The sequence below is a fragment of the Rhinolophus hipposideros genome (genome assembly GCF_964194185.1).
Source record: "Rhinolophus hipposideros genome assembly, chromosome: 5".
NCBI classification, from domain to species: Eukaryota; Metazoa; Chordata; class Mammalia; order Chiroptera; family Rhinolophidae; genus Rhinolophus; species Rhinolophus hipposideros.
Genome location: NC_138051.1, coordinates 30,262,492 through 30,377,521, shown reverse-complemented (window position 1 = coordinate 30,377,521; position 115,030 = coordinate 30,262,492). Strand labels below are relative to the sequence as shown.

The 115,030-nt window shown below is 45.3% G+C and overlaps 7 protein-coding genes and 1 pseudogene across 32 annotated transcripts; 5 read left to right on the top strand and 3 right to left on the bottom strand.

The window, feature by feature from the left end:
• Window positions 1-3,038: 3,038 nt before the first annotated feature.
• TPPP2 (tubulin polymerization promoting protein family member 2) lies at window positions 3,039-4,620 on the top strand (the record flags this gene model as incomplete). The annotated part of the gene is made up of 3 exons (XM_081048393.1): window positions 3,039-3,250; window positions 3,493-3,646; window positions 4,435-4,620. Exons 1-3 carry the CDS (start codon window positions 3,078-3,080, stop codon window positions 4,618-4,620), a joined length of 513 nt encoding a protein of 170 aa, XP_080904519.1. The 5' UTR covers window positions 3,039-3,077.
• A 1,933-nt stretch (window positions 4,621-6,553) lies between these two features.
• RNASE13 (ribonuclease A family member 13 (inactive)) lies at window positions 6,554-7,015 on the bottom strand (the record flags this gene model as incomplete). The annotated part of the gene is made up of 1 exon (XM_081048320.1): window positions 6,554-7,015. One exon carries the CDS (start codon window positions 7,013-7,015, stop codon window positions 6,554-6,556), a length of 462 nt encoding a protein of 153 aa, XP_080904446.1.
• A 7,952-nt stretch (window positions 7,016-14,967) lies between these two features.
• LOC308497956 (ribonuclease 7-like) lies at window positions 14,968-16,062 on the top strand (the record flags this gene model as incomplete). The annotated part of the gene is made up of 2 exons (XM_081049021.1): window positions 14,968-15,046; window positions 15,553-16,062. The coding sequence occupies exon 2, from the start codon at window positions 15,592-15,594 to the stop codon at window positions 16,060-16,062; it is 471 nt and encodes a 156-aa protein (XP_080905147.1). The 5' UTR covers window positions 14,968-15,046; window positions 15,553-15,591.
• A 19,242-nt stretch (window positions 16,063-35,304) lies between these two features.
• ARHGEF40 (Rho guanine nucleotide exchange factor 40) lies at window positions 35,305-54,867 on the top strand. Of its 22 annotated transcripts, none has more exons than XM_081048368.1 (24): window positions 35,305-35,545; window positions 37,983-38,180; window positions 38,797-40,027; window positions 40,178-40,345; window positions 40,476-40,596; window positions 41,195-41,291; window positions 41,394-41,474; window positions 41,606-41,722; window positions 43,018-43,113; window positions 43,192-43,307; window positions 43,678-43,804; window positions 45,473-45,595; window positions 45,698-45,841; window positions 46,337-46,947; window positions 47,077-47,311; window positions 47,675-47,761; window positions 48,340-48,555; window positions 49,009-49,179; window positions 49,983-50,160; window positions 50,882-50,986; window positions 51,216-51,359; window positions 51,577-51,814; window positions 52,392-52,453; window positions 52,589-53,123. In XM_081048368.1, the coding sequence occupies exons 1-23, from the start codon at window positions 35,468-35,470 to the stop codon at window positions 52,423-52,425; spliced, it is 4,716 nt and encodes a 1,571-aa protein (XP_080904494.1). In that variant the 5' UTR covers window positions 35,305-35,467; the 3' UTR covers window positions 52,426-52,453; window positions 52,589-53,123. The 22 variants fall into 22 exon arrangements, 19 of the variants coding, with proteins under 19 accessions (XP_080904494.1, XP_080904486.1, XP_080904489.1 ...); XM_081048360.1 differs by lacking the exon at window positions 51,577-51,814 and adding an exon at window positions 51,865-51,995 and having other exon boundaries at window positions 35,335-35,470; XM_081048363.1 differs by lacking the exon at window positions 51,577-51,814 and adding an exon at window positions 51,865-51,995 and having other exon boundaries at window positions 35,339-35,470; window positions 52,407-52,453; window positions 52,589-53,134.
• Window positions 53,639-67,719, bottom strand: ZNF219 (zinc finger protein 219). 4 transcript variants are annotated; one of them, XM_081048390.1, is made up of 5 exons: window positions 67,613-67,719; window positions 57,121-57,207; window positions 55,423-56,845; window positions 54,978-55,109; window positions 53,639-54,715 (listed from the first exon to the last, which is right to left on the bottom strand). In XM_081048390.1, exons 2-5 carry the CDS (start codon window positions 57,124-57,126, stop codon window positions 54,114-54,116), a joined length of 2,163 nt encoding a protein of 720 aa, XP_080904516.1. In that variant the 5' UTR covers window positions 57,127-57,207; window positions 67,613-67,719; the 3' UTR covers window positions 53,639-54,113. The 4 variants fall into 4 exon arrangements, with proteins under 4 accessions (XP_080904516.1, XP_080904517.1, XP_080904515.1 ...); XM_081048391.1 differs by lacking the exon at window positions 67,613-67,719 and adding an exon at window positions 62,218-62,288; XM_081048389.1 differs by lacking the exon at window positions 67,613-67,719 and adding an exon at window positions 61,713-61,750.
• TMEM253 (transmembrane protein 253) lies at window positions 64,445-66,292 on the top strand (the record flags this gene model as incomplete). The annotated part of the gene is made up of 6 exons (XM_081048942.1): window positions 64,445-64,552; window positions 64,933-65,043; window positions 65,133-65,189; window positions 65,513-65,623; window positions 65,744-65,890; window positions 66,212-66,292. The coding sequence occupies 6 exons, from the start codon at window positions 64,445-64,447 to the stop codon at window positions 66,290-66,292; spliced, it is 615 nt and encodes a 204-aa protein (XP_080905068.1).
• A 2,408-nt stretch (window positions 67,720-70,127) lies between the features above and the next one.
• Window positions 70,128-84,386, top strand: LOC308497847 (mitotic spindle assembly checkpoint protein MAD2A-like; annotated as a pseudogene). The gene is made up of 2 exons: window positions 70,128-70,322; window positions 83,732-84,386. The product of its transcript is annotated as a mitotic spindle assembly checkpoint protein MAD2A-like (transcript).
• A 3,563-nt stretch (window positions 84,387-87,949) lies between these two features.
• OR5AU1 (olfactory receptor family 5 subfamily AU member 1) lies at window positions 87,950-100,116 on the bottom strand (the record flags this gene model as incomplete). The annotated part of the gene is made up of 5 exons (XM_081050252.1): window positions 99,938-100,116; window positions 93,959-94,085; window positions 90,752-90,870; window positions 89,235-89,379; window positions 87,950-88,899 (listed from the first exon to the last, which is right to left on the bottom strand). Exon 5 carries the CDS (start codon window positions 88,883-88,885, stop codon window positions 87,950-87,952), a length of 936 nt encoding a protein of 311 aa, XP_080906378.1. The 5' UTR covers window positions 88,886-88,899; window positions 89,235-89,379; window positions 90,752-90,870; window positions 93,959-94,085; window positions 99,938-100,116.
• Window positions 100,117-115,030: the final 14,914 nt, after the last annotated feature.

The window sequence follows — 115,030 nt, the reverse complement described above, 5'->3', positions numbered from 1 at the left end:
AGTGAGAACTTTTGTTTGCTGCTTTCTCTGATGTGTCTAAAGTAGTCTTACTTGGAGTGGGGGAGGGAAGGACCTGGAGGTTCCAGCATCTAAATTCGTCTCTAGGTCAGGATGACTCAGGGGGAACCTGATAAGGGGCCTACGCAGCGGCAGGCCAGAGGGGGTAAATTTCCACTGGGATCTGTTTGCTTCCTAGTCCTAGGGGTCTCAGCCTGCTACAGGCAGAAATGAGGCTGCTTCTGCCCTAAGATAAGGTTACTTTCTGTCAGGGCAGGTCCCAGCGCAGCCCTGGTGTAAGTGGCCCAACAAGGATAACCTCTCTAACTTTCTTTTCTTAATCCAGAGGCAGCTTCAAACTATACCTTCAACTAAGCGACAGTTTTAAGTTTCTGCTGTGTAGGCATACCACTGTACAGATGGAATTCAAAGAAATGTGAAGGCTAATCATACTCTCTCTAGAAGCTTATGTTCGAATAGTTCAGAGAAGGTGTAAAGAGAGAACAAGTCAAAAAAATTTATCTTGGGCCGGCCTGGCAGCTCAGACGGTTGGAGCCCTGTGCTCCTAAAGCCGAAAGCTGCCGGTTCTATTCCCACATGGGCCAGTGGGCTCTCAATCACAAGGTTGTCAGTTCAATTCCTGGAGTCCTGCAAGGGATGGTGGGCTCCGCCCCCTGCAACTAAGACTGAACATGGCACCTTGAGCTGAGCTGCCGCTGAGCTCCCGGATAGCTGTTGGTTGCAATGCGGGCTCTCAACCACAAGGTTGCCGGTTCTACTTCTAGCAAGGGATGGTGGGCTGCGCCCCCTGCAACTAACAATGGCAACTGGAACTGGAGCTGAGCTGCACCCTCCATAACTACAATTGAAACAACAACTTGACTTGGAAAAAATCCTGGAAGTACACAGTGTTCCCCAATAAAATCCTGTTCCCCTTCCCCAAGAAAATCTTTAAAAAAAAAAAAAAAGATCTTTATATAAGATGAATTATTTAGACAATAAATCCTAAGGCAATAGTTCCCCACCCTTATCGAGTGGGAGATCAGATTTCCATTCCCACATCATGGTTTTAGTATCCCCTGATAGTGACAAACCATAAATTCAGCAATACTTTCAAGTAAGTTTGTACAGTATTCTGATAATCACAACATGTATGTATATAGTGATATACCTGCATGTGCAAAGCAAATTCTTTGTTCATTGACAGTCAGTCTTCTATGTACATATAGATTCCAGGAGCCCTTGCAGTAATTCAGAAATCCTCACCCAGGTAGGCTGTAGCCCAAACAGGCTAGGAACCATTGTCTTAGTATAATTCAGAGGAGGAAAAGGCTTTTGTTCCTAGGATGAACCATTCTATGAGGAGTGCAACCATGGAGTATTTGAGTAGGAGAGAGGGGCATTCTATCCAGGAAGAGCATACAGGAAAGTTTGGGGGCAGAAATGCACAAGTTATTTTGAAGAGTAGTAGCTACTTTATACAAGGTACTTCCTGTGTAGTATCCCCCAATACTATAGGGTAAATATTGTCCTCACTGTACATGTGAGGAAACTGAAGCTCAGAGATATTTAGTGACTTACCCAAGGACAACCAGCTAGTAAACAACTTACCTAGGACTCAAATCCTGACTCAGAATCATTCCACTCCAAGGCTTTGCTCTTTCCTCTATGAGGTAGCCTCTCAAGCACATAGTGATTAGGCCATTATGGCCCCAGATGAAGAATAATGTTGATGAGAGGTGGCTTATGTTTGGTAAGGTAGATTGGGGTCAAATGTGAAGGTCCTTAAACGATAAGCAAAAAGGTTTGGAATCAACATAGAGCAGAAGTTCTTGAGCAGCAATAATGGATAAAAAATAGTTTTCTGAAAATCAATCTGATGTGGGGTAATAGAGATGGATTATGGGGTGGATGGGGGTGATACATTCAACTTAGGAAACAGATCATTTCGAAGCTACGGTATTCAACTAGATATAAGATGACAAGGATTTCATGTATGGGAATAATAGGAATGGAAAGAAAGAAATAGATTTGTAAAACAAGGAAGAAATATTTATGGGCACTAGTGTTTCATCAGACAGAAAGGAGAGGGAAGCCGCCAACCTAGTTGCTCTATTTTAGGATCCCTGAAGTTCATCCATCTATATGGCTTCTGGCTAGAGAAAAAGCTAGCCAGAGGAACTCCTGAGGAACATCCTTGATCTGCACAGAAACTTATCTGGAAGAATTGCAGAGTCTGAGACTCACCCTCACTCTGACTTATTTCACCGACCCACCCAGATCTGTTACACTCCAAGGCCAGTGTTAGGCCCAACAGTGGACACCATTTAAAGTTCCTACTGAGGTTGGTCTGCCAAAGCCAGTGGGATTCTCCATGCTGGCCTGGGCCTGGAGAGTAGAAAGGAGAGCGATGTTGGACTGATGCCAACCTATTTTTATTAACCCCTTCCTCCGGCACTCAGCTTTTGTTGAGAGGTAGAGCATAAGGCAATTTGACCAGGACCCAGAGGACTTGGTCAAGCTGGGCTGGAATGATGAGGAAGTTTGATCATCTGAAGAGATCAAAAGGTTGGCAACTTGCTCAATGCAACATGCAAGGTAGGGAAACCAAAAGACTTCTCCCTTAAAACAAGGGCGTAACTGAGGTGATGTCACATAAACACTACTGAGGTCATAGAAACTTCCCTTTCCTCCCCTTTCTGTCTCCCCATTGCCACATAGTCTCCCCAGCTGGCTGGCTCCCACCTATCTGCATACACTTATATACAAAGGCTGGGAAGGGTCAGACTCCGTCGGGCACTCTTAGGTACCAAAAGTAGTGGGGACGTGGGTGGTGGTGATGATTACTCAGAATGTCGGATCCACACTAGTAGCCCTAGAGCTGAGAGCCGTAGGTGGGATGAATGGGATTGAGAGGGAAGGGGGGAGAGAGGAACAGGAAGGAGGGGTTTATTCCTGCTGCTGATTTAGATTTCATCTTAACCCCCCCCCCCATGCTTCTAACTCCTTAATTCCCCCTTCCCTTCCTCCCTCACCCGTGAGTCCCCACCCCTACTGTCCTCCGCCCCCTCCAGTTGACCATGGCATCAGAAGCAGAAAAAACATTCCAGCGGTTTGCTGTCTTCGGAGAGTCATCAGCCAGTGGCACTGAAATGAACAACAAGAACTTCTCCAAGCTGTGCAAAGATTGTGGTATCATGGATGGCAAGACAGTCACCTCCACTGATGTAGACATCGTGTTCAGCAAAGTCAAGTGAGAGACCAAAGATGGGCGTGGGGGTGGTGAGTAGAACAAACAAGCTAGTGGGACATGGCATCAGAAGTTCATGTGATGGAACATTTGTAATGGGTCTCCTGAGCATCAGCTGGGGACATGGCACTGTCTATTCCCTGTCCTCAAGACACTAGGTGGCCAAGTCTGAGTAAGGGGAGGATTGGACCTTAGAAAGTGATGAGTTCATGTTCCAGAGTTCCTGGATTTGTCTCACTGACTAGGGCCAAGAATGCCCGAACCATCACATTTCAACAGTTCCAAGAGGCCATGAAGGAACTGGGCCAGAAGCGGTTCAAGGGGAAGAACCCAGATGAGGCCCTGGAGGACGTTTATAAATACATGGAGGGCAAGGATCCAGCTACCACGGGTGTTACTGTGAGCGACATTCTTCTTCCCTAATGCTTGACCCTACTTCCCTAAATACCTTATGCTGGTCTCCTCTCCCACCTTCTGATGACCCTGACGCCCGCCAACAGTGGTACGTCAGGAGACAGGGCAGAAAGCCTCTGTGGCACTGTTGGTACTGGAATAGACTTTAGAGATCATCTAGCCATTTCAGAGGTGAGGAAACTGTGGCCCAGATAGGGGAAGTGACTTGCCCAAGGTCCACAGCTATTTTAATAGTAAAATGTAGACTCATTCCCAAGAGCCCAGCATCTGAGCCGGGCAACTAAGGCCTGATGGACACTGAGTGCAGAGGACTTCGTACCTGATCCCCACCTCTCTTCCTGCTCTTATGTAAGGTCTAATCTCTGACTTCTTGCCTCTCACCCACCCTCTGTTCCCTGTTCGTCCCCTCTCTACTAAAAGCTCTTTCTACTCTAGGTTTCAAATAGGACCTACCCAGTAGGAGGGACCTTGCATATTGGGCCAGGGGTTGAAGTTTTCTGGCTGCAGCCTGGTCAAAATAACTCCTCTGGAAGCAGAAAAATCCACACATAGCCCACTCACTCCTATACACCAGGCTCTTCCTCCCTCATGAGTGGATGGCTCTTGTCACAGTTCCTGCCCATAGCCACATGTGGGCCCTGAGAAAGCAGCACCACACCATAGCTAGAACAAGAGCTCTGAGCACCAGCAGAATCAAAGGCCATCTTTAGAGAAGGGGTGTGATTATGGATGGGAAAGGAGAGGGATCAGGCCCATCATCCTCTGGCTTGCAGAAAGCAACGACCGTGGGCGGGGTGAGCCGGCTGACAGACACCAGCAAGTACACTGGCTCCCACAAGGAGCGCTTTGACGAAAGTGGCAAGGGCAAAGGCATCACAGGACGGGAAGAGATGACCGACAACGCAGGCTATGTGAGTGGCTACAAGGGTGCTGGCACCTATGATAAAAAGGACAAGTAGGCAGTAGCCTTATCTTAGCCTGCCAGCCTTTGACCCTGCATCTTTAACATCCAGGAGCTTGGGGAACAATAAACATCTGTGTGTGCAACAGCTAATGAGCTCTGTCTTCCACCAGAGTGAGGGATGGATGGGCCTGTTGGTGTATGGAGAGAGAGAGGAGAGGAGAGAAAGCCCAAGGGTCAGGGTTTCCAGCTCTCCATCTTTTGCCCTACTTAGCCTGATGCCTCCAAACCATAAGTTAGCATTCCCCTCAACAACTGCTTCCAAGATCAGAGCTGAGGAATATATTTGTAGGTAAGAGAAAAATCAGATGTGGAGGCAAAAGTATTTGATACTTGCATTCACATATTACTGGTATGCACCCCCTTCTGCCTGCCAAAGGGGAGTAACAATTCCTGATCTGACGAAGGATGACCCAGATACCACTAACCAGTCCCCTGTCCCTCCACCTTCCTCATCTGTTGAAATGCAGGTTTTGTTGGGGGAGAAATAGAAGCCAGCTAAGGTGGGCCAAGGATCTCCTTAGCCTGACTCCTATTACAAGTTTGTCCTAGAGCTGGGGGAAGGGAGAATCTTTTCAACACCCAGCCTGAAGTGAGTTTTACCCCCACTGCACCTCCATCATAGTTTACATGGGCCAGCAGATCCCACTGATAGCTGCAGGTAGACCAAGAAGATGGCCAGAGGTGGGTAACCTCCAGGACTCCAAGAGTCCTGGTGCACTGAGGAAAAAGGAATGAAATCAGAACTGAGTCAGATGTGTCTTTTATCTTTTTATTTTTAAATGATTATAGATTCACAGGAAGACGCAAAAATAGTACAGAAAGGTTCCATGTACCCTTTACCCAGTTTCATCCAATGGTGATATCTTACATAACTCGGATGTGTGTTTTGTTTTTTTTAAAACTTTATTTATTTAAGTGTGTTTTTCCAGGACCATCAGCTCCAAGTCACATAGTTGTTTCAATCTAGTTTTGGAGGGCGCAGGTCACAGTGGCCCATGTGGGGATCGAACCGGCAACCTTGTTGTTAAGAGCACTGCGCTCCAATCAATTGAGCTAACCGGCTGCCCCACAGATGTGTTTTTAAAACCTTCCGTGACTACAGCTAGGCCCACCTCATCCATCTTGTCAGCAGCAGATCCTAGAGTTCGAGAGACATCAGGAGGAGCTTTGGAAAGGAACAGGATATAGGAATCTTCGGGGGTAAAAGAAGGTAACTTGAAACTCTAGTGAGCCATTGAGAATGGTGGAAGGAAAAGAGGTTGGAGAAGACAGGGCCACTAAAGGAGGCTGGGAGTGTGGGGTAGAGGCTGCACTGGGCTCCATGGTAGAAGGAGGGAGGAAAGGACAGGTTATGTGAAGAAAAGATCGATGATTTCATAGAGAGGAGCAGACTGGGAACTGAGGGGTCTGGCTAAAATGAACCTAAGAGTCTTAGGAAGGTGTTCCTATAGCTAGAGATACCCATCACGTGGGTGAGTGAGTGGAAGGAGTCATAAAGGAAATGAGGAAGACTGAGAAGAAAAGGGTGGTGGGGATGGGGAGTTGAGATGTGGAGCTGGGTGCCTGTTGCCATGATGTGAGCTGAGGCTCTGGGCCTCCATCCAGAATTCAGGATCTGGCCCAGTGGATGGACAGTCACTGCCAACTGGACACTGTCAGCTTCTTGGGTGGGTACAACTGTCTGTGGGAGAGGGGGGATAATGAGAGGGGGGAGGTAAACAAGTTGGAAAGAGCCAAGGAGACAGTATGACTGCATGGTGACCAAAGCTCTGGACATTTTTCCTACTTCCCTGGTCCCTTGGAAGAGGACCCTGCCTGCCTTTGAAGTCAGGGAGGAAGCCTTATACCAGAGATCAGACTTTTGGCAATGGGGACAGGCTGGTCTGTGTTGGCAGTAGGGAGTGGTTTGGAATGAAAGCCTCCCTTGCCTAGTAGAAGCCAATGATACCTATCGGTTCAGCATCATACTTTCGGGAACAGAGCAGATAGAGCCTTTGGTTCGTTAGGGTGCCATTGTAGTGGCAGCTGGTGGGTGCCTGTTTGGCTACCAGAGAGCAGATTGTGAGGGGAAAGGTTTCCTGGGTGATTGTACAATATTCATTGTAATTATCACAGAAGGTCTCAGAGTATTTGCAGTGCTTCTGGATGGCTGTCCAGGGGGCATGTATCACGTAATGGGTGTTTGGGCAATACAGTCTTTGTTCTTTGCCCCGCACATAGGCCATCAGACCATTACAGTAGCCCTGGAAACCCACCGGATAGTTAACCCTGGGATAGTCAACGTGTAAGTCGCGGAAGTTCTTGATGACAATCTGCAGCCTCATGTGCACAACCAGAGTTGGTCCTAGAACAAGCTGAAGGAGCAGGAACCGGGCCACAGCTAGTGCCATTCTTCCTGCTGGTAGAGTTGAGGTGGTGGAGGCAAAAGTGGGCATACAGTGGCTGTCTGCCTCTTCCCGGAGCCTCCAGCATACCCCAGCCTTCACTGTGTGCCTTCTCTTACACCCTAAGAGTTGGACTGTACCTAAGAGATCATCCAGCCCTAGACCTCATGCCCAGAGAGAGGAGATACTTGCCAAGGTCACCCAGCTGGTCAGCCACCTTCAGCCATTCCCCCTCTCCCTTGGTCTACCTGCAGTCTCCGCCTCACTCAGTCCATGAGCTGTAACACTTACAGAATAAAAGATCCAGCTGGTTCTTGGGTGAGCAACTCTTCTCGATTGTCGCTGACCCCAGTCAGACCTTCTGGTAAAAAATGCAGAGGCAATAGAAGGAATAGAGCTGCAGTTCTCTGATTTCTCTGGAGGAAGGACAGGAGCTAGAAGATGAGCAGAGTAGCGAGGCAGGGATTCTTCTTGCCTGAGGCCAAGGACAGCTCAAAGGTGGGTAGAGGCTGGAAAGGTTTCTGGATAAAGGCCAGTCTGAGAGGAGGGCATGTCCCCTGAGTTTGAGAAGCCCCTGTGCTGAGGGACTTGGATGGGTGAGAGGAAAGAGACATTACTCTGTTGTTTCCTCTTTTCTGGTGTCATAAGAACACTTAGTTCCAGCCTTCTTGCCAGAACTCCCTAAGTTCTTGGGCTTTCTTTGATGTTTTCCTTTGGTCCATAGGCCCTGCTCCTGCGGAAAGCTGAGAAGAAAAGCACTATAATGTTTCTGAGGAACAAAGTGCTGCTTATTCCTGACCCTTAGAGAACAGAGCGTCTGCCACTCTTTCATCCCACTCACAGGAGCCCAGGAGGCCACACACATGCACATGCATAAGCAACGGCCATCCACCCAAGTACTGCTGTGCTGAAAATCCAACATGTCCTGTGGACCCCTCACTGTCCCCATCATCTACTTCACAACAATCACAATGACAGGATCACAGTGACTCCCTCGCCTATAACCTCAGGCCCTTTTGGAGTCAGAGCACACCTGGAAATTTGGTATGCTGACCCTGAAGCCTCAAACTTGTCTGGTCAGATTAAACAGCATAGCTTGGACTTTGGGGGGGGGGTGGGGGTGGACCACCTAAACCCAGCGGGTCAGATTCTCGCTGTTGTCTATCATGTTAGGAAAGGGCCGGGCTCCTAATTCTCTTTTTCGTCAACACCTGCCCCTTCATCAGAAGCAAAAAGCCAGCTCCCCAGAGCCTGCCAGCCACAGTCCTTGACTTCCACGGGCCTTTCAGCCTGGTCTCCTGCAGGGTATGGGCTTCCTCCCAGGAGAGCCTACGCAGGAGAGTCTCCCTGGAGCGGGAGCAGGCAGTCAGACTGCAGAACGCGGAGTGCTCCGAGGCCAATATATAGTTCAGGGGTGGGTGCAGAGAGGTGTACTGGTATTCCTCCTTCTTAGCTCCCCACTCCCCAACTTGCTCTTTCTTACGGCACAAACTATAGGCCAAAACTGAACCCATCCTTCCCACAACTTTCTTCTCCTCTGTTGTCTATCTCACCTTCCTCAGTTACCTCTACAAGAAATCTGAGAAAGATCCTAGACCCCTTTTTCTTCCTAATTCCACCCGTGGGAAAGCAGTGTCTACATGGTAAAGAAGAGCAAGCTTGAGTAAAACAGACCAGAAATTGAATCCACGCTCTGCTCTTTACAGGCTGTGCACGGTCAATCGAAGTTTACTGAAACACTATAAACGTCGATTTCTTCATCTGTTAATGAGGATAATATGTTATACCTCGTGGCGGTATTAGGACTCATTAAGATGTATGTCATGAGCTTTTTGCCCGGTGCCGTGCCTTGCACATGGTGAGACTCAGTATGAACATGAGTCCATCAGTCATGCAGCCCAGCAATCTTATGTAAACTTTTCCTAAACCCGCTCCTTCCATTCCTATTTCTTCTCCTGCTTGGGCTCTCCCTGCCCCTGGATACCACACGTATTCCAACTCTAGTAAGGCTCTGCCCCTCAGGGGATGTAAGACCTCCCGTGGTCTAGGCCTGGTCTCGTCTCCAACTGCAGCTCCTGCGCCTGCCTGCTTCCCCCGTGGTGTCCCCACCCCACCCCCATGTCCTTGCTCAGGTCGTCTCCTCTTCCCAGAATGCTGCTCTTCTCCTCCTCCCATTCTCGCCCCCATCAATTCCACTGAACCAGTTCATGCAAAGACTCAGCCCAGAGGTCCTATATAAGAAGCCTGTGCTTAGAGACCTCCCCGCGGAAGTGTGCACAGCCAAGCAAGTGAGGGTAAAGCCCACACGGGCAGGTGGCTATCTGTGTCCTTCAGGCTGGTCTACAAGCCAACACAAAGTGGGAGCCCACGCAGGATGGTGCCTGAGCCTGGCTGCCTCAAGTCTTTGAGAAAGCCTACTACTGTGCGGTCTCCACTTCAAAGCATGTCACCTCTTCCCTATTTGCTCAAGGCTGCAGCTTCCCTAAGAAGAGGAAGGCTTCTTTCATGCCTCTTGGTCTTCCTCTTATTTCTTTTACTGCTCACCCACCACCACGCAACTCGGCACACACAATTACAGAAATGGAATAGCACATTGTAGAGGAAAGAGTTCAGGACTTGATATCAGATAACTTACTGAATTTCTGTTTCCTCTTCTATAAAATAGGACTAATACCTTCCTTACCTCATGAGGCTATAAGAATAAAATGAGATGGTCAGCATGAAAATGCCTTTTAACCATTAGACAATATATAAATGGATAACTGGGGATGATCTCCTAGGTTCTACATCAACTCACTTTTTCCCCCAATTAACATCGGCAAAGCTTCTTTCATTCCCCAAATGAACCAAGTGGCTTTTCCGATCCCCACTCGGCCCCCAATATAGAGCCCCCTCTAACACCTGACTTAAAATTCATCTTCACAAAGCTTTCTATTATTAGCCATGTACTATGTTGATTACTGCAAAATATTTTTTTTAATAATTATTAAATACCATTGGAAAGCACTGTGACAAATTTGGGGGGAAATATAAAGGTAAATAAGAGAGTTCCAGTCCAGATTAAACTTACAATTCAGTAAGAAAGGCACACATATGTTACAAAGGCATAAGCACAGGGCCAGGAAAAGTGCTGATGTGCTATGGGCCTTCGGTTTTCAAACTGCCATTCTAGCGGTCTGGTATTTAAAGTCCTATCCTAGAGGTGTTGAACCATAGGATTGCTTCTTCCATTCAGACATCCTTGTCATGGTTTCATCTGCTCCCTAAGCCTGAGATTTGTAGAATTGTTACCCCATTACACGAGAATTATCCTAGAGATGAAGAAACTAAGTTTCAGAGGACAGCAGCTTGCTAACGGTCGTAAGTCGTATTCGGTGGCGCTCCATGGGGGGACAATTTTGTCATGTCTGGAGACACTTTTAGTTGTCACAACTAGGAGGTGTTTCTGGCATCTAGTGGGTAGAGACCAGGGATACCGCTAAACACCCATCAATGCACAAGATGGCTCCCAACAAAGAATCATCCAGACTAAAATGTAAATAGTGCTGAAATTGAGAAACCCTCGTCCAAGGAATCAGATTTCCTAACAAGTACTGACTAACTTATACCTTATATGTTAAAAAGGGGTGGTAAACATCCAGGATTTAGAAACATGTTTGTTAGATTTTGCTTGTAATGGTACTCATTTTTCTATCAGCAAAAGGAGTCCTGATAGTTCACCACTGAAACAATTTTGAGTTATTTTTCCTGTAAAAGTGACCCTCTACATGTAGTCATCTGTACATTCTCTCTCTCCTCCCCATCCCCAAGAGTAAGCATTTCTAGAACAACTGGCTAGAGTGGCAGGTGCAGGGGTGATTTTGTATGATTTAGGGGAACCCCAAGTCGTTTCCCAAAGTGAGCTCACCTCAGTCCCAGTGGCACCACTTTTTGCCCTGTCCAACTCAAATTACTCAATAGCATACTGTGTCATAGGCAGTTCCTGCGTTGTCCTTGAACCCAAAGATTGCTTTAGACATCTCAACTTCTTGTCATAACTTCACTTCAACCCCAGGGTTGCTGCCTAGGAGCTGCATTGTCAGTTCCTCAATGTGCTAACCAACATTATGGGTTGGTCGTGATCCCACCTGGGCCTGGGATCATTCAGGGGCACAGTGAACGCCTTCTAACCCAGAAGCTGAATCAGTTAAGGTAATTTCTCTGCAAGGCAGTATACTGTATCCTGAGGGAGGTACAAAAGAAGTGTAACAGATGGTCCTTGTCTTCTGGGAATTGGTCTAAATTAGAGGGAAATGATAAATACATATGAAGAAATAAGCAATGCTTCCAGGCAGGAATGTTCATGTCTTGAAGACAGCAAATGTAGGAATTTAGAAGTGAGAAAGATCCCTCTGAATTGGGAGAATCAAAGCACGTTTTGGGGTGTAGTGTTCATCCTGGGACCTTCGAATGCGTTTGAAGGAACAGGTAAGAGTTAAGTGAAGATATAGAGAATTATGAAAGTTATGTTTGAGGAAAGAGAGAAAACCAGCCTAGCTAGGGTTGAGGTACTCAGTGGGAGAAAAGTCAGAGATAAAAAAGTTGGAAAGGCAGGTTTGTCAAATTGTGGCAAACCTTCAACGTCAGGCTAAAGAATTTATATTTTATTCTGTTGATAAAAGAGGATCTGACAATGGCTTATTAGACCTCTCATAAAGGACGTCTCCAGGCCAGACCAGGTTCCCCTCTCCTACATCTTGAATTGTCTAAAGACATTGGTCTGGGAGCCAAGGATTCCAACCCACAGCTGTTCCAGGAAAGGTCATGCGAATTCAAAGACCCAAAGCAAGTTCCACATTGGACCCCAACTTGCTGTTTCACTTTCCCTGTCTACAAAAATGAGCCCATTCCTTTTACTTATCCTAGGTGCAACAAAATTAGGATAACAGAACTGAGATCTGCTCCTGCTTGGAGGGAAACTCTTCATGGGCTTTCCTTTGGTATCCAGAGGCTGTGTGGAACTCCGGAAGAGAGACAGGCTGGGCCCTGAAGGGTAGGCACCACTCCAGGCCCTGCCCTCCTCTGTCCCAGCCCCCTTCACCCCCTCTCAGCAGGCTAGAGGAAGCAACAGCTGTTGTCCTGTGGGGAAGACAGGCAAAGGTCCACCTGGCGCTGCTGGGATTTTCACAATACCCGCCCTAATGACTTTTAACACACACACACACACACACACACACACTCACACACACACACATACACACACACAAACCCCAGTAGCCTGGAGAGACGTTGGGCCAAGAACAGTGACTGTGGCAATCTAATAAGAAGAAAGCTGGGGTATCTGCCTCATATCCCTGGATAGAAACTGCGCGTGTGAGGGGCTTTTTTCCCTCCTATCTTCTCTCCCACTATTTTGTCTTCTGTTTTCCTTTCTCTAATTATTGTCTTCTCCCTTCTGCCAGACTCCCCAACCAGTCTTTGGCCCGATGCCTAACTCCTTTTGTTCTCCCTGACCTTGTCTCCCCATTCTCTTATCCTTTCTTTCCCTTGCCCCATGCATATAGTAAAGAAAAAAAATGGCAAAATTACCTTACCAAGTGCAAAGTGACACAGATCTTGGAAGCTGGATAGTTTAGGCAAATAAATAAAATCACCTGTCTTATCCAAATAATTGAGGCAGAGTAAGGGTTTTTTGCTTGAATTGTGCAGAGGATAAATTTCAACTCCTCAAATTTCGTATGCAAACCTAAACCTTTACTGTCTCTTCCTTTTGACCTGAGACAGTGGGGCTGTGTTTATTTTACTTTCACATAGCACTAAGGCAGCCTTTTGGAGAACCCAGCATAATGGAGTTGAAGAGCAAACTAGGATAATTATAATGACAGGAAAACACAAGAACAGAGGGCAGTGCAAGTCGTGGTTTGGAAACATCTCACTCTAGAATAATGAGCAGTGAGAGGGAGTCTTGGCTAGGAATTCAAATGAGCTCTTGGCCTTCCACCCCCTCCTCTAACCCCAGCCTCCAGTCAAGGGCTGGACTGGCCTGTGCTGATCTGCATTCTATCCACAGCTTGCTTTAAACCATGGATTTTATCACCACACATTTGCATTTCTACAGCAGCAGCCGCATAATTCTCTATCCAGAAGTTCAAACTGCAGAGATTTAGGCACCTTAACAAAGCAGTGAATGCTGTTCCCGCAGCCAAGGCCTCACTGAGCTTGAACCAGAGGAGACCGTGGTCTGTGTAAACTTGCTCCTGATTCTCTGTTGCCATCTAGTGGTGCTCCCCATCTCCAGCATGGTGTTTTCTTCCGAAGAGCCTTCATCCTGACTAACAGTTGTGCTCTCCATCTACTAAAGGGATATCCCCTGGTCTAAAAACAGACACCCAAATCTTCCTGATTTGAAAACTTAACTTCTGGACTGGAACACAAACATTATGATCAGGATGGTTTACGTGGCCTGTCTACGGTTACAATCCACACAACAGCCAGGGGATCTTCAAACAGACAGGCCTTTCATTCCTCTGCTTAGCAGAACCCTCCCAGGGCTCCCCAGTGTGCACAGAGCAGAAGTCTCGGTCCTAATGGTCTCTAAGGCTTGCCAAGATCTGGACTCTGGTCCCTCTCTGACCCCATCATTCACCTGCTCCAGTCACACTGGACCCCTGGCTGTTCCTCTAGCACCCCAGGAATATCTGTCTGCTTTCAGGCCTTTGCAGTACTGTTTTCTCTACTTGGAGCATTCTTCCCCAGACAAGTGCGAGTTCACTCTCTCACCTTCAAGTCTTTGTCCCAGAGTCACCTACTTCAATGACCCCATTTAAAAATCACTGCTTACCAACTTCCATGCTGTTCTACTTTTTTTCTTAGCAATTATAACTGTGAGCCAAGTATATATATATATTTTTTTCCCTGTCTTTCCCACAAAGGTAGGGAATTTTTCTCTCTCGTTCACTGATATATCCCAAGTTCCTTGGCACATAGTTGGCGCTTAATAAAAATTTGTTGACTACATGAATGAACCCGAACCCAATATTCTGAGATCACCTGCTACTTACAGGTGGATCCTGAAAACAAAACCTCTGTTCTTCTCAGTTTTCCAGGCCTTCCTACCCACTTGTAGCGACGCTTCTCTGCCTCAGTGTCTCAGTTCTTCTGAGTGCCACACGCCAAGCTCACTGGAGCCCCCAGAACAGCACTGACCCAGCTATTCCACACAGCTGTCACTCCCACAGGGAATGGGCATAAAAGGGCAAAGAAGGCCTAAGGCACCACCAGCAATAGCATTTTCAAATTTGGACGATGTTTAAGTTTTACAAGTTTCAATAAAGTAGGAAGAGGAAGAGTAAAGTGTGAGAAGTATTGGGTGCCTTCTTCAGGTAAAGCCAGGTGGCTTTGCTCAGCACCTGGAACAGGAGGCGCCCAGAGGAATGAGTCATTGTAGAATGACTGCGCTGGGATGGTGCCGGGCATCTCACTGTGACGATTCATCCACTTCCTGTCTTCTCTATCTCCTCCGGAAGATAAGCAGTAAATCCTGATGACAAGAAACCATACAAAGCAACTTTCTAGACTGGTCTATCTGTATCTCAGGTCAGAGAAAAAGCAATCCTTATCAGCACAGTGATTGGCCCTTCCCAGAATCGTGAACCAGAGGTGTGTATAGGAGGACATAAGTGACAACTCTCCCTGAAATTCATGTGGGGTTGACACCTGGGACAGCTGCTTTATTAGTCATTAAAATCATGTGGCCAGGGGCCAAATCTTGTCCATGAGTGTGAGGATTCAAGCTTCCCCATTGCCAAACATGTTTGGGCAGGTACACTAGCTCCATAGGTATCGGCGTATTTGGGTCATGTAAAGGAACATGAACCTGATTCATTTCCTGCCCTAGGACTGCACCCGAACCTACCCCCAAACGGAAGCAACATAGCCCAAGCCAGCTCTTAAGGAGTCAGGCAGTGAAAAGAGGCCCTCAGAGAGCTGAGGCCCAGTAGTGGGAGGTACTACTTCAATCCACTGAACAGGAGCCCCAGCCAAGGACTCAGTGAGGAGGTGAGGCCGGTGGTGGGACATGGGTGAGGACAGAGAAGGGATGGGTTCGGACCAGATAAGAGTACACTCAGGTGAGCCATAAAATGGACAAAGGAGGGACTCAATGTGGAGGGGATGAGGACAAACACAGGAGAGATAGAGAGGAGTGATTCTGAGGGCTGGGGTGGTGATACAAAATGGGGATATGGAGGAGATGGGATCATGGAGGGAATGAGACACAGAGCAAGGGATAGGGACGCAGGGACACAACAGGATGGGACTTGATGGAGAGGAGATAGAGCAAAGAGTGGGAGGCAAGTGGGACAGAATAAAAGAAGACAGGGATACAAGGTGAGGGGGATGGGGGCACAGGGTTAGAGGCTGGGGTCATAGTGGGTGTGGCACAAGAGAGGGGGGAAGGGATGAGACCCAGGGTAACGGAGGGGAGGGAGATAGTGTCTAGCTAGAAGGAACAGGGATAGGAAGGCTCAGTGTTCAACTAAATACCACCTGTTCTTTGTCCCCAGCGACCCCAGCCCTCCATTCTGACTGACCCCCTAGGAGAGATGGCACCAACCAAAGCAGGACTCTGCCCTCTGCTGCTGCTCCTGTTGCTGGGCCTGTGGGTGGCCAAGGTCCCAGTCAGTGCCAAGCCCAAACACATGACCTCAGCTCAGTGGTTTGAAACTCAGCATGTGCAACCCAACCCCGAGGGATGCAAAAAGGCGATGGGCAACATTAACAAGCACACAAAACACTGCAAAGGCCTCAACACTTTCCTGCATGAATCCTTCTCCAGTGTGGCTGCCACCTGTTACCTCCCCACCATAACCTGCAGGAACAGCCATGAAAACTGCCACCAGAGCAAAGGGACTGTGTCCCTGACCATGTGTGAGCTCACCTCAGGGAAGTACCCAGACTGCAGGTACAAAGAGAAGAAACTGAGCGCTTCTTACATCGTGGTCTGTGACCCACCCCAGAAAGGGGACTCTGGAAAATTCCACCTGGTTCCTGTGCACTTGGACAAAGTCCTTTAGGTTTCCAGTCTTTCTCACTCTTGGGCTGAGCTTTAATTTCCTCTCTTGGCTTCTGCACTACTCCTTCTATGCCCAAAAGGTTCTCTTCCTTTCATTTCTTGGGGCCCTTCCTAGCTCAGGTTTTTCTGACAGGCTGAGGGAGAGCTGAGGTCAATACCTCAGTGGGCTAAAATCCAGATGAGATGGGCTTTCATCTCTTTGTTGCTGTTTCCCAGAAACTTATCCCCAGGAGAGGGGCTGAGCAAGCTCCGGGGTAGGGGGATTCCCTAGTTTGTGCCTTGTACAGCTTTCCCCTGCCCCATCTTATTATGGCAGCATCACAAGAGAAGGAAATAGATGTAAGAGGGTTATATGGTGTTTATGGACAGAGCTTTTCCTGTTCCTAAACTAGAAATCTTCCCCAGCTCTGACGTGATAGTGAGGTGGCCTCTGTGCAGAGAGGCAGCGGAAGGAAAGAAGACAAAGTATTACCACTTCATATTTACATAGCATTTCATGGTGTAGGCACGTGAGTCCCTTGTGAGATAGACTTGATGACTTCTGTAGGGATGAGGAAATTGAGATTTCAGAAAACTTAATTAATTCAAGAGCTTGTGAAATCGGTTGTAGAAGCACCTGGACTTGAATCTAAGTCTCCTCACTCTACATACAGTGCACTATCTACTTTACCATTGGGCAAAAAAGGAGGGAACTTTGCAGGGACAGGAGAACTAGGTAAGAGTTCACCCATGAAGAAATGTACCCTGAGAGCGCTGAAGAGCCAGTTGCCCTGTGTTGACTGAAATAAAGGTCATTACCTCTCTAGCCAAGGGACTGTTTGCAAGGTGTTTCAAGGATCTTAATTCATTGTCTCTCTCTCTCTCTCTCTCTCTCTCTCTCTGCCTCTCTAACTGCCCTCCCCTTCTCCAGCCCACTGCTTTTCTGACCTGTGGGTGGCCCTGGCTCTGGTTAGATCCCCTTGGCCTGAAGGCAGAGGGTAAGAGGAGTGTCCCAGCTTCATCCTTTTGCTCCAGGTCACATTTCCCTTGACCTCAAGAGACTTCCGTGGCCCAGAGCCTGCTTGTCACAAACAGGCTGGTGGGAGCTGCCAGAGCTTCCTTCCTCCTGATAATCATCTCTCCTGCCTCGGTGCTTCCCTGGCTCTCCACTCTGGCAGTCTTCCCAGGCCATTGGGGTTGAGATGTGGAAATGCCACTTCCCTACCCCCTTGGGCTGCAGATACCATTTCCCCCTCCCTAGGGAACAGAGCTGGAGAAACTATGGTTTTCTGTTGCCTCGGTCCTGACAGCCCCTTCCTCATTGCCTGCAGCTCTGCCTATCACCAGTCCCATCTCTCTTCTTTTATCTCCATCCCAGAAAAACTACACTACACCCCACCCCATCCTGCCTGCCCTCCTTCAGCACCCAGCTAAGTTGTTAGACCTTCCCTTCCCAGCTGGGGAGTCCACTCTCTACATATTGCTTCTAACAATTCCAGTGCTCCTTTATTTCTTATGAGAGTCAGAAGAAGCTTTGGAGCCAGGTAGAAGGGTGCAAATCTTGACTTGACCTCAAGCCAACTACCAAATCTCTCTGCGGCTGTGTTTCCATATAGCAAAATGGGAGTAACACCACCTACTGGACAGGATTGTGGGGAGATTTAGAAATGGCATTTATGAAGCCTTAGTCAGCCCCAGGCACTGGTAGGCATGCAATCATGATAACTAGTAATACGTAGCAGTGGTAGCAGTAATAGAAATATCCCTGTCCAGTCATATCCTCTTTTGGCAAACACTCAGACCAAGACTAATACCCCATTCAATTCTCCTTAAGGGCTTCCTTCTACTGGCAGAATCCTATTAGGTGAGCTGGGTGGTTTGAGACAATGAGGAGAGAAGAGAGGTAAGGGATGATCAAAAGAAAAGGAGAACAGAACTTTGAACAATTCAAGCACAGTGTGGGGCCAATAAGTTGATAAGTCTTAAAAGTAGAGATGGGGCCGGCCCGGTGGCTCAGGCGGTTAGAGCTCCATGCTCCTAACTCTCGCGAAGGCTGCCGGTTCGATTCCCACATGGGTCAGTGGGCTCTCAACCACAAGGTTGCCAGGTCAATTCCTCGACTCCCACAAGGGATGGTGGGCTGTGTTCCCTGCAACTAGCAATGGCAACTGGACCTGGAGCTGAGCTGTGCCCTCCACAACTAAGACTGAAAGGACAACTTGAAGCTGAATGGCACCCTCCACAACCAAGATTGAAAGGACAACAACTTGACTTGGAAAGAAGTACACACTGTTCCCCAATAAAGTCCTGTTCCCTTTCCCCAATAAAATCTATAAAAAAAAAAGAAGTATAGATGTACAAAATACATCACAGAGGCTTGAAAGAAGAGTTATATAAAATATACATGGTGGGCAAATGGCTGAGTGTAAAATCTATATGTCCTGTGATCATTATACTATAACTTTACCGTTCTAAATAGGTTTTCAGCTGAGGTATAAGATACTTGGGCATAGCTGATTTTTCTCTTAACTGTATTCTTTTTTCACAACTCTTGGTATATTCTTTATTGATGCTTTTCCTTATGGATATTATGGTTTTGAAGACATCCTCCTCACAAAATTTTGAAGTGGCTAAAATTATGACTTTAATGCATTCTCTTAAAATGAGAATTTCCAAATAATGATTTTTTTCTTGAAAGACTCCTGATCTAAATAGCATTAAGTAACTGAAAATTAAACATAATTCAAAAGTACTCTGTGGTGACAAGTAAAAATCACCTTGAGGAGTACTAACTTGAAAGGGGTAAGAGGTAAACTGGACATGTTTTTTCTTGGTCCAGATATGTCTACTTTGTGAAAACTCATTGAGCTGTACACTCAAGATTTGTGTACTCACTGTATGTAAATTATATCTCAATTTAAAAATCCTCCTGAAAAGTATAGTTCTTAAGGATTATTTTATTTAACATGATAAATGCTAACATACCAATCAATTCTACAAAGATTATGATATAATTAAACCATAGGTAGAATTATGATATAATCTAATTTTATTGTTCTGCCTTATACTATTTGTTAAATTAAATAGTACTTGTACTATTTATTGAACTGCTGTAAATACTTTATGGCTCAAAAAGCATATAAAATTATTCCTAAAAAAGCTAATACACTTCCTAAAGCTAATACGCTTCCTCCTATTATTTATATTAACTGTCAACTAATTTTCCTATTTTTTAACTATGTGAAAATTCTTAATAATTGTTTTGTGTATAGTATAAGCTTTCATAGCCATTAATTATTGTAGCATTTCCCTTAAAATAATAAACATATATTTATACTTCCACTGACTGATAGAATTTCAACATTTAAAAAAGTTCATAAGGAAAATTCTACTCCAAGTTTCATCTAGAATGCTCACCACTATTTGAAAGTAATCATTCAGATATTAATAATAAATCGAAATGAACTGCTTTGTTCTCATTACCAATGCTTTAACTGGTTCAGTTTGACGGTTACCCATTCCTTCACATGATCTTGATCACAGCCAACTTCCAGGACTCCAGGAATAATGTTAACATAAGTATTTGTCTATTTAGTCTTCCAAAGGTCAAAGCTGAGGTCCAAAATGAATAACAAGTTTGGGCCAAATATCAAGGCTGGCTGAACTTGATGCATTCCTACTTAAAAGCTGGAAAATAGGAAAATGAGACTTATTAGTTATGAGACATTTCTGTTGCTGGGGGTGGGAGCTTGGAGAGGGGAGGAGGGTGTCTAGGGAAGTATTGCCCAGCCTTGTGTAGACGGCTTTAAAGAGAATTGTTTCAACCTGGACCTAAGGAGCAGAAATGGAATCCAGTAAAGAAATTAATCTAAGAACTGGGGCGAGAGTTAGTTAGCCCTCCTAGGACTAACACTGAGGTAGATTAGACAGGAGACTTTTCTACTTGATGCTTATTCCCCAAAGTCTGCACATGCTGAAGTAAATGACCCATAGATACTATAAAGTGGGCCAACTGAGTCACTGTGAAGAGAAGGGTCCTGATCTCAAGGTCATAATGTCAGAAGAGGAAATGTCCTTGAGATCAGAACGTTTCTCTTCTCATTGATTCAGTTGGCCCTCTTCATATGTCTATGGCTCTTGGGGATAACTATGGCAGCAGAAAACATACCAGTAGCAGCAACATTCAGGAAGCCTTCTCTTTGAGAGAGCCTTGGCCCATTTCATCACATTTCTCCTATGCTCCTGTACAATTGGGCCTCCAAAAGGGCTTCAAAGTCTTCATATACCCACTCTTTTAAAGTCCTTTTCCTACTCCCATCCCACCACAGAGAGGTAGAAAAGAGCGGTTACAGCTCTTACCAGGATGTTTCCCTGTGCAGGACTCCAAAGCCAGTAAACTTGGGAGCATCCATGAAGCCACAGGGCCATGAGAAAGCATTGCTACTGAGGCCTCGTAGGAAGTCCACAGTTCATAATAGCGGAGGTAAGGAAAGATGTCTACCCATAGTGGAAATGCACACTATGCTGGAAAGACCTCTTGACTTAGGGAGATGGGAATTTCCTCATCTATACAAAGATAACCTACTTCATGGGAATAATATGTGGGTTGAATGTGATGATACATATAAAGCACTTAGTACAGAAGCTGGCATGTAGGAAAAGTTTGAGAGGTGTTATCATTTATATTTATTACAGTAGTGTCAAATGTTGAGTGGCCAAACCTGTGATGAATGGAGCAGGCCTGACTTCGTGACAGAAGAACAAAGGACTTAAAGGAGACCAAACTCCTCCTCAGCCTCCCCTTGCCAAAAAATGTTCCTAGCCAAGAGTAGATAAAGCAAGGCTCAAGGGCAGACAAAAAAAAACAAACAGCAACAACAACAAAAAACAAAGAAAAAAACACACATTTAAAATTATTTTTAAGTGACATTTATTTGAGTTTTTCAATATTCTCCATAGATTTTTTTTATATAAAAATAATGCTTTATTTCCTCTCCTCCAAAAATAGTTTTTGTAAAATTGGGAAAGAAGACCTTTATCTTGTGGCTTGTGTACTATCGGCACACATCTGCGTTCAGCCTTGGGCAGGAGCTCGCTGGCCTTGATGAAGTTTTCCTTAACTTTCTCCCTGTGGGCCTGTGTCTCTGACCAGTATTTCTCTTCAATAGTTGGGTGAGGAAGATAAGATAATCATGGGGCCAGGACAATAGGAAGGTCCTTCACCAGAGAGAGAGAGAGAAAGAGAGAGAGAGAGAGAGAGAGAGAGAGAGAACATAGAGTACTTGAAAAGTGACTGGAACATAGAAACCTAGTAAATGTTAGGTATGATTGTTTTTATCATGTTTGTCACTGTCATTACTGGGACGTCCGAATGTTGCACACAGGCTTGTAGTGAGTTAAAGGCCACAAAACCACGTGAGAGGAGCCACATGCCTCACATCTGGTTGGGGTGAAGACCACATCCTCTCTTTGAGGACAGACCCTACAGTCAGGAACAAGGGGACAGTCTGCGCACTAAGGCAAGATCACAGTGAGACTGGGCTCCCTGAGAAGGCCCCAAAGAGCTCTACAGTAAAGAAAAATGGACTTGGGAATAGAGTGAGGCTTCCCAGAAGGAGTGTGGCAACTGGATTTCATGTGACAGAGCTCTGAGGCTCAGAGTTCAGAAACCAGGATCCAAGGTATCTCATAACCATGGGCCTTCGGAGCCCATGGGCCTTCTTGGAAGAGAATCCCTCTTGGAGTGATTGCCTGTGAAAGCTTCTGACGAGGTTCCTGCTTCTGTCTGAGACCAACCCAGCTCCCCTGCCCTGCTTGCTGACTCATTGCCAAGCCCCCGGGAGCCCAGCAAACAGACCAAGGAGTACATTCAAAGAAGCTGGGCCAAGGTAGCCCTGTTGTTCTCCATAGCTCCTCTGAAGTAGGCTGCTCTGCAGTCTTATCCTTCTTTTTTCCCTCTGGGTTTTGCCAGCCTAAGCTTGCCTCTAACCCACTTTCTAGACTTTCATTTTGTTTGCACCGTTCTCTTCTTTTCCCTCTTCTCTCTAGCAGGGATGGGATATTGCTATATATGTGTATACTCACAAAGTAACCGGGGAGCTAAATATTCACAATTTCAGTCTCCTTTGTGAATTAGCATTGCAATAATGTTTCAATGAGCTAGTCAGATGCCCCGGATGTCAGGATAATCCATTGTTAGGAGTAAATGCTCCTTCCAGTCACCTGTCTTGGCCCCAGGTGGTCCACCAGGGAGGTGTAAGCTGTTTGGCAGAAAATTGGCTAAAAATCTTCCATGCTGTGCCTAGAGAAATAGAGTACCATCTACAGCCACTTGCCTCCTGAAGCCAATGTTATACCTTCACTCAGCTTGTCTGGGTGAATTTTACTTCAAGGCTTCTACATCCCAGCTTGAGTCAGGCTTAGCGCCTCTGGAAAGCAGCACTGACAACAGTTCTCACCCCCTGTCATAAGTACCTTGTCAGAGCAGCATAGCTCTCGCTCATCAGTCACAGCTGAATCTGTGACACAACCTCATACACGACCTCGATGAGCAGATCCACCATTGCCCTCTACCTGTCGTGGACAATCTCATACAGGATCCAAGCCAAGGATCAGAAAATGTACACCTCATTTTGCCCTTAGCCACACCTCGTCATTTGTAGTGGCCCTGTCCTCTTCTGCATCAGTCACACTCCTCTAGAACCCCCTTCTTCCTGAAGAGTCTGCCTTTCACAATCAGGGAGTTGTTTGCAGGGTGAAGCCTGACAACCATACTGGGGCAGCACTTGCACTTCAAAGACTACCTCATGGTGCTGCTGGACCTCAGGCCAGCAACCCAGATGGACTTTTGTGACACCCTCAGCCACCCCTCCTGAAAAAAGTTGGTCTTCGGTTAGCTCAGTTGGTTAGAGTGTGGTGCTGATAACCCCAAGGTTGCCAGTTCAATCCCCACATGGGCCACTCTGAGCTGCGCCCTCCTTAAAAAAATTAAAAACTAATTAATTAATTAAAAAGTTGATCTTTAGGAGATCATTACTTATTCTCTGCTGTCCCTCTTCAGAGCTACCTTTGGGTGTTTTCTTGTAGGACCTCTCCTTACATTCTAGTCTGGCTACTACCATTTTGATGTTTCTTCTTGTTTCATAGATTGTTAGAACCAGGGTACATTTTAGAAATTATTACACTGAAACTCTTTGTGTTACAAATGATGAGGAAACTGAGAGAACCAGGCTGGTGACTCAGTTCAACAGTCACTGAGCATCCCTGTGAGCTATCAGTGTGCCGGGCACTATGGAGACAGAAAAGCATGAAAGGAGCAGACTTCTGACCCGTGAGTTTACCATCTAGTTGGGAAGACTGGATACACATTTAAGCGTTAGATAACAAAACAAAAAAAAAGGTGCTACATAATTAAGTACCCAAATGAGTGGCACCAGGAGCTGATGCCTACGAAGGTTATGTTCCGGAGGGATTAGTCTGAGGTCAAGTTGTACAGGAAGGCTCACGCCTGTGATCATAATCAAGGTGATTGATGATAAAGCTACGCTCTGAAGGACCAATAATATTTAAGGGAGGGCTCTCTGGGAAGAGAAAGAAAAAAGAAACAAAAGTAAAGTGCAAGGAAGTAAAACATGTCCAGGAGACAAAAGGAAGATCAGTCTATTAGAATAGAATTTGGTCACAAGGTGACTCTCAGCCCATAAGGTAACTGTTGATAAACAGGAAAGCAGTGTGGCAGGGAGGGACAACACAACTTTGGAGCCAGACCAACCTCATTTTCAATCTTGGCCCTGCCATTTTCTAAATCTGTGACCTTAAGCTCTCCAAGTCTGTCTCCTTTTCTGTAAAATGGGGATAATAACATGGAACACATAATATTGCTTTGTATATAAAATTGTACATAAAGCACAACGCCTTGGCACACAGTAAGCACTTTTTTAAGTGATAGTGATAAATGGTGGTTAGTACTGTTCCTTTCCTCCTGTTGCTGCTGTAGAGCCCTGTGCTGACCTGACCTTTACATAGTGTGGGGTGTATCATCCTGGCTGCCTTTAGTGAAATTGTAAATATTACTCTCACATCTAGGGCCAGTCATATTTAATACCAAAGTACCCTACTAGGCACTTTGACATTTCATCACACCACATTGAATAGATAAAATATATACTCCTCACTCAATATCACTCTTACACAAATGTATCTGAAATGATTTTAATAAGTTTTATGTCTGAAATTATTTGACTACAAGGAATTTGTGATTGGCACTGTTCCTTCTGCAATCATAGTACTCAGGAATCCCTATAAAATGAGAAAATCTAACCCAAGATTGTTTTCCAATGCGATCAACTTCTTACACGTGCCGAATTTCAAAATAAATGAAATCAGCTTTATGTTACTGTGGTAACATGTAAGTAAATATTTTTAATTTGATTTTGCAGTTGACTTTTCCTGTATTGGTGCCAATATATTTTTTTCTCAGTCTCAAATATTGCAGGCCCTTGGAAAACTCCTGTAGGCATTGAGCCTCTAGTGTTTAATGGATAAAACAGCCCTGAGACTGCGGCAGTTGGGAAGACTTGTGATGGCTGATTAGGATCAAATACACAATCAAAGGAACCCCTTCCCAGGCTTCCTTGAGTGGGTTGGGCCAGATGTAGGATCAGCACCTACTTGAGGGAAAGCGTTTTTGCAACTTATTTGGATTCAGAGTTTGCAAAGTCTGTGGTCAGTCATCTTGGTTGGCATGAAATGTTTCTGCCAGCCCTTGGCTCCTGCTGCCATCCTCACCCTCTCACTCCAAAGCCAGGAGCTTTGGGTCTGCAACTGTTAATGAATAACCACTTGGTAATCCTTCCATCCCAATGGGAGAGGCTCAGCTGAGGGCCGGCGAGAGAGAAATGACTTCCTGGATATACATATATAATTTGCTCCCTGGGGCCCAAGTCAACTGCTTGCTGGAGAATATTCCTCTGGGTTCAAGAATCAATGTTTTGTTAGCTTTGTGGGGGGAGGCATGAAGCGATCCCTACTGCGGTAAGTGTGAGCTCTGCTGGTAACCCAGGCTCCACCTTGGAGGCAGAGGAACAAACATCTTAGAAGATTCCCATCTAGCAATGTAGATCCCAGGAGCCTAAGTGATTTTTTCCAGGGGCATTTAATCTCAAATGCAGTGAAGTCACACAAATCAATCCCAGAGGGAGAAATGCTGGGTGGGGTCCAACACATGGACACAGAATCCAGAGGCTGTAGCCAGAGCAAGTTCCCCAACTTAAATCATTTGCTTCCTCCCTTGACAATTGTCACAATATCCACTTACTGCCAGTAATATATAATTTGCTCAATATGTATATACTCATTTGGTTCAAATAAAACTTTGAAAATGAAATTGTGTAATACCATATTTCAAAGGATATGAGTGTCACTTAATTAATAGAAGTAAAAATAAATATATTGAATGTCATCCACTGTTTGAAAATTCTATCCAAAGACTGTTTTCAGCTAATGACTCAGCCTGAGGTCTGTTGTCTCTATTGAAAAGTGGGGAGAAACAAAGAATTTACCTTCCTGTTCTAATAGGAGACTTTCTCCTAAATGTTATCAGAAGGATTAGAAGAAAATGATTGAAAGCAATGTTTGTGCACCACCTAAACCACAGAGACACTCTCACGACGTCCTACCTCTATGGAAAACACTTTCTGCTTTACTTTTCAGCTTGGCACTAGACCAAAGGGATAAACTGAAAGTCAGGGAACTCCTTCAAATACATGTTGATGGAAGGAGAACTGACTCTGGGTGGTGAACACACAATGTGATGTATAGATGATGTATTATAGAATTGTGCACTTGAAACCTATGTAACTTTACTAACTATTGTCTCCCCAATAAATTTTAATTAAAAAAGAAAATAAAAGAAGTAAGAAAGTCAGGGAGCTTCTGACTCCAGCTCTGCCACTCATTTGGTGGCCTTGGGAAGGACAGTTGCTCTTTCAGGACCTCCAGCTCCTTCACCTGTAAAATAAAGAGGTGACTGGGTTGCTCTCTAAGGACTCTTCCAGCTCTGACCCTCTACCATTCCAAGACTTTCTCCAACAGGGTAAAACATCAGCCGTTGAAAGAACACAGCTCACCACGTGGCTTTGCTGGCTGGAACAGTGATTCCCTTACTGGGAGTGACTATTTACCAGTGACAAACTAGGCCACAGAATAGACAGGAATTAGCCTGACTCCATAACCTTAATATTGGTTCTTTCAGGAACACCTGAGTTAGCCTGGGAGAGTAAGGTCGTGGTCTATTTTTCTTTCAAGATTAGTTTCCTTTTGTGGTCTGACTTTTCAGAGTTTCAAGCAAGAAACGTGGGCGTGTGGAAAGAATGGAGCTTTGGAAGCAGAGAGGCATTGATTAAAATCTGTATTTGACATTCTCTGGCTCTGTAATGATGGGCAATTTCCTTAACTCTTCTGAGGCTTAGTTTGCTCATATATAATAAAAAGTAATCATACCTCATAAAACTCTTTTGAGGGATACACAATATAAGTATTTAATGGGGACATAAAAAGGCATATGATCTGCTGGGACTGAACAATAAAATGCCAGTGGTGTCCTTAAATATTCGAGGCTGCAAAAGCCCTGCAATGATTGACTTAGGGTATGAAATTCTTCGAAGTGCTAGCAGAGGTTCCCTCATGGGTACCTACTCACCCACCTACCTCTTCCTCTCTGGCATTGTCCCCCCTAGGAAAGATGGTACAAACCAGAACAGGATTCTGCCCTCTGCTGCTGTTCCCACTGCTGGGCCTGTGGGTGGCCGAGGTCCCAGTCAGTGCCAAGCCCAAACACATGACCTCAGTTCAGTGATTTGAAACTCAGAACATGCAGCCCAGCCCCCAGGGAGGCAAAACAGCAATGGGCAATGTCAACAAGTAAACAAAAACTGCAAAGGCCTCAATACCTTCTTGCATAAATCCTTTTCCAGTAGGGTTGCCACTTGCCAGACCCCCACCATAGCCTGCAGGAGCAGTCATGTAAACTGCCACCAGAGCCAGAAGCCTGTGTCCCTGACCACGTATGAGCTCATCTGGGGGAGGTACCAAGACTGCACATAGAAAGAAGCACCTGGACTCATTCTTCATCCTGGCCCACGACACGCCACAACGGAAGGATGACGTGAGGTACCTGCTGGTTCCTGTACCCTTGGATAATGTCTAAGGCCAGGTGTTCCCCTCACCCCAGGCTCTGCAGACTCCTGACCATGCTGCTGCTGCATTTCCACCTTCGGAGTTCTTTACTAATCCTTACCCTCTTTGCAAATACCACTTCTCACCCACACACCCAACTTCACATACTCCTAATTCCAGAGAGGTTTTATGGCATGAAATGATGAGGAAAGAGGGTGGTTCTCTTTAGCCCTTCACTGCTGCATGCATTGCTTTCTGGGTGCGTGATACCACTTGACCCTTTAGGTACTAAGGATCTCAGCAAGGAAGGGTCCAGGTTTTGTGGGGCCTATGGCACATATAATTTTGGAGGTGGTCTTAAAGAAAAAAAATATAACATTACAAATGGAAAACCAAGGCCAGGGCCTTAGAAAAGCTGTAGTTACACAATTTAGAGGGACCCCAGGCAGGGGAGATGATCTGAAGAGGGAGGGTGGGAGAATCTGCGCTGGCTTCCCTATGTCGGGCAAAGGGATGTGTCTGATTTTGCTTCAATAAAAAGACTCTGTTCTTCCTGATTGAGTATGTGTTACTGACTGGAAGAAGTATGGAGGTTTGGAAACCCCTTCTTATCTCTGTGAGGCATCAGCTTCACCTGCCTGGCAGACAGGAGGGAGGCCAGCACCCTGAGCAGACTTGGGCTTGGAAGAACAGCCTGGACTCTGCCATCCTCCTGCTTGAGAACTGCCTGGTGGTTCCATCTCACATGAAGGGAATGGAGAAGAGAAAGATCAGGCTGAACCCCCCGATGCCATTCAGATCTGAGGCCTGAACCCCTTGTTTGTGCTCAAGACCTGACCTCATGCCTCACTGGTGTGACCAAGAACAGGAACCTCAGACTTCTCAAATGAATTGCTCTCCCTAGGGAATTTCACAATCAGATAGAACCTTCCAATAATCTTGATATGGTCCTAAGCAGTACCTCTCTAACTAACCGTGGTGAAGGAGCAGTCTCATATGCAATCTGCCACAGACAAATAATTTCATAAAATACAATAAAATGAATTACTAGAAAAATGAAATAGAACATACAGATATAGAAAACACAAGGCCAAATTTTGTCTTATTAGATTCAGTTAACGTAAAACCACTATATCAAATTGTCATAAAATTTTCTCAATGCTTCCTGTCAATTTCTATACCTATCTTGATAGATACAGAGAAAAACGTACACATATTATACACATACACGAACATAAATACCAACATAAAACATACACACCCATACACATATACATACACAGAAACACACACACGCTCACTCAACTGTAAGGCAGCCCCTATCCTTCCCTCTACCAACTCTGCCTCCTCCACACACCTCCCTTCCCATATTTAGAAAGAGCTTTTCCTACAAAGACTAGGGCTTACAATAAGGAAAAGATGACTGTTGAAATGTGATGTGACAGAAAAAGCAGAGAAACCAAAAATTCTGACTCCCAACCCCCTTCCCTGCTTTCTAGAAAAAGAAATGGCAGAGCTCCCAGCGACCTACCACACCTACACATTTTACCCCAAATATAGCATCCAGGCGGCAGCCATACCACACTCTGCCCACCACTATCATCACTATCTTGCCTACTATCTGTGCTTCTGACCAAGGAACACAGACTGGAAGTGAATGAAAAACAACATTCTTCTACCTCTCTGGCTTCACCCCAGTATCGTGGGCAGGCTCCACTTCCTCTGTCTGCACGTTAAATGATGGTGTTTCTCGGGGTCCTATTCTTGGGTCCTATTCTTAACTCACACCACACTCTCTTAACCTGGTACACTTTCATGGCTTCAACCGCCACTTACCTGCTCCCAAAAGCATATCTCTAGCCCCAATGTCCCAACATACTCTTACTAGCCCCCTCAGTGTCTTGCAGGCGTCTTAACAAAAACACTCAGATTTGCCCTGCTTCCAAATGTGCCTCTGTTTCTGCAGTCTCTCAATCTTGATTAGTGAAAACATCATACCCAGTCATTCAAGGTCCTAATCTAAAGCGACGCCTATGTCAACTCATTCTTTTTTGTTTGTTTGCTTCTCCAGTAATTCCCCATCTATCCCAGGTACTGCTTTAAGAGTACAAAAGTTCTTGGGTTTTCTTTTTTCCACATATCACTGGGTTCCTAACATATCCCCAACACACTTTGTGGCTTTGGAAGGGACTGTGATTTGGAGCTAGCCAAACACACTTAAGGTGTTGCAATCAAAGATTTACTATCTAGCTTCCAAGGCAGGAAAAAATATTGCCTTTGAAACATATCAAACAATAACAGAAGAGTGTAATGAATCAAATGGATTCTCTAACATTTTTCTCCCACCTCCCCCTGGGTTTCATTCATCCAAATCCAAAGCCCGTTCTGTTACATGTTAATCTTCCTGTTACATATCTCTGGAGTAACATGAGGTCTGTGACCACAGTTAGGCAACACCAGGAGAAATTCAGCCATTCGATATCTGTTAAGAGTTGTGGTCCCAGACACCGGAAAGAGTGTAGAAAGAACTCAGAATAGAATGAATCCCTAAATAGATTAATTACATCCAAACAAGTGGTATAGCAACCTGGGTAGGAGTTTTTGACTTCCGAGTGTAGGTTGAAGAATTAGACGAAGTGTAACTTGAATATAGGGGTCTTGACTGGGAAACTGGCTTGTTCGGAGAGTAATGACACAGCATGTATAAAATAGGGTTCAGTGGGGCAGCTGTGGGCTTGAGAAGAGCTGCCTGAAAGCCTTGAGACAAATCTCTGCTGGTTATGTTCTCTGGATCACTGATGACCTGTTTCCAAAGAAGTCACTTGGGAAGGGGTTCCTCAGCCATTTAAGATGACATAATTATTTCCTAGTGGGTAAGTTTGTTTTTGTTTAAATATCCAAAAAAAATTAAATTAAGTATAGAATTACTTAAGAGAGAATCAAACACATAGCATCAATATGTTTTTATTAAGAAATTTGTGCCTATCTGGTATATTAGGCATTTTCAGTATTCAGGAGAATTTAGCCTGTTACAATAACAAATTGGCCTTGCAATTCTAGTTTATAATGTATAATTGGTTTAGATGTGTGATTTAGAATTGAATTTTTCCTTTAAAAATAGTTTTGGAACATTAAAAAAAAATAAGACTTAAACCACCATATTTATAAATTGTTAGACTTACAAGGGTTTTTAGGTATTTAGGAATGTCTTGTTGGTTAGCTTAGATGACCAAATTACTTCATAAGGGCATGGAATATGTTAAATTTATAAAATATAGTTTAAATTTGTTTAAATGAGTCTTATTAACTACATTTATAAATGGTACAAAATAGTCATCAAATACAACCCTTTAAAGAGATTATTAAAATGTATGTGTTTGTAAGTTAAATATAAAAGCTTAAAGAAGAACTGGGTTTCTGATATGCATCTTTAATACATAAATTTTAAAAAGCCAAAGTGGCCCTCTGAATATTCTTTTCTGGGCACAAAAGGGACATTTTAAAAACTCCAATAGACACTGCAAGACCAGTCCATTTTCTGGGTTGTTTTTATCTACATAATGCACAGTTAGCTTTAGCCATTTTATTTCCTGGTGTTCCCATGTGTGTTGCTTCTGTTGAGCTCTTAGGAGAGAGGGTGGCCAGTGATGATGCACTAGCCCAGACTCAAAGCATATAGCTAGCTGTGGTGGCACCGGCATTAAGCCTGGAGCTGTCTCTCTCCTCAGCGCCTCCTTCCTCTGCCCTGGACTGCATCCAGGGGGTCATTCCACTGACTTGAACAGGGTCTCCCATTGCATTCTGGAGGAACTGAGAAAGGCAACAGGACTTCCTTGAGGAAAGGGGTGACAGACGACTTCCACAAAAAATACTCCAGAAAAACTAAAACTAAAACTGTGGTTGAGTCTCCATCCTCAATAGGGGTTTTTCCTCCCTGGCCAAACTTGGAGTTTTGAGACTACATTTTACCAAGTAAGGTGACTTTTAAAAAAGAAAACAAAAAAAGCACAACAGATTGTTGAGCAACTGGTTCCTTCTATAAATCAGGCTGTGTGTCTGAAAGAAGTGTGTGTGTGTGTGTGTGTGTAAACACACGTAGGTTCATGGTGGGGAGGTAAATTTATGTTAGTGGAATTAGGAGAGCTACCGTGTTTGTCCGAAAATAAGACCAGATCTTATATTAATTTTTGCTCCAAAAGACGCATTAGGGCTTATTTTCAGGGGATGTTATCCTGAAAAACCATGCTAGGGCTTATTTTCCTGTTAGGTTTTATTTTCAGGGAAACATGGTACATTCCACCAATTATACATTCTTTGGGTACCAAAACTCCTCATTTGTTGTACAAATATATGTTGGCAGAAATAAAAAACAAGATAATGTAACAATTACTTGGAATCAATCACTTAGGTACTGGGTTTGGCTTGGGGGCATTTGAAAGCATGGTACAGTATACTGAAAGTTTTGTAACAAAAGGTCCCAAGAATAGGTGGAATATGGACAGAGACCTGGATGTGAGAGCAAGGAGCCCAGGAAAAAGGATGTCAAGAAACCGGAGATAGATTTGTACCGACCTGCTTAGCAGTTCTGAAGATTGGTAGTTTAGGGGTAGGGGTAGAGGTATCCTAAATAGTGTCTAGGTAAAAAATGGCTTTTGGGGGCCGGCCCGGTGGCTAAGGCGGTTGGAGCTCCGTGCTCCTAACTCCGTAGGCTGCCGGTTGGATTCCCACATGGGCCAGTACTCGGCTCTCTGTCATAAGGTTGCTGGTTCAACTCCTTGAGTCTCGCAAGGGATTGTGGGTTCTGCCCCCTGCAACTAAGATTGAACGCAGCACCTTGAGCTGAGCTGCCTTCCGGATGGCTCGGTTGGTTGGAGCGAGGCTCTCAACCACATGGTTGCCAGTTCGAGTCCCACAAGAGATGGTGGGCTGCACCCCCTGCAACTAGCAATGGCAACTGGACCTGGAGCTGAGCTGCACCCTCCACAACTAAGACTGAAAGTTCAACAACTTGAAGCTGAACGGCACCCTCCACAATTAAGATTGAAAGGACAACAACTTGACTTGGAAAAAAAGTCCTGGAAGTACACACTGTTCCCCAATACAGTCCTGTTCCCCTTCCCCAATAAAATCTTTTTAAAAAATGGCTTTTATTCTCCGATCCACAGGTACACATATCTATCACTTTTAGAAACTCTTTCAGGACTGGCTACTACAAAAATAAAGTTAACACTCTTTAATGTGATAGCTAGGTGGTGTTCCAACTGCTTCTTTTATGGACTTGGACAGCTAAATGAGGCCCTGTAACTTAGTGGTTGAGAGTAAAGGCTCTGAAGTCAGATTGCTTGGATTCATACACTAACATACACTAACACATACCTGCCTTCTCCACCTACTGCAAGTTAGTAGCTTACAGTGTTATTAAACTTCAATAAGCCAGAATTTCGTCTGTAAAATGGGAGTTTGATAAGCCCCAGAGAATCTGAAATTGATGAAATATGGTGAGAACTGTTTGTGAATGCAGGAGAGGCTTCTAAGCCTGGTCTATTCCCTGCCTCTAATTCCTCCATTATAATCTTTCCCCTTCAACATCTGCCAAAAACATACACTAACACATACTCTATTGTACACACAAACACGTACTGCTCTCTCTCTCTTGCTCTCTCTCTTAGGTAAGAGCTCACATTCTTGGAGAAAGTGGTATTTAACCACTATAAGCACAGTATATGTCACCTTACTTAATAAACCTTTTTAATTTACACAAATTAAAACAACTCCTGGAAAGGAGTAACTGGATCCCAGACCCTACATCTAAACTCTCTCACACTACAAGTTCAAACACTTTCAATGGCTCTCCTTTTTCCATGTAAAACAATCATCCACTCTTTTTCCAGAAGTTCATGGACTCCCACAGCCATCTTAATTTATATTACACTTTCTAATTGTGGGAACCTTAAACTCTACCAACTGTTTCCCAATTTGCTTGAGTATGAGGAATGTAAGGGAAGGTTCATTCTCCCTCAACACTGGGAACGGGTGAACTGGATTTGAAACAAGTGAATAAGGTTCATAATACAGTTGACTCTTGAGCAACACCGGTTTGAACTGCCCATGTCCACTTATACTCGGGATTTTTTCAATAAATACCTGTACTGTTTTCCATCCCCAGTTGGGAGTCTGCAGATGTGGAGGGCTGACTGTATGCATTGTTCGGCCATTTTATATAGGGGGCTTGAGCATCCATGGATTTTGATATTGGTGGGGCTTCCTGGAACCAATTCCCACGCCCCACAGATACGGACAGACAACTTAAGTTTTGGGGGAGTCAAAAGTTATATATGGATTTTCGATTGTGCCAGCAGCGTTGGGCCCTTTGTTGTTCAAGGGTCAACTCTATATCCTCTAAGGAAGTTTCCTAAATCCTGACCTCTGTAGCCGGCTACTGGGCAGCATTTACAGAGTGGACACCAGGGGGTAGCAAAATCTCACTCTCCCAGTTCCAGGGGCACTAATCCTAAGGAAGCTGGAGAGTCTCCCGTGACTCAGGGCTCCATAACCCATTGATAGAAAAGAGCTCGAGCTCCCTGCCTCTAGCTCTGCTGGGAAAATGGTCACTAGGGTTTGTTTGCCGCCCTAGATTATTCTTTTGATGCTAAAGAGCAGAGGGATCTTGCCTCCGTAAAACATTTTCTTTCACCTCTTTTCCAGCCCCAGCGGAGTGGAGAAAAGGTGGAGTTAGCGTTTTGAGGAGGTGAGAGAAGAGCCCACCATCTACACTACGCCTTACTCCCTCGCTGTTCCAACGACTGCCTTCTAGTCTCACAGGAGCTGCATCCAAACGTCACCCCTCAGCCGCAAAGACACTTACCTTCACCGCCCTCTCTGGGGACTATCTGGCTTACTGACCTCCTCTCAAATGCCCACCCTTTGGAAGCACTACCTACCCCACCACACCCCGACCCTGCACCCACCCCCGCCTGCCCACGCTGGGCTTCACGGTGCCCCTCTGAGAAGGAACAAGGCATTTCCCTGCTAATGTCTAAGCCTCCCCCAGCCCTGGGGATGGGGACGACGGGGCTCGCCGGGTCTTCATTTACAATCCAGAAGTGCGGGAGGGTGGGAAGTTAGAACTTTCTTAACTAGCCTACCCCCTCCCCTTTGTCTAGTGTGTCAGTTGGCCATCCCCACCGCCATGAGCCCTAGTAGCTCTGGGAGACTATCAGTACTCCACAAGGAGGAAGGGTCGGGCAGCCAGTGTCAAATCATGGAGTCTGACTGGGTTTCTGGAGAGATGTGGGATGCGGAGGGGATAGGACAGCGACCAAGGAACTCAGAAAATGTTCGCGGCAGTGCACACCCCAACAGGAGGATCCCGATCCAGGAACCCTGCCCCCCTTCAGCCACAATGCCCACCCCAAGGCTTCAAAGCTCCCTAATCCTCCCCCACGCCCCCGCCCTCCCCAGGCCGCACAGAGGAGCCCATTGTCAGAGCCCGAATGCTAGAGGCCGAATGCTAGAGGCCAGAGGAGAACGGAGAGGAAAGAAGAGGACCAGCAAGCCCCTGGAGGGTGGGAGGAATCCCCGATTGCCCTGCCCTCCGCTCCACCCGAGGCGGGCAGGGACCTGGGGCGGGGGAGGGGTCTCTTCTGAGCCCCAGGTTCTGCCTAAATCTGGCAACCGAAGGGAGAAGAGGTTCCCAGCCGAGTTAGAGACCCGAGGCTTCCGGGCGCCAAACGACTCCAGTCCTAGGCTGGGGAGCCCAGGGAATTCACTGACGCCCCAGCCTCTGGAGTGTCTCTTTCGAGGACTAAACAGTCCCCGCAGGGAGCGAAGCGGTGGCGGGAAAAGAAGGGCATCCACTGCGGGGCGGGCCTCCGAGGGTCAGGGTCTCAGCTACCCATTCGAGGGCGCGTTGGGGGAGGAAGAGGATTGCTGGAGAGCTGGGCAGATCGGCTGAGGGCGTCGGGGGAGCGGCGGAGAGGCTTCGCGCGGGAGAGGGAGTCCCGGCAGGGGGAGTCCCGGCAGGGGGTCCAGCGCCGAGGCGGAGGCGGGCACTGAAGGGCGGGGTGGGGAGGGGCGGCCGTCTCGGCCCTCCCTGGCGGGGCCCCGCGGCCTGGGAGCCCAAGCGGGCCGAGCCGCTGCCGCGGCCGGAGCTGTCCCCTAGCCAGACTCGGCGAGACGCGAGCGGCGGGAGGGAGGCGGCGGCGCACCCGGCCCCGCCCGCCCGAGCGTCGGACGCGACCCCGCGCGGAGCCATGGTGAGTCCCGCGTCGCAACCCCGGTGTCCTCTCCGCCTTCGCGCAGCCCGCTTTGGGCCGCAAGTCCTCAGCTTGGTGCGTCCCGCTCCTGCTTTCGACTGTTGGGAGCTCCTGGGACTCTCCTCCTTCCCATCCCCCCTTTCTTTTCTTTGATCTGTCTGCCCCACTGTCTGGCTCTGTCCCGCAGGGTATTGCCCTTACCCTTTCTTTCTTCTTCCTCTTCTCCGCCCCTTCCCCCATCCTCCGTTTGGTCTCTCCCCTAATCCATACACCTCCCTTCGCCCTCCTCTGTCCTGACCTGTGCCTTCCTTTGCAGGATCTTCCCTCCCCCTCCCGGTCCCAGCTCCTTACCCGAGGGAGACCCCTGCGGGTTGGGTGTTGCAGCAGCCTTGGATCTGGCCTCGGGTCATGAGAATTGACCTGCCTGGAACCACCATTTTCCATCCCAGTCCCCAGCCCGGTGAGCCGGACCCACCCATCCGGCCCTGGGGGACCAGCCACAGCTGGGGCTGGGATGGGGCCAGGGACATGGCCAAAGAGGGAAATTCCCGCGGAGAAGAGAAGCTGCCTCGGGATAGTAGACAGACTGGGGAGGGGGCCCCACAATGCCAGGGGGCGTGACGCTGCCAGAGCAAACAAGAGATGGGGGTCGGTGGGGGAGAGAGGGAATGCCCCGGAGCTCACGCCGCAGAGAACAGAAGCCGTCTCAGAATATTCCCGCTGCAGAGAAGCCCTGGCGGGTGCACCCTCCAGGGGATAGGGGACCCTGGCTGCCGCAACTCAGGGGACAGGGAGCAGGAGGACATATACTGCGAACTTTCACTCCAGATGTACTCTCTGAAGAATCACTGCAGGCATAGGCACTGCCAGGGAGAGCCCGCTGCGGGGGGTGGGGTGGGGAGGACACCGCCTAGGGGGCGCTCACTGCAGAGAGTGGAGGAGAGGGAGAGGCCCTGCCTGGGGGCGCTCCCCGCGGGGAGTGGAGGAGGGGTAGGAGTAGTACCAGGGCTGCTCCTCCACAGAAGGAAGGGCACCCCCTGGCAGGGAGGTTGGAGCAAGAAGAAAGAGGAACTGGGCCAGGGAGAGCTGACTCAGTCTCTCTGGTCTCCTCTTTGGTCCCGGCCGGCTGGAGGCCCGGGCTCTGTGCTCCTGCCCGCCGCCTCCCACCCCAGACCCCTCCTCCCCTCCTACTGCTGTCGTTTCCTGTGGCTGAGACTCTCGCTCAGCCATGAGCTCACCGCCCCTAATGGGTTGCAGCTGCCTCGCTGCTCCAGCTCTAGCTCCCCCCTCTTGGACTCGGAGCGGACTGCCCACTCTGCCTACCCCCGCCTATCTCCACCCTACCCCCACCCACGCTCACTGCTCTGGCCGGGTCTCGGGAACACAGGGGGGTCTGTCTGCTCGCCCACACACCTTGGGGCTGGGTCTTTGTGTGGCGCACTGAATGTCCCTCTTTGGAGTGGCTACCCTAGCTTCTCAGGGTCGGAACTGGCAGGCAACTCTGGCTGAAGGGACTCAAAGTAAAATGGTATGCAGTTTTGTCTTCAGGGAAAAGGCCGGGCTGGGTAGGGGGTAGGTAAAGAACTAGAAAAAGATCTGCAGGGAGCATCCCCTTGCCCATTTACAGCAAAGAAATCTGATAAAAGGAACTTAAAGACATCTTGAAAGAGAAGTAAGTTTACAAAGGAATAGCCTGAGGGGTGGTTGTTTAGCGTGTGGTATGGAGAAAGATAACCCATTGATTCACTTAGAGAGGCTAGTCTGGAAGAAGCAGGGCTGAGTCTTTTTGAAACTATAGCTCCAGGTGGAGGTTAGCAGAGAAGTCCTCCCGGAATCAAAAGATTTCAGCTCCAGTACAAACCATCAAGGCCTGCTCTTCCCTTCCCCACAAGTTTCTTTTGTGACTTTTTCCTCTTTCAACTGTCCCCACCCAGTTCTTTGTAACCCAATCCTACATGCTCTGGGAGTGGGTGATTGCTTCACAGCCACTCTGGGAGAGTGGAAAGGGGTGCTAGAAAGACTCGAGACAAACAGCCCTCCACTTGACCATCTCTAGCACGTGATTGTTCACGGGTGGTGTCACAGCCACTTAAGATGGGGGTCTCCGGATGGCAGGCCCTGTGAGGAGGGCCTTGCAGGATGTCTGTGTAAAAGCCCCCCACCCTCCAGAGCTCTTAGCCTTCAGTAAGTCACTTGATGGCCCAGGAACCTGTCACTTCTCTCCTGGGGAGGGCCTATGCAATTGCCCTGATTCACAAGAATCAGGGACAGCCCTGATCAGAGACATTCACAGCAAATTCTCTGGATCTCCAAAGCCAAGGTCTCAGAGCTCTTGCACAGAGTGCACTGCGAGGCCTGTGGATTCTGACTGGCCCAGCCCCCTCCCATCCTGGGGTTATTCAGCCACCCTTTCCTGAGTGCCCTCTCTGCACACACTGTGCACACAGTGGGTCCCAAGGAGCCATGCTTGGGTGATCTCTACAGATCTGCAGCCTGGTCTTATCTCTCCCAGGAGCCCGAGCCAGTGGAGGACTGTGTGCAAAGCACACTTGCTGCCCTGTACCCACCCTTCGAGGCGACAGCACCCACACTGTTGGGCCAGGTGTTCCAGGTGGTGGAGAGGACTTACCGGGAGGATGCGCTGAGGTATACTCTGGACTTCCTGGTGCCCGCCAAGCACCTGCTAGCCAAGGTCCAGCAGGAAGCCTGTGTGAGTGTCTGTGCGTCCCGGTTCTAGCTCCCCTGAGATTCTCTGCCTCACTCCAGAGGCTAGTGAGACCGACTAATTTACCCCCTCCGAGAGACGCCACCTCCCCATACTGATTCCCTCCCAGAGGCACTGTCCCTCAGATACTAGCACACACGCAGAAACTCATCTCCACCAAATATTGACCCCCTAAGAAACATCAACTCCCAAAGACTCTGACCCTTCAGACCTAATTCTAGACATATTTTTCCTCATGTCTATTTCTCAAGATACTAACTCCTCCAGATGTTGCTCAACAGAGATCCTTTACTTCTACAGATATAAAGACCTCCAAAGAGTTTTGACTCCTCCAAGACAATGGCATCCGCTGACCATGTCTTTGTAATGACTCAGTTCTTATCCTCCTCCACATGGAACTAGCTTCCTACCACCAGAAAACAGACCTCCCAAGCCCTTCCTCTGTCACATAAGCACCCCAAGATATCCCCTCCGGCTCCCCTGGAGTTATAACCCACCAGGCATAAGGCCACTCCTGCCTATGATGGTCCCATTTTAACTGACCCCTCCTGTAGGTTTCATTAACAGAGGCCTGAGCACAGCCTCCCATTTCTCTCCCCAGGCCCAGTACAGCGGTTTCCTCTTCTTCCACGAGGGCTGGCCCCTCTGCTTACATGAGCAGGTGGTGGTGCAGCTAGCAGCCTTGCCCTGGCAGCTGCTGCGCCCAGGGGACTTCTACCTGCAAGTGGTGCCCTCAGCAGCCCAAGCACCCCGCCTGGTACTTAAGTGCCTGGCCCCAGGGGGTGGGCGTGTACAGGAGCTGCCTGTGCCCAGTGAGGCCTGTGTCTACCTGTTCACACCTGAGTGGCTACAAGGTATCAATAAGGACCGGCCTACAGGTCGCCTCAGTAACTGCCTACTCTCCGCGCCCTCTGGGATTCAGCGGCTGCCCTGGGCTGAACTCATCTGCCCCCGATTTGTGCACAAAGAAGGCCTCATGGTAGGACATCGGACAAGCACGCTGCCCCCAGAACTTCCCTCCGGACCCCCAGGGCTCCCCAGCCCTCCACTCCCTGAGGAGGCCTTGGGCACCAGGAGTCCTGGCGATGGGCACAATGCCCCTGCTGAAGGACCTGAAGGCGAGTATGTGGAGCTATTGGAGGTGACACTGCCTGTCAGGGGGAGCCCCGTGGATGCTGAGAGCTCCTCGGGCCTCTCCAGGACCCGGACGGTACCCACCCGCAAGGGTGCTGGAGGGAAGGGCCGGCACCGGAGACACCGAGCGTGGCTGCACCAGAAGGGTCTAGGGCCTCGGGACCAGGATGGCTCACGTCCACCCGGTGAGGGGAGCAGCAGTGGAGCCTCCCCTGGGTCTCCCCCAGGAGCTGAGGCCCTCCCAGAGCCAGCAGATCTCCCAGCGGAGGTTCTGGGGGAAGCCTCTGAATCTTGCCCCCTGAGGACAGGGGAGGTTGTGGGAGGAGCAGGCCAGGGGGCCGAAGGACCTCCTGGCACTCCTCGGAGAACAGGCAAAGGAAACAGGAGAAAGAAGCGAGCTGCAGGCAAAGGGGCTCTTAGCCGAGGAGGGGACAGTGTCCCGCTGAGCCCTGGAGACAAGGAAGAGACCAGCCAACAGGGAGTCCTCATCAGTCTGCCCTCACCAAATGAGCGCAAGCTTCCAGGAAGCAACCTGGTTAAGGAAGAACATGAAGGGTCGGGGAAGCCAGAATCTGAGCCAAAAGAGGAAGTCAAACAAGCAGATGAAGAAGAGTCTCGGCCCCCAGAAGCCTGTGACCCTACAGAAGAGAAGGCCAGAGAGAGCGAGCAGGAGGGGCCAAGACTGGTGTGCATGGCAGGTGAGATGACACAGACCAGTGGGGCAAGGGTCTGCATAGGTTACGCCTCAGGAAGGGAGCTGGAGGACGAGCAGAGATGAGGCTGGGAGCAGAACAGCCATACCCGGCGTCACTTCAGGCCCTTAGCTCTCTCTACCTGTATCTGTGCAGGATCCACAGATCCCGAAGGACTCCTCTCTGATCCCCCAACACCACCCTTGGAGACTGTGCAGGAAGTGAGAATGGACAGCATCTCAGAAGAGGCCCCTCCTGTCTCCATCTCTGATGACCCTGACATAGCTTGGGACTTGATGGCATCTGGATTCCTCATCCTGACTGGTCAGTGGGCATCAGTGATTGAAGGGAAAGGGGTTAAAGAAAGAAGCAGTTGGGGTGGGCTGCAGAGGGCGGCAGAGTGGCTGTGATGTCCTGCCCCAGCCAGGACAGCGTTGCCACTTTGTGTCCTCAGGAGGGGTGGACCAGAGCGGGCGAGCTCTGCTGACCATTACACCACCGTGCTCTCCTGAGGAGCCCTCACCCTCCCGAGACATGCTGAGCTCTGCTCTTCATTACCTCCACTCACTGCTCAGGTAACCGAGGCCCAGCACTCGCACCCAGACCACCAACCTCCTGGGTCATGAGGACTTTGACCCTCTCTCTTTTCAGGACACTGACCTCCTGACATCTAGGACACCTACTTCTTCAACACTCAGATTTTCAAGTCATTGACTTCTGACTTGCCTGACCCCTAATCTCCAGGATATCTACACTGATCCTCAAAAATCAACACTGCCGACTTTCAGTATCCTGAGACACTAACTAGATTATCAGGATATTGATTCACTCATTCAGCAACTATTGAGCACCAAGAACCTGTTAGAGACCATGTTACATGCTGGTGTTGAATTTATACTTTCCAGAGCACAGGATTCCTAATGTTCTAGACCCTGGTCCTATGCCCCATAGACATGAGTATAGAGTCCTGATTGCTATGTCATTGGCTCTGGGACACACCTCCCAGGTTCTGGCCCTTTGACCATTGCCTCCCAAATGTACCAGGAACTAACTTCTCCCGAGAACTAGTAACACTAAAGCCAGACCCTGTGCCACTGTTTCTGAACACACACACACACACACACACACACACACATTCACACACTGCCTCCCTGGCTCTTCCTGCCCCCACAGGCCTGACCTACAGATATTGGGGCTGTCTGTCCTGCTAGACCTTCGCAAGGCACCTCCCCTGCCTCCAGCTCTCATTCCTGTCCTGAGTCAACTTCAGGTAATCAACCCCTTGAAACAGGTACTTCTCATCCTAGCTCTTCCCTAGAGGCCATCCCAGGCCACCCAGTTGCCCACAGTTTAGGGTTCTGCCCTCCTACAGGATTCGGGAGACCCTCCCCTTGTTCAGCGGCTGCTGCTTCTCAGTCATGATGACCCTCCCACTGAGCTCCATGGATTTCAGGTTTGAGCCCTCACTCCCACTTTGTCCCCCTCAGTAGTGGAGAGGGGAAAAGAAGCTGGCTGGAGCCCCAGGGTGGTCCCTAAACCCCTGGGTGCCCAGGCGAGAAAGCCACAGCCTTCATATGACTTCAGGGTGCTGAGCTGCTGTCAGAGAATGATCTGAAAAGAGTGGCCAAGCCGGAGGATCTGCAGTGGGACTTGGGAGGTCACAGGGAGCCCTCTCCCAGCCACTGGGTCAACACACACCAGGTAAGCTTCACCTCCCCCATCCTGGACACTGACAGCCAGCACTTACGCACCTGAGGACATTCTAAGGGAGAAGGCAGATCTGTGACTTGACCAAGGGGTTGGGTAAAACTGGTTTCCCATCCATTCAACTCAACAAATATTTATGGCTCACAAACCATGAGAAAAATTTGTGTACATACTACGCATGGGTTACTGAAGAGATGGGAGGAATATGTTAAATAAATTTTTAATATGACATTAAGCTGCATATGATTTTTGGTGGGAGATAAGTCAGAAACAACTAGAGAAAAGTACAAAATAGTGTCACTACGATCCTGGAAAGAGCTGAGAGTTTGGAAGACTGGTTCTGGTTCCATGTGACCTTGGATAAGTTACTGTACCTCAGTTCTGGAGATGGGGCCCTTCTGTACCTGCTCACTGCACCAACATCCTGGCCTGAGGCTCCTCACCTGCAACGTGTAGCAGTTAGGATAAAATCTCCGATTCTATGAATTTAAGTACTGTGAGTATTCACAAAGAGGTGTAAACATGATCTGAGCCAAGTATTAAAGGGGGTCTGTAACATGGTCATTAAGCTGTGTCGTGGGACATGGATCTGAATAGTGCAGACAGGAAAGGAGACTCATGTTTACTAAGCTGTACAATGCCAGGCCCATGCTAGGGGTTATGTAGCAGCGTCTCTTTAAACCTCACAAGATCCTGTGCGTCTTATTTTTATTTTATTTTATTTTTATCGGGGAATATTGGGGAACAGTGTGTTTCTCCAGGGCCCATCAGCTGCAAGTCATTGGTCTTTCAATCTAGTTGTGGAGGGCGCAGCTCAGCTCCAAGTCCAGTCGACATTGTCAATCTTTAGTTGCAGGGGGCGCAGCCCACCATCCCATGCAGGAATTGAACTGGCAACCTTATCGTTGAGAGCTCGCGCTCTAACCAACTGAGCCACCCGGTCGCCCCTCCGGCAGCTCATTGTCTTCAGTCTAGTTGTGGAGGGCGCAGCTCACTGGCCTGTGTGGGAATCGAACCAGCAACCCTGTTGTTAAGAATTTGGCTCTAACCAACTGAGCCATCTGGCTGCCTGATCCTGTGTGTCTTATCCTGACTTTACAGTTGAGGAAACTGAGGCTCAAGGACATTTCTGGACCTACCCAAGGTCATCCAATTAGTAAGCAACAGCATCAGGAATTGAACCCAACATTGCCTCTATTAAAGTCTCTGGCCCCCCACTTCTACCCTAGGGCTTAGGCTCCTTATCCTAAACTCTATCCCTGGTCTTCATTCCTGTGTGCATGTTTCAGGAGGTGGCAAGGCTCTGCCACCTGTGCCAAGGTGTGCTGGGCTCTGTACGGCAAGCCATTGCGGAGCTGGAGGGGGCAGCAGAACCGGAAGGAGAGGTATGAAATGAAATGGGATGAAGGCATGGGGTGTGGACTCTGGTGGGACTCCAACTGTTAACTGCTGCCTGCTCCCAGGAGGCGGTAGGAATGCCTGAGCCCCTACAGAAGGTGCTGGCAGATCCCCGGCTGACAGAGCTGCAGAGGGACGGGGGAGCCATCCTGATGAGGCTGCGTTCCACGCACAGCAGCAAGTACGAGGGCTGAGTATGGTGGGCAGGGGCAGGTGGACGTGGCAGGTGGAGACACATCGAGGGCTGCCAATAAAGCTTAACTGCCAGCTCATTCTTACTGAGCATGTATCTGGACAAGATATCATGCTTTTCCACTTAATATCTCATAACCCTCGAAAGGTCCCTACGTGCTAGTTACAATTACAAATGGGGATTTGGGGGGTCAGGAATGTTAAATGTCTTGGTCAAGGTTAGTCAGTACATGGAAGAGTCAGGATGCAAATCCAGGGCCATGCTCTGACTCACGAGGCTGGGCTCCTGTTGGCATGCAAGGGTCGAAGAGGGGGTGCTTGACAGCGCAATGGTTCATTCTTCCCCTCTTTTTCCCCAGGCTTGAGGGCCCAGGCCCAGCTACACTGTATCAGGAAGTGGATGAAGCCATTCACCAGCTCGTGCGCCTCTCCAACCTGCACGTGCAACAGCAGGAGCAGCGGCAACGCCTGTGCCGTCTCCAGCAGGTGAGCCAGGACCCCCAGCCCCCTCTTACTCGGCAACCCCTTTTCCACTGATACTTCTAGTTGATGGTATTCTCCTAACCTGGCTTGGTTGACTGGCTTTCCCTCTCTCCTCACCTCCGCTGGAGGTTGGTCCTGGTCAGTGTGAGATTCGACAAGAGGCAGATAGCATCTCAGGACCCACAAAGAAGAGAAGCCAGATCCTCCCCTCCCCACTGTTTGTTTGATCAAGGATCCTTAGAGATTGTCAGAGATGCTCTGGTATCCCAGGGGATTCTGGGAAGAGCTGATTGACTCTGAAGTGCCTACCTCCTTAGCTTAAAAATAATAAACGTCTATTGATACCGGCCTTTTCACTACACTGCCACCCATACTCCCTCAATTCCTTCTGCAATGTCATCCCCCAAACCTGAGGCTGGACCCTACCTCTCTCTGCCTTGGAAGGAGAGGGCAATGAAATGAAAGCCCCAAATGCCTTGGAACCAAGGCCTCTGTGGGGAGATTCAGGGATAAGGCTGGCTTCTCTGAACCTTGATTCTTCTCTTCTGAGGTTAAGACTCCCACAGGGATTTGCTCTCCACCCTACCATGTGGGGTAGAGGGGGCTTTGAAGTCTGATTGTTTCTCCTTAGCCCCAACATAGTGAGTGAACACCTCACCGACCTGCATGTGGGTATCAGGGAAGGGTCATCTCAGGACTAATGTCAATAGGCAGGGTGGGGGTGGTGGTGGCAGAACTCTCTGTTTTCTGGGATTTCTTCATATTGGCTTCCTCCATGCCAGTATCCAAGGGGTTGTAGCTCCTACTGTTTGTTGGCTTGCCTGATTATTAGCTGTTTCCCCCGACTGTTTAAAAACCGTTAGCACATAGGATTTGGAGTCTGAAGTGCTCAGTTTGAGTTCTAGTTTTGCTAGGAGTGAGATGTTGGACAAGTCTTGAAGCGTGTCTGAGTTTCCAAGTCCTCATCTGTAGAATTGGGAGAATAACACTTACAGGGGTGTTAGGATGACCAAATGAATTCAAGAAAGGACTATAGAAGTGTTCCTTGTTGGCCCTGGTTATTAGGAACATTCTGCCTTCTCATCCTCAGGCTGTCTCACCCAGCTTCCAGCCTTTGTTCAGAGTTAAAAGTTACCATCCCTTTTTGGTCAATTATCCCAGAACCAACATGAGTCCCTAGAGCCCATAATAGGCAACTAGAGCTATACACACACACGTGCGCAAACACACACACCTCTTGCGCCATCTCTCCAAGCCTGGTCCCTTGGTCCCCCGCGCACCCATCACTGGGTTTGGTCATGTGAAATTTCTCCTGGCCCTCTTTTGGATCCTCATCCCCTCATCCTGCCTTAGGCTCACACCAGTTTTATCTATTTCACCTCCAGCAGAGAGCCCTGGAACCCTAACACACCTGTCTCTGTGTTTCCTGCCAGCCCAACTTCCCCTTCAACTGGTGCTTTGCAAAGATCTCTTACTCACTTTCTTACTTGGCCTTGTGGAAACTACCACCATTCACTGTTATTCCCACTTTACAGCTGAGATGAAACTGTCTGCCCAGGGTTCTGCAGATTGGGGTGGTGTGGTGGAAGCTGGAGCTCAGCTTTCCTTTTCCTTCCTCTGCACTACCTCATCCTCCCACACAGCCCTGCTCTCTCACTCCATCTGTCCTAGGTGCTGCAGTGGCTTTCAGGCCCAGGGGAGGAGCAGCTGGTGAGTTTTGCTGCGCCCGGGGACTCCCTGTCTGCCCTGCAGGAGACCGAGCTCCGATTCCGGGCTTTTAGTGCTGAGGTTCAGGTGAGAAGGGGGAGAAGGGCGGGTGAGAAGAGACACAGAGGGAGGGAGGGGGAGACGAAGAGGGGCTGAGGACCAGGTCTGAGCATAGCCTCCCTTCTCTAGGAGCGCCTGAGTCAGGCGCGGGAGGCCCTGGACCTGGAGGAGGACAGTGCCTCCCAGAAGGTTCTGGATGTCTTTGAACAGCGGCTGGAGCAGGTGGAGAGTGGCCTCCACCGGGCCCTGCGGCTACAGCGCTTCTTCCAGCAGGTGTGTGCAGCCCTTTCTTCTATGCCCATCATTGTCCTCTTCTGCCTGAAGAGGCTGATCAGGCAGTTGTTAAAAGCAGGGACTCAGGAGGCCATCTCTTTGGCTTTATTGTTTCTGCCGCCTACTTGATGAATAATCTGGGACAACATACCAAACCTGAATGTGCCTTCATAGGCACCTACCTCGCAGGGCTGCTGTGAGGGTTCTATAAGCAATATATAAAAACCACTGAATGCAGAGCCTGCCACTCAGAAATTCTATATAAGTAATGGCTATTCTTTCATCTAGGCTGCTGTCTCCATACCAGCTCAGAGTGGCACGGTCAGGCAGTGATGCTGGAATAGTGAGGGGAGGCGTTCAGAGAAGACTGGGAAGGTGATAGGCATTGAGAAGCCATCGGCAAAAGAGGACAGGAGCTGTCACTGGGCAATGTGTGGGAGCCGCACTGGACCTCACTCCTTCCTCTCCCCATTCCCAACCCCTTTGGCCTTGTAGGCACATGAATGGGTGGATGAAGGTTCTGCCAGACTGGCAGGAGCAGGGCCAGGTCGGGAGGCAGTGCTGGCAGCCCTGGCCTTGCGGCGGGCTCCAGAGCCCAGCGCTGGCACCTTCCAGGAGATGCGGGCCCTGGCCCTGGACCTGGGCAGCCCAGCAGCCCTGCGAGAATGGGGCCGCTGCCGGGCCCGCTGCCAAGAGCTGGAGAGGAGGATTCAGCAACAGCTGGGAGAGGAGGCCAGTCCGCGGGGCCACCGGCGACGACGGGCAGACAGTGCCAGCAGTGGAGGGGCCCAGCGGGGCCCTCATAGCCCTTCCCCCAGCCTCAGCTCCCTGTTGCTCCCCAGCAGCCCTGGGCCATGGGCAGCCCCATCCCACTGCTCCCTGGCCCCCTGTGGGGAGGACTATGAGGAGGAGGGCCCTGAACTGGCTCCAGAAGCAGAGGGCAGGCCACCTAGGACCGTGCTGATCCGAGGCCTGGAGGTCACCAGTACCGAGGTGGTAGACAGGACTTGCTCACCTCGGGAACACGTACTGTTGGGCCGGGCCGGGGGTCCAGACGGGCCTTGGGGAGTAGGCACCCCCCGGATGGAGCGCAAGAGAAGCATCAGGTGAGAGCCCAGCCTAACTGGTGACCAAGAGGCAGGCCCAACTGCCCAGCAGGAAAAGCATATGATATTGTTGGGGGTAGTGGCTCCCTCTCATGCCCCAGCCTCCTCTGCTATTGCTTGTACTTACAGTGCCCAGCAGCGTCTGGTGTCTGAACTGATTGCCTGTGAGCAGGAGTATGTGGCCACTTTGAGTGAGCCAGTGCCACCCCCTGGGTCTGAGCTGACCCCTGAACTGCGGGGCACCTGGGCCACCGCCCTAAGTGTCCGGGAGAGGCTTCGAAGCTTCCATCGGACACACTTTCTGCGGGAGCTTCAAGGTTGCACCACCCACCCCCTGCGCATTGGGGCCTGCTTCCTTCGCCATGTGAGTGAGCCTCTAAAACTTATTCCAGGTCTTCCCCCTTCGAATGTTTCAGCCCCACCTATTTGGTCCTCCTTCTCAGTATCTCAGTCCCCCCACCCCCACCCCCACCCCACCCAAATGTATGGCCTAAGATTCTGGGGCCTAGTGCTATTCCCTGGGCTCCTCTGGACCTACTCGGTCTCTGTGTCCCTGTCTCAAGGGCTGCCTGGCCTTGACTGTCTCCACCCGAGCCAGGAGCTGTCATTTCCTAGGCAGACTGAGTGCCCCCTGGTGGCCTGCCTCTCCTTTGGGCTGCAGTGAGAATGTAAAGGAGCCAAGGGAAGGGCTTGTCTGCAGGGATGGCATTTTTCTCTTCTGGCACAGGGGGACCAGTTCAGCCTTTACGCCCAGTACGTGAAGCACCGACACAAACTGGAGAATGGCCTGGCTGCACTCGGCCCCCTGACCAAGGTAACCCTTTCTCCAACCTTCATAAGAAGGGGAGGAGCCAGGAAGATGTAAAACCCACCCAACCTCAAAATCTCACAGGGATAGGAGGGGTGATGGGGAACTTTTCTGGATGTGCCCAGGAATGTCATCTACCAGTAACCTCCCAGAATTGCTGAGGGTGGGACAGGCACTGGACTGGGAGGCAGGTGAGACTGGGTTCTTATCCAGACCACCTGAGGGACTAGGCAAGACTCTTGGTTCCTCTGCGCCCAATTCTATATTGGTAAATGGGGGCTATATTTACTATATCTAATTCACAGAGTGCTCTGAGGATCAAAAGACCTCACAACAAAAGATGTGAACTTTTCAAAAGTTAAAAGCCAGAGAATATAAGGAATTTTTTGTATTCCTTCTTTATTCCCCATCAAGATATAGAGGATGACTGAATCTCCTGCAGCCCCCCCCCCATCTGCTTTCTTTCTTGGGGAAGGTTTTCTTTGCCTCATCTACCCCCAAAAGCCTGGAGTACCACTCACCCTCCCCACAGACCTCAGCTCCATCCCCTCCCCTCATCCCTGTCTGTCTCCTCCCCATTCTAGAGCTCCGCAGAGGGTGGCCCTCACCTGCCCAGGGCCCTGCAGCAGCCCCTGGAGCAGCTGGCTCGGTATGGGCGGCTCCTGGAGGAGCTCTTAAGGGAAGCTGGGCCTGAACTGAGTTCTGAGCGCCAGGCCCTTGGGGCTGCCATGCAGCTGCTCCGGGAACAAGAGACCCGTGGCAGAGATCTGTTGGCCGTGGAGGCAGTGCGTGGCTGCGAGGTGAGGCCAAAGCTCCAGTCACTACAGCTCAAATTACCTAGTCTTGTGGCCTCAGAAGCAGAGTGGGCTGGTGACGAGAGAACTAGACTCATGGTCAGAGGGCTCCAGGCTGTAATTTCTAACCAGCTGGATGGCCATAGTGAAGACACTGAACTTCAGTGGGCCTCAGTTTACTCATCTATAAATAAAGAAGCTATGTCCTGCCCATCATCCCATGATTCTACATCTGCCTGTGCTTTCCTATTCCATCTTGAGAGACAGGCTGTGCTGCTAGGCCAGGTATGCTGTGCAGGGTGACCAGTTGGTGGATTCTAGGCCAAGGGCTTCCCTGATTTCCTGATTCTGCCTTTAGAATGAGTCATTAGGCCCTTGCCCTATAAATTCCATTTTTACTCCCCATAAAATATACACAAAGGGCTCCAGGGCCAATGACTTTTTTTTCCCTTTCTCCAGACAGATCTGAAGGAACAGGGACAGCTTCTGCACCGGGACCCCTTCACCGTCATCTGTGGCAGAAAGAAGTGCCTTCGCCATGTCTTCCTCTTTGAGCATCTCCTCCTGTTCAGCAAACTCAAGGGCTCTGAGGGGGGGTCAGAGACTTTTGTTTACAAGCAGGCCTTTAAGGTACAACACCTGCAGGAAGGAGGGGTAGTGGGAAACAGGACAGGAAATCATGCTCTTCTTGAGAACTCAAGATGTTCTGAAAATTCAACCCCAACCCATGTTCAGAATCTGCATAATTTACAACAGGCTTTCGCCTATAACCAACCATCAGTTAGGATGTTGGGGTGATAGAAGTCCCTGTCATAGGTCTATTCCTTGAAGTTTTCCTTATCATTCATGCAGGAGATTCATGAGGTATTCCAAGCCAGAAGGGAGCACGACCCTTCCCACTAAGAACACATGCCTTTTGAGTCATGGGTGGTCCCTGGGGGATAAGGTAAAAGGACACTGTATATATAACTCGATGCAACTGAATAAGCCAAGAGGAAGGCTCTGCTTTAGGGAAACAGCCCTGATATCCAGACAAACATCAGTAGCGACCTATGGTCCTAGATTGAGCTATGTGGCATGATTCTAAGGGTTTCTTAGACTTCGTCCCCCTACACTAGTTCTAGATCTTCAAGGGGTATTACAATATAGAGAAAAAAGCCTAGTTTTAGAATAGCAGACATGGGTTTGAACTTTCCTTCTCTAATAAGCTATGATAAGCCCTTGGGCAAGTTGCTTCATGTCTCTGGGCATTCCCCTTCTGTAAATTATGGTTGCTATGGAGACTAATGTAGAGCACTTGGCCCATGGTAGGTGTTGAGCAAACATTTACTGAACATCTAACCGACGCTAGGCTAAGTGTAATGCTTTTCCATGTGGTACCATCTAGCCAGGACTCACCCCATCCTCACACACTCTTCCCTGCTCTTTCTCAGACTGCTGACATGGGGTTAACAGAAAACATCGGGGACAGCGGGCTCTGCTTTGAGCTGTGGTTTCGGCGGCGCCGTGCACGGGAGGCATACACTCTACAGGCAGCCTCACCAGAGACCAAACTCAAGTGGACAAGTTCTATCGCCCAGCTGTTGTGGAGACAGGCAGCCCACAACAAGGGTACAAGGCAGAACCAGGGGTGGGGTCAAGGTTATGGCAGGAGGTTAGCTGGAGAGTGTGGAGACCACTTGGGAAAACGGTGTAGGATGGAGAAAGAGGAATAACTTATGAGAAGATTCAAGATATGATTTGAGAGAGATTGCTGAGATAGAAATTAGTCTAAGCTTTACCGAAAGGAAAGCGAAATCTATTTCAGGGAAGCAAGAGCATGTGGCTGGACAGGAGACTGAGAAAGTGCTCGCTGGACCTGGGTTCCAGAACTTACTTGCTGTGTGACCTGGACTAATTGTGTTTTGCCAGTTTTGTTTTGAATTCTCTGAACCTCATTCCACTCACTTGAAAAAATAGAAAGTAATATCTACATTTTAGTGTGATAGGGAGAATAAGGTGATATATATGGAAACATTTGATAAATTGTAAAGGTATGTAAATCTAAGTTTTGCTCTTCATACCCAAGATAAAGGGAAGAACATGAGTATTAGAAGGTGGGCAGCTGGAATGGTAAATGGGCAGTATGCAACAACATACAGAAGAGACAGATGTCTGAGGAGGAAGTCGAGGACCACCATCCGTCCATGTCATGACAGTCAACAGGAAGAGTAACAAGATACCAGAGGAATGAGAGTTGGGAAGGAGCAAAAGGAAGAGTGGACCAAGACCATGCTAGGACTAGAGCAGAGAATGGGCAAAGGAGATTGGTAACAGGGTCTCTGTTCCCTAGAGCTCCGAGTGCAGCAGATGGTCTCCATGGGCATCGGGAATAAACCCTTTCTGGACATCAAAGCCCTTGGAGAACGGACGCTGAGTGCCCTGCTCACTGGAAGAGGTGAGGTCCACAGTGCTGGGGGGTTGCCCCCAGAAGTCAAGACCTTGACATGAGGGCACAGTGGGGAGGTGTGGTAGAAAGTGAGGAAGGGTAATGAGTGGATATGTCTTACCAGAAATTGTGGGACCGACTGGGAGCCCCTCTATGAAACTGAGGGTCTTTTCAGGGAGCCAGGAGGGCTTTCCCACACCAGCACCCCACCCCTCCCCCACCCACCCCCTCTCTGCAGCCGCCCGAACACGGGCCTCCGTGGCCGTGTCATCCTTTGAGCATGCCGGCCCCTCCCTTCCCGGCCTCTCACCGGGAGCCTGCTCCCTGCCTGCCCGCGTCGAGGAGGAGGCCTGGGATCTGGACGTCAAGCAAATTTCCCTGGGTGAGGCACCTCTCAAAGGGTGGCTCCCAGCGGCTGGGTCATTATGTCATGTTCAGGATGCTTGCTGCTGAGCAATTCCTTTATCTAGCCAAGTAGCCCAGTTGCCATGACAACTATGTACAGCTTCCCAATTGCTAAAAGAGCCTTCCATCTGGTTGCTAGGGTAATGCTTACAGCAGCCTGTTGCTAAGCACTTCCTCTGTACTTCTCTCTCTAGCTCTCCTTGGGTTTCTATGGAAACTGCCTCAGCTTCCTGTTGTACCCTCCTGGTTCACAACGGCAATCCTTATAGTTTCCTGTCGCTTCTTCCCTGGTTGCTCTAATGATGCTGCTGACATTTCCTGCCTCTTGGTAGGGGGGTTCTCTTGCAAGTGGATTGCTATGGTGACTCACAGCTTCCTGTTGCTATGGAGCTTTTTCTTCCCTGATGGATTGGAGCAGCTTGGTTGCTTAAGGTAATCTTCAGGGGTTCTATACCTTGCTCTCACCCTAGCTTCCCCTCCAGCCCCAGAAACACTTGACTCTTCTGGAGATGTGTCCCCAGGACCAAGAAACAGCCCCAGCCTGCAACCCCCCCATCCTGGGAGCAGCACTCCCATTCTGGCCAGTGGAGGGATCTTAGGGCTATCCCGGCAGGTAAGTCCCTTCAGTAGGGTTTGGTGTGGGTGACCTCTTCAGCCACTTTCTGGGTGGGCTCTTCTGATCTTTCAATCCATGGGAGGGCAAGAGGAAACTGAGCCTGTGCTCCTAGCAAGGCTCCAAGTTGGATATATTGTCCAGTCTGCCTTTCTCCTCTCACCAAGGCCTGGCTGAGGCATTAGGTCAGAAGTGAAAAGGAATCCTTAATAAGGAAGCATAGTGCAGGAGTGGATGGAAAGGGGAAAATACCAACAGCCTGGTTTGTACTTGGACTAAATCAGCAAATTCACAAACTGAGAAGGAAAGAGGTGAATTGACAGGCTTTGGGGGAGAGAAAGGGAGAGAGAGAGATGGAAGGAAGAGGTCATTTCTTATCCTTTTAATTCACTGCAGTTTCTCTCCCCTAAGAGTCATGCTCGAGCCTTGAGTGACCCCACCACACCTCTGTGACCTGGGTGAGTCAGTACCTCCTTTTTACCACTTCCAACACTCCTTCCCTCTTGCATGTACGATCCTTCCTCCCCCCAGCTGCTTGGGAGTCAGCCTCTTCCCTCTCCCAACCCATCTCCCTCTTCTTTCCTGACTTCTAGAGAAAATCCAGAACTTGGCTACAGCCCCTCCTCTCAGCACATTTTGGGCTGGGATGGCAGTGGGACATAGTGAAGGCCTGGAAGAACATTGACTTCCTCCCCTCTGCTTCCTGGACAGAGGTCAAAGGACCAGCGTGTTCCCCTGCTAACGCTATCTCTATAGCTCTCCCCAGCTGGGCACCTTCCTTCAGGAACCAGAGTGGCCATACTTGCTTGCTTTCATACCCTGGAGGCTGGGAAATTACTCCTGGTCCAGTCCTTCCCCATCTTGGGCCACTGCATAACTCCCAGGGCACCACCCCCATATCAGGCCTCCCCAGAGAGCTGGTGTTTCCCCCTTCTTCCCACCCTGACTCTCCCTGAGAAGACTCATCTCTCCCAGCTCAACCATTATTCCTGGTGACTCCATTCTGAGGTGTCATGGGAAATGGAACTATGCAAACCATTATATGAGGGTGTGGCGGGAAACTGCAAACTTTCTATATGTAATTACTGTTATTATAATACTATTGTTATATTAAACGTATTTACTCACACTTTGTGTCCAAAGAACTAGAGCAGTCCTCCAGGCTGAGGTGACATTACTAACACTAACTTGAGCACTTCCCCTCAACCATTAACTAGAACACAGAAAATACAACCAAGGCTACAAGATACCCTGTACCCCTTCCTGGCCCAAAGCTGGGTGTGGGCCAGGCCTGGGAGAATGTGCCTCCTCCACAGTGGCTCCCAGAGACTCAATGCACCCTTTAAAGCTCCTTTTCTCACAATGCACCCATTTCTTGAGACTAAGCTAGTCACAGTCAAGCTAGGATTCAGCACAGTTCAGCAGATTTCAAAAAGAGGTCCTCAGATCACAGTGCATGAGAAACCCCTAGGCAATTTGCTAAATGCTAATTCCTGGGCCCCACCCCACAGCAACTGAAGCCAAACCCTGGGGGTAAAATCCAAGATTCTGCTTTTTTAAAATCATGCTCTTTGGGTGATAACAAGTGCCTGAAGAGGTGCCTCTTTCCTGAACAGAATGGCCCCAAAAGGAGGACAGGACATAGGCAGACAGACACAGTGTCCTGTGCCTCAAGACACCTGTTTATTAGGGACACAACTCTGCGACAGGGATGACAGGAATCGTACCAAAAATAGCAACGTCTACAGGGCCCCCCGAAGGGGCTTAGAAGGGTACAGTGCCCCCCACCCCCACCCATTGTACAAAAATAAACTCTCACGCCTATGGACCAGCAAGGACTGGCAGAGCAACTCCTCAACAGGGGCACAATCCTCTCTGCCAGCCCTGGGACCCCGTTCTTTGATCCTCACCCCTGCCACTTCTAAGGCACTGTGACTCCCCTGGGTGGGTACCGCCTGCCCACCCTCCTAGGCCCTCCACACCCTTCACCTCTGGTCCACCTGGGGCTGGGATATGGGTCCCACGATGCCCCCTGCTGGCTGCTCTACCCAACTACCTCTAGTGCTCCCCGCTCCCGCGGGGTAAGCTCACTAAGCTAACTGCCCCTAAGAGGGCTCCCTACCGTTCTTGACCCCCCAGCCCCACCTCTCCGGATCTCGACAGCCCGGGGACCTCCTCCCCTTCCTGCGGAGGACTGGGAGGGGTCTCTCCTGATGGTGCTCGGATATAGGGTGGGGAAGTGTCAGCCTGGGGCGGACGGCGGCCCCGAGCCCGACGGCTGTGGTGCACTTGCAGGTGCAAGGCCATGAGCTCCGGGGCTCCAGTGGCGAAGGGGCAGAAGAGGCAACGGTGGAGGGCACCCCCTGGCCCGGCCTCGCCTCCCGGCCCTGCCCGCAGGGACAGGTCCAGGGGTTCGGCCTCACCACCTCGCCCGTTGCGCAGGGTCCTCCCGGGGCTAGCGGGCTTTCGACGGGACCCCTGTGCAGCGGCGCTAGAAGACCGAGGGCTTGCGGTGCCCTCCACCCAAGTCGCAGACTGCGAGGCCGCCTTGGCTCCGGATGTCTGGGCTGAGCCCCGCTGGGAAGGGGGCGGCGGCTCCGGGGGTGGCCCGGGGCCAGCCCCACTCCTCTGCTCCCGGTGGTGGCGCTGCAGGTGGTACTTCAGCGAGCCAGATTGGGTGCCTGCGTAGTCGCAGTGTGGACACTTGTAGGGGCGCTCGCCTAGGGAGAGGGGAATGCTATAGGTTCAGAGTCTTGATCACTGCCCACCCCACCTGCACTTTCGCTCATCGTACAGACCTCTGGCCCAGGAAAAAACATTGCTTCTATTCCCACCCACCCCCCCACCCCGATTTAATAAATAACGGTTTCCCAACACCCTCATCTGGCCAGTCTGAAGGCTGCCTGCCGTCACCTCCAACAGCCCTCTCACCTGTCTTCCTGCTTTCTAGTGCCCTCTCCAACCAGGGGGCTGCCCCCTCACCTGTGTGTACTCGCAAGTGTACTTTGAGGTGATGCGCTGAGCGGAAAGATTTTCCGCAGAAGGGACAATCCTTGCCGGTGGCCCCTCGTCCCCCTTCAGGCCGGGTCCCTCCAACTAACAGCCCATTCTCTTCTGTAATATACAAGTTAAGGGGAAGTCAAAGGGGCCCTTTGCCCTAACCCCATCAGAACCACGCACCCCACACGCACCCCATTGGGTTGCTTCCCCTTCGGGCCCAGGAGGAAACACCGTGCTTGGGGGAATGAGGAGTTAAATTTGCTGTGAGTTGAGCTGATGCCCTCAGAAGGTGGTAAAGCCTCCAGAGGGGGGAAAATGGTGAGAAGTAAAACAGGTCCTTTTTAAAGAAGGGTACAGGAGGAGAGGAGTGGCATCAGAATGGGCCCAGGATTTGGAAAACCTAGGAGACAGGAGGCCCCTTACGTACCCTGTGTGGCTGAGGGCCTTGCCTGGGCCCCCGCAGCAGGTGCAGAGTGCCCCGGCCCCTCCCCTGGGCGCGGGTGCAGTGAAGCCAGAGGGCCTAGTGCCCTGTTCCGAGCCCAGGTCTCCTCCTCCGCCTCTACCACCTCCTCTTCCTCATCAGGCTCCTCAGGACGGTGCCGCCGAGCCCGGGCTGGGAGAGCAGACGGCAGGGGGCGGAAGCCTCCGAAGCTGCGGCCAGCCCCAGGCTCTGCACCCTCACCATTGGGCCGGGCTTCGCCAGCTCGCAGGCTCAAGTAGCCCAGCAGGCTCGCAGGCTCACGGCGTTCAGCCGGGGTGGGCGCTGGGGCCAAGAGCAGCGCGGGGCCCAGTGGCTCGTAGGCCAGCAGGCCCAGGTCAGGCGGCTGGGGGGCCCGGGCAGGGCCGGAACCCGGCCCCGGCGCACGCAGTGGGCCCAGCTTGCTGGCGTGCACTTTCATGTGGTTCTTAAGGAACCAGGGCTCCTTGAAGCAGCGGCCACACACGGGACACGCATGATCGAAGGAGGCCTTGTGCTTACGCATGTGGCCCTTTAGAAACCAGGACTGCGTAAAGCTCTGGCCACACACTTGACAACGGAACTCTGGAGGCGCAGGGGGCTCCTCCGGAGCGGCAGGAGCAGGGGCAGGGGTTGCCTCACGTTCGGGCTCCGGCTCAGGCTCCGGCGGCTCGGGAACTGATCTGGGTTCTGGCTGAGGTGGAGGCTGAGGCGGAGGTTGGGGCGCAGCCGAAGTGGCCGCCAGGGGGCGCTCAGAAGCTCCGTGGGCTGTGAGACTGTGGTGCAGTAGCTCCTCCTCCTGGCTGGAGCCGAAACTGCATAGGCCGCACTTCCAGGGCCTGTGCAGGATGTGCAGGTGGCGTTCGCGCTCTGCCGCAGTGCGAAACTTGCCTTTGCAGAAGGGGCAACGGAAGGAGGACGACGACGGAGCTTGGGGCCGTGTCAGGCCCTCAGTGGCAGCGGCGGCCTGCATGCCCCCTGAGCTTCGGGCTCTCCCCAAACGGGCCTCACGCAGTAGCGCACGCTCCTCCAACTCCAGCAACAGGCGCGCAGCGGGGCTGCGCGGGCGCTCAGGCTGATGCGTGCGCAGGTGCGAGCGCAATAGGGCCCGCTGCGCTGCACGGTGGCCACAGTGCGGGCACTGGAAGGCCTGGGCGCCTGGGTGTGCCCGCAGGTGCAAAGCCAGGATGGAGTTGAAACGGAAGCGCTTCCCACATACAGGACAGGGAAAGCGCCTTTCTCCAGTGCGACTCTCAGACCAGCCCACCGCTCCCATTCCTGGAGACCCGGTGCTCACTCCTGGCCCGTTGGAGTAGCGCTGCAGATCCAGTTCGCCGTCGAAGGCCGGCGGTGAGGGCGCTAAGTGGCCGCCCGGGGCGCGGGGACGTGAGCCCTGTGGGGGGAAAATGATGTATACAGAACAAAGGATGGAGACAGGAGAGCTGTGGGGTAAGCAAAGGCATAGAGGGCCAGAAGAACCCGAGGGAGGGTGGATGGGAACCAGGTACACCAGGTGAGAGCACCTGAGGAAACTGGGAGATGAATGGGAATTGAGCTGTTGGGGCCACATAGATAACTTCTAATAATGGCAGGTCAGAAAGAGAGAGAGAGGCAGGGGAGGGAGTATAGTTGTAGGCACTTGCAGGTTCAGGACAGAGTGTCACTCACCTCCATGGACTCCCTTCACATTCTTTGGTTCTGGGGAGTGCAGAGAAGGAGGAAAAGCTGCTTGTGAAGGCAACAGGTGCTGAAGAGCTAAAGCAAGAGAGACAGATTTGGAGGACAGGATGAGTCCTGATTTTCAGCAGTGAAATCACCTCAACCCCACAATCTTAGCACCCTGTATTCCGGAAACCGATCTATCCCTTCTCCCTCCTTGCATCCTGAGACAGGAGGGGGCTGCTGTCTTCAAAACTTGTACTCCTTGATTTGACAAACCCACAAGGCTCCCTGATATCACAGACTTCTTCCCCCAAATACGTTTTAAATGCCTGGTCCAGAACAACTACCACCACCACCACCACCCCTGGTGGTTGGGGAGACTATCACAGTGTAGCCCTCTCGTTTAGTTTGGGCTGTGCAGCTTGATGACCAAATGGGGTGGGCTTGCCATGCTCCCCAGTTGCTCTCAGACACCTAACTGAACAGCCAGCCAAACATCCTTCCGGGCTCCACAGTCCTTCCTTCTGCCCTTACCCTGTCTTTCTGTCTTTCCCCCTCATCCTCCCTCCCTCCACTTGGATTCCTGATCCATTCATTTCCATTCATTACAGAGACTCATTCATGCATGGGAGAGAAACACCTCCCAGCAGCAGAGAGTCTGGAGACAGACAGAGGGGGAGGGGCACGAAGGGGGAGAGAGCCAGAGGGAGAGGGAATGAAGAGAGTTGGGGGAGGAGTGGAAGTTAAGGGGTGCTGCTGGCCTGGGGAAAGGGTTAAAAACTGCAAATACCGGATAGGATTCATCCCTGTGTTTCAAACCTCGAAGCCTGCAGTTTGATGGGGCATCTCAGCCCCTTTGTCCAGGGCTGTTCCGAAGCAGGCTTTCCTCCTCTCTGCAGGGGAGAGGCTCCCTCACACAAGAGGAGGATTACACTGGCTCTGAGCTCAAGAGCCTGGAGTGAGGGACGAGGGGCGGGGCTGGGCCATCTGCACAGATAGGGGCTCAGCACATGCTCTGAGCAGGAAAGGGTTAAAATTCTCCAGGCTAAAATTCCCTGGGCCTGGGATGTGCAGAGCTCCAGTTCTGAGGAAGGAGAAGAGCACTGAGAGGAAGAGGATGGGGGGGCGGGGGTGTCTCCTGATTCTAAGCTGCAGAGGTTAGCATTAGGACTTAGAAGCAATCCCAGAATTAAGATTCATGGAAACAGGCCTAGGAGGATGACCAGAACTCGATCAGTGTACCTTCCTGCTTACATATAGAATTTTATCTGGTCAAGGCTAGACGACCATGGGCCTAACCTAGTTTTTTGCCTGAGACAGAAATATTTGATATATAAAGAACTTCCTTACAATAGGTATTGTGCAACTGAAATGGGTTACTGAGAAAGAAAAGGACTCAGGCATTACTTTGCTTAAGGATCTTTAATGGGAGAGAACTGGGACAGGAGTCAGCCCTGTTTATCGGCAAAGAGAAGAGGCTCTGGAGGTCTCAGACTTCTTTAATTTTTGATATTTAGTGGATGTGATAACACTTCATGAATGTGCAGGTACTTGTTACATGTGGAATCTGGGTTATGGGAATTTTATTAACAGGAGGTTAATTAACAAAGTGTCCTTGTCCGAGGGTCACTAAACAACCTCTATCATCACTTTTAGTATTTGTATTTCTGTAGCACCAAATTAGGGCATCCAGCCTTATTTTCTGGATTCTTCAAATAAATCCCTTTTCTAGGACCAAGAGCCTAGCCAGGCTCACTAAGTAGTATCAGGAACGGTGAATTAGACTGGTACAAGGCTATTGTGGGCCCAGTCTATTAATAGCCCTGCAACCTTCAGTAAATCACTTAACCTCCCAGTTTACTCATCTGTAAAATAAGGGGGTTGGACTAATTTATATAGATGGTCTCTTCCAACTTGAAAGTTTTGTAGTTTTGAGTCATAGGACTCTTCTGGACCCCAGAGAGAAGTTAAAACAAATGGTCATCCCTTCAGTACCATGGAGAGTGCAGTGGGCTACCAGAGGAGCCACTGTGGCCACCTCAGTACCATAGATAGAGCTATGAAGTGCTAGAGGGGCCACATTTGCCATTTTAGCACCACAGTTAAGGCACTGAGAAAAGCCAGAGGGTTTTTAAAAATTCCTATCTGGGAGCCATAGTGGGGGAAAAAAAGACAGTGGTACCAGAGGGATTACTTTTGCCTTTGGATGACACTGAAAATAGATAGATGTAACAGAAAATAGATGTAACTAGAAGAATTTTAATTAGCTATAAGGCGTATCCTGACAGTTACAGTTTGTACATCCTGGAATGAGTGACTGAGGCATCGTATTTGGGTCCATCACATTCTGTTGCTCTCCTGGGGATTCCCAGAACATCCTGGTGTACAGCCAATCTGGTATATTCAGAGGAAGCAGATGGTGGGGGGAGGTGGGGGAAGGCTGGGAATACTGCATGGTCATAGCTGACTAACCTATGGGCACATACTCTGATTCTGAGAAGATTCTAGGGCCCCTGAAACTGCCTGTAGGATAGCAAGCAAAATACCTCATGGGAAGTTGACCTTGTATCCGAGGCAAGAAGCATAGGAATAGGGCAAAGCTTCCTTCCCCAAAACAAAACAAAAAATCCTGCTTTGCACATAGCAGTTTCTAGGATGGTAATAGTGATATACAAGATCCAAATTGATGATATATTCCTGAGCTGGGAAAGTTTCCCCAGAGGGTGGCCTCAAATTAATAAAACCCAGTGAGAGACCCTCCTAGTCTCAGTCAAGGTCTTCTGAATCTCCTCTACACCAAACCAGGTCCCAGGCTCCTGATCCGAAGAGTTTTTCTCAATAGAAGAAAGCAATGACAAGGCCCAAGATTCTATGAACTGGCTTGGAACCCAGGTCATGCATGTATTGCCAGTGGGCAATAATCAAGTTTTCTACAGTCAGGACTTAAATACCATCCATAAGACTTGGTCAGACAGCAGCACTGACCTACTTCCCACCCCCACTGGGAATCAGGGGTTATCTTGCCCTTATTTTGGTTCTATAGGGATGCAAGGCCAGGAATAGGGATCAGAAATCTTCAGGCCAGTTACTTTTATGTGCTAGGAGAGCTGGTCGGGAAGGGGGTGTGGCTGGAGGAGCATGAAGATGGTCCCTCAAGCCTTGTGGTCAAATGTTTTTCGGGTCAAACTGTAAGGGGCAAGCGTTCAGGACTTCTGTGGTGTGGTTGTGACTAGGCCTCTGTCACTGGTCATTTCTAATACTTGATGTTTTTCTCTGTTAAGAACCCTACACCTCCCAAGTCCTCTAACAATTATGATTAACACTGCACTAGATGGAGTTAAAAGGAAAGGGAGCTTCTTACGTGGTGTAGAATCAAGACCACCTTTATCACACAGACATGCTGGTAGTTCACTTTCATGATCTCCTTTCCATGGCCCTCTGAACCTCACTGCTCAGGGAGCTCCTCCAAACTGACCCCGACCACAGCTTGCCCACCTTTTACATTGAGTTCTTAGTAAAGCCTCCTTCCCTCCACCCTGACCATCCTGAGCTGGGGGCATGGAATCTCAGTCATGGACTGCAAATATACAGCAGGAGGCAAGAGGAAGGTGCGTACACCTGCTCACATACTGCCACCCCACTATTGTGGAATCTTATTCCAGAGGCATGTCCCAACTTGACCCCTCTTCTGAAAGTTCTAGAAGACCTGGATTTGAGGAAAGGGGCATGTAGCCAGCCATAAGTCCCCTTAACTAGAGCTGACCCTAGAAAGGTCAGCATCTTAGCGCCTATATGGGCCTCAGTCCTGGGATTAGGGGGTGGGGAGTGGGCAAGAGAGCCTCTGGGAAAATCCACCTCCCAGAAGTAGGTTGGCAAGTAGAGCAGGAACTGTGATCCTGCACCAGAGGTTCACCCAGCAGCACCCCAGACCCCTCCCGGGGAATATAAACCAGAAGGATGATGGGGGGCAGGGTTGGTTGATTGGAAGGCCAGGGCTCAGCTACCCAGGCCGGGAGAACAAAAGCTGAGTTGCAGCCGCCTCCGCTGCTGCTGCTGCCGCCGGCCGAGCTCTTTGTGACACTTTGTTTGGGACGCAGAGAGGGAAGCACCCCCCCATCCTCTCCCCTCCCCCACTTCTGCTCCCAGAGTTTGGGTCCCTTCCCCCTCCTTCATCAGCCCTACCTGGGCCGGGGGGCGCTCATCCACTCTGGCTCCCGGCTCGGCCGACCCGCACCCCCAGGCCCCTCGCGCCCTGCCTTCGGGCCCCTACAAAGACGCCCGTCCCCTTCCCCCCCCCCTGCGCTGGCCTTTCCCCTTTGGTGTCCGCTTTCCCGGTTCCCCCACCTGGCCCCCCCCCCTCCCTCGAGGCCCCCCTAGCTCTCCAGGCTTCCGAGGCCGCCGCCCCCACCCCGCCCCCCCAGGAGCTCTGGGCGAAGTTTGCTTGGGGCCGAGCCGGCGCCCCTCCCCCGCCCCCGCCCCCTGCACCTGCTCCGAGCCCGGCGCGCGGAGCGGGCCCCCCCTCCGGGAGGGGGGAGGGGGCCGGGGGCGGGGGCCGGGTGGCGGAGGGGGGGCCGGGAGTGGGGGGAGCGGCTACTCACGAGCCCCGGGCGGGCGGCGGCGGAGCGGGCGGCGGCGGCGGCGGCGGCGGCGGCGGCGGGCGGCGGGCCGGCGGCGCGGGCGTCAGCGTTACGTGGGGCCGGGGGAGATGCGCCGGGCCCCGGCCCCCCCGCCCCCGGCCCGGCCCCCGCCCCCTCCCCGGTCCCCCGCCCCCGGCCCTGGCCCGCATTGTGTGCGGCGGGAGGCGGCCCGGCCATTAGCATGCGGGGGGCGGCGCGGCGGTGCTGGGAGCCGCGCGGGAGCGGGAGCTCGGCTCTGGCTCCGGGGACAGGGAGCTGGGGACCCCGGGAGCCGCGAGAGGCGGCCGCCAGGGGCGGGGTGCGGGTAGTTTGGAGACTGGGGGCGCTGTCGGAGGGAGGGAGGGAGAAGGGGGGTGGGGCGCACAGACGATTCCTACAGGGGACTGGAAGAGATTTTGAAAGGTCATCTCGTCCTTCCCCCAGCCTCCAAGCAGCGCTGCCCCTCCCACCCTAAACCCGGACATACCAGGGAAGGAGTTGGCTCTGCCGCTCTTTCTGCCCCAACATGCACAGACTCGGGAAGTTCTTACTGGGGTTTTATCTCAAAGCCTCTCCCTTACAATTTCTGTCTCTCTTTTTGGGGAGGAGGAGGGGCGATTATAGAGATAGTTAATGTCTGCCGTATAAGAAACATTATTAAAGTTACTCTTCAGTCCTTTCTGTTCTTGATAAACAATCCCTACTCCTTCCTCTCGAATTTTATTTTCCATTCCTTAAGTCACTTTAATGGCTCTTCAATACAACAAATATTTACTGAGTACTTACTAAGGACCAGGCACTATGCTCAGCGCTGTGGGGGATGAACAGATGAGGGGGATGTACTGCCTTCCCTTGAGGAGATTGTAATCTAGACAGGGGTTACAAATTTGTAAGTGCTATACTCAGATTTAATCAATATTTACTCAATGCCTGTTCGCATATTTAATAGTATATAATCCTTACAGTGACACTCTGAGATATAATAAGTCTGCATTTACACGTAAGGAAAATGAAGCTAAAGAGTGTCTTTTACTGGCTTGCCAGCTCAGGGATCCTCAGTGCAAGCCAACATCTTACATCGTCAGGCCATCACCACTAAATAAAATTAATGCACATGGGGATAGAAGAGGGACTAGATGCACGACAGTTCAGATCCCTTTCATGTGATTCCCACTCCCCAGTAAAGAAGAGTGGACACAATACTCCAATGAGTGTTGACCCAGCACTGAGCAGAGCGGAAGTGGGTTTCAAAAAAGGCCACTTGCCTATTAGGACTGTGCCTCCTGGTACTAACTCCCAGGGGTCTCCTGGCTCAGTCTTCTTCCTGTCATCAATAATAATAATGATAATAACCATTAATATTTGTTAAACACTATGTGCCAGGTGCTGGGCTGAGCTGTTTCATATACAGTTTTTCTCTTAATACTCAAGGCAACCCTTTGGTATTAGTAGCTTCCCTTTACAGGTAAGGGAATCCAGAGATTAAGCAACTTACACAAGGTTACCCAGGTAGATCTGGGATTTGAACATAGAAGTCTGGTTGCCTCCAGACCTCAGGCTCTACACCAAGAAGGGCCTTTCCTATTTTTGATGCTAGAGTATATATTTGGGCCCAGCTGGTTCTGCTTCTTACTGTAGAAATAAATATCCCCAGCTTAGCTTCTGAATAAGCCCCTTAGTGTATGGGCATCAGGCACGACAGTATGACTTTATCAGCACCACTAATGGTTACTAAGAACTCAACCATGAGTCAACAACCTTTCACAGTCATATTATTAACCCCCGTTTGATCACTCAATTTGAATAAACTAAGGTTCAAACAGGTAGAATAATGTATCCAAGGTCACACAGCTAGGAAAAGTGGCAAAGCTGAGATTTTAGTCCAGGTTGGCCTGGTTATAAAGCAACTTGTATCTATCAAAAATGTTGTTGCAATAGCATCCTTTCCAAGAATGATCATTTGGGGACTATCTCCTATACATGCCTAGGTGCAAGTTATCACCGAGTCAAAAACAATCCCCACTATAAATAGGGTGCCCCATCCACTTAGTCAGTGTCTCATCCAAAGTAAATCATCCTTCAAGAAAGGGTGGAGAGAGGAGAAACCATTCAGCAAGTGAGAGAGGAAGCCAGGAGAATTGAACCTTGCCTGGTCTTGGGACAAAGCTGCAAGTGGTAATGACAGGGTACCAGTCCAGACAGTAATATGGGATTGCCCTAGGGAACAGCAAGTAATTAGAAGAGGAAGCCAAAAAAAGGAGAAATATTAGATGGAAATGGGGGGAAATTGGGGCCTAGGGTGGTAGTGTCCATGGCTGAGTGATCAGAAGAGGAACCCAGGATGGACAGAGATAGGGGCAACAGGAAACAGGAACAGAGCGAGGCAGGGCTGGGTGTCTTATGGAGTGAACTGGTGTCTACCCTTGGCCACTCCCCGGATCTTTAGTCCCTCATAGGGACCTTTGCCCCACCACACCCCAGCCCTGACAGCTTGTCTGCTCTGTGCTACCAGGACCTCCAGGCCCAGCTGGGTCCCATAACTTTGGAGTAGCTGCTTCAGACAAGGTAGGTGAGAGGCTCTGAGACTCAGTTCCCTGGATATTGAAATAGGGCAGAGGGGCAGCTGAAAGAGATGTTTTTGCATGTCCTGTCTTTTGATAGGTGCTATAATGTATTTTCCAGGAAAGCACTAAGCTTTAGTGGTCAAGGGAGCCATGGAGGACAGAGCTGGTCAGCGAGAGCAGGAGAGACCCAGCCTTCGTCTGGAAAAGCTACAGCACTGGGCAAGGCACAGACAGAGTGGCCACCTCTTGGTGCTGGCGGTGAGGCCAGACGCCCCACCCCAAGCTTCAGCATGTCCACTTGTACCCCAGTTCAGTTTCATCTGTGTTTTGTGAGCATCTATCATGTACTTGAAAGTGCTAGGCTCTGAGTGGGTGGAGCAAGCATAGGATAAACAAGGCAAGACCCTTAATCTCTAAGTAGCTTCCATCATGTGGGGAAAACACATAGGTAAGTAACTAGACTATGACATGAGGCAGAAGAAATTAAATGATAGCCCCTTCCTTTACTGCCCTTGGTTGACTACTTCCCACCACCATGTATTCCTGCCAATTGCTGATCTCTGCAAGAAGCAGGGGTTTGGAGGCGGGTAGGGAATCCCTGACAGTTTCCCTTCAACCATCCTGCCCCTGGCCTCCAGGTGAGCCAGCTATGGCTGGCAGTGGCTCTGGTGCCTTTTGCTGTCTCAGTTGCCTGCCTGAACTCTGACTGTCACATGGCCACAGCACTACCGCTTGGACCTGGAGCATTGGTAAGATCCACCACAACAGAGGGTAGAAGGTTCTAGAGGCTCTTCATTAATGAGGCCAGAGTTCAACGCTTGCCTTTCTCACCATTCAGGGTCTCTTCTCTGGGATTGTTACCCTTGAGCTGCGCAGAGCACCCCGCCTCTGGAAGGTGAAAGAGGAAGAGAATGAAATACTATTCTCTCCCCCCCCCAACACACACACACACACACACACACACACACACACACACACACACACACCCCTCTCAGCCCAGGAAGTGGCTCTCTAAGTGTTGACTGATCCTGTCAGCTGTCTGCCCCTGACTGGCCTAAAAGACTGAGGAGGGAAAGCAAAAGAGTTAAAGGGACGATTGCCCTCTTGGGAGGTGGAGGAATAAAAGCTGAGGGGTTTTTTTTTCGGCTAGGTGCAGGTGGGGCTTGGGGTTGCAATGAATCCCCTAGGCTGGGTAGTGCTGAGCTGGCTCACTGGCAGGTACGGGCCATGATGATATTCAACACATTCAATCTGATCTTTGGCTTCGTCGTGGTGGTGGTCGAGGTGATGAAGACAGTCTTGGGGCCTGTCCCAACTGCCCCCTCCCAGGTATGGGCAAATAAAGGAGAAGGTGGGAGGATAAGGAGGCAAGAGGAGATGGAGAGGGAAAAGGGCAGAAGAAACAGGTGCTGGGTTCCCTGCAGCACCCACAGCCCTGTCTACCTGCAGTTGGACAGGTTGTTGGTGCTAGAGATCAGCACTGAAGCCTTCACCCTAGGGGGAGTGTTGCTCTCAGCATACTCCCTGTTCCTGCTGAGCCAGAGGAAGCCAGGATGCTGTAGGAGCCAGAGTCTGCACTACCAGGAGCTGCAGGAGGTATTGAAGGCAAAGATGGAAGTTATGGAGCAGATAGCAGCTCATTTGAGGCAGGGAGGCAAGGAAGGGATCCTAGACTGAAAATGATTGGTTTTCTGGCTTTGGACAATTATCCCTTAGTAGTGGGTAAGAGGGAATTGGGTAACTAAAGAGTTGGGGCTAGAAATGTGGGAGAACATTAGGAAGCTGCGTAAGTATTGGAAGGGCTACGAGACCACGAGAAAAAAATGAGACAGGAGGAGGAGGAAGTTGCTTCTGTCTGGGATCCCACCTTTCTCCCCCCTACAGTTTACTCCCTTCACACCTCTGTCTGGTTTTCAGGGTCTCTCTGAGTTGGAGGAAGTTCCTGATTTGGAGAATCGTTCCACAATGGCTAGCACAGCAAACGGAACGAATGTGTGAACTGGCAAGGGAAGCAGGCAGGTGCTGCCCTCCTGCCCTGTGGTAGCGTTCTCCAGACCCTCCTGCACCCCACCCCACCAAAGTCAGAAGCTAGATGGAGTCCCTTGAGATCAACATGAAGTCTGGTGGAATGCCTTCAGTTTTCACTCAAACTAGGCCCCTTTCTCTTCTAAGGGAAGCTATACCTAGATCAGCGTCTTCCCTCACCTCACTGCCCTGAAAAGCTGCCCGCCGGCAGGGCATCCTTAAACCAACTTTCATCTATACCCACTTCCTCCCTTCCATCTTTATCCTCCTTCCCCACGGCCTCCCCATACAGCTTAACATCTGCCTCATGTCACTACTTCTCTTCTTTTCACCTCTCACAATCCCACCCACTCCGAACCAGGGTTCCCCTGCCCTCTCTCTGAAATCAATTATTGGTGCTTTAGTTCCCTTCCCTCGGATCTGTTTCCTTTCTAGTTTAGCGGAGACTACAAATCCCAGGATGCCTCGCTACCCCGTGGCCTGCTGGGAAATAAAGAGCCTTTTCTCCGCGGTGGGGGCGCTGTGCATCTGCTGAGTGACGCGAGGTGCTGGAAGTCCGGGCCTAGCTGAGTTTCCTCGGACGCGACCACTGGCCCCACGTTTAGGGAGGAGCCGGGCGGGTTATTCTGCGCGGGGGGCGCCGCCACCCCAACCTCAGCAACTGAGAGCAGACTGTGGCGCCACACTCCTCCCTCTGCCAGCTTCGGAGACAGGCAGGGGCTGGGAGCTGACCCTGGGCAGAGCCGGGATTCCCCAGATACTGTCGCCGCGCCCCCTCTTACAGTGCCCAGGTCCAAAGTCCTGAGACTTGGAGCGCGCGCGAGAAAGGGGTTGGAGATGATGAGTCAGAATCCCCGGGCTCTTCTCGTCCCCCTCCCCCGGAGCCTGGGCGTCTGAGGAGGACCTGCTCTCTGGGCAGATGGGTGGACGGGGCAGGAAGAGGGAGGGACGCGGCGACCCAACCTAAGACTTTCCCGCCTCTTGAGAGCACGCGGGTGTAACAAGCCCGCGTTGCCGCCACCCTTCTTTCCAAAACGGTAGCAGGACTGCGCAGGCTCAGCCTGTCGGCAGCCCCGCCGACCTTTGATCCCGGCTGCGATCCCGTGGCTGAAGCTCTGGTTACTCACAACCCCCACCGTTTGTGACCTTTGCTAGTGTGCAAAGATGACAAGCTCAGGTGGACTTGAGAAAAGCCCAGGAAAACTGGGAGGCCCAATAGTACTAAGCCGGACAATCTACCAGACGCCAGAGAAACTAGAAATTGACCAGAGCTGGAGTACTAAAAGAACTCACCCCAAATTCACATAGAGCCCAGGATGGTTGTGCGCCTCACACTCATTTTTGTTCCCACTTGAGAAGGCTTCTTTCCCTTAGAGAATGCTGCTTCTCCTGGCTTAGCCAAGCCCAGACACCAGTGAGGAAAGAGCGCAGCCTGGCTGCCTTGCCCTAGCATTGCAGCGGTGCCAGCGGCAACTCCTTTCTGTTTGTGACACCTTGGGAGTGGTAATAGTCGCCCTATGACAAGGTTGTGTGAGTACTAGTGGGTGGGGACAATTCTGGGATTAGGCTCTGGAATGGAGAAAACAAGATATGGGGCCTCCCCCTTCTCCCAATCTAACTGTTGGAATAATGGAGAGCTCATGTGTGAAGTGCTCAGAAAATAATTTCCATGTCAGAGGTGGTGGTAGATGAGGAAACGGGGGCTAAAAAGTCAACAATTCACTCTCTCTGTCTTCCAGATAGGAGCAACAGTTTTTAGTGATATGATCAGAAGTCTAGGAATTGCATTCTAGTTCTTGGAGTAGTTCAATGACCATGCACATAAACCTGTATCAGTCAGGTTAGGCTAGGTTATGCTGTGGTCACAATGCCAAAATCTCAATGGTTTAAACCCGCAAAGGTTTATCTCACAGTAATCTGGCAGGGGGGCTCTGCTCATTATAAGCTATTCAGGTACCCAAGCATATGGAGCTCCACCATTTTTAGATCCTACCACATGACCATGAAGCTTAGAGTCACCCCTCTCCCTAAAAAAGCATGAAGTATTGTTCATGGGCTCTTAAAAGATTCTGCCTTAAAGGAACACATATCACTTCCCCTCAGACTTCATTAGCCAAAACAAGTCATATAGCCACACCCAACTTCAAGACAGAAGGGCAGTCTTTTCATATGCCTGGAAGGCTAAGGGAAGCAGACTCATTAAAAGAATAAGAGGTAATCATTTGCAGTTCTTGGAGAAGTTCAATGACCATGCTCATAAACCTGTATCAGTCAGGTTTATCACCTTATCAGTCCTACTGCTAAGCAAGAACAGCTTAGCAGTTGGAACTCATCTGTTCTAGCAATTATGCCTGTATCTACTTTGGTTTTGTTCCATGAACCACTAAATGAAATTCTTAATAGAAACTTTCCCCCCCAAACTATAATAGAATCGAGAGTCAGGAAACCTAGATTCTGGTTTTGTTGTGTAAGTTTGGGCAAGTCAAACCTCTCTGAACTACATTTTGCTTACATGTAGATACCTAGTAATCATAGTATTTATCCTATCTTATTGGAGTATGAAGGCTAAAATAAAATCATACATGGAAAAATAAAACCATGAAGCACTTCAGAGGCTGAAAATAAATTGCCTTTGGGATGAGGAGTAGTGTAAAATGAGTGAAGCGGATAGGGTGTGTGGTAATAGGAAGTGGTGGGAACTGTGGCAAACTAGAGAGCACACATTCTATTTAAATACTTTACCCCTTGCCCCTCAACTCCATCCAGTTATTGCCGTGTGGAACTGTGGGACTGGTATTGTCATAGTTCCAATTTTCCTATACAAGTGAGAAATTCTGACTTTTAAATGTGAAATCTGATTTTAAAATGTCACTAAGTAATTTTTTAAAAATTGAGGACCAGATTCAGCCTATTGGCCTTCAGGTATAGCCCCTCTGTTATACAAACATGGTAGGAATGCAGGTTTTAGATGTGCAATATCAGTTTTCGTAGGCCTTCTGATATTCGTAGGCGTCTTCTGAAATTCAAATCTTGTAGAGGTTTAGCATTACGTTTTTAATTTTTTTTTTATTCAGAACCCTCTATGGCGTTGATTATTAAGGAGGGGAATTTTGCCACCCGGACGTTATTTGGCAACGTCTGGAGACATTTTTGGTAGTAATGACTGGGGGAGGGGCAGATATGTAATGAAAAGAGCATTAGATGAGAAGTCAGAAGATCGGAGATTAATCCCAGTGCTACTAACGCCCCTTTCCTGTGCATTAGCCTCTGCCAGCTGCAAGTGAAGACTGAGGCTTGTCCTGTGATCCTCATTATTCCCCCCTCCACGCTGCCTAATGCTAGAGTCCCTTGTTGCAATGTTTTGCTACAGTGCTTCTCAGCAACCAGTGTATCTACCTCTTTGTCAGTTTAGCAGCTTCTGTGGATGTCACTCACATTTTATTTATATTGCTGCCCATTGGGACTTCACAGAAAGAAGTGACTGTGACCAGGTTTCTGCTGACGTCAGTTTTTAAAGGCCTTGACCCCCAATGCTTTAAGCATTGGAGAAATATCTGATTCACATGTGGCTTTGTATGCGGCCGAATTCTCCGGTGGTTGGGAAATTCCCCGTATTGAATTTTACCCTCATTTCTTTGAAATTCTGGCCTTGACTTCATGATTATAGATAACTGATGATATTTCCCAAGTAAAATATCTGCTTTTGCAGATGGTTCAGGTCTTGTGCCCCGGGCTGTGTCCTCTGCTGCCATCTCGTGGCTTCTCGGCTGCCTGGGTCAAGGTCTCACAAAGAGTCTTCCGCAAGGTAATGGCGTGTGGCAGTGGCTTAGTTGGAGAAAGACTCTCTGCACGCCGCGAGGCGCTCCCCAAATCCCTCCCCTGCAATGAGGCCACCAGGGCAGCAGCACACGTGGCCCGAGCGGAATCTGTACATCGCGAGCAGGCGCGAGGCGCAGGGCCCTTCCGGGTCATCCTCACCCCCTTGGGCCTCTGTGCCTGTTACGTAATCTTGGACACGAGCCACCGAAATCAGTAAACTCATCTACCCAGGAGTAATCAGAGCTGACCTCACCTGCTTGGCCTGCTGAATGCTCCTTGGCCTCTCACCACTCACTACCTGGGGTTGGGATGTTCTTAATCTCAGTGAGAAGAGATTACCCCGTTGCGTTTCTGGATTGCGTTTTCTTGTCTAAACTCATTTTGTATTGTTCCGCGTCCACGCCCTTCATTTTGGCTTGCCTTGCTGATGCTGCCTCAAGCTTGGTATTTGATTGATGGTTTGAACAGAACAGTGGCGGTGTGGTCACCGTGAGACAATGTTTCCTAAAAATATGACAGTCTGTGCACTGAAGTTATCAGGGGTCCCTCTCCAGGGTACAGGGAATCTGGGAGACTGCCCAGAGCTGGGCTACTGATGACTGAGCAGTGACTGAGCACAGGAGAGAAGCAGGAAAACATTTTCACTGGGCGCTAATTTTATTTATTCTTTCATTATCACAATGTGTTAACTGTCAAATATATGGTGATGGAAGGAGAACTGCCTCTGGGTGGTGAACACACAATGTGATATAGAGATGATGTATTACAGAATTGTGCACTTGAAACCTATGTAATTTTACTAACCATTGTCACCCTAATAAATGCTAATTTCAAAAAAATGTGTTAACTTTCCAATTGATAAAGTAAGGTTGTAGAACTGTCTGTCCCTCCTGTTAGTCCCTCCTATACACTTTCCATTTGTTGTGTTGTGTTTTTTTGTTTGTTTTTTTTTTATGGAGAGCCCTGACTCCACCATTACCCCTAACTCAGGAAGAGGAGGAAGGAGAAAAAAGACGAGGAAGAGAAGAGGAGAGACAGGAGGAGTGGAAATGCTGCCTTTGGTGTTTTAATCTGCTTTTCCCTGTATAAAACGTCAGGGGGAAGGGCCTCGTTGCATAATTTCCTAGATCCTCAGGTCAGAGATAACCTGCTACTAAGCTGATGTGAGTTGCTTCTTGTCAAAATTCAGATGTCATTTACTTAATGGGAGTTGTCTTCTGTTTCTTTTGTTTTTCGTCTTTGTCTACATTTTTTTCTGCCTTATTTATATTTTATGGTTCATGTTATTCTGGATGCTACTTATCATCTGAATCTTTGGTTTATTTTTCTCATTAGAAACTTTTCCTATGTTCTGTCCAGAGTTATGAGTTGTCTTTGTTGACTCATGTCTATTTGACCTTGCCTTTGTAAAGCTTTCTTGTTTAAAATGTTTTCCCCAAGTCCCAGATCCCAAGATGTAATAATTTGTTTTGCTTCTTTATAATTATGTGTTCCCTTTATGTGTAAAGAAAATACTATGTACTCATTCTTATGCTTTAGGTAAAGCAAGAGGACTCAAAGTCATGGCACAGAAGAAACAGGACTCCTGTCTTTATAAATCTCAAAAATAATTATGAAGAGAAATTGTTCTTTGTGAACCTAATAAGTGAAGCTGGGTTACTTGTTTTAGAAAGGCTGATTTTAGAACAAAAAGAGAAGAAACTGAACACCTTTCAAAGATGAACTACTTTGAAGTTGAACTCTGAACCTCTGGATATGTTAGACATGTTTCTTGCAACATGCTTATCCTACACTGATAGGTTGTTGAAGCAAGTATTCAAATACCAACTGAATAGTTGGAATAGATGACCTTTAATTTCTGTTCCTCTAGTCCCTAGAACAGAATTTATCCACTATGGCACTCCTGACATTTGGGCCAGATAATCCTTTGTCCCATGTATTGTAGAATGTTTAGCAGCATCCCTGGCTTGACCCACTAGATACCAGCGACACAACCTCACCCCATTTGTGACAACCAAAAATCTGCAGACATTGCCAAATGTCCCCTGTGAAGCTAGATAGCCCCCTCCTTGAAAACCAATGCCTTCAAGAGATATGATAAGAGGGCCTGCCCGGTTGCTCAGGCGGTTAGAGCTCCATGATCCTAATTCCGAAGGCTGCCGGTTCGATTCCCACATGGGCCAGTGGGCTCTCAACCACAAGGCTGCCAGTTCAATTCCTCAAAAGTTCCTCAAGGGATGGTGGGCTCTGCCCCCTGCAACTAAAATTGAACCTGGCACCTTGAGCTGAGCTGCTGCTGAGCTCCCAGTTGGCTCAGTTGGTTGGAGCACATCCTCTCAACCACAAGGTTGCTGGTTCGACTCCCGCAAGGGATGGTGGGCTGTGCCCCCTGCAACTAACAACAGCAACTGGACCTGGAGCTGAGCTGTGCCCTCCACAACTAAGACTGAAAGGACAACAACTTGAAGCTGAACGGCACCCTCCACAACTAAGATTGAAAGGACAACAACTTGACTTGGGGAAAAAAAGGCCTGGAAGTACACACTGTTCCCCAATAAAGTCCTGTTCCCCTACTCCCCAAAAAAAGAAAAGAAAAGAAAAAAGAGTCCTAAATAGTTTCTATGCCTCCAGGCTTGTCCTCCTTGGTTACATTTTCCACATTCTTCAATAAATGTGACCACGAGCTTCCCTGTTTACCAGCACTTCAGTTGTCCCCATCACCTATAAGATCAAGTCTAAGCTTTTGAAAATGGTGTACTGACCCCTGTAATCTGGCCCCTGTCTGCCTTTCCAGTGTCTTGTTCCATATCTCCTCCCTTGTACTTCATTCTTAGTGACAGCAATCTGAGGAAAGTGGCTTTGGCATGCAGCCTTACATTTTTAAAAAAATATTCATTAATATGTATGATAAACACTCCACTCCATTTTTGAGCTTCAGCCTCTCCCTTTCCCTCTCTCTTTTTTTTTGCTTTTTCATTAACGCAAGGATGATGGCAATCATAACACTGACTCACTGATGGGCTGGACGGGGGTCAGGGCTGTTTGTTGTGCACAATAGTGAGAAGTGAAAACAATTAAAATACTAGTGGGAAATCAAAGTCTTATCATGTCAAAATATCTTAATTTGGCACGTATATTTCTTACTTCTGTGCCTAATTCAAGCTGTGGTATCTAGTGCTAGCCCCATCCCAGCCTTTTGTATTGCTACTATCTGCTACTGATCCTTTCAGACTCAGCTCAGTACGCACCTACTTTGGGAAACTTTCCTGAGGTCTTCCTCCTCTCCTCTCCCATAACAGGAGGAAGAAAATCAATCGTTATCACTGCAGACAGTTAGCACTGTCATGGGTATGCAAAACAAACCTTCCTAAAATGATTCTTATCTTTCATCAACTTCCCCCATATATTTACTTTCCCACAATTTACCGCCCCTAGAAGCTCCAAGACTCTTTTCTTCTATCTTGTCACTTCTTCACAATTTCTCACCCTTTATTAAAATGGTACATAATCCCCCGTGTCTAATCACTTCCTTGGGTCTTCATTTCATGAAGGCCCTCTGATCACATAAAAATTAAAATGATAACATAAAATAAAGTTTGTATGGCTTTTCTCCTGTTAATTTGGCTTGTGTCAATGTGCAAACTCTAGCTACTAAACCTAAGAGGATAGAGAAAAATTGTTTTCCTCTCCTACAACTAAAATTATCGTTTCTGTGTCCAGCTTTGAAGTAAGAACTGTATTTTATACATCTTTATAACCCCAGAAGCTGGCCAAGTGAATGGCATATAGGAGACATTCAGTAAATGTTTACTGAACGAATGAAGAGTCAGAAGAAACCTTAGAAGGCATTCTACTCAACATAGAAATGCCTGTGCAACATTCTAATACTCAATGTCTGCTAAAACATTAAAAATATGGTGCCACTGGAGAAAATCATCCAAACATGGCAGCTGATGCCACAACAAATTCATGAGCTCAAAGTGCAATTAGACCCCAAAGGCTATACTGTAATACTACCATTGGTAGCTCTCAATTTCCACAGCTACTTCCAGTTTTTTACCTTGTTCTCCATAGTTATTTCAAAGTGAATCTGGAAGAATAAACGTAGGATAACAAAAAAGGAAGGAAGGGCCTCTAACAAGAAGAAGACAAATAAGCTGAGACTTAGTCTATCAGCTATTGATATTATAAAAATAAAAAATTAAAACAGTGTTGTATTGGCACCAGAATAGACAGATAGATGAATGAAACAGAATAGAGAGTCAAAAAAAAGAGCTCAAGTATATACAAAAATTTAATATATTTTAATGGCTCTATTTCTTATTAGTCAATTAACTGTAAACTGATTTTTTTCTTTTCAAAAATTTTATTTTTTATTACAATTCACATATAATATTATATTAGTTTCAGGTATACAACATAGTGCTTAGACATTTATATAACTTACAAAGTGATCACCTCAATAAGTCTAGTACCCATCTGACACCATACATAGTTATTACAATATTACTGACTATAGTCCCTATGCTTTACTTTACATCCCCATGACTATTATTAAAACTGCCAATTTATACTTCCTAATCCCTTCACCATTTTCACCCATCCCCCCAACATCACTCCCACCTGGCAACCATCAATTAGTTCTCTGCATCTATGAACTTGTTTCTGTTTTGTTTATTTTGTTTTTTTTAAATTCCACATATAAGTGAAATCATATGGTATTTGTCTTTCTCTGTCTGACTTATTTCACTTAGGATAATATCCTCTAGGCCCATTTATGTAGTCACAAATGGCAAGATTTCATTCTTTTTTATGGATGAGCAATATTCCATTGTATATATATTGATTTTTTTCAATAAATGATATTAGAACAACTGCATAACTATTTGCAAATAAATTAAGTTACACTTCTAACATACACCAAACACCAAAATAAATTCTAGATAATTAAAGATTAAATGGAAAAAATCAAAACCATAAAATTATGAGAAGAAATATAGGTAAATATTTATATAATCTGGGGCAGATGAGAAATTTCTAAGTATAACACTACTGGCAAAAACTAACAAGAAAAAAATTGATTTCACATTAAAAATATTAAACTTTCTATCCAAAAAAAAATTATAATAATAAAAAGTAAAGTTCAGGGGAGGCCAGTTAGCTCAGTTGATTACGCATTGTGCTAATAATACCAAGGTTTCCAGTTCGATCCCTGCATGGGCCACTGTGAGCTGCACACTCCTTAAAAAAAAAAAAAAAAGTAAAATTCAAAAGAAAAGTTAAAATAGAATGATAGAGAGCAACTAGTATTAATATTGAAAAGAACAGAAAAATTGATAAAGACAAAACAAATAATTTACCAAAAAGAAATAAATTTAAATGACCAATGAATCTATGAAAGATGATTCATATTTATAATAGTTAAATAAATGCAATTCAAAACAGTAAGATGTCATTTTGTGCCAATGATACTAACATTTTTAATGCATAAAATTAAAATTATTGATGAGTATGCAAAGAAACAGTCACTTTCTTATACCTCAGATAGGACTGTAAATTGGTACAACTACAATAGAAAGCAATTTAACATTTGTACCCATAGCTTAAGAATTGCCCATCCTTGGCCCAGCAATTCTGCTTCTAGGAATTTTTCTCAAGAATATTCTTGGATATGTGTAAAGAGTTACTTATTAAAATGTTTATTATAGCATTAATTTTTTTAAAAGTTTAAAAGTGCAAACAGTCTAAATAACAGTAAGGTAATTGATTTTAAGTATTATAAACCTAGAGAATGAAATATTATACTACATTACACTCACATAAAAATGATAAAGAGTAAAAGATGTCCATGGTATATTTCTAAGCAAAAAAACCCAGTGCATTAAATTAAAAAATGGGCAAAACACTTGAATAGACATTTCTCCAAAGAAGATTTACAAATGACTAATAAGAACAAGAAAGTGATGCTGAGGGGCAGCCAGCTGGTTCACTTGGTTAGAGCGCAGTGCTCATAACACCAAGGTCGCCAGTTCAAGTCCCATATGGGCCAGTGAGCTGCGCCCTCCACAACTAGATGGAAAACAATGACTGGGCTTGGAGCTGAGCTGCTCCTTCCACAACTAGATTGAAAACAACAACTTGACTAGGAGCTAATGGGTCCTAGTCACACTGTTCGCCAATATTCCCCAATAAAAAAGAAAAAAGAAAGAAAGTGACGTTGAGCATCATTAGCCATTAGGGAAATGCAATTCAAAACCACAATGAGGTACCACTTTACCACTTCACACCTACTAGCTATAAAAACAATAACAACAAACAGAAAAGAGCAAGTGTTTGCAAGGATGTGGAGAAATTGGAACTCTCATGTATTGCTGGAAGGAATGTAAAATGCTGCGATGGAAAACAGCTTGGAAATTCCTCACTACGGAAATTAAACACAGAATTACCATATGACCCAGAAATTCCACACAAGTATACCAAACAGGTGTTCAAACAAAAAAATTGCACATGAATATTCATAGCAGCACTATTCATGGTTGCCAAAAGGTAGAAACAATTCAAATGTCCATAACTGATGGATGAATAAACAAAATGTGACATATATCACTATGATGGAATATTTCTTATTCCACCATGCTACAACATGGATAAACCCAGAAAATATGGTGCTAAGTGAAAAGAAGCCAGACAGAAAGGGCCACATTGTATGATTCCATTTATCTAAAATATTCAAACTAGGCAAATCCATAGCAAGAGAAACTATATTAGTGGTTGCCAGGGACTGGGGTAAAGACAGAATGGAGAGTGACTGCTTAATGGCTATGGAGTTTCCTTCTGCAATGCTGAAAATGTTCTAGAACTAGATAGTGGTGATGGTTACACAACATTGTGAATGTACTAGTACCACTGAAACATACACTTTCAATTAGTTAAAATGGTGAATTATCTGTTATGGGAATTTTACCATAATTTTTTTAAAACATATGTTTGTTTTTACTTATGGGCTATTTTGGCTGAGTATCTTTTTTGTTTTTTTAAGATTTTTATTGGGGAAGGGGAACAAGACTTTATTGGGGAACAGTGTGTGCTTCCAGGACTTTTTTTTTTCCAAGTCAAGTTGTTGTCCTTTCAGTCTTAGTTGTGGAGGACGCAGCTCAGCTCCAGGTCCAGTTGGCGTTGCTAGTTGCAGGGGGTGCAGCCCACCATCCCTTGCGGGACTTGAGGAATTGAACCGGCAGCCTTGTGGTTGAGAGCCCACTGGCCCATGTGGGAATAGAACCAGCAGCCTTCAGAGTTAGGAGCATGGAACTCTAACCGCGTGAGCCACCGGGCCAGCCCCTACCATAATTTTTAAAACCACATTACAAAACAGTAGGTGTGGTTGGTTTTGTTTTTCTAGAAGTATATGCATAGAAAAAAGTGTAGAAGGATAAATATCAAATTACTCTGGTTGTCATTTAGGACTAATGTTCTAATTATTCGACAATAATCCTGGATTACTTGAGTCCTTTATAAAACAGGCTATAGAGTAATATTTAATGAGTGAGAATAATATTTAAAGGAGTGTTCATCATATGTTCATATACGAGGTCCAGCAATTAAGTTCGTGAACTCACCCTAGAAAAAGTGCTACATACCTCATTGATGAATATCATGATGGTCACCTTCAAAGTACTCCCCTTGGGAAGCTATGCACTGACACCAGCACCTAGTCCACCCTTCAAAGCAATTTTGGAGCTCTTTTTCTGGACTGGCCATTAGAGCTGTAGTCGTATTACCCTTGATGTCCTGAATCTCATCAAAATATCTTCCTTTCAATATTTCCTTGTCTTCAAGTCATTGGGGGCTAGAAAGAAGTCATTGGGAGCCAGATCAGGTGAGTAAGGAGGGTGTTGCAATGCAGTTATTTGTTTACTGGCTAAAAACTCCCTCACAGGCAGTGCCGTGTGGGCTGGTGCATTGTTGTGATGTAAGAGCCATGAATTGTTGGTGAAAAATTCAGGTTGTCCAACTTTTCACACAGCTTTTTCAGTACTTCCAAATAGTAAACTTGGTTAACTGTCCAGTTGATACAAATTAATAATGAATAATCCCTCTGATATCAAAAAAAAGTCAGCAAGGGGCCAGCCCAGTGGCTCAGGCGGTTGGAGCTCCGTGCTCCTAACTCCAAAGGCTGCCAGTTCGATTCCCACATGGGCCAGTGGGCTCTCAACCACAAGGTTGCCGGTTCAACTCCTTGAGTCCCGCAAGGGATGGTAGGCTCCATCTCCTGCAACTAAGATTGAACACGGCACCTTGAGCTGAGCTGCCTCCTGGATGGCTCAGTTGGAAAAATACACCTGTTGCAAAGAGAAAAAAAAATCTATTGGCGCTATATATGCCAACAGATTAATGGTTATTTCAATAGGGTGATTATAGGTGAATTTTATTTACTTTTCAAAAAATATCTTTTCAAAATTCTTCCAGTGACTCTATATTACCTTTGTAATCTGGGTTTTAAATATTTTTTAAAGATTTTCCTTATATCGAGCCAAAACCTCTTCTTATTTTTGGCTCAGCTGTGCCAAAAATAAGGTTTGGACAATATTGTCCAAACCTGTGACCTCTGACTACAGCTGGCCACTGCGTTACGGGATAAATGAACTGCAGATGTAGTTTGTGTTCATAAAAAGAGACCTGACTGACAGACATATGATACATAGTTATAAGGGAAATACAAATCAAAACCACAATGAGATACCACCTCACACCTGTTAGAATGGCTATTAATCAATAAGACAAAAATAAGTATTGGAAAAGATGTGGTGAAAAGGGAATCCTTGTACACTGCTGGTGGGAATGTAAATTGGTGCAACCACTATAGAAAACAGTATGGAGAGTCCTCAAAAAATTAAGAATATTAGCTACCATATGATCCAGCAATTTCTCTTCTGGATATTTACCCCAAAATTATGAAAACACTTATTCATAAAGATATATTTACTCTTATGTTCACTGCAGCATTATTCACAATAGGTAAGACATGGGAACAACCTAGGTGTCTTTCAACAGATGATTGGATAAAGAAAATGTGGTATGTACATACAGTGGAATACTACTCAGCCATAAAAAAGATGAAATACTACCATTTTCTACAACATGGATGGATCTTCAGAGCATTATGCTAAGTGAAATAAGTCAGACAGAAAAGGACAAGAACCACATGATTTCATTCCTACGTGGGATATATGAGGTATGACAATCAAGTTGGTGAACTCACCCTAGAAAAAGTGCTACACACCTCATTGCTGAATATCACAATGGTCACCTTCAAAGTACTCCCCGTGGGAAGCTATGCACCGATGCCAGTGCCTTGTCCACCCTTCAAAGCAATTTTGGAGCTCTTCTTCTGGTATGGCCATCAGAGCTGTCATTGTATTACACTTGATGTCTTGAATTTCATCAAAATGTTTTCTTTTCAATATTCCTTTATTTTGGGGTAAAGAAAGAAGTCATTGGGAGCCAGATCTGGGATGGTGTTCTAATGCAGTTATTTGTTTACTGGCTAAAAACTTCCTTACAGACAGTGCCGTGTGAGCTGGTGCATTGTCGTGAGGTAAGAGCCATGAATTGTTGGTGAAAAGTTCAGGTCGTTTTCATCTAACTTTTTCATGCAGCTTTTTCAGCACTTCCAAATAGTAAACTTGGTTGATTGTCCATTTTGTACAAATACATAATGAATAATCCCTGTGATATCAAAAAAGGTTAGCAATAGAATTTTGACTCTTGATTTAGATTGACAGAACTTTTTTGGTCGTGGATAATCGGCTGACTTCCACTGTGCACTTTGACACTTTGTTTCAGGGTCATATTGGTACACCCATGTTTCATCACCGGTGATAACATGGCCCAAAACATAACCTTGTCTCTCCAACAGGTCTTGGCAAACTTCGACTCTCCTTTGCTTTTGCTCATCAGTGAGCTCCTTTGGGACCATTTTTGCACACACCTTTCTCATGCCAAGATTTTCAGTTAAGATTTTCTAACAGTTTCTCTACCGATGTTTACTTGGTCTTCTATACTTGTCAAGTCAGCCGACAATTTTGACGCACATTTTGACAAATTTTTGCAATGTTTTTGTCAGTTCTGTTCATTACTGGTCACCCTGACTTCTCTTCATCAGTGATGAGTTCTCTCCCCTCAGAAAAACGTTCAATCCATTTGTACACTGCGTTTTCTTCATGGCATGCTCCCTATAAACTTGGGCTAACATGTCCCTGATTTCACTCCCACTCTTGCCAAGTTTAACAAGAAATTTAATATATGTTCATTGCTCTAATTCAAGCTCAGACATTCTCATGAAGGCACACAAAAACACGCAACTACAATAATGAATGACACTCAGCAAGACACTGCCACACGTTGACATGAACACAGCTGTGAGACACTGATATATCAAGGTTATGAAACCTTACCGAGCTATTTGTACAGTGCTGCCAATACAAGCGCACAGTCGCAAGTTCACAAACTTAATTGTCAGACAAAAAGCAACACACAAAACCCAAATTCATAGATACAGACAACAGAATGGTTACTGGAGGGGAAGAGGGGGAAGAGGAGGATGAAGAGGGTAAAGGGGATAAAATATATGGTGACAGAAAGAGACTAGACTTCTAATGGCGAGCACATAATGGAGTATACGCATACAGATGTCATATTATAAAATTGTACACCTGAAATTTATGTAATGCTATTAACCAAGGTTACCCCAGTAAATTTTATTAAAAAGGGGGGTCTGAGAAAATAGAAGTTATGAGCAAGCATGTAGCATTTATAATAATAATAATAATAGCTTCATTTCTAATAATAATATTTACATGTACCTTACATTTATGTGTCATGCTTACAGTGTGCTTGATACAGTCTTAAGCACTTAAAGTGTTTTAACTCATTGAATATTCACAACACCCCTAAGAAGCAGGTACTATTATCCTTGTTCTACAGATAAGGAAAATGAAGCACAGGAAGGTTAAGTAATGGCGAACATTAAAGTCACACAATAGTAAGTGAAAGAGCTGATTCGTATCCAGAAGCCCTAACTCTAGAGTTTATGTACTTAACCACTATGTCACAACACCTCTATGGCCAAAACAGCCCCTCCAGCAGTGGTCACAAAGGGTAGTCCTTTCAGAAGTTCAGGAGGTCAAAACTATTTTCATAATAATACTAAGATTCTTCCCCCTTCTTTCATTCTCATTCTCTTATGAGTGTAGAAAGGAGTTTTCCAGAGGCTGCAGGAAGTATGATGACATTATCACTTTAAGGGCTAATAGAAAATGTGTTTGTATAGCCTTGCATTTTCTAAAACAAGCTCTTTGGGGTCCTGAAACCAAAAAGTTTGAGTAATATTGCCCTAAGGTAAAGGGGACATGATTTCTGAAGGAATAATTAAGACTGATTGCCAGAATTCATTCATTCATTCATTCATTCATTCATTCATTCATTCATTCATCCAATAATTATTGAGCATTACATTCCAGGATTTCCAGGTGTGAGGCCCATAGTGATGGACAAGAGTGGCATGGTCCTTTGATTCTTTGAGTTTAGTGCAATGTTCCCAAAATATTAGTGTGCATGGGAGTCTCCTGGTAAACTAATTAAAAGTGCAAATTTTGGGGCTCCACTCTGAGAGATGCAGAATCATTTTTTATGGGATGGAACTCAGGAATTTTCTTTTGCTTTTTTTTTAAAAAAAGCTGTTAAGTTGATTCTGAAGGAAAGATCCAGTAACCATACATTGAAAAACACTGGTCTAGTGGTTGTTTAGCCTGAAGAGAAAACTTGGGGAAATGAAAAAGATCACCATATATAAAGACATGTGTGACTCCAGAGAACAGAACAGATACCAGGTCAGAGCTAACCTGGGGGCAGGTTTCCATCTAATATGAGGTAGAAATGGTCATTCGGGTGAGACAGAGAGTTCCTAATCAACTATAAGTTTTGAGTCTGGTAGAGAGCCATAGACAGTCGTTAGGATTCTCACATTAGGTATGACAGTTTTCTATATGGCCTCTAAGCATGGGGAATTTTACAAGAATCAAAAAGGAGGGTTGATGAAAGTCATAAGTAATTTAGTGCATATTTTAAGCTCTTATTTTCTTCAACAAACTATATCAACTCAGATGATAACACAAATTTCAAAGTGACCACTTAGGCTAGGATAAACAACAAGGGCTGGCCAAAGTTCAAGGACTTTGAGGATGAGAGAAGGAGAACTTTGAGAATGAGAAAAAAATGGAAGCAGCTTCCCAGACATATCATAAATATAAGAATTCTCCCAAACTGATCTATACATTCAGTACAATTCCAATCAAACTTCCAACAAGCTTTTCTTCTTGGAACTTATCAGCCTACTAATTTTTTTTTTTGAGAGCAAAAGGCCTGTAATTGCCAAAATACACCTAAAAAGAAAGATCTAAGCTAGAGGCCAGGTAATGGTGGTGGTGATGGTAGTGGTGGTGGTGGTGGTGGTGGTGGTGGTGATATATATGCCCACAAGATACAGATTTATTGTAAAGACATAATTAAGACAGTGTGGTATGGGGCAGTAAGATAGCTCAGTTGGTTAGAGTGCAAGCTCTCAATAATAAGGTTGAGGATTCAATTCCTGCATGGGATGGTGGGCTGCGTCCCCTGCAACTAAAGATTGAAATGGCAACTGGACTTGGAGCTGAGCTGCGCCCTCCACAACTAGATTGAAGGACAACAACTTGGAGCTGATGGGCCCTGGAGAAACACACTGTTCTCCAATAGTCCCCCCGCCAAAAAAAAAGACAGTGTGGTATCAATGCAGAGAAATACAGATGGACCAATGAAAGAGAATTAAGAAACCAGGAAACGACTCATATATGTGTGGAAACTTGATTTATAACAAAACTGGCATTGCAGATCAGTGGCGTACTGAAAACCTATGCAAGAAATGGTCTGGGACAACTGAGTCTCCATTTTGAAGGGAAAAAAAAATGTAATCCCAACCTAACAGCAAAACAAATATGAAGGCAAAACTTGAAAACATTTAGAAGAAAACATGTGAGAATACCTTTATGATCTTACAGTTGAGAAGGATTCTTGAGACATATTTAAAAATGCAAATCAGAAAGGAAAGGCTTGATAAGTCTGCTGATAATAAAATTAAGACCTCCTGTTAATCAACACATCATAAAGAAAATAAATTACATTTTTTAAAAGACAAAACTATACGAAGATATTTGCTATTCATTTAACCAAGAAAAGATTAGTTTTCAGCATGCAAAAAATACTACAAAGATAAAACAAGAACAGCTCCTACTGGATTAGTAATATTGTCTTTAGCTGGATTATGAGTGATTGCATTTTATTTTTAGTCATTACACAATTGATACAGATTATATAGGTAAACAGACATAAATACATTAAAAATATTCTTTTGTAGATTTTCAGTATTTAATAACAACTTCACAAAAGAAAAACAAAATAAATGAAAAGAAAGCAGAAAGAAGGAATCAATAAAGAAAAACCTGAAATTAATAAAAGGGGAAACTGGTGCTGCGCCGCTACTTTTGAAACCCATGCCAGGAGCTGCTGTGGAGTCCCTGCAGTCGGCTGGCCGGCCGTGGGCTGCTTCTCTCTCGGAAGCAAGGCACCGCCCTGCGTAGGAGCGCCGAAATCGAAATCGTGGCCTAATTCTTCTCATTTGCCATCAGCAGCATTATATATCAGCGTGGCGTGTATCCATTTGAAACCTTTACTCAAGTGGAGAAATATGGACTCACTTTACTTGTAACTTCTGGTGCTGAGTTCATAAAATACCTAAATAATGTGGTGGACAACTAAAAGATTGGTTAAGTGTCCAGAAACTGGTGGTGGTCATTTCAAATACTGAAAGTGGTGAGGTCCTTGAAAGAGTCCAGTTTGATATTCAGTGTGACAAGACTGCCAAAGAGGACGGTACACCCAGAGAAGTCTCTGAAAGCTTTCCAAGATGAAATCTGTTCAGTAATCAGACAGATCACAGCTACAGTGACATTTCTGCCATTGCTGGAGATTTTTGTTGTTGTTGTTCATTTGATCAACTACTGATTGATACAGACAAAGATTTGGTTGTACCTGAAAAATGGGAAGAGTCAGGACCACAGTTCATTACCAATTCTGAGGACGTCCTTGTTAATTCACTACTACAATCCACAAAATAAATAGCATGGTGGCCCACAAAATCGCTGTCAATGACTGAAGATGTGATGAGAACAATAATGTAATTCTTGACTGTGGTTTTCCTGAAACCAAATAATTTATAATTGATATGTTTTATTTCATTGGTTAATTTTTAGATGGGGAAAACTTGACATTATACTTTACTGAACTGTGCGTAATTCGTTCCATTTTTTGTGGTACCTGTTTCACTTTCCATCGGGTTGACATAATTTTTTGCACACTTCAAAAGGGAACCAGCAGATTACATCAGCACCTCAATGTCAATTTTTTTGAAAGTGGTAACTACAAATGGAAAAACTTTTGCTATAAAGCTAAATGCCTTCTTAAATTAGACCTGCTGATCAAGTAGCTTGACTCAGAATATAAGTAGGGAGACATTTAAATATGAAACACAGCAAAAGAAGTCTGACTATTCAGAATCTTTGTTTAGGTCCTAAACTAACTGATAATCAATAAACAATGAAATATTTTTATTAGGTCCTTTTGCCATTTATTTCATTTGTATAGTTTCCATATTGAAAAAATTTTCAATTATTTGATTTTAATTTATATAACTTAAACCTATAAAGCTGTTGTTATTTTTACTGTTTAAATTCCTGTGACACAGAACTCTTAAAAATGGTCTTTTAGGGTGTGGCTGGTTATTTCAGTTGGTTACAGCGTGGTGCTCTTAACGACAAGGTTGTTGGTTCAGTCCTCACATGGGCCACTGTGAGCTGCACCCTCCACAACTGGATTGAAACAACTACTTGACTTGGAGCTGATGGGTCCCAGAAAAACACACTTAAAAAAAAAGGGCTTTTGTGTTCTATAAAATCAAGCTTTAAGTGACAGCAATAAATAAAGTTAAATGTGTATGTTTTAAAATATTTTTATATTGGTGTGGTATTAATACAGTTAAATAGCAGTTAAGATGGATTTAGTGCAATAGTCCCTCCCTTAGCTGCAATTTGGCTTTCTGTGGTTTCAGTTACCCACGACCCAAAAATATTAAATGAAAAATTCCATAAATAAACAACTCATAAGTTTAAAAGTAGCTTATATGAAAGAGTTACTATGTGCCAGGCACTGTTTTAGATATTATGTCATTTAATTTTCAGTTCTGTACAAGAGACAGATTTTATTGTTATCCCTATTTCACAGATGAAAAAAAACTATAGCACAGAGAGGTAAAAGATGGTTTCATAGCCAGTGAGTGAAGGTGGGGCTAGAATCTAGGCAGTCTCGCACTTCAGTATATGTTGAATCATTCCTCAATATTGCCTTTCTTCAAATGCTCATCTTATAAGATGTTAGAATCCAGAAGTCCCTTACAGACTGTTTAATCTATTTCTCTCATTTTATGGAAGAGGACGTTTTTTACATTGCCCTAAAAGTGGAACAAAGTATCTGGAGACACCTAGAGGAGTCAGCAGCAAGGTACATGGTGCTGATCCAGAGAACAAATACAAAAATTGTAAGAGAATATTTTGTGCAACTCAAGGCAACAAATTTGAAAATCTAGAAGAAGGAAATAGTTTTTGAGAAAAACACAAATGATTAATTTGCCTTAATAAGCAGGGGAAAAACTAAAATGAAACCAAGAATTATAAGAAATTGGAAAGGTAGTTAAAGATCTACATTTTAAAAAGGCACCAATCTCAGATGGTTTTACAGCATTTTAAAAGAATAGATATTTCTATCTTATTTAAATTATTCTATACTATAGGAAAAGAAGAATACAGTTTATAAAACTATTTTAATACTAAAGAACAATAAAGATAATGCAAAAAGACTATAGACCAACTTTTTCTTTGAATATAGACACCAAAACTCTAAATAAAGTCTTTTCAAATCAATAGTCTATTAAAAGAAAGCCATTTCATGATCAATAAGACTCCAGGAAACAAAGTGGTTTAACATTAGGAAATCTATGTTTTCAATTTACCATGGGAACATAATAAAGGAGGAAGATCACATGATTATATCAAGAGTTATTGAAAAGGCATTTGATAAAAGTCAGCAGCCACTTCTGGTAATAACAACTGATGTTTATTAAGTGCTTACTATGTGCCAAACATTTGTTCCAAGTGCTTTGCATGCACTGACTTACCTAATTCTCCTAGCAACAATTGTATTGCTACAATTATTATTATCCCTATTTTACAAAAGAGAAAACTGAAATTCAGAGAGGTCAAATAATGTCATACATACAGGAAATAATGGAGCCAGGACTCGAACCAGGCTAGTGTGGCTCGAGAGCCCCCATCCTTATCAACTGTACTACACTGCCACTAATCAAATCTCTAATTAGCACCGAAAGGAAATCACTGTACTTAAATATGATCAACATTATTCATTAAAGGCTAACAGTAAACTTTATAGTAAAAGGAGACATTTCCATTAAAATTCAGGAACAAATTTAGTATCTGGATCTTTGTGTGAATGTGTCAATATATAGCACCATTCTTCCCCTCCTGATTCTGAAGAACTTAGAAGAAGAATAAAACATAACCAGACAGAGAGAAAAAATATCAGTTGTGTTACTGTTAAAGGCTAGAATAGAGTACCTGGCTTGTATCTGTGGGGAAAAGGTCTTTATGAAACTAAATTCCAGAGTTAGGCAGACTTTGCTGCCCGTCATGAATGCACTGAGCCGGTGCAGGTGGGACTAGCCAAGCATGCCTGCTTTATTTTCCTCAAGTTTATCAATAAGGACAGAGAGCCCGGGAATATCACGCTTGTTTGAGTTCCCTTTACATGATTCTTCTTATTTAAAAATGTTTCATTTCATTCAATCACAACTTCCAAATTACCATGAACAGAACAGTAGCAGGGACAAGTCTTTGAGGCAGAAAATGTCCTCTTCTCTCACTTTGTGAGAAGTTAGGGGCGTTGGAATAAAGGAAAAGGTAAGGGATCATATGAATGATTATTGTATACTGAATGATTTACCTGCAATATCTAACTAAATACTTAATTGAAAACATACCAATTAAAAAATGAAATATCTGTAACTCAGAAAAGTTAAATAATTTGCCCAAGTTTATCCAGCTTGAAAGTGACCAAGTGGCTATTGGGCCAAGAAAAAGTCAAAAAAGACAACAAAACATCATGTGAACTTTTGAAGTTGTTTTTATAGTATCGTTCAAATAATTAGATAATAAAAAAAAAATTTAAGCCAGTGGGTCAGTTTTTTACAAAGAGTAGATTGTAAAGAATGGAGAGGATTTCCCTAAGTAGCCAAGGTTTTCAAGTTAGTTAAGGGGAGACTTTATTATGAAGCATATATATGTCAGTTTCTAATAATAGAACAAAATATTCACAAATGTGGAGATATGAATGAAGCATCTGAACAAAATGATGACTAACTCTTGCCATTGGGTCCAATTATGCAACAAGCAGACACTCCTTCTCACTTCTTTCTAGTCTCTATGACACCACCAACTCTTTCTGCAGCAGGTCAGCTGGTTGATGCAGAAGAACTTGCAGACCAGAGAGCATGCCCCCTGTTTACAGGGTGAGCATAGAAATGTGCTCAGGTTACCACCACAGAAGGTAAATGTCCCTTGGCTTCCTAAAGATATGTGGTGTGAGTTGAGGTCATTCCATTATTTTCCTGCCCCAAACCTTTCTTAAAGCTTCCTTCACATCTTTGTTTCTCAAAGAGTAGACAAGGGGGTTTAGCACTGGGATCACCACCGTGTAGATCACTGCAACCATACGGTCTTGGCCCAGGGCATAGCTGGACCTGGGGCGCAGGTACATAAAAAGTGTTGTGCCATAGAAGAGGCACACAGCAGTGAGGTGGGAAGCACAGGTGGAAAAGGCCTTGAACCTGCCCTGGGCTGAGTTCATTCTCAGGATGGTGATGAGAATTAAGAGGTAGGAGACCAAGATGCTGAGGGTGCAGCTCAAAAGGTTGAAGCCAGCAAAAACAAAGAGTAGGATCTCACACAGCGAGGTGTCCACGCAAGACAGAGACAGGATGGGTGGTCCATCACAAAAGAAGTGGATGACCACGTGAGCACCACAGAATTTCAGATTGAAGATACAGCTTGTGTGGATAAGAGAATTGAGGAATCCTGCACTGTAGGAGCCCACAATCAGAGAGGCACAGACCCCAGGAGACATGGTGATGGGGTAGAGCAGGGGGTTACAAATAGCAGCATAGCGGTCATAGGCCATGGCAGCAAGGAGATAGCCCTCGCTGGTGGCGAAACCTGCATAGAAGAACATCTGAGCCATGCAGCCAAAATAGGAGATTACTTTCCTATGAGCCAAGAAGTGCACCAGTGTCTGAGGGACAACCGTGGAGGAGTAGCAGAAATCCAAGAAGGAGAGGCTCTTTAGGAGGGAGTACATGGGAGTGTGCAGGGCGGCACTCACGTGGATCAGAAAGAACATGATCAGATTCCCCAACACAGTGATGGTGTACAGGCCCAGGAACACGACAAAGAGCAGTATCTGGACCTGGAGGTCACTGGTGAAGCCCAAGAGCTCAAACTCAATCCCTTGGCTCAGGTTTGCTCCTTCCATATTTCTCCAGGGCTCTGTGGTGTGGAAAGAGGAGACCACAGTAGATGAAGTGGAACACCTGGGGGCTCTCCCTGGGTTTAGTTCTGCTGAGGACCTCCTTCTGAAGATCGGTCTTACTGAGGAAGTCTGGTTTTGTAGATGGAACTCTATCATAGAGAAGGTCTTCCCTATTTGGTTGGTTGGTTAGGAAGCATTACTTGAGCAGCAATGGAAAATATAAAATAAATATACACAATTTGGTCCCTCAGGGATTCTAAATAATGAAGCAGTTCCTTATAAAATATGTATTGACATTTTTCTATATGCTTAGCTCTGTGTTCCCCCTGTCAGAAATTCAAGAGTGTCTGACCTCAAGAAGCTTATATTCTACAGATGGTATATTTCATGTTGAAACACACAGGCTCTGGTTTCAGGCTGCCAAGATCCCAAGACAGGACATTGCCACTAACTGGTTGGGAATGTTACTTGGCTTTTCTGAGTTTCAGTTTCCTCATCTGTAAAATAGAGATAATAGCATTAATCACAAAAGATTGTTGTAAAAATTCAATGAGTTAATCCATGTAAAGCACTTGAACAAAACCTGGCACATTGAAAAATTTCAAAGAATGTTAACTTTGATTATTCTCATTAGGGAGGTAGACTAAATATGATCAATATACATGAAACAACAAAATTTGGCAAGCAACCTACCATCAAACAATATAGACAGAGACAGATGTACTAAGCAAGAGTGACTAAATGGGCCTTCAGAGAATCCTGAATGTTCTAGAGGAGTTGAAGTTTTTTCATTGGCTCAGCAATAAAGTTGTCTCTGTGAAATTGGCACAAGCCCAGCACTGCTGGAGTTTCTAAATGTAATGAGGGCTGGGGATGTGGAGAGATGGGGATGGAGTAGGACTGCAAAGAGCAAACTGATCTTGCACTCAGGAGCATCAGCCAAGGGGAAAGGGCCACCCTCTCTTCAGGAAAGCACCGGTCATTTCCATTAAGTAGAATCACTCTGGACCCAAAGGCTACTGGGGCCAGAGGGGAAGGAACAGATCCGCTCCAAGACTGGAACTTTGTAAAAACACCTTTTCTATTCAGAGAATGAGCAAGGTTGTGACTGCATCACCTGAACACCACACTCTCCTCTGCTTCATTGGCTGCTCCGCCATCCAAGTTCCTTAATTACTCCTTGGTTCTGGAGTTGATTAAATACACTGTGCTCTTTGGTGAGGACCCTCAGTTGTGAAGACTTTGAAGTTAGCAGATGTGATTGGGGTAGAATGGAAAAGGGCAAAAGTGAGCCGCCTCTTCCTGTCCTGAGACTAAATGAATAACACAGCTGTGAAAGGTGTTGGGAGGATTCCAGAGAAGAAAAATGTGTATTGAACAAAGATGTTAGTTTGTCCCACTGGCAGAGCTTCCAGAACCAGCAAACTGCCAGGGCAGGGGAAGACTCTAGACATATGGATAACTAAATTTAGCTGTATGTAATGAAAGCACTGTGGCTGTTGATAGAACCCTGAAGGGTGACAAGAAAAACAACATTGTAATGCCCAGAGAAGTAATACGCCCTAATAAAATAGAGACCCTCCAAATACGAGTGCAAATTTGAACACAGGACATTGGTAACTTCTGTAGAGCACACGAAGCATAACTCTGTGATTATATTTCCCTGAGATGTAACATTCAGCCATTTTTAATCCAACAGCTGCTCATTTATAATAAACCCCATTATTGCAGAAATGTGGGCAGTTCTAGATTTGGGTTGCAAATGTCATTGGCCCCAATGGTGTCAAAAGCCAACTTAGCTTCAAGACAAATTACAAGGGCTTCAAAGAAATGACTGTAAAAATCCTAGTAAAATAAAAGATAACTTACTGGAGCTTCAAGGAAGTTGAGAAATGGTTAAGAGTGGAGTAGAACTTCTGGAGACTCAATTTCACGTCTTTTCCTCAATAGACTATTCCAGTGTGGGTAACAGGTCTGCAAGTGTCTCTCTGATGAAAAGATGGACAAAAGCAGAGAAAAGAAGGAATGTGACCAATGCTCAAGATAATGTACGATGAGGTATGGAAGTGGGATGGGATAAGATAGGGTGGTGGGTAATACAGTGCACAGTTGATCCGAGCCGCCAGACTTATTACTTGCTTTACATCCAATCTTTCCCTTCTCCTCCCCTTTCCTCTCTCATCTATCTTCTCCAATCTGCGCTAAATTCAAAATTATTCAGAATATAGACAGTAAAGCAAAGAATTGTAAAGAAATTAATATCTCTGACAGTTTTTCAAAGAATGCTGAAATAACTGCTATTTCTGTTGGCTGCAGTTTGTACCTGTGAATGAAAACTTGGAAGAAAACGTAAGGGTGTTCTTATGTTGAAATGGATTGGGGAGTGGAGTGTCTAGGAATGAGAACAGATGCCTGGGGACTGTAGATGACGGAGGAGTAGGCAAGGGGCTTTATTTATGCCTGCCTCTTCACCTCCTCCCTGGAATACAGAGTGGGTCACATATGGAGAGTACACAGCCAGAGGAAGCAGCCAGTGTTTCTCTGAGCAACAGTGATCCCAAACAGTGGTTCTTAAACATCCGGTCCCCCATCCAAGTTCCACTGGAGAAGCTTGTTATATGTGCAAATTCCAGGTCCCAACCTCAGAAAATTTATTCCAATAGATCTAGAACTGGGCCCGAATATATGGCAATTCTGAAGCAGGTGATCTCTGAACCACATTTTGAGAAACACTCAATCTTGGGGTACTTTCAGGAGCACACAGATCTTCCTGAGCTAAACATCAATATCCTCTTCTAACTTGCTAGAATTCTGCATGTCCTGAAAAATCAGCCTTTGGGTGGGATGGTTGTCCTGGACATTCTCTTTCTTCCAAAATATGTATCAATATTTAACAATTTCCAGAAATCTGAGTATTACCTGATGATAATCAAATACCAGATAATTTCCCCCTTCAAAGTTGCTTGAGATGTTCTTAAGCAAACCATTTCATTCCAGCACAGCACATTACTTGATGGCAGAGCTGTTGCTCTGGGGGTCCATAGACTGAGTCTGGGGATCAGAGCCTGCTGCTGGCTTTAACCTCTCACGTGGTGAGGGGAGTGAGGCAGCCTCACTCCCTGAGAAGTCCTCACAACTGATCTGTACTGGCAGGAGACAACCCAGAGGTATCTTTTCCCCTGGGCAGCCCATCAGCGCACAGCTGGGAAGGATGATGTGTTTGCTCATCAATGGAGCAGGTGAGGAGGTAAGAATAATTGGCCCCATGTAGACCCATTAATGTGTTTGAAAAGTTATTACCATCTCCAAGAGTGAATCAGGTAATTGGGAAACTTGGAGTGAAGGAAATGGGTCACACCAGATCCCTGCCAATATGCTGATCATTAGTCACAAAGGAATGTTCCACCTTAACTCCAAACTTAACTCTTAGGTAATTATCATCTGCATTTCCTCTACTGGGGGCAGGGGAAACCAAGTTTTTACAGTTTTTTTTCTTCTATGCCAGTTACCCAATGTATACTATGATCTTGATTACAGCTGAGGACCTCCCAGCCCATCAAGATCATAATAGAATTAGAGGTATGTGATTTCATTTCCAAATACCAGAGGTGCCAAAAAAAATGTATACAAGTGGCCACTTTGGTCAACGTTGCTCAAGCAGTAAGTAGTTCGCCATAATCAGAAGTGTCTGGATGCTGATGGTAACCACTTTGAGCACCAAAGAAGTCAAACGTAACTTGGATTCATGTTTTGTTGTTGGTACATATTGAATATTACAATTTTAATAGTTTTTTTTTTCCTTTCCAAAATGTGTATACATTTTTGGGGCATATTTGGGAATTTTCTAAAGATCTTTCTGTTATTGATTTCTAATTTAATAGCATGTGGTCAGAGAACATACTTTGTATGTCTTGAATGCTATTCAAGTCGAAGTTATTAGACTTGTTTTATGACCCAGTATATTGTCTATCTTGGTGAATGTTCCATGTCCACTTGAAAAGAATGTATATTCTGCTGTTATCACATGGTGTGGCCTATAATTGTCAATTAGGTTAATTTGCTTGATAGTGTTTTTCACATCTACTATATCCTTTCTAATGTTCTCTCTACTTGTTCTATCAAGCATTGAAAAGGGAGTACATTAAAATCTCTAGTTGTAATTGTGAATTTGTTTCTCCTTGCAGTTCTTCAGTTTTTGCTCCATGTATTTTGAAGTTCTGCTATTAAGTACATAAACATTTAAGATTGTTATGTCCTGTTAAACAGAAAAATTTTAACTTCCATGGTTGAAAGTCTTTTTAAAAGAAAGGGTTTTACCAAAAACAACAAAAGAACAAGACAAACAAATGAGAAACAAAAACTCATAGACACAGACAATAGTTTAGTGGTTGCCAGAGGGTAAGGGGGGTGGGGGGAGGGAGATGAGGGTAAGGGGGATCAAATATATGGTGATGGAAGGAGAACTGACTCTGGGTGGTGAACACACAATGGGATTTATAGTTGATGTAATACAGAATTGTACACCTGAAATTATGTAATTTCATTAACAATTGTCACCCCAATAAATGAAAAAAAGAAAAATTAAAGAAAAGATTGAAAATTTCAAAAAAAGAAAAGAAAAGGTTTATTAAACCATTGCTAGCAAAAAAAAAAGAGGACATGTCTGAGCATGGAGTCTAAAGCACCAGCAGCAAGGCTAGGTAGAAAAGATAACATCATCCCAGAGTTTTGCAAGCATTTTTATACATCAAGTAGGGGGGAGAAAGAGGTAAGCAGTTGTGAAAAAATTTACATTAGCTATAGACAAATTGTTACCAGCATTAGGGTTGTTGGGTTCCCCAAGACAGAAAACAAGAGGAAACCCCAGACAAATTTACAGACAAATTTTATGAAGTTTATGTTCAAGCACAAAGGAGGAAGCACAGAGGAAAGAAAGGTCCTCTGAATTGGTTCCCGGACTGGCTCTGCTTGGCTGCTTTTACAAGCTAGGGACAAAGTAAGCTGTGCCAAAGGGCAGGCTTTCTGAACACAGTAAGCTTTTTGAAAGTGGCAGGCTTTATTTACTCGTTACATCACCTGGTCACTATGTTCGCTCCTGTGTGGTGGGGGCAAGATGGCGGACTGCTCATTATTGCCACCCCAGGAAGGTCGAGTAGCGGTCAAAACTTGATGACCTGTGCATGAGGAACAGTGGTTTCCACATCTGCAAGGAAGTAGGCAGTTAGAAGGGAGATAATAATAAGCTAAGTTTGCACTTTTGTGCAGGGAGTGATGGGATGGTGGCATTTTTGTGATCAGCTTATCCAGCATTCCTCCTGGCCATCTGGCTGGCGTTCCTTCAGGCCCAAGTCCCTATGCTGCTTCAAAAGGGGATGGGAGAAGGTGAAGCTGGGCTAGTTCTGGGATGGGTGCACCGGAGACCCTAAAGCTCAAGCATAAACAATAAGCAGAGGCTCCTGGGGTTCTGTGGTGCCATTCTCTCTGTTGGATAACCATGGAAATAGCCACCTGGAAATTAATCCTGAATTCCAACAGACATACAGGAATGTGTGCAGTCTTTTGTCAGAGCTGGTCCACAACTATTAACAGGCTAAGTGTTCTGTCTTTCAGTCTCTGGCTGCTGTAATTTTAATTTAGAACATCTCAGAATATTTTTTCTTGTCAGTCCTCTTGATAAATTTACCCACTTATCATTATAAAATGACCTTGTTTGTGATTGCTGATGTTTTTTGCTCTGAAATTCATTTTGTCTGATGTGACTGCCATTACAGCTTTATTTTTATTACTTTTAGCATGGTATATCTTTTCCCATCTCTTTATTGTTAACCTTTCATTTTCAACTTTTCTTTTCTATTATGTTTGCAGAATGTTTCCCAAGCGGGCCTGAAATCTGGGTCTTCTAGCATAATGACATGCCTGGAAAATTGATTTCAGATGTATCTTGTCACACAGTAAACATTCCAGAATTTTGGGGGGGCTTTATCAGAAGAACTGGCATGGATTAGGCAGAAATCAAACAAAACTCATGAATGGCAACTTTGAGAAGGATGGGATGGGATACTTACCCCAGTCAGACGGTGTAATAACAGGCAGCTGAATGCCTTTGTGGAGACTTGAAAGCCAGGTATAATTGTTACATTGATAATGTGCTGCTGTGTCTTCTCTATGAAGGAACTATCTTTATTCAGTTAATTCCTCATATCCTTTATTTCTTGTACTAGAATTTGTGTCCTTTATTTCTGTCTGTTATCTTGTTTCACATTAAAGTCACTTTGGGAACCAACACTCAAAGTTTGGCTTTTGTAAACAGCATATATCTGGAATTTTCTCTTTTAACCAATCAAAGCATCTCTGTTTTTATATAGGTAAGATTTTGGTTGTGTTTTTTTTCTCTTTCTTTTTCCTTTTTCTTCTTCTTGTCCTCCTCCTCCTCCCCTTCCTTCCTCATCTTCTTCTTTTTGTAATTTTAGGGATTTCTGATGTATTAAATTTATTTTTACATCTCACTTTGATTTTTCCATTTATCATACTTTTTCTAATTTGTTTTCCTCCCCCACTCTCGGACGCTGTTGCTGTTTCTTTTCGCATTAAGTTTTCTTAGCTTTTCAATGAACATTTTTTTCCTTTTATTGATTCCTCTCTATTAGTAGCTATCTTTCGTATTTAACAATCATATTTGATTTAACAAAGTCTATAAAATATGATGAAATCCATGAGTTCATAATGAGATTTAAATAAATTAATTGCATTAATTATCTATTGCCACTATGGTTGCTAAAAACAATTATACTTTCCCTCCCACCTTCTAGGTTCTTCTAGCTGGGCTAAAAATCAAATTAACAGAGAGAGATTAATAGGAGGAAATCTAATTTTTAATGAAGGTGCATAGGGAATTCAGATGAGCATGAAAATTCCTAAGACAGTGAGGCAACATTGGGTATATACGACATTTTGGACAAAGGAGAAAAGGGGGTGAAACAGGGTATTGGATTTCTGAAGTGAGAATGGGCCATTTACAGGTAGTTGAGGAAGAACAGAACACACAGGGCAGGGAAATTCTTGCAAGGCAACTCAGAAACAATGGGACATGGGGTATCTAGCTAACAGGCTCCTGCCTGAAGCCCTCTTATTTTTCATACTTAATTCAAATTAAGCTATTCAGGCTAAGAACATCCTAAGATTTCCTTCCTGAAGCAAGTTTTTCTGTCTGAATTTCTTGGGCAGGAAAGGAAAGGTCAAAGATTCTTTCTGAGTCTTTTGTTTCTTAATAAATAGCTTAAAATCAATACCCCAAAAAGGCAGCTTCAGGGTGGCAAAACTTTGGTTCCTTTCACAACACAACAAATTATCCCCAAATTTAGCAGTTTAAACCAATAAAGTTTATTATCTTATACTTTGTGGAAGTGACATACTGTAATTTCTGCAATAACCTATTGGTTATACAGGTCAGTCCCACTCACTGTGGGAGTGGACTAAACAAGGGCATTAATACCAGGAGGTGAGAATCTTTGGGGCTATCATAGTCTGCACCCTGGCACTCACTGATTTACATCCACTTTATATGCAAAATATACTCACCCCCTCCCAAGATCCCCCCAAAGTCACATCCCATTACAACATCCCCTCAAGGGCCATAATTACATCATCTAAATCAGGTACTTATATTGATGAAGCTCATCAGGTATCGTTGCTTACATAGAGTTTCTAGAGTACTATTTCTCTCAATCATAAAACTGGTGAGCTAAACACACAAGTTACATCTGGCTTCTGTATGCACACATATAATGCCAGGACAGGCATAAGATAAACACTATGGGGAAAAATGAGAGGAAGGGGAAAGCAGGCACACAAGAGTCACTGAGTTGTAGAAATTTTGAAATCTAGTAGGATACTTGTTGCCAATTCTTTGATTAGGATTCAAGTCCTGGGAATAATTCTCTGTGGCTCTTGGCTCCACCTCTGAGATCATGGTTTTGCCCACTGAACTTATCCTTCATTTTATATGAAAGCTAGCCTTTGTTTGTAGCTGAGTAGTCGTTTCAACTTGCTTCCTGTCTGAAGAAGTTTAGGGGTCGAAACACTTACTTTTATTTTCTGCTGTCTTACAGTTCCAGCTTATTGTGGTTCTGCCACTTTCATGATCTTCTATGAATCTTATTAGGATTTTCCCACTAGACAAAAAATCATTTTACGACATCTTTTTGAGACAACTCTGTACTTTGAGCCTCTGCTGGGACTGCTAAGGGATTATACTCTTATGCTTCCTAGAATCCTACTGTTTGACTGAACTATTCTTTTTTTTTTTAATTGGGGTATAATGGGGAACAGTGTGTCTTTCCAGGACCCATCAGCTCCAAGTCGTTGTTTTCAGTCCAGTTGTGGAGGGCGCAGCTCACTGGCCCATGTGGGAATCGAACTTGTGATGTTGGATGAGCACTGTGCTCTAACCAACTGAGCTCCATAGAGGGAGCATCTTCATAACATGACGATAGCCTCCCTAACAGGAAGTGAACAAAAACAGCGCACGGAGGAAGCTACAATATATTTTAAGGCCTTGGGAGTCTCAGAAAGCACATACCATTATTTTCACAATATCCTAATGGTTACCCAGGTCAACCCTATTCTGGGCTGGTGAGGGTCACTGGGGGTTGGATATCAGAGGTTGGATATCAGAGTCAGATTTGGAAGATAAAAGGGAATCAATTCAATATCTTGAAAACTGATAAATAAAGGCAAAGAATCAAACATTTATCTTGCATTTCCTGTGTAACTGCATCTGAAATATAAGGACAAGGAAAAATTGAAAGTAAGAGAATGAAAAATATATATACCATGCATACTTTAACAAAACAAAAAAAGCTGGTTTAACTGTATTAATATTAGTTAAAGTAGACATTAAGTGAAAGATCATTACTAGAAGCAGGGGTCATTTCATAATGATGAAAGGGCAAATCCAATAGGAGGAAGTAAAAATCCTAAAATAATATGCATTTAATAACAACCTCAAATATATATATATATATATATATATATATATATATATATATATATATATATATGGATCAAAGCATGACAGACCATAAAGGAGAAATAGATAAAATTAAAATCACAGTTGGATATTTTAACACATCTCTCTTGGTAAATGATGGGACAATCTGACAAAAAATTTGCAAAGACATAAAGGATATGAACAAACAACTAATCAAACTGACATATATGAAATATTGTATCCAAAGACCATAGAATGTACATTCTTTTCAAGCATATATATTTGCAAAAATAAAACCTGTGCCTGGCAATAAAGTGAGTCTCAACAAATTTCAAAGGATTAAAATTGTGCAGACTATATTCTCTGAATGCTGTGGGATTGAGCTGTAAATCAACAAAAGATAACTATAAAATCCTGCTTAGCAACTAAATAAAAGACTTAAGAAATTAAGCAATAGACTTCTACATAACCCAAGAAATCACAATAGTAATGAGAAACTATGAAGAATTTAAAGCAGCCATCATAAAAATGTTTCAATGAGCAATTATAAGTGTGTTTAAAACAAGTGAAAGAATAGAAAATCTCAGCAAAGAAGTAGAAGATATAAATAAGAACCAAATTGAAATTTTACAACTCAAAAAAACAGTAACTGAAATTTAAAACTTACTGGATGGACCAAATAGTATAATAGAGATGACAGAAGAAAGAAAATGTGAATAGAATATTCTATAGAAGAACAGAAATTACCTTATTTGGACAATGAAAAGGGAGAAAAGAAACTGAAAAAAATTCTCAGGTACTTGTGGGACAATAACAAAAGATCTAACATTTGTATGATTAGAGTCCCAGAAGAATAACAGAAACAGGGTGGGAATTAAAAAAAAATAATTTTTAAATAATGGCTTAATTTTCCCTAAATTTGATGACAGGCATAAACCTACAGATTCAGGAGTCTTATCAAATACCTAGTAACATGAGTCCAAATAAATCCATACCCAGAACATAATCAAACTTCTGAAAACTGAAAATGAAGAAAACATTTTGAAAGCTGCTAGAGAGAAAAAATGCGTTAACTACAGAGGAATAACAATTCAAATGACAGAGGTCTTCTCATAAGAAAGAGATGGTACATTTTTCAAATGCTGAAAAGTTGGTCAACTGGAATTTCAATACAGGGAAAATATTCTTCAGGAAGGAAAGTTAAATAAAGACATTTTCAAATGAAGAAAAATTGAGTATTTTTGCCCACCAGCTTACCCTAAAATAATGGCGAAAGGAAGTTCTTGAAACAGAAGGAAAATAATAAAGGAAGAAACTTTGGAATGTTAGTAATGGAAAAAGGACAATGGTTAAGCATATCACACTATCCTCTTCCTGAGTTGCTTAAAGATTCTGTTTGATAGTTGAAGCAAAAATAAAACTGTCTGATGTACTTCTCTATTTAGGTAGAAGAAATATTTAAAATATTTTATTATGGAGGACGGTAAAGGTAGTTCTCAAAATTTCACTGAAAATGGTTAAATAAAAGCATGAGACTGATCAGTTTTGTATGTATAATGTAATATCTAGAATAACAACTAAAAACAACTATAAAAAGAGATACACTAAAAAACATTATAGAAGAGACTATCTGAATATGAATACCAGGATGGCACAGTAGGTAAACGCTGTGTTTACCTTCTCACAACCACATAAAAATTACAACTAATCTATAAAACAACCATTATTGAGAATCACCTAAAATCAAGCTGAACTGAAGCCTTTCAACTAAGGACTTGACGAAGAAGCCACCTCCAGACTGGTAGGAAGGTCAGAGACCCGGGATGGGCTGGTCCCACACCTACATGTGGCCATTATAGGTTGGGAAGGAAATTTTGGCTGTGGAGGTCCCCTCCACCCCCCAGAGGAGTGACAAGTCCCAGCCCCATCCCAGCCCAGGGTTCCAGTGCTGAGGAGAGAAGTCCCCATAATTTCTAGTTGTGAAAAACAGCAGATTGTGATTGAATGAGATGGAGGGTGGCTGCACTCCCAGGCGCTCCTCTTAAAGGGACCGCACATGTACTTACCCACCAATAGAATCACTTGCTCTGAGCTCCAGCGCTGGGGCAGCAGTTGGAAAGGCAGCAGGAACATATGGGGGTGAACTGAATTGTCTGACTTGGGACTGGGGCTGGAGAGTAAGCTTTCTCCTGGAAGGAGGAGCTCGCAGAGGCCATTCTTTATTTGCTGAGCCTTCCCCCTTCCCAGCGTGTGGACACAGGTGGCTGCAATGCCATGGCAATTTTGTCTCTGTCATTTGTTTACCATGCCATGGCAATTTGGGGCACACCCAAGTCGCCTCCAGTGGCTTTTTCGTACAAACCACCTGCCTTAGCTCAAGCTGCAGACTTTCCTAGGGTCTCTCAAAGGTTCGTGAAACCCAGACAAGCAGCATTTGGTTTGAGCATGTCCTGTGCCTCTGGTTGGGCAGCCCCAAGCCGGCACTAGCAGCAGCCAGCCTTGATTCATGGCTTGGCCTCTCAAGGCAAATCCAAGCACAGCACAGGTGACAGCCATCTGCGGATTTCTTTGTGGCTCCTGCCAGGTGTCCCCTGGTGGGGCATGGGCTGTGGCTGAACATGACCTATGGTGGATCCCCTCCAAGGTGGTCCTGGGGTTGGTGCCTCCAGTGGTCACCTTCAAAATGAGCTGGAGCATCACCCAGGGACTTCCAAGTACAACACAACCCAGGGGTGGATTGGGCAGGAACCAGAGAACTGCTGAGGCTGATACTGCTCTGTAGGGTCAGCCCCTGCACAACTCTTCCATTGTAGTCAAGGCCAGTCCTTATAACCAGTGAGCCCAAGTGTCAGTCCCTCACATTGATGGGCAATTATCAACCAAGGCTCAATTACAAAAGGAGGACACATACAACCCACACAAGAGATACACCTGGAGTGTGTGACTCAGGTGACCAGAAAAAGTATGACACTGAGCCCCACAGCATAAGACCGTTCTACTAAGACCAGAAGACATAGAAGCCCTACCTAATACACAGAAACAAACACAGGGAAGCAGCCCAAAAGGGAAGACACAAAAACCATGTCTCAAATAAAAGAACAGAACAAAGCTCCAGGAAAATAAAAAAAAAAAAAAAACTAAACAAAATGGAGACAAGCAATCTTTCAGATATAGAGAGTTCCAAACACTGGTTATACAAATGCTCACTGATCTCAGGAAGAACTTAACAAAGAGACAGGAAACATTAAGTGGAGATAGAAATGAAAAAGAATCAGTTAGAAATGAAGAATACAATAACAGAAATGAAGATTATATTATTGGGAATCAACAGTAGATTAGATGAAGCAGAGGACTGAACCAGTGATACAGAAAATAAGGTAGCAGAAAATGCCTAACCAGAACAGCAAAAAGAAAAAAGAATCTAAAAAACTGAAGAAAATTTAAGGGGCTTCGGGACAATATCAAGCACACCAAAATTTGCATTATAGGGGTACCTGTAAGAGAAGAGAGAGATCAAGGAATTGAAAACCTATTTGAGGAAATAATGACAGAAAACTTCCCTAACCTGGTGAAGGAAATAGACATACAAGCCCAGGAAGTGCATTGAGTCCCAAAGAAGATGAACCCAAAGAGGCCCACACCAAGACACATTATAATTAAAATGCCAAAGGTTAAAGACAAAGAGAGAATCTTAAAAGCAGCAAAAGAAAAGCAATTAGTTACCTACAAAGGAGCTCCAATAAAACTTTGAGCTGATTTCTCAACAGAAACTTTGCAGGCCAGAAGGGATTGACAGGAAATAATTAAAGTGATGAAAAGGACCTACAACTCTACCCAGCGAACCTATCATTTAGAATTGAAGGACAGATAAAGAGCTTCCAAGAAAAAGCTGAAGGAATTCATCATCACCAAAACAGTATTACAAGGAATCTTAGAGGGACTTCTTTAAGATGGGAGGGGGTTAGGGATGAGTAAAAAGAGGTAGGGATTAAGATGTACAAGTTGGTTATTACATAGTAGTCATGGGGATGTAAGGTATAGCATAAGGAATATAGTCAATAATATTATAATTATGTGTGGTGCCAGATAGGTATTAGATCTATCAGGGTGATAGATGGGAATGGGGTTGGGAACAAGGTGAAGGTATTAAAAAGTACAAATTGGTAGTTACAAAATAGTCTTGGGGATGTAAAGTATAGGGAATCTGATCAATAATATGGTAAAAACTATGCATAGTGCCAGGTGGTACTAGTTAGGGAAATCACTTCTTAAATTATATAAATGTTTAACCACTATGCTGTACACTTGAAACCAATACAAAATAATGTTAGATGTCACCTGTAATTGAAAATTATAAAAAGGGGGGGAAAGACCAATAATATTGTGATAGTGTGGTACAAGGTCAGATGGTTGCTGGACTTATCATGGTGATCACTTCTTTAGCATAGGGAATAATATCAATAATGTGGTAATAACACCGTATAGAGCTAGGTGGGTACTGCTGAATAACAATGATGTAATGATGTACACCTGAAACTAATATAATATTGTATGTTAGCTGTATTTCAATAAAAAGTCTTTTTAAGAAGACCCAGCAATCCCTCCCTCTTGGGTATCTACCCCAAAAATCTGAAAACACTTATCCATAAAGATATATGTGCTCTGATGTTCATTGCAGCTTTATTTATAGTGGCCAAGACATGGAAACAACCAAAGTGTCCTTCGATAGATGAATGGATAAAGAAATTGTGGTATATATACACAATGGAATACTATTCTGTCATAAGAGGAAACAAAACAGTGCCATTTGCGACAACATGGACGGATCTTGAGATTATAATGGTAAGCGAAATAAGTCAGACAGAAAAGGGAGAGAATCATATGATTTCACTAATATGTGGTATATAAAACTGAAAACAACAAAAGAACAAGACAAACAAATGAAGAAATGAAACTCATAGACACAGACAATAGTTCAGCGGTTACCAGAGGATGAGAAGGGAGGGGGGGTGGTAAATGAGGGTAAAAGGGATCAAATATATGGTGAGAGAAAGAGAACTGACTCTGGGTGGTGAAAACACAATGTGATATATAGATGATGTATTGCAGAATTGTATACCTTAAATCTATGTAACTTTACTAACAATTGTCACCCCAATAAACTTTAATTAAAAAAATCTTTAAAAAAACACTATGGAATGAATACTATGGACAGAGTGAAAACACAACCCACAAAATGGGAGAAAATATATGAAAATCACATAGCTCATAAAGAACTGATATCCAGAATATATAAAGAACTCTCATAACAACAATACAACAAACAACCCAATTAAAAAATGGGCAAAGGACTTGCATAGACATTGCTCCAAAGAAGATATACAAATGGCCAATAAGCACAGGAAGGAAAATACAAATCAAAACCACACTGAGATACCACTTCACATTTAATAGGATTACTATCAAAAAAGAAGGAGGAAGAGAAGAAGAAATAAAGTAAGTGTTGAGGATGTGGAGAAATTTGGACCTTTGTGCATTGCTGGTGGAAATTAAAAATGGTGCAGTCACCATGGAAAATGGCAATTCCTCAAAAAATTAAACACTGGGGCAGCTGGATGGCTTGGTTGGTTAGAGTGTGAGATCTCAACAACAAGGTTGCTGGTTCAACTCCTGCATGGGATGGTGGGCTGTGCCCCCCTGCAACTAGAGATTGAAAACAGTGACTGGACTTGGAGCTGAGCTGCGTCCTCCACAACTAGATTGAAGGACAACGACTTGGAGCTGATGGGAAAACACACTGTTCCCCAATATTCCCCTATAAAAATGAAAAGAAAATTAAACATAGAATTACCATACAATCCAGCAATTCCATTTTGAAGTATATACCCAAAAGAAATAAAAACAGAGACTTGAATAAACATACGTGTTCTGACAACTAAGTTCACAAAATTATTGCAACAATGTTGCTAACCTTTTTTGTTATCAAAGGGATTATTCATTACGAATTTGTACCAACTGGACAGTTAACCAAATTAACATGTTTCATATCACAATCCAAGTAAATTTTTTTATATAGAGAGAAGTATATTCTAAAATTTATAAGGAAATTCAAAGGAAACAACTAAAACAAATTTGAAAAGATAAAAGAATAAAGTGGAAGAAATCATTCTACCCATTAAAACTTTTTATACAGCTACAGTTAACAACAGTATGGTATGGACACATGGATAAATACATTGCTCAATGGAACAAAATAGAGAACCCAGAAACAGACCCATACAAATATACGCAATTGATTTTTGACAGAAATACCAAAGCAATTAAGTAGAGGAAGATTAGTCTTTATGGCAAATGGTGCTAGAGACATTGAATATCCATAGGTAAGAAACAAAAAACAAAAAAACCCCGTCAATTTAAGCCTGAAATCTTACACACACAAAAATAACTTTAAATGGATAATAGATTTAAATGTAAAACTATAAAATTTTTTAGAGAAAACAGGAGAAAATTGTTAGGACCTAAGTCTTGGTGAGGAGTTCTTAGAAGTAACACTAAAAGCTTAATCTGTACAAGAAAAAAATGATAATCGGTACTTCATCAAAATTAAAAACTTTCGCTCTACAAAAGGTTCTGTTAAGATGAAAAGACAAGCTACAGACTAGGGGAAAACATTTGTAAACCGTCTGACAAAAGAACTGTGTCTAGAATATATAAAGAGTTCTCAAAGTTCAATAGTTTAAAAAGAATCCAATTATAAAATGGACAAAAGGTATGAACAGACATTCACAAAAGACGATAAATGGCAGATAAGCAAATGAAAAGATGGCCAACATCACTAGCCATTAGGGAAGTGCAAACAAGCAAACAAAAACTACAAAAAAAAACAAAACAGAAAATCACTACATACCTATTAGAAAAGTGAAAATAAAAACTAGAGGCAATCCCAAAACCTGGCAAGAATGTGGAGAAACTGGATCTCTTATATACAGTTGGTGGGAATGTAAAATAATTACAGCAACTCTGGGAAACAATCTGGTAGTTCCTTATAAAACTAAACATATACTTAATATACTCACCAGTCACCACACTCATGGGCATTTATCCCAGAGAAATGGAAAACTTCTGCCCACAAAAACTGATAGAGAAATATAGCAGCTTTATTTCTAATACCCCAAACTAGAAACGACGCAAGTGTCTTTTTACAGATAAATCGTTAAACTGGTACATCCGCAGCAATAAAAAGGAAAATACTATTGATACATGTAACAAGTTGGATGGAATTCAAGGGCATTATGTCGTGCAGGTGGGGGGGCATTCTCTAAAGGTTACATACTGTGTGATGCCATTTATGTAACTTCTTGAAATGGCAAAATGATAATGATTTCCAGGCGTTAGGGATGGTAGTGGGAGGATGTGGGATGTGGTGTGACGATAGTACAAGGGTTCCTTTGTGGCAATGGAACAGTTCTGTATATTGTGGTGGTGGTTACATAAATTTTAGACATGTGATAAAATTGTGCAGAGCTACACACACACACACACACACACATGCAAAAATTGGTGAAATCAAAATAAGGTATGGAGTTTAATAGTAATGTACCAGTGATGGTTTCTCAGTTTTGACAAATGTACCATGATAGTGTCAAGATGTTAACATTAGGGGAAACTGGACGATGGGTATACAAGGAGCTCTCTCCACTGTCCTTGCAACTTTCTGTAAATCTAACATTATTCTAACATTAAAAGCTTATTTTTTGAAAAAAAAAAAAAGCAAATAATCTGTGTGTGTGTGACACTACTACACTCCTACCAGAATGTGTAAAATTAAGAGAGAAAATAGGTAGGTGAGGGTGTAGGGTAATACTCTATATCCCAGTAATTTAATTGTTAGTTTTTATACACAGCAGAAATAGATATGTATGTTCAAAAAAAGACATGCTCTAGAATGTTCATAGCAGCTTTATTAATGATAGTCAGAACTGAAAAGTCCAAAAGCCTATTCACAGAATGAATAAATTGCAGTATATTTATACAATATAATACTATACAACAGTATGAATGAACAAACTACAACATGCAACAATAGATATGACTTGTACAATGTTGAATCAAAGAAGCCAGACACAAAAAACTACATAATATTCCATTTATTTGAAGTTAAAAAACAGGCCAAAACAATCTATTGTGTCAGATGTGGTTGGTACAGATGAGGTGACATAGCGGTGGGAAGAGGGCGTACATGCATGGGGCTTCCGTAATGCCGGTGATATTCCAGTTCTGGATTTCTTGCTGTTTTTTGCATGTTCGGTGTGTGAAAAGTAACAGCTGCACACGATTTGTGTACTTTCCAGTATGTAAACTATACTGCAATAAAAAGTTTACCAAAAAGAAAATAAACATAAAATGAGATACCACGACACACCCATTAAAAAACCTAAAATCAAAAGGACTGAAAATAGTGCTGGCAAAAATGTGGAGTAACTTCAAATTTCATTTACAGCTAGTGAAAATACACCTTAGTACAATGGCTTTGGGAAAGTGTATGGCAATGTCTATTACAGCTTAATATATACATGCCCTATTACCCAACAATTCCATCTGACTGTATACCCAACAGAAATTGTAGGTGTGTTCTCAAAAGACATGCACGAGAATGTTCATAGTATTATTACGAACTGAAAACAATCTAAATGTCTTTCAGTGCTGCTGGAGCCTCGTAAAATCAGTTACAGCCCAGAACCGTAGGGAAGCTCATCTTGTGGCATCCCTCAGTCAATGGGGAGCAGGAACAAGTAGATAATATCTCAGCCTCCTGTTCTTCCCTCCTTCAGACAATTCTGGGAAACACTATATACCGAGTGTCAACAACAAACCCTTATATTGGCTTTTCCTCCTTCACTGCCTCACTCCTCGTACTTCTTCACTACTGTCTCCTGGAACCATCCGGCTGTATCCATTTCAGGCACAGCCCAAACTTCAACAGTGCAATGCTATCCCACCTGTATCGAGCGCAAACACAGGCAAAACCTACCTAGGGTGACAGGAGTAGTGGTTACCTAGTGGGATAATGATTGGAGGGGGCATGAAGGTTTCTGAGGTGCTGGTAATGTTCCATATCCTGAGTAGGGTGGTGTTTAAACAGGCATGTTCACTTTGTAAATCTTCATCAGGCTGTATGCTTGAAATATATGCATTTTATAGTATATATGTATATTTGAATTTAAAAATTAAAGAATGCAGGTGTTGAGAGGTAGGTTAGCTGCTAAGGGGAGAGTGGGCTCTGTAAGAAAAACTGGACTTAAATGTATTGAAAGACAGGTGAATTGCTCTTTTTCGGATAGTGCCCCTTCTCTCTCACCCTTGGCATCAGACGCAGATTATTGAGGGATTTGTTGGAGGCTGACAGAATTGTGCAATTATATTACAGTGCAAGCAGGGCCACTGACATTCACCTGTCAGAATGCACCCCCTTGAGACAGGCACAGGCATTACAACACTCCTCCAGGTGTGGTGCCTGAGCTGAGCCTTGGCATTCCTGCCGCTGGTTTCCGGGACTGCCTTCCCCCACTTCTTCCTGTCCCTTTCCCATTCATTCATATGCTTATGTTTCAGACACTATGTTAAGCACTTGGGATGTACTGGTGAACAGTAATAGATATGGTTCCTGCGCTCATTGAGTTCTACTCTAATAAGAAAAACATATCAAATAATCACACAAATTGACGTGTGACTAATTAGTGCCACAGAGAAGATTCCTGGTTCTATGAGAGCCTACCAGACTGCTTAAGAGAGACAGGGTAGGCTTCCTGGAGGAAGTGGCACTTGAGCTCAACTTTAAGGATGAATAAAAGTTGACTAGGAAATCATATGGGCAACGGTGGAGGGGGAGAGAATGGGGGGGAAGGGGGACAAAGAAGAGTCCAGTATGGCTGTGTTCAGTTTTGTCATTCTCCTAAGGGCAGAAGGGTTTTAGGCCGAGAAATGCCATGACTATATATATGTATGAATATATGCATGTTTGAAAGGATCACTATGGCTGTTGTGCGAATTGATTGAAAAAGGCTCACAGTAGATGTGGGTACCCAGGAGGCTACTGCAGTAAGCCGGGAGCGAGGTGGCTCGGACTGGAACGGTGGCAGTCAAGACGGAGAGAAACAAAACTCTTGAACAGATATTTAGAATGCACATGAGCTTTAATGGTAGCTATACAATATGATCTTATCTTTATTTCTGATCTGAGCAAATAGTCGCGTTTATATCAGCTAGATACAGGAAAACGCATTTTCGTTGTCAGTCTTGTTTCACTAGCACATTTCTTCTTAGGAAAAAAGGTGTGTGGCCATGTTGCAACTGAATCGTGTGTGGGATATTCTGAGCTGCTAAGTACAACATTGCTAAAGGACAGAATTGAAAATTCCCGTAAAGATGCAAATAAAAGGCCGGGGTGTGTGTAATATTTTGAAGGAAAATGTGTTTACTTACACTCAGGTGGGTGCTAAAGAGGACAAGTCACCATACATTTCAGAGTGCTGCCATGTACCTGATTCATAGACTGAGGGGGCGACACCAGTAGTAGAGTCAAGGTTATGGAGCCAGGTTGTTGCTGGGCCTCAAGAGAATGCATCAGGGTTAGATGCCCAGGTAAGAGGAAATACAAACACTGACAGCAATCACCCCGCTGTCTCCAGAGGCGGTCAGGTAACAGTGAAAAGGTGAGGACACTTCTAGACTTCCCTGGGGGAGCAGCTTTTTCCATGGGCTGGCTGCTTCTCCCTCTGACCAAGGCAGAGCTAGAACACCTCTAACTGGAACATCCCAGCCCAGGAAGGGGGACCTGGCAAGGACAGAGCAGGCCACCACAGCATTTCCAGCAGTTACGAAGACAACTTTCCAGCAACTAAACGCCAGTGGCTCCTATTCCTTGGGGAATGACCTAGCTGCTGCCACAGAAAAGCTCTTGTGGAGAGGGTACATCAAGTTCTGGGGAAGGGGCAAGTTTGGCTGGATGAGAAAACTAACAAAAAGTGGTAACACAGGTTCCAAGTAGGGAAATATGGTGAGATTGGGCCGGCAGTTGGCTCCTGGCCCCATCAACGTACAAGCCCTCTGGTTGGGAATTTCCCCCACTAGGGCCAAGAGGGGCTTTGAAATATCTCATACCTCTCTGGAGCAAGTATCCTTTAGGGCAGGAACAAAATGGGGAGAAAAAAAACAGGCATCAAACTTTATGTTCTATTAAGGAAGATTTCGATTCTGGATGGGTCCATTAACCAGGGACCAAAATAGAAATTGGTGGGAGTTTCAGAGTCATTGAAGAGGTAGATTTTCAGGCTCACCTTTTTTCCTCCTAATATCCCAAATTCATACCAGATAATTCATTACCGTGGCTTGTGTGCGTCTACAAAGGTGACTCAATCTGTCACTGAACCCCTTTCACATTCTTTTGGCAAAGAGCAGTCTTTTTTAGGACACCTGACATTGGCAGGTGCTTCTAATGGACCATGCAGGTGGCAAGATGCAGGGCCAAAGTTGTGTAATCAAGTGTACTGTCCTGACAAGAGTGATTTTTACAAGATATTTGGAAAGCTTATATTGTTTTGAGGTAGAAGAAATGGTTTAAAATAGGGGTTCCAGGTGCTCCAGGAAGAGGTAAGGAAAATTGGTGGAAGAGACAGTATTCTGTTTTTGCTACACTTCTAAAGCCCAACCATGTTGCATGAAACAGCATTTCAGCTCTTAGCCGGGCAATTTTCAATGTGCTTTTGCAACTGTTAAGTCTATCTAGTGAACCATTTTAGTACAGAATAGAGAAAAATGGTGAGGCGCTTTCCTGTTGTTGAGAGAACGTGCTAGGATCCGTCTATACTGTAGCTTGGAAATAGTTTTTGTCATTTTCTAGGACTCAGAATGTGGGTTCAAAGACACCATTTCCTCTCCTGAGGTCCAAAATCCATGGATGTAACATCAGATCACAGGTTGAAATGTTGGCTCTACCATTTAATGACTATGGGTATTTAAACTCTCTAAAACTCTTTCAAACAAAGGAATTACTACTTCCATATGTATGTAATAGGATTGTGTGAGAATCGAGACTATGTATGTTAAATGCCCAGCATCATCATGCTGAATGCATATAAAACCTTCTGTAAATGGTAGTATTTGCCTTGGGCTTCAGGCACAACTGACAAGATAGGTTTGACTAAGCCTGCAGTTGAGGATCTTCTCATACTCAGGAATCTTCAATGTTCTAAGGGACGTCTTCTAAGTATACTGTCTAACAAGGTCGCCTCATGCTATTAATATTTAAACAGACTATTTAAAATTAAAATCCAATTCCTCACTCACACTAGCCGCAGGACTACTATACTGGTGGACGCGTTATGAAACATTTCCATCATCTCAGAAAATTCTATTAGACACTGAAGTAGTTTTAAGAGTGGTGGGTCATGGTTTCTTGCAGCCTGAGAGAACATTTCTTTCTCCCTCAACCTAGCTTTTCTCTCACCTTCCAAACCTACCCAGATGCCTCCTTTGGTGCTTTCTATATTTTGGCCATAGATTTCAATATAGGTACACTCTCACCCTTTCACCGGAAGCTTTTCTTAAAGAAAGCATACCATTGTGCTTTCCCTTTACTGTAAGCACTCGTCTTAACTAATTCAACATATTACACGGGCATTCTTTTACTAACTTCCGTGCTAGCCAGTCACCTGGAGACATGCTCTCTGAAAGCCTCTTTTCCTAACCCTTCCCCCCTCCCATGGAAAGTGCACTTCTGGCCTCTTGGTGCAGTGGTTCCTCATGTTGGCAGCAAATTGAAATTATAGCATCTTGAAAAATATTGATCCCTGAGTCCCAACAGCTGAGATTTAATTGGTCTAGAATGCACATTTGGGCACCAGGATTATAATGCTCCTAGTAATTTCAATGCACAACCAAGGTTGAAAACCATTCAACTACTAACCTGATGAGGTACTAATAATCATTCTATTGACAATTTTTTTTTAGGTTTGTGAGAGCTTTACAGGATTTCTTTTTGCACAAATTTTTGTCAGACCTTCAAAACATATTTCCTCTCAAGCTTTTATTCCTGTGTGACACCTTAAAGAATAACCTGGCATGCTCAGAACTGGAACTGAGAGCAACATGCCTTCTTATCCCCATTCATCTTAGGTTTCAACTCCTTCCTATTAACTATTTTTGGTTTTTTTTTTTGGTATTAACCCCATTACACCCACCCCCCCTTCTCTCTTCCTGTTGTTTTGTACTTCTAATTTAGTGGGGGGAAAGTCCCAACCTAGCTTACAACAGGACTAACTCTAACACACTTTAACACAGGTCCTGCTTTTCATAATTGGGGTTAATTTTTTATTAACCTGAAAGTTACTAATACAACCTCACTGTTTCGAGGCCTTCTCCTTATTTCATTAGGATTAATTTGATTACCAAAATTCAAACTTGGAATTTTCAACACAATTTAAGTCTCCTCTCTAAATATGTGGAATTCTCTCATCCCAGTAAGGTTATGTATCTTTATCAACTTGCACTTTTTCTCTACAAGTTTCACTGGTCTTATTTTTTACTTGTCCCCAAGCTCTTTCTAAACACTAAACATTCAACATAGTGCCCCTTATTAGTCATTAGTCAAGTAAACACCATACCTGCTCCCTGAGGTACAGCATTGATCAAGTAAGTGAAGTACTTTGAAGTTACTTAGTAGCCTATACTCTGCATTTTACATGTAACTCATTTACTGGTTACTCTCATTTCTCCCATACCCGTTTTTTACTATTGTTAACTGATTTCTTCCAGTTATCAGGGTCCTTATTCTTTTATCCCCCTAAACTCAATCGAAACGCATTTTTTGGTCAAGGTAGTTTGAACCAGGGTGCAGAAATTCAAACCCCATTTGGCATTAGTGTAGCTGATTTTCCCCCATATTAAATAAAATGGTCAACTATCAGTAAGCAAGTCCTGCATTCTCCCAGGCCCGTCAACAGTGACGCTTCCTAGTTCTGAAAATAAAATTAGTGCATCGATGGTCAGTCAATGCCAACATCACAGGCCAGCCACATATTCTCAGAACAAAGTGCATCTTTCAACCGATCTCATTAAATATACAGCTATTTCCTATTCCCCAATATTTCCATAATGCACCCCATTATTTCATCTGTTACCTAAACACACTAGTACCTGTGAAGTAGTTTGTCATGTTTACTCTTCATTGTTAAATTGTTGAACAAACACTGCTGTTAAATTTTTCAGTACATTCCTTCATCGATATTTTATGGTTACTTTATGACTTGAATGATCATTATTTTTCTTCTACTCCTTCCATTACATTCTCAATCCTCATTTGACTTGTTTATTCCCTTACAATTTACCATAATCTTGTTTCTATTTGCATTATTTTCCTTTTCTGTTACACCTAGATCCCTCTGTAGAATCTTTAAAACAGGCACTGACTAGCACTAATCTTAAATCTTTGCAAGTTCATGTTGGGGTAACATCTGAAATGAAATCTTCTGGGAATCCTCTTTTGAAGCATTCAAAATCTATTATCCACTTTCAACCTGACAGCTTTAAGTTAGCAGCAAATTGTTTCGGGCCGGCCTGGTAGTTCAGGCGGTTAGAACTCCGTGCTCCTAACTCTGAAGGCTGCCGGTTTGATTCCCACATGGGCCAGTGGGCTCTCAACCACAAGGTTGCCGATTCAACTCCTCGAGTCCCACAAGGGTTGGTGGGCAGCGCCCCCCTGCAAGTAAGACTGAACACAGCACCTTGGACTGAGCTGCCGCTGAGCTCCCGTTTGTTGGAGCACATTCTCTCAACCACAAGGCTGCCGGTTCAACTCCTCAGAGTCCCACAAGGGATGTTGGGCAGCATCCCCTGCAACTAGCAACGGCAACTGGACCTGGACTGCACTGTCCACAACTAAGACTGAAAGGACAACTTGACTTGGAAAAAAGTCCTGAAAGTACACACTGTTCCCCAAAGTCCTGTTCCCCTTCCCCAATAAAATCTTTTTAAAAAAAGAGAAATAAATGTTTCAAAGGAATTCCTTTTTAAATCATCCACCTTCTTTCTTGCTTTTCAACCTTGGCCTGGAAACTGTATTCTTAAAAGATTCCAGGCAATTTTCTTAGATTTCATGACAAACTGAGAAAACCTATTACTTTGAATTTTACATCCCAAAAATGCATCACCATTTTTTACTTGGTCTTAAACCTGTCATGAATAGTGAGGATAAGGTCCTTGTCATTGGGATCGTCACGTTACCCAGAATTGCCTTTGAACACTCATTAGCTTACTCTAAAACTATCAAGCCTTTCACCCTTACCCTCATTGCCAAACCGACTGCTCTGCCTCTATAATTTTTATTAAACCTACTCCTATCTCATTTCCAGGGGCCCACGGTTAAGTAATGTAACAGGGCCTATAAGCCTTCTAATAAATGGTCTTTAAGAACACTAGCCTCTTTTTTTAAGTCTATAACATCTGCATTTGATCAGATTTGAAAAAATTTGTAAACGTTATTTTAATCATGTTTGCTTTACTCTGCTACAGTTACCACCTAGGAGCCTGAATTTAAAAGTATTAAGAGTAAACGTGTGATTATACAAACCTAGGATATTCTTAGTTACATGAGGACATTTAATTCATAGTAGTCTGAGATCTACATTGTAAAGCGACACTTTCCCATAAGACAAACTAAAGACATTTTGGTATTTTATCAATAATCCAGTGTGTGTAGGTGTGTAGATTTTCTAAGAGTACATGATCATTACTCTAATTATTAAAAAGAGCTTTTCCTCAATTTCTTTCAACAATCAGTTTCATATGGAATTAAAAGTAGACACTTTCATGCCTAGACTAATTGGTCCAGTATCTTATACATACTGGTGGCTAATATAATCTTAATAGCATTTTAGAACTTTGACCCTTCCTTGAATCCAGTTTCTTTCTTGTCATGAAGTTACATGCTTAGAGTGACTCTGTAACATGAAATCACATGATCAGAAAACAGAGTGGGTAGAAGTATTTTGATCAAATTAACACAGAGAAGCTACTTTTAGACTGTGGATCTGAGATCCAAGCGTGGTCCATAGTTCAGCCTCTTTCTATTCTGTTTTATCACCTGTTATATAAGATGACTTATGAGATCCTTATAAATTGGACATGACTTCTGCCCATTGTGGGTTGAATATAAACGCCTTTGCTGCCAGCTATTAAACAACAACTTTGCAGGGAATCCAAGGTTTGTGTGAATAACAGCCAAACTAAGCATGTTTTCTGTCCTGCTCTACTGAAAAAAACTGAAGTATAAATCATAAATAAACTGGACCTTTCAGGACGAGGCAAGTCATCCCAAATCTGAAAGCTGTTTAATAAATCTGTCCTTAGAATTTGGGCGTTAATAACTAGTACCATGCCTAAAAATCACTGCAATTAATCAAGTTGGGAGCAGTGGTGGTGCAAAAATTAGTTGATATGGATTGACCTGAAGGTAACATAAATACATAACCTTCATTTCACTATGTTCTCAATTACCTAGGAAAGCAGACTACAGAACACCAGAAAACAAAACTTTTCTATTTTCAGTAACACTGAGGCACAGACTCAGAATCCAGAAGGTAACTAGAGCTATAAATAGCAATTATAAGGACAAAATGAAAGAATACAGGTTTCATTCTCCAGTTGTTTCAATTTTCCTAAAATCTTGGCATGTCTGAGGCTCTTCTATTTAAGGATGAATTTAGCACACAACGAAAATCTCAAAAAATGGGTGCCAACTGGACCACAAAGCATTGATAAAAGGGCTTAATGTATTTCCCAAATTTTTAAATTAGGACATAAAAGCTGTTTTTCAAGATTCTACTCCACATCAACACCCACCCCCAATGAAATATAATTTGAGTAGTGTATTGTATGTTGGTATGCATAATGATTATGACTCAAAGAAAAATATATCTAGTACATTCTAGAGGTTTTGTAGAAGCCGCTGTGAAACAAAGAATTTGAAATAAACACTTATAAAATACAAAAATAAAAAACCAGGTTTTTTTTTCCTTCAAATTCCTGGTTTAATAAGGTCGTGTTTATTTTGAGAAAAAAGGTCCCAAACATCAGGCTGTTCACAAAAATAACCCACAGTATCA

Coding starts and splice junctions, on each gene's coding strand:
- ARHGEF40 (XM_081048356.1), top strand. CDS start 35,468: ATGGTGAGTCCCGCGTCGCAACCCCGGTGTCCTCTCCGCCTTCGCGCA. Junction 40,028..40,177: donor AAGACTGGTGTGCATGGCAG/GTGAGATGACAC, acceptor GTATCTGTGCAG/GATCCACAGATCCCGAAGGA. Junction 41,475..41,605: donor CTGAGCTCCATGGATTTCAG/GTTTGAGCCCTC, acceptor ATATGACTTCAG/GGTGCTGAGCTGCTGTCAGA.
- ZNF219 (XM_081048390.1), bottom strand. Junction 55,110..55,422: donor AAGGCCCTCAGCCACACAGG/GTACGTAAGGGG, acceptor TGTATATTACAG/AAGAGAATGGGCTGTTAGTT. Junction 54,716..54,977: donor ACACTTGCGAGTACACACAG/GTGAGGGGGCAG, acceptor CCCTCTCCCTAG/GCGAGCGCCCCTACAAGTGT.